This window comes from Balearica regulorum, chromosome 16 (assembly GCF_011004875.1).
Source record: "Balearica regulorum gibbericeps isolate bBalReg1 chromosome 16, bBalReg1.pri, whole genome shotgun sequence".
Taxonomy (NCBI): domain Eukaryota; kingdom Metazoa; phylum Chordata; class Aves; order Gruiformes; family Gruidae; genus Balearica; species Balearica regulorum.
This window is the reverse complement of record NC_046199.1, coordinates 16,244,586-16,388,201: the sequence shown is the minus strand read 5'-3', so window position 1 is coordinate 16,388,201 and position 143,616 is coordinate 16,244,586. Positions and strand designations below refer to the sequence as shown.

The 143,616-nt window shown below is 48.0% G+C and overlaps 1 protein-coding gene and 1 long non-coding RNA gene across 11 annotated transcripts; one reads left to right on the top strand and one right to left on the bottom strand.

Moving 5' to 3' along the window:
- Positions 1-36,575: 36,575 nt before the first annotated feature.
- NFATC2 (nuclear factor of activated T cells 2) lies at positions 36,576-135,791 on the bottom strand. 8 transcript variants are annotated; one of them, XM_075769098.1, is made up of 11 exons: positions 127,217-127,664; positions 118,026-119,052; positions 116,549-116,717; positions 100,130-100,332; positions 97,796-97,968; positions 86,792-86,932; positions 73,153-73,208; positions 72,102-72,228; positions 69,841-70,536; positions 46,752-46,839; positions 36,576-42,393 (listed from the first exon to the last, which is right to left on the bottom strand). In XM_075769098.1, the coding sequence occupies exons 1-10, from the start codon at positions 127,371-127,373 to the stop codon at positions 46,796-46,798; spliced, it is 2,793 nt and encodes a 930-aa protein (XP_075625213.1). In that variant the 5' UTR covers positions 127,374-127,664; the 3' UTR covers positions 36,576-42,393; positions 46,752-46,795. The 8 variants fall into 8 exon arrangements, with proteins under 8 accessions (XP_075625213.1, XP_075625214.1, XP_075625215.1 ...); XM_075769099.1 differs by lacking the exons at positions 46,752-46,839; positions 127,217-127,664 and adding an exon at positions 135,393-135,791; XM_075769100.1 differs by lacking the exons at positions 46,752-46,839; positions 127,217-127,664 and adding an exon at positions 135,393-135,791 and having other exon boundaries at positions 118,026-119,049.
- On the top strand, positions 127,157-136,516 carry LOC142604190 (uncharacterized). 3 transcript variants are annotated; one of them, XR_012838071.1, is made up of 3 exons: positions 127,157-127,232; positions 128,902-129,034; positions 136,330-136,516. It is a non-coding gene; the product is annotated as an uncharacterized LOC142604190 (long non-coding RNA). The 3 variants fall into 3 exon arrangements; XR_012838070.1 differs by lacking the exon at positions 127,157-127,232 and adding an exon at positions 128,016-128,321; XR_012838069.1 differs by lacking the exon at positions 127,157-127,232 and adding an exon at positions 128,016-128,460.
- The last annotated feature ends 7,100 nt before the right edge of the window (positions 136,517-143,616 follow it).

Below are 143,616 nucleotides of genomic sequence, written 5' to 3'. Positions count from 1 at the left end.
CCTTCTGCAGGCTGTGCGAGCGCCACGTACAAAATGCTGGCAGCGAGGTAGGAGGAGGAACAGGATAAAAACTGCTTTTCCTTACACTGTTGTACCCTGCGATGCATTGCTGCCTGGTCATGTGCTGAAGGGTCCTGTGCAGCCCCCGGGCAGTGCCGTAGCGTGTAACAGCGTCCCGTAATTAAGCTCATGACAAAGCTTGACTAGTGGAAATGTTGGGCAACGCTAATGAGGAATTCTCATTCGACTTCCTAAGTCTTGTTTGCATCAGAGCAGCCTGAAAGGAGGCCGGTGCCTTCACACGCCGGTGTGCCTCACATGGCTGAAGCAAGGAGAATTAGTGCCGTGTCTAAACCGCAATTTTCACCGTCTAAATCTTTTTTTATTCCTGCTGCATAGTTTTAGCAAGAAAAGCGAGTGAAAAATTGCTGTCATAAAAGACTCATCTGCTTTCCATTACACTGACATTTAAGGATTGCACACATTAAAATGCTCCTTTGCGCTACAGAGAGCAACAGAAAAAACAGGAGGTTGAAATTTATAACAAATGGGAGATTTTGTAATTCGGCCGCCCTGGGGTGGGCGTGGAACCAGGACTGGGGAACGCTGATGACCTGCCTGCACCCATCCCTCCCTACAGCTGCAGGGCAGGGAATTAAATGGCCAGCGCATAGGAAAATAGTTTCTCAAAACACTCTTTACCCTCTGTCTCCTTCAGATAAAAAAAAAAAAGGTATCAATATTTTCAGCCCAAGGGCTGTGTGTCGTACTCCCTGCAGGCACAGCCCTACCGTCAGTGATTCCGCATGCTCTGGTTTATCCGTGGCTTTCGCTCCGTACTGGAATGCAATTGTTCAGAAGCTTTTTCTTTGAATTAGGAAAGCAAATTCCTCCTTTCCCTCTGGGCAGCTTCCAGCCGCTGATATCTTTTGGTTTCTCACAAGTTGAGGAGCAGCATTTTTTGTGAGTGAGATTTCTAAAAATACTGGTTGTTTTGTAAGCGAGCGGCAGACGAACAGCTCCGGCAGAGCTGCGGGGAGTCGGGTCCAGGAGCGTGAGTGCGGAGCGAAACACGGTTTTACAAACCTGCAGGTGACCCCACGAAACCACAAGGAAGGCCTGGAAACCTTGGGTTTATAACAACATCTCCTTCCTCTCTTGGCATTTGAACCGCATAGTACGAGTCTGGGCCCGAGGGTTTTCATTGCAATTCTGAGTGATTTTCCTTTGGATGTCTTTCTCAAAGTTTCGGATAATCATAGAACATCTTTTTTAAAGTTTATTATGGTCGAAACACGGAGTGTAAAGGCACCAACACTGGGCTTCTGCCTCTCACTCTCCAGCTACCATCTCTGTACCAAACTCGGGCAGTTGACAAGCCCAGACCAGTGGTTCCCACCTCGGGGACGTCCTGCTCAGCCTGTTTCCCGTGACCCAGGCTGTGTTTGCTCCGCAGCGCTCCTGCCCGCCGTGAGCCCGGGCTGGGGCCCTGCCTGGCGTGGGGGAATGCCTGCTCTCCTGCTAGTGGTTCACTTGTCCATCCAAAGGGAGTAAAACCCCAGCTTTGTTAGTAAACTACACGTTTTATCTTAAAAGGGAAACTAAAAAAAGACACTAACAGGTTTTAGAGGATTCAGCTTGCACTGTTTTTTTCTAGAAATCTTTAGCATCCATCTAGCTTTGTATCAAATCCTGATCTTTGGTGGCTGGCAGTGACCCAGGCTCAGGTTGCAAAAAGGATTTGTTTATCGCTTTGTAGCAAAGAACAAAATAACTAAACCCCCACATCTGAAAGAAAATATTTCAGCTTCTCACAGAAATAGACCTGTGTGGCTCTGAGCTCCAGCTCCCATCTGCTTTGCAGAGTTGAACATCCCTGCGCACGCTAAGGCACACTGCAGTAAAGAAATGAATGGTCTCGGGCTCTCTGGAGTCAGCCGCTCAGTGACCCACACAGTTCCGCACCTAAAGGCTGGGGGGAGCTGAGCCACCGTCCAAGTAACTTCAGGTAAGGTACAACATAACGTAGAAGTTGGGCAAAGTTCCGCACGGCGGTATCAAATATCGAATCCCAGCCTCCGTTTCTGGGGTGAACTTTTGCATCTGCAAATGATGATGCTCCCATTTATCACCCCGTATAAATGACAGGTTCAAAGACATAGCGCAGAATTTATGGCTCTGAAAGCCTTAACAGTGGGTAGCGGGAGGAAGCGGAGGAGGGCAAAGGAAGATGCTCACAGGGAATAGAAGTGAAGGGAATGAACACTTTCACTGAACCACAAATCGTTGGCCCTTTATGTCCTGCTGATGCATTAACGATCAATACCAGCTTCCTCGTTACAGCGTGCATGGCTCTGTGCTGCTGCCGCTTGCTTTGCTGGCCCTGTTTTCTGAGGCTGCACGACAGGAGCTCCTGACAAGGACGCGGGGAACCAGAGTCAGAATTGGCCGCAGGATGCACTACGGCAAGAGTGAAGAGGGCGAGCGGCAAGCTATAACTTGTTCCTTGTAAAACCCCCTCCAACAAACAGTCCTGTTTCATCAAAGCATTTTTCGTACGCCTCTCGTTGCACACACAGGTAGGTGTGCTGGCGTCAGTGGATCCCTGTGCTTAATACTTTAAGCACTTGCCTAACTTGGATGTAGCTGGGCACAATGAGACAAGTAGTGAAAATATCTTTGGAGCATCTTTACTGTCATTAATCTTTATAAATAACATAGACCTCATACTTAGGCAGATAAATGGAGAAAATCAGACAGGAAAAAAGCACTTTAAGCATGCTACCAAAAAAAAAATTATTGTTTTTCTAGTTTGGGATGAGTCCAGGGAAATCTTGGTATGTAGGTTAGTGTTTAAACTGCACAGGAGATCAAGGGTCCTAATTCTAAGTTTGGGAGTAATATCAATGAATTAATGCAGTGCAAGGCTGATGTGGGATGAGAGGTGTAGATTGAAGTTATTTTGTGCTTGAAAAGGTATTCAGTGAAGGAAGCGCTACTTCAACCGTTTGACAGAGGCTGTGCTAGCAGGTTTTTGCAAGTTTAATGAGTCTCTCCAACGAGAATGTTCTCAAAAACATTTTTTCTGAACCCTGACTTTGCCTCTCTAGAAGACTTTCCCTCTGGGGACTGACAGAGGGAAACTGAGGCGCCGTCCTGGCATTCGGTAATGAAAGCCACGGCACTTTTGTGAGTGGGGTCATTTCCATTTCCCCTGTTTTACAGGTTGCATTTGTTGCCCAGAGTTGCCCGGAACATCAGTTTTTGAGCTCTGAATGGGTTTGCGTCCCAAAAAAGCAGGATGTTTTGGAAATTGTTTCTTTTCCTTAGATTATTCTCTCTTTCCCCACCAGCAGTGCTTGCTGCATCGTTGCAGTGGATCTTGCTTGTTCTAAAGGAGTGAGTTATAGAGGCAGGACAGACTCTCTGCTGGCCTTTTTGCTATAACAGGTTCATCTCGTATCCCTGTCATCACAGGGCTCAGTATTGGCAATCTAATGTAGCCTGTACATAAACCTCAAATATATATGGAAATTACATAACTCCTAAACCACACGGACATCAGCTTTCAGGGTTTCGGACACAGGATGGCTTTCAATAAATAACCTCCATGTTCTCCACAGAAAGGTGTTTTTAGTATTTTATTTACCTTTTTATCCACACCATCAAGGTTAAAAAATAATTTTTACAGGAAAACAGTCCTATGTGAAAGGTTTGAGAGTTTCACAGTAAGTAATAGCGTGCATGTTGCTAATGCTATTTAAATACTAATTGCTGAGATTTATTGCAGAACTGTAAATCTTTATTGCAGAACTGCCAAATTTGTCCTGTCTCATACCATGCAAGTCTCATTAAATCTGTGATCAGAATCTGACCCAATAAAAAGACTTTTGTTCAGTGATCCTAACCACAGCTTTTAGGATGATTAACTTGGCTCAGCATTCTGATTTGATCTTAAACAGGAACCATATTCCTTCCAAAAGGATTTATTGCATCCATTGGAATCAGTAATGCTGTTAAAAGAACAGCGGGAAAGAAAACTGAAATACAATATGAGGTAAATAAATGAAAAAAGATAATAAATTTTAGAGAGAGAAAAAAAGAAGAGGCAAAATTGACAGCCGAAATATTCGCTAAGGACTCGTTTCTGGTGCAGAGATGGACCCTGTAAGTGTTTACTCAAAGCAGCCGGAATTCTCCTGCAAGACACAGATCACAGCCAGGGCCGAGAGGAGGCAGCGAGGGGAAGGAAATCTCCCGACAGCGTCTGAAAGCCTGGCAGTGCGCTGGATGCTCACGGTCTCGCTGCTTAAAACATTTATAAAATGTGATGCCGACGCTCTGAGAACAGAGGCAGCCAGCCACGTCCTCGTTTGGATCCTGTCTCGCCAGCAGAAGAGGGCACAGTCCCTGGTGCTCATCACCGCCTCTCGACGCCAGTCCTGTCCCCATCGCTCCCCCGAGGGACACGCTCCCGGCGCCCATCGGCGTGCGCCCGATGTGCGGGTCCGGGCTCGCCTGCGTGGTCCCACCGGAAGGACACAGCCCGGACCTCCTTGCTTCAGCTGGGACCAGCAAGAGGGGAAAGAGGAAAAGGGAGGGAGAGGAGGACAAACGTGCCCGGGAGACGGCGAGAGGCAGCTCAGGTGTGTCCGTACGGAGGTTGGAGGTATAAGCTAAACAGGAGGACACGCGTGTGGTAATGCCGGTCTGGGGCTTTGCCTTCAGCTCTGCTGCTGACAGCTAGGCGGGCAAGTTATTTCACCCAGCACTGAAAGTTTCCTACTCCTTGAAAATGTTAGTAATAATCCTGACTAGTGCGTGGAGTTGTTTAAACTGTGGATGAAAAGCCTCGTATGCGAGCAGTGAGATGGCGTTATTTTTGATTATTATTAATTACATGCCAGAGCGATCACTTGCCACCGGTTATTGCTAACAGCCACCTGGACCCGAAGTCCTTTTCCGTCCGAAAAGGATGCTCTGCAGGTCCCACTGCGCTGAAGCAAACCTTGGCGACTTGCTGCATGCTCTGGCCAAACTCCAGCTCGTAGGTGAGAGGCACCAAACAGGATAAAACCTCCAAGATTTGGTTCGGTAATAAAGTTTTGCGATTCCCTAGCCCCACGCACACGAAGGCTGCGCAGTGCTGGAGCGTTTGGGTTTGAAAATCCTCTGGGTTCCACTGAACCCTCTTGATCTCCTGAGCGTGTAGTGCTGAGCACGCCGGAGGGGCAGGGACCCGCGAGCGGACCGGGTGCGGAGCCCGGCTGGCGACAACGTGGCCTCCGCGTGAGGAGAAGAGCGAGGTGTAACGTCTCAGAGTACTTAACGCCAATTAACTGAGTAGCTTGGGGTAAAATCCTAGCGAACACGACGACTGCCAGCTGTCTTCTGTTTGGAATGCAAACAGTCTTGGGGGTCTTTGGGGGTAGTTTTGGGGATGGCTAAGGACCGGCCCCTGTGCTCAGCACCACGTGCTCTGGATCGTGCGCGGGGAGGCTGCCACCCTAGAAGTGATGGCGGATCTGCAGGCGCCGGATTCCCACCTTGCGGGGACGGGTGCCTGCGCGCGGGTACGTAACTCAAGGGAGCTCAAAGGGCCTTTGCTGGTGTTCGGAAGAAAGCACTCGCAACAGGAGAACTAGCTGGACTTCATGCCTGGCTATGCCACGGACCTCTCTCATTTGACTCTAGATGGGAATATTGCAATTTCAGGGTATAAAGTGTTAAATTAAAGCTGCAAAGATCATCATTCTGATCTCTGTTTTCTTTCTTTTTTTTTTTTTTTTTTTTAAACTCCTGAGGTTGTGACTCTGCAACATTGTCATCCAGCTCGGCTGTTTTGCGGTTCAGAATGCCCCGGCACGTACATTTGTACCGACTCGTGCGTATGATTAGTTAAAAACTGTTGCTCGTTTCGGTGCACAATTAGAGATTGACTGTGCAATTACTTACACCAAAGCATTGATATGATAGGTCTACATTCTCTCTTTATAGGTAAATATCACATCTCCTGTTAACTTCAAGAGCACGGCTTGTGAGGCTCTGGATGAGATCCGCAGCATAGAATTAGTGTACGGTAAGCAAAGGATCGTCTTTACAGTGTTAATATCACCTGAGTAGGTAACTGGTCAAATTCAGGTGTTTCTGACGGTTTTTTCAGTTTCTGACAGTTTTTTCAATCACCTATTTTGTTTCCCTACTCTGTTGTTCTCCTACCAGATTGCACCAGGTTGTTGTATGGAAACTACATCTTTGCTGCTGGCAGTGCCCTGTACTGCTGCCGTGCGTGATGTACGGGGGGGCGCGGGCAGCGTGCTGCGCACCCCTCCGCTGCGCGTGCTGAGCTACCACAGAGCACCTCCCTCCGTCGCAGCCGTGCTTGCCCTCCTGCCCGCTCCTGAAAAGGCAGCATGACAAGGCAGCCGCTCATTTCTGTGGACGCTGGTTTTCCACTCGGAGCGCTCCAGACGGCAGGCTGCCAGCGCAGCGCCGCGGGTGACAAAGGCGATGGTCGGGGATTTCTCATGCAGCGTCCGAGGGGCACGCGGGGCCGGGAGGGCAGGTCAGGACGCGGGTGGACGCAGAGCCCTTGGCGGGACAGTCCCCGCTCCCCTCCGCCGGGGCTCCCGCAGACCGGCACCACCCGGGCAATGCCCACCTGCCGGGGGCTCAAATCCTCCGGACGTCTGCAGCTCGCTCTGAGGCTCGTATTATTTTTTTTCATGAGGACCGAATTAATTCAGAAATATAAAAAGAATGGAAACGGGTACGAATGTGCCAATTTATGCATTTAGTACTCCCCCCAGCATTTTTGGTTTTCTTCTTTCCCCCCCTCCCTCGAGCAACTCACGGTTGTAATGTTTCATTAATAGTTCAAATGCGTGGTGAATTCTTCCAGTAGCATGACCTCACAAATTCTAATTTGGTTCTGCCTAGGCACGGCTGGTTTTTAAGTGCAGTATATGGGTTTATCCTTATTTGACCACCCATCTCACAATTTTTGACCTCTGAAGGTTGAGATTTTGATATTAAGTATGATTACAAACCCATGTTCTTATGAGGTTTCGAAAGCCCCAAAATATTTGCTGCCCTGAAGTCCATTCCATCGAGATCTACAGCCTCCTAACAGCCCATGACAAAAGGCATGCTTCCAGATGGTAATTAGAGGCACAATTTTATTTTATGAGCCAATGAATTGCAATGTCTGTGCTTACACCGAGCCCTGAGTGACGGAGCAGCGAGGGTGGGCGATCGCCTCTGATGAACCCCGGCCGGGCGGCGAGGCAGCTCCGGAGGCAGTTTCCAGCCCGTTCGGATTCCCCGGGATTTCGCTTTGGGGTCTGTTATTCCCAGGCAGAAGCAAAGCATTCCGCTGGCTGCACACCGGTCTGGGCTGCTTCGTGGTTTTATGTTCCCAGATCAAACACTGACCGCGTACGGATATTATTTAAACAGTTTTTAAGCAGAAAAAGAGATCTGCTGGGTTTTTTCTTTGTTTTCCCTAATCTGCCTCGCAAATGAGAAATTCTGGAGATCACAGTCCTTTTTGAAGATCAGCTCACTTCTGACATCTAAGAATGTTGCTCGGCCAGTTCTTTCAGAACTGATTCTTTCATAAAACTTTATTTCTAGAATCTTTTTTTCACCTTGAATCCTGGTAAGATGTTTTAGGCAGCTGCATTTTAATCTTTAGCATTAATTAATTTGGTAAAGTATAAAGCAGCAGAAGCATGGATGACAATACTAATGAAAGTAATAAAAACAGATTAATGACTGAATCCAAAGAAACAGAACCCCGGCCTCCCTGCAGACACGGATATTAATGAGATTTCCTTTGTGCTCTCTGAGGGTGGGCACCTTCTCCCACCCCACCAATCTCTGCACGTACCAAAGACTTTGTTTACTTTGTGCCTGGTTCCAGTTAGAGCTGCAGGCAGCAACTGGTAAATACAGTGAAATATTGTTACGAACAGGATTTTCTGACCTGACTGTAAATGTGACAAACCACTAATCTTGCTGAGGTTTTTGTTTTGTTTTGCTTTTTCTTGAGGCAGCTTTTGGGTCCATCTGCAGACTGAAGCCCCGAGCTTGCTTTGCCTGGGCAGGAGGGACAGGCAGTTTGCCAGCGTCTGTCCAGCTTATGGAGGGAATTTAAATATATGGAAATGCACAAAGGGAAGGCGGCGAATTGGGGAGATTCTGCCACACCAGCTGCTGGCCTGTTTGCCTGCTCAAATAAATAGGGCCAACAAGTGTCTTGAGGGCAAATTGAACAGAACCTCACGTTAGCAGCGCACGTAAACAGCTCTGGGTGTTCGGCACTCTGGTTTTTCCTCCTGTCTCATAGTTTGTGCTGAGTGCACCCTTCCCTCCCCTGATTTCCAAACAGTCTCCTACAGTGATGGTGGGGCATAGCATCGCTACGTTGGTCTGCCCGGAGCCTTCGGCCGGGGAAAGAGGGTGATGATGGACTGAAAATTAAACCCCCACTGTACCGTCCATTTCTGTGTCATGTCTGCGTCCTGCTTAGGGAAGCAGAGAAGGGTGATTTGCAGATTCCTTCTGTTAATGACTTGTGATCCTGCAGCAAACTCAATTTGTATCCGGAATGAAACCTTACAATGTTAGTGGCAGTATTAATATCGGTGTAATTAATAATACTATTTATATCATCAAAAGACAGTCGCTAATTATGCAGAAGGATTGATATCTAACAGCAGATTAACCTCCTCTCACTAGGCAACGGCTTGAACTTGTTTTCACCCAAGTAACTCATTAAGGGAGATGCTCAGCAGCTTTGCCATGGCTGGGGGAGCTGCTGCCGCCGGAGAGCAGCTGAAACCTGGGCATCGTCCATGCGCCGCATCGCGAGGGGGCAAAGTCTCTGGGCCGAGGTTTCTGTAATTGAAGTTAAATAAGGTTACACTTCTAAATAAAGCTCTCCCACGCCTCTGAAAGGGGACCTGGTTCTCAAAAGTAAATTGGTGTGCGACCAGCGCATTTGTATTCCAAACCGTTCTGTTTGAGTTTGTCAGGAGCTGGATCGCTCCTCAGTTCTCTCAGAGGTAAGGTCAGAGGAAATAGTGGGTACCGTGGTAAATTAAAAAAATGCCATTTATAAAACTAGGAACAGAGAGGTTTGGTCCTTCCCAGCAAATATATTTCTCTTGGTGGGGTGGACTTTGCATGGTGAAAAGTGTGTGATTGATTTTTTAATTTCATTACTACTTTATGATACTTGTTTAAAGAAGCCTCAAACATTTTAACTTGTTAAATTCCTTCTCTTTGTGGTTTCTTTTTTTTATATCAGGTCCTTTCTACCTAGATGACTGGAGAACTGGTAGGATGATGAAGCAAGAAATACTGTGCAAATAAAGGCTGATCTATGGTGAGGATGAGAACTTTTTTTGAACTATTTGAAGCTCTTTGGTTTTTCTTAGCGCTACTTTAACTCAGACTTCTGAGAAACTCTGAGGCATAAAGATGTCTTTGTTAAAATTCATTACTTTTCCCCCTTTATTTAAAGAAGGAGAAATAAGAGTCTGAATCAGAGACTGCTGATGAGTTATATGGTAAGGTCAGAATTGATAGCAGCTGTAAAGAAGAACAAAACCGCTTTAAAACCTCATCCCTTTCTGGTGATAAATAAAGAACATGAGCTCAATTAGTTTTCTCTTCTATGGACCGGTTTCAAGTGAAGGTTTTTTGTTATATGCAGTTTCTTCTCTGAAAACAAAGTACACAATAAAAAGTAGTCCGTCCTTTGGGTAAGCTTCAGTCCATGAGTTCTGACAACCCAGCAATCAAGGCTTGTGTCTGCATCCACGGGCTTTCGGTTTATACGGCGCGAAGGGTTGCACACGTGCAGTTCACAGCCAGAACCACGTCCCGCACTGTTTGCTGTATAAAAATGATGTTGCGGTGAGGAGGCAATGGGGTTCCCAATGAGACGTTGGAAAGCCATCAAAACGCTGCCGTTGGCTTTTGCTAGGAGCTGGCTTTCTAAAGACTGCCTAAACTACTTCAGATAATTTTTGCTCCTGAAATTTCAGTCAGCGAAAACTAGAGGTCTCGGATATTTCAGCAGCCGTGCCTTACCTTGGTCGTTCTAGCAACCAACAGTGTATATTAAAAGGCAACGGGCTTTGGGTTAGATAGTTGTGATGGAGGCAGTGTCACCTGAAACCTGTCCCAGCACGATACAGACTGTTGTGGAGATGTCTATTAGTGCTAGAGCAGCACTCGGTGCTCTACAGGCAAAAACCTCGTACAAAGGCAGAGTGACGGATGAAAATGCCATTGTATCCCTTCTGGTACTACATGTTCTCTGAATTTTTTTTTTACTGAGCTTATCAAATGTTATGGTAACATAACTGCTCTCTGACTCCGCAGCGTTGGGAGGGAGGGGGGAAGTGGGAGGAGAGGGAAAAGCTGTCCTTAAAATCAAGAGTTGGAATTGTAAGTAAAGGGATATAATATCCGGATACTCACACTGGAGCTCTTGAGCAGCCAGCAGATAATCCCATTATGGGGGCACAGCTGGAGTGAGAACGCGACAGGCCAAATTCAGCCCCAACACAACCAGAGGCAGCAAATTTGTGCCTGAAGCCCGGAGCATCCCTAGACCTTTCGAGAGGAGCACAGTCCCTCGCGCTGCCACGTTAACCTCTGCAAGGCTCCATGGACGGCGGATGGATGGGCGCACCAACAGCGGCAGGCAGGTTGTCCCACCCTTGACCCAACTCTTGGGGACTGTGCAGAGCTCCAAGTGCTTCCCCAGGACCTGCCAGCCCCTTCTGCTGCCTCTGCCTCGCAGGAGCCTGCTCGAGTGGGCTTGATTTGATTTGATTTGATTTGAGGGGTTCAGTTTTCAAGGAAAATAGACTGCTCTTTGGTAGCTGGAAAGAAGCGTGTTTGCAGGGTGACTGGTACCCAGCGCAGCATCAGAGTCTTGCTGCTCTTCATCCTAAGGGACTGAGCTTGGGCTTGTTCTGAGATACAGGCATGATTTTGGGAATATGAATGTCAAGCTGGGCCGCCTTCTGTTCAGAAAACAAAGACATATCTATTTATTGAATTAGAAAAACATTCAGTCTATTTATTGAATTAGAAAAACAATAAAGCTGACACTTTCCTTCCTTCTATGATGTTTAATGGTTTATACTAACACCTTGGAGCACCTTTCATCTCCCATCTCCAGCCTTAGTTTCACATTCTCCCAGGCAGCCGGTAGTCACCATTAAATCCTCCTTCTCCTCCCTCCGGATGCGGGTATTGGCCCTGAGCTGGGCAGGCGCACACGGACAGCCGGCGCTGACTGCTGGGTGAAGGTAGGCAGGAGTTACCTGAGCCTTCATCCAACAAGCGGATGTTTTGTAAAAAAAGGTGAGTTTACAGATGATAGCAGAGTGACACTCGTGTTCTGGGTTCCCAGCCTTGCCAGACTCCCTCTGACCCGAACCACGCACTTTGGGTTTGAGCCTGCGCTGGTTTTAGCTGGACACCAGTCTTCCTTTGCCACCCACCTTCTCCCCAAAGGGCCACCCAGCACCTTCACAGGGTCCAGGACGGGCACAGAACCGGCCGCCTAACGCCACAGCAAAGGCCACAGTGCCTGCAGCGATGCTCGGAGCCCCTCCGCCGCGGCGGCCGGTCGAGGGCTGGTCCAACTCTCTGCGGCCAACGGCAAGATTCAGGTGACCCTGGTACAGATCCCGCCCCGACTCATTAACACCTGAGGAGACAAACACCTGCTCGTTCCTGTAGGTAAGTGCAAGTCTCACCAAATAATTAACCTGTCCACGTAAAAGGAGAGCGCGCACAGTAAAGTGCCGGGGTTTAATAGCAGGCATGACATTTGAGCTACAATTAATGAGCTCCCAGTCTACAGCAAGCCTGTCCTTTGCCACTGATGATTTGATTTCAAATTATTTGGCATTTCAGCAGAAGCCCATGGATTCCCCCAGTGGCCACAATGCACTGAACAGCGTGGGTTTTCCACGCGCTTGCACACGAGGGAGGAAAAGCACTGCAGACTTCTATATAAATTATTTTTTCATGTAAAAGCCCTGGAACAATGAGTCTGCAACATGCATATATAACTAATTAGTGCGGTTACAAGTTGGCTGGTTTCTTTTTAACTGTATGTATGTATTTATTGGCCTTGAAAATGACTCCAAACTTTCCTGCTAAACCAACGGAGCTGACTTTCCCTCTTGCAAGGGTTTCCATGGGGCCGGGTCCATTAACCTTTCCCGAGCTACAGAAGGCAAAGGCTCCCCTCTGGTGGCTGCGGCGGAAAATGACATTTTCTGCACTCTACCCCGCTCGCTTAGTTGTGGAGAACCGTAAATGAGCCCTAAAAATCCCATCGCCCTCCCCTCGCTGCGCCCGGGCAGGCCGGGGTGCTGCAGCTGGGCTGGGCTGCTGCGGGGCCGAGGGGAACGGTTCGGGGAACTCCGTCATTTAGGGCACAATTAAAAGTCACCATCTCTCTCAACATGTAGAAATAGTAAAGAAAAGCTGGTTTGCATTCGCACTTTTAAAATACTTTCTTTTAGTAACTGCTGATTTTTATCTGTTGGATTAATTTTGCCTGTTGTGCCTCTCTCGGGGAGAGGACTTCTTGTAGAGAATTGGTTCAGCCGGGCTGTAGCTCAGGAGGCATTCGTTCAGAGTGTCAGCTTTTCTAGTCTCGTTACGTTAGAAATGGTGACAAGCATACATTATGTACGGGATGGCTGATTTTATTTCCAGTTTCTGTGAAACTGCTTTTGAATAAACCCCTGAAATTTAATTTAAACATCAAAAAAGCAGCAGCTTAAAATTATCAGTTAAAAGCTGTCTTTAAATATTTGAGACGCATCAGAGAGAAAAGCAGTAGGTTTACCCAGGCATTGGGTTTGTCAGTGAAAACGAATGCATTTATGAACTGAAGCACTTGTTTCTTGTCACCGTGTCGGCCACAGTTCGGGGGGTGACGGGGCTCGGGCTCTCGCACCGCCTGTGTGCGTACAAACTGGAAGGAGGAAACAAACTTTCTTGCTTTTTTCCCAATGCTGAATGACTTACTCCTTGAACACAGATATTCGGCAACTCGAATACACTGAATTTTCTTTTCTACAGAAGAAACAGTTACTACTCATTTGAGTGAGCTCATTTACTCATTTAACTGTCCAGCTTCTGGGAGAGTAACTTCCTTCAGGCCACTTGCTTGACTTTCTTTGCAACATCAGCAGCAAAGATGTACTGTTTGAAACGTATATAAATAATATATAGAAAATTTAAAATAGCTGATCTTAAATGACTTATCAATATAAGTTGTTATTAGTTCAGATTTACTTTTTAAATTTGTTTATTTTTAAAAGAAATACACATGTTAAATAATCTGCTTTTTTTCTTAAATCTGTATTTTATCTGTTGTAGATACTCTTAAATTCCAGGAAATAATTTGATCCTGGGATTTGAACTGGATCTACAAGACAACAGTGAAAGTTTTGGATTCAAGGCTATGATCTTGGACAACTCTCAAAAGGAAATCTAGAAAAATGTAGCTCAGGAAAAAGGCAGCCTGAAATAAGAACTGTTGTTAATACAAGTATAATAGAACAGATTTAGATTTCTGTTTTAACCCTCGTACTATTTTTATACTATAAAGAAATTAAAATGGGAAGTCTTTTATGTAATGACAATCCAAATATAAACAATTCCTTTCTGATGTCTAAAGTAGATTTTTCTATTGAGGAAGACCTATGATTTTCACATTTGCAGCATTATTATTATTATTATCATCATCATCATCATCATCATTATTATCTGGCCCAATACTTTGGCACATATAGTAGAATGGTTCACTTTTAATTACTGGTCCGTGGCACTGAACCCTGCCATGTTCCCTGTGTTGAGTAGATTTCTTCAAAAAGACCTGAAAATGGGATGAAACGGAATTGACCTACGAGATAGGGCAAGAAGAGAAGTCACGGCGCTTGTGTGAGTGTCGGTTCTGACATCAGAGGACACCACGGCTGGCTCTGGTTTGTGTCCTGTCGTTGTTTGCTGCCATGGTGCCATGACATCATCTGGACTTGCACGGTGTCTCTCTGGAGCTGAGGCACCTCCCAGGGCAGGGCTGAGCGTTCCTCTTCATTTACAGACCAGAAATCATCCGCAGCTGGAAATACCCCCACATTTATCCGGTGCGATTAGTGCATTATGCATGTCCTTAGCTGCACCGAGGGCTTCTCAGGAGCTGCAGCTATGACCGCGGTGTAACCAGCTATTTATTCTTCCCTCTGATAAACAAAGGTATTCCAGAGAAGGCAATTCCAGCCTGCCGCCTGCGGGCTCTCAGCCTGATCTGCACAAACACTCCTCGAGGAGTGAAGGACGCTTTTGAGGACTCCCCGTGCGGTTTGCAGCTCACCACAGAGCATGGAGAAGTTCCCGCGTTAATCCCCTGCCATCCAGATAAGGAGCTTTTCAGATCCTCTGCAGATTTATTTATTTTTTTTTCAGAAGCAACTTGTAGAGTTCTCTAATCACCCCTGAAAATAGGAAACAGCAGCCGTTGGTGATGTGAGAGGTTAAAACGAGGGCCGTGCTCTTGCCTCGCTCTGTGCAGGGAAGAGTGACAGACAGACCACCCTTGCAGAGCAGGTCCCTTCCCACCCATTCCCGCAGCTCAGCATCCGCTTCAAACGCTTTTCTCTGGTACAAGCTGGTGTATTTAAACCTTCCAGCTTGGAAGTTTGGCCTATACCATTTCCACAAGTTAGTCAATTCTGAAGAAACTTCCAGACAATTAATATGCCGGGATGTGGGAGGCGACGGCTGCGGCAGGCGATGGCAGCTGCACGACAACCTTTATCCCTTCATCCCGCTCCGTCGTGCCCTGCCTTCGTGTTGCTCCTCGCTCTGGCCGGCGGTGCTGCTCCCAGGACACGTCGGCCTCGGCGTGAGCCGCGCGTGCCAAAACCGGTGTTTTTGCGGCGGTTGCGTGGACAGGCAGCGAGGTCCATGGGACGTCAGCGAGGCTGCTGCCTGGCACGCAGGGAGGCCCGAGGGCGGCACGCTTTGTGGGGTTCAGCTGTGCATTTGCCTCCTAATGCTTTACAAAGAGTAAAAACTCTCCGTGCTTGCTGTCTCGTTATTGTGTGTGAGATAACTAGGGCTCCTCCGGGTGAAGTGGGCTTCAGAAATGTACGCTGCTTTCCTGCTCTACATTTAAGCAATGATAATTTATGAATCTAATTAGCCTCTGGTTTGCAAGAATGATGAATATTCACATTCTAAATAGCTGAGAAATATAGAAAATGTATGACAGCTTTATTTGTTCCAGCTCTGAGGACTATGGGTGAACACTTTGCTGAATGTGCTGAGCCTCCTCAGCATCGTTCCAGTGCAGAACTAGGCAAGAAGGGTGCTGAGCCCGAGGCAGGGCTGCCCTGCCAGGCAGACCTGTGTGCAGCACCCTGCACGTGCACTCGGCGTGCCTGCTCCGAAACCAGCAGCGACAAAACCGCAGCTCTCTGCAAACAACCTCTTTCATTGCCATACTAATATCCAAGCCATTTTCTAGTACATGTATTTTTAGGAACTGGATTTCTTAAAAGTGAAGTTAAGGATAATGTTTTCCTAATAACCTCCCCCTATTTCTTATCTTACTGGTAACTTTGGAATTTGTGTATTTGAGCTGGAAGGATTTGATAACTCCTTTTGCATTTCACCTTTAGTTTTATACCTTTTGCTCTGGACTCCTCTGCAATAACGAAAGCAGATGATCAGCAGCCTTGCTTCCCTGAATAAGGTGTTTAATTTACAAATTCTAAGCTGCCTACAGAGCTTCATATTGAATGGATGTCATTTATCTTCTTCTATCTCCTTCTAATTACTTTCTACATTTCACTTTGCTAGCACAAGGGCACAGTGTTCAATTTCCTTGTTGCAGCGATCTTTACATAAGACCAAAACATAATTTTACCATCTAAATGACCAGTCAGGGCTGAATTAATACCATCAGCTGAAGAGCCCATCATATGAGAATTTAATTTGAAATGCATGTTTGTGCAGGGGGGTTTTGGTGGGGTTTTTGGATATGCTTTTTATTTTTATATCCATATAAGTATCAGGCTCAAGAAACTGAGACACAGAGACACAAAAATCTTCTCTTTTTTATATGTTGGTATTGAGTTTGGGGCAGAGCTCACGCTGAATTACCAAGTGGTGTGTCTGTGGTCAGCCAGGACAGAAGAGTCTCTGTGTCCTGCTGCAGGTTCCCTTGGGCTGGATTCGCTTCCCAGTAGTTACTGAGGTACCTGCAAAAGGAAACCCAACATTTCTGCCTTGCAGCTCATCGGCTGGGCAGTACAGAGTCAGCACCCTGGCAACGCTGAGCTTACTCTTTATGAATGGAAATTAGGTCAGACAACCTAGGATTCAGCATTTATCAATTTCAAATACCTTGGACTAAAAGATTGACAGTCATGGAACCTACCTATCTGCAACCTCAAAAGAGAAAAAAACAATTTCCTTTTACCCTGTTGCTTTCTATGTTTATCATACATAGGGCTGAGGTTCTGGACAAATTTAAGAAAATTTCATATTTTACTGGCTTTGTCCATCGTAGGAACCTCTTTCCCTCACGACAGCAATTTCCTGACAGCACGGCCGCTTGGCTTCGGCGCTCTGGGAGAGGTGCAGCAGCGTTCCCAGCAGAAACTGCCTCTCAGTGACACAACCGGTGGCAAGCCCTTTGCATGACAAGGCGTGGGTTATAGGGTCTCCACGTGGAGCAGGACGCCTCCTCCAAAAGGGCTGAGCAATCTCTGAAAAACGTGTTATGTTGGACAAGTCGTGCTGACACGGAGTCCCGAGCTCACCAGGCTGCTCGACACCGGCTGGTTGGTGCCTGTGAAGGGACAGGCTCTGGTCTGATGAATTTTTCACCGGAGAGGATCAGACAGACAAGATGGGGGCGGGAGAAAGGGTCGTTACGCTGTTCCGTGGACTGGGGAGTGGAAGACGGTTACTCATTGGGGGCACACAGTAGATGCGGGGGTGCCAGATGCTGTAGATGCCAGAGATGGGATTTAAACCCGGATGTCTGGAGTGCCAGCCCAGCGCACTAAATTCGTGGTTATCCATCCTCTCAAAGATCCAAGAAGTCAGTATTGAGTCAGTATTTAGAAAATTTTGGCTGCCATGAAGTGATACTTCGGAGAACCCTACGGTTTGCTAATGTAAAAGACACTTTTACTGCCCTGTTCATCTCCTTTAGGAATGAACAAGTTTAGCCTTCTACGAGGTAAGAGAATAACAATTAGAGTGACTTTTCAGAAGTGGACGTTGCAGCACATGTCTGAAGTGACTTGCCGGTAACACCTGAGGTGTCTGTGTTAGAAGAAATAATTCCGATTTCACTCTGTACTGCAGTGATTTTCAGGTATCCTTCATTAATATTTTGTTCCTCGGTTTTCCTCTGTTCTTTGATGCACTTTTAAACTTTGCAGATCATTAAAATTGTATCTTTTTCAGATTGATAAAACTGCTTCCTTATGCCAGAATAAATGGAGCATCTCTGGTGGATAGGATTGAATTGATTTACTAGCAAATCAAACAGCAAAGGAATACAATTTAACAAAAAATGGCGGGGGGGAAACTGTAATTCTGAAGACTGCAAGTTTTGGAGCATAAATGGCAATGGAAGTTTATGGAGCCTTTTGGATAAAACCAAAGGCCAGCTCCATTAAACCAAATGGAGCATTCCTAATCTGACATGTTGACAAGGACACCCCTGCCTATTCCAAAAGGGAGTTTCAAATGCATCCAGATTTATCTTGTGTTCCCAACAGGGGCTGGGCTGGCTCCAAAGGAAGTTCTGCAGGCCAAAAAATAAACAAGATACACATGAAGCAGTTTGTGCCACCAGGAAATCTTCCAGGGAATATGTGGAGAGGAGAAGGAAAGCCAGCAGAGTCACGGCTTAAGCTGTCTTTCCTCTCTCCTCGTTATGTCCCATCTCTATTTCTTCAGAGAACGTAAATCAAAGTTTCTTCCCCACGAGACCCCTTGCCCTGACACTCACTTTCCTCATCCTTGCTTCCCCAAGAAGGGGGCTCCGTGTGCTGCTTCTCCCCGACACTCGAGTCCTCCCTGTCCTGCAGTTGCAAGGAAGCAGCTACAGAGATGCTCAGCGCTGAAGTGCTGATTCTGCATCTGCTAATGTTCAGACTCGGTTATTGACTGCTGCAAGAGCCGGCTGGAGCCGAGCAGCCATGCTTTTCCCAGGAACGCGTGTGTCTAATTTGAATTATGTAATTCTAAAACGCAAATTTGGCCTTTTCCAAGTGCTTTTACTGTGGCAGACACGTAGCCACAGTAATTGCAAATATTGGGACAAGCACCTTTTGCATTTACATTTCGTCAAACTGGGACCAACCTTTTAGTTTGCGAGGAGGCCCCGGGAGAGCTGTCCTGGTGGCACGCATTGTTCACCGCGCCATGCCTGACCAGACTCTGACGTGGGCTTTATAATTTGCTGGAGCAGAGTCACTAAATTACACGCTGCTACGAGAGGTATAACCCTACGAGACACGGAACAGCTCCTTAACGCAACAGCCTTCGAGGAGGCATGAGCTCGAACAAAGCTTCCCAGTGTTAGATACGCTATTAGAAGTCCTACCTCATGAGACTATATTATAGACTCTGTTTTCAAAGGAAATCCAAGTTTGTGCCCACACTAATAGTGTGTTCAGAACTTCCTGCCAAAGAAATAGTCTGTCTAGTTACGTATAGCCAAGCATCAGCGCACGGAAAAAGGCAGGCTGCAGAGTGTCTCCTTTACAAATGCAGCTCCAGGGGTTCAGAAGTGTGCGCGGGACACACGGAGCACGGAGACACTTGGAAGCTGTTTGGCGGTGAGGGCCGCGGTACAACACACGAGTCTCGGAGGGTCACTTTATCGCCTGAACTGGAGATTTTGCAGCAGCCTTTCTGTTCTGTTAGCTATAGTTTGGGAATCAGAAATCTGCTCCAGAGGTGCGTGTTGCCTTCCATCGAGTATTAACATTTAAATTTTGTGTGTGAATCTCTCGCCATGGAGATGACCGCAGTCCTGCTTGTCCATGAACTCCGTCATTTACTACCCCCAGTGATAACCGGATGATAATGGCCACATTGTTATGGAGCTTGATATGTGAAGGAAATATGCTAACAGAATTAAATGTGAAAAATAGATTGCCAGTGTGACTTGCAACAGTGAAAACTTATGCAAAGAGATGGCATAGTGTATTGTTACAGTAGAGAAAATTGTTGAAACACTGCAAATAAAACAGGTAAGTGACGATCAATAATTGTATGTGTGTATTCACCACAGAATCACATTGACTTTAACAGCAGTTGTATGTATGCAGCCAAGGAAGAGTTTTTATCATAGATGTATATAAATAGATTTATATCTCTCTATATATGAATAGATTGAAGTGTATGCATATACGTATAGAACTACGCAAAACCACAGCTGCTTGGTCTTGTTCTTTTGCTATCATGTTTAAAAAATCCGATAGAGATTTTATTCTGATGATATTACGGTTTATTTGCTACATGTTCCAAGTTTTCTTTTGTTTGGGGTTTTTTGAAGGCACCAGGAAGGTAACAGGTGGCTGGTTTTGGGGGTTCAAGCAGATGCAGAAATCTGAGACCAGCCAGATCAAGATTTCGGCTTGAGAAGTGCGAAGTGTAGAGCTGCGTCACTCCAGCAGTTCCAGTGCAATGGTTTTGCTCTGGTCTGTCTGTCAGATGTCTTTCGACTTGCTCTCGATCTTGGCAAGAAGCTCCCATTTGAGGCTTCGGCTCTCCTTCCAAGGACAAATATTTAGGCCAACACGGACACTTGAATCTCCCAGTCCCCTCAGGAACTGATAAAATTATGGGCAAGATCCGTTCGATGATACCGGAGAGGTTTGTTTTTAAAGGCGCTCAGGACCAGGCTGTGCCTGTGGGGCACAGGACCCGGGTGGGCGAGCTGCCTGCCGGGGGGGAACGGGGGACACCACCCCTGCCCCCGGTTACGGACTGCTGCTGGCTCTGCCCAGCGAGGCGTGAGCCTCTCCGGGGGGGACGGTGACTCAGAGGGGTGTCTGAATCATCGGGGCTTCCCCGGGGCGAGGCAGCCCGCGGGGGGACGCACGGCAAGGAGCGGCCGGCTGCACGGGCCCGGGGCAACCTCCCTCCTGAAGGACCTGACACCCGTGGAGCGGCCACGGGAGAGGAACGGGATCGAGGGGGCACCAGGCATTTGTAACAGTCGTCCCTGCAGCTTTTGCTGCGTGTATTTGCTTTCAGGGTCTGTTTTCAGTTCGCTGGGGCTACAAACAGCGGCAGCTTCCCTGCAAAGTCTGCAATAATGTGAAAACAGAAATAAGCGGTGAGAGGCTGTTGCAAACTATGCTGGCCTCCTGGCATTTTCGGCTGTTTTCCACCCACCCTTGAAAATCATCTCTGGCCCAAAATGGAACTGTGAGCTGTACCACATGCTCTAAATGAAGTGCTAATTAAATACTTCTACTTAATGTAGACAACATTTCTTTGAAAAGACTGTAATGTGTTGCAGATGTCATGAATTCCCTCAGAGAGTGACGGAGGGAGCAACGTACACATCGCATCCCTTCTAGGAGCTAGGGACGCGCCCCGGGTGGTTACGACTGATAAGGCCGAATGCTGAAACAGCGCTCGTCTGGTCCAAATTCCCACACACGTTCTCTCGCAGTGACCTTGCTATCAGGAATACGGCAGATGCTTCCCTTTGGATGCACACTTTGGCACGTGGGAGATAAATGGTGGAGCCGTAGAGCTTGATAGATATTTGGAGTCTAAAAGAAAACAGGTAAGAACTGGCAGACGCTGCAGAAAAGGACCTAAATCTCTCTGGGTGGAGGTCCAGCCGTGCTAGAGGAGCTGGCAAGTGGTTTCTGGCTCCGGCTGTCCCAGTGCAGGACAGAGCTGCCCAGCGGAGGAACTGAAAGGCCTCAGGTTTAGCCCGCATGCTACCGTCCTTTCTGGCAACAGGAGAAAGGCCGAAGATCCAGCTCCAGAGTAGCTGGAAGGCTCTGCTAAAGGTATTGCCATGGAAATCACGGTCGATCTTTGGGTTTCGGGGTCAGCAGCCATCAGGCTCAGGAGAACCAGATCACCCAGCTTTTGGGATACGCTTCTGCTGTTAATGGACGACATGCCCAAGCCCGTTTCCCACTCCAGACTCGCCCATGGGCAGCTTGCTTTCCTGCAAGCTCTGGCACAGGCTCAAGTCCCGCTCTCGCTCTGTCTGGGGGGAAGAGTTTGAGCAAAGGGGGTGTCTTTGTACCGACCCAGGCTCGTCGGTGCAGCCTGGGCGGATTAGGCGACAGCAGGGCTGTGCATGCAGGGGTTCAGTTTTCCAGCACGAATCCCGAACTTGGAGTGACACACTTTGTGTGGATACCAGACCCAAATTACACCAGGCCAACAGCTAGCCCGACGGACAGAACCCCGCATGTGACGGAGCTTGTCCCCATGTGCCTGCGCTCACCGGACAGCCGGGCTCTGGGATCAAGTCCTCTTGCATCACCTTTTGAGGGAGGGAGATTCTTCTCACCGTCCGCAGGACTAGACATGCAGACTGTCCTTTCTACGGCAGTTTGAAGCCCCGGGTGTCCGAGGGGCTAACAGTGAGACACCGGCACTCTGCCTGGGTCCGAGCCCCCGGCGCACAGCGGGGCAAGAAAGGAGCATTGGGATCATTTCAGCTGCAACGGTTTGAATAACCCCCACAAACAAAGGGAATAGGACGGAAAGAACGGCCTGGGAAATCCAGGATTCACGCAGCAATGGGTACTTACAGGGCTGGGAAAGATCTCTGCCACTCCAGTGTCAGGCTGGGGGAAAGAGCCTGGTTGGGCAGAGATTCCCATTGGGAGAGGAAGGGGCGCGAGCCAGGACTCCTGGCTTTCATTAGTTTGTGCTAACGAGTCTTGTTGGTGGCTTGCCTACCGACACACCAGTTTGCTCTTCAAAATGGATGGTCCTATCCTGTCTTGTTGAGATCAAATAACTAAGGGGTGTTAGTGCAGGTGAAATAATATTTACGTACGACTCCCAGGCCCGCAGATGGACGTGGCAATAGTGCCTGTGTTTTGGGGTGTCAGTGATGATGCATTAAATCTTACAATAACACTGGATATGTATAAATTTGTAACTGCAAACTGGAGAAGGAGCTTAGCACTGAAGAGTTAACAGGTGGTGGGGGGGGAAAGTTCTTTCTCATTTCATTCTGACACGTTTTGCTTTGAACCGCAGCCAGCGGGAACCACCTCTGCCCTGATCCAGCAGCACCTCCTCACCGCGCTCACGGAGCTTTTCTCCCCGGGACCGTGTCCTGCAGGTCTCCCCAGCAGAAACAACCTGGGTATTCATAGATGCCTGACTGCAAACTGAACTCCCTCTCTTTTTCTTTTGAAGATTGCAGGCTTGCAAAGATCTGAGGCTGTTTTAGCAACTGCTCTCTGCAGCAGGATCGTGCTTATGGTGCAATGTCAAACCAGTTATTTTTATTAGAAGAGTGAAGCCAGCCTGTTTCCTTGCTGGTGGCAGGACCAACGTGGACCATGCTGTACTGCGTTTCTGCCTGCAGTGCCCGACGCCGGCCGGCAGAACCGAGTCTGGTGACCCCGGCAGCACTGCTCCCATCGCCCGCTGCACGCGGTCCCTGGCCTGCCCCCGCCTCGGCAGCTCTTCCACACTGGACAGTGACATCTCAGCTCTCTCCATGTCCACCTTCACCTCCTCATTCCCAGGGACCGTGTGGGGAAAGGCCCGTCCTTGTGCCACTGACAGCAGCCAGCAGAAGGTGGGGACACCCTGGCACCCTGATGCTGGGACAAACCAACGTCTGGCAACCCACGCACGTGGGGCACGGGGAGCAAATTGCTCCTTCACAGGAGACCGGGGGATCTGGACAGTTTCCAAACAAATGACTTGCAAAGTGCCTGGTGGCTCTAAGCGAAGAATGAAGGGTGCAGCCACCGTAATCGGTGAATCGTAAATTCATTTATTATTCACCTCTTGTAGGTGGGAAGGACGTTTCAAGGTGGGATTCAAGTGCACAGAGGGGTCAGAGTCGTGTCGGTAGCTGCCGTAGGAAGCTGGGGCTCCTGCGGTTGTACGGTGTGAAGGTACTCCAGAGACACCAGAGTCAAAAGCAGAGAAAATCTTCATTTTCAGAGTGACACAGCAATTAATTAGCACTGTCTTTGTTCTTCTTTTGCTGGGGCTGACAACAGTGATGGCTGAACAATATGGAGATAGCTGCAAAGAATTCCTTTATAATAAGCAATACGCAGCATCCCATTGTGTAAAGAGTATGAAAGCTGCTCCTGTAAAAATTCATAGAGTATTTCTACATTTCTTTCAAGATAGCTCTGCAATGTTGTGAGTGCTTTTAGGGTTGGATGCTCTCTTGGGAGAAAAAGGAGGTAGGAGTCCAAGATGATAAAGAAACAAGAAAAAGGGGGGGAAGAGAACGTGGATGGCTGGGTGGAGAGTTTTCCTTAATAGAGTGTTACACAGTGAGGATGTGAATTCAGTTGCCTGTTGCTATTTATTGCAACCACATAAAATTCAAAGTACTTTGGTATTTAAATAGTTACAGACTCAGAGATGAGTCATGAAGCAGAGCTGATATTTTATCCGTGGCCATGTTCGTGAATGGTTTTCTAATGCAAGGATCTTATTTCTACTCTGTCTACTTTAATGTTATTTCTGTTCTCAGATTATTTTGTTGTACATAAACGGGACAAAAAGAAGAAAACTAATGCTTCTGGAGCTATCTATCATTACGGACTTCATTATTTTCTTTTAAAATCCACATTGCTATGCAGTATTGTAGAGATACTCCAAGTTCTCACTCTCCAGAGAGAATTAATTGAGAAAGATACCTCCTGGCTCCACTTCTGTAGGAAACTTTGAGGGGAATTTTTGCTGCTGTTGGTGAGCAGGTCTCCAAGTCAAGTCTCGTTTTGCGCATCTTTTTGCCAACAGACAATGTGTTATTTGTGCAATAGCCACTGCAAGCATCCTGCACAAGGGAGCGAGTGTTTGGGTGTGCAGGGGAGTGTATCCAGTGGCATGAACTTAAAAAAAAAAAAAAAAAAAGAATCCTGCAAAGTTCAGTTCTGCATGTGGAAATGGATATGATTTTCAATTTTTCAAGTTTAATTCTCTTAATATTTCTGAGTATGGCAGGCTAGAATAGGCTGAAATTGGTACAATAGATAGGATCATTCACATGAAATGTATTTTGATACAAAACGTTCCCTCTTGCCCTGAAGACAACCAGCTACTCAAGCAGCCCCTCCAGCCCTAAAATAACTTGTAATGGTGCAGTGGCAGTTTTCTCTTCCCCGAAAGAAGGGTGAAGTTCGAGAGCAGACAGGTCCTTGTCCCAGGGACGGCGCTGCGGGCGTTAGCCCGGGCCCCCAGGCAGAGCCTGTGTGGGAAGGGCATGGTGAGGACTGGTGATGCTGGGGAGGGAACTGACTCATCACATCATCAATTCTGCTCCTCTGCCAGGACAGCACAAAACAGCTTTTGTCATCACACTCACTCTTTCTTCTCCATTTCTGTTTTACAGGATTTAAAACCGTTCAGTGTTCTGGTCTGCCCCTGTTGCTGTTCTCGGGCTGGCGGTTTCAGGCTGGGGAGATGGAGCCTCCGTCCGCCCTGCGCGGGAGGACTCTTCCCATCCAGTCGCAGGGACAAGATGGGGATGAGTTTCTTGGCGGATGCCTTCGCTCCTAGCACTGAGTTGCACACGTACCCCTTAGCTGTAAGAAAACTAAGTTTTCCCATCCGAGTCCTTTTTTCTTGCCTTAATCCCTCCTTTCCTTTTGTTGCGGAGAGCACTGTTTATCTTCACGGGGACAGCAGGAACACTCTGGCCACATAATTGCCACGAAGGCGACGGCGTGGTCCAGCCGGTACCAGTTTGCACCGATACTTTCCTGGAACATGCCAATGACAAGCGGCTGCTGCGAGAGCTGCAATTGCTGCTTTTTTCTGTTCACATCTGCATTTGATTTTCAATCAAGAGTCGGTTGGTGGAAAGCCAACTAATCTACAGTGCTTAGGGGTTTTTTGTTTGTTTTTAAAGGGCTGCTCTGAGCCAAGTTTAGTACCACAGAACTAGTTTTTAATAGAATTTTTTTCCCCTGAATTATAAGTACTTTTGGATACAGACTATTTCAGATGGATCTTATGGGAAAACTATTACTCACCATTATTTCTTTACGCTAGTAGCTTGCGTACGACTGTTCTGCAGGGCCGAGACCCGTCTGCGCCAGGTGCACCGCAGCGCACACCAAAATGGCAAATGGCGTGCCCGTGGCGTGAGGGGTGCCGCAGGGAGATGGGCCCTCCGGCTCCGTGCTCTGGGGAACTGGAAATGCTTGAGCCTGTGACAGCTAGGGGAGGAATTTCCACAGGTTTTGCGTGAAATGCCTGGTATTTTGTTTGGGCTGGAGTCGCGTCTCCATCCGTTTGGTGCTGTTGTGGCAGGTGAAGAATTGGTTTTGTACTGAAGATAATTCACCGAAAGTCACTGTTTAATCAGAAACTTCACAGGAACAGAAAAAGGATCCACCTGTGACTCAGGCATCCTAAGCTTTGGGTACCAAAAAGAGGAAAAGGTCTTGGATCACAGAGTTTTCCCTTTTTACTGACAGTTTTTCTGTGAACTACAGTAACAGAAAGCAGTGACCTGCGACTAGCAGAGGCTACTGAAGGACTTCTAATATTGCTTGCTGTCTTTGATTTGTCCAGGGCTCTACCTGACACATAACATGCTTTTAACAGGTTTTTTTAAGCTGAGCATACGGTTACTGTTGCGAGGTGCTGAGGAATAACCCTGTGAAACCCCCGTTCCCTCTTAACACGGGCAACGGGTGGGGGACGCTGGCTGGACGAGGGAGGGAGCCAGTTCATCATACCCACACAGAAAAGCCCGAAAAGGTAAAAGCAACGAATATAACACCGCAGTAGTGCTGCGAACCATTACCACTCCCCTCTCGGTGCTTTGTGTCTGTATTTTGATGTGTGCTAGTGCAAAATCAGTGTGAAAATCTAGCTCGGTCAGCCTGTTTGTGTATCATCACACCCTCTGCGGCACACCAGCACGGCACTGACCGCCTAAGGCCCTTCGCGGGGGCCCAGCAACGCCATTGTGAGACCTGTGAGCCTGGAGGGCAGGATGGTGCCAGGCACGAGGCGGTGCTGGGGAGCTGGGGTGCTCCCCGGGGCGCAGCGGAGGGGTGCCAGCTCAGCCCACCCGCTGTGCCCCCACGCCGCTGCCTGGGGTTCACTGACCCCGTCGTGGGCCGGGTCCCTGTACCGGCGCCTGTTCCGCAGGATGAATCCCACCTTGCAGCCCATAGAAGTTACGCTCCTTTTTGGGGGGATCGTTTCATGCACCTTCTCTACAGCTTGTGACTTTTTTTCGACTGAAGGTTCAGGCTTTCGTGGTGAAAACCCAGGAGTCCCACCCCTGCTCCACCTTCCTCCGCGAGCAGGCGCGATGTGTGTGTTGCGATGGCTGCACCTTGTTAGGGGACCGGTGTCAGGAGCTGAAAACACTAAATGCCTGCGTGGTTGCAGGGCGCAATACGACCTTCGGCAGTCCATGCTTTCTTCTGCTCTAAGGCAAAAGCTTGAAAGGTCCCTTAACGATGGGCAGCCAAGAGCTGAAATCTATCATTCTTCTCTGGTTTTCTGCCTGCTAGCAAAGCTATTAGCTGCAGTCTCTGTACGGAAAACCTGCTAATTTCTCACCTACCTTCAATTGTCTGGCTCAGTCCCAGTGGGTGCATGTTCAAAAATATGTCATGGTTGGAGGCTGACTACGCGGCGGCGGCGTTTTCGTTAGCCAGGCAGCTGATGAGAGCGGGCAGCCCTGTTTGCACGGGGCATTAGCCCTGCGGGCAGTGCTGGCGGGAGCGGTGGCTGCGCGTGCCGGGGCTCACGCCTTGCACGGTCACAGGCTCCTCTTGGCCTCACGTGGAAAGTGGAACACACAGAATTTTAAATCACTCCCTGTCTCAGTGTTTTGGGGGCATTTTTAGGGAGCTGGGGTAGCTTGCTGTGCCTTCTGCGGCGTACGGGGTGCCATCCGTTGCTGCCTTCCCTGTGGTGCCTGCAGACCTTACTGACTCTCCGTGCGGTTTGTGCTTATGTCCAGGATATTTACCTGCACACCTGACCTAGCACCAATGTAGGAGCAGCAATTTTAGGTTTTTAATTGAAATTTCTTTCCTTCCTCCATGCTTGGCCTTCAGAATTTTATTTTCTTTTTGAATGAAGGAAAAGCATTGAACTTCTGTTTACCTCATTTTTTTTGAACAGAGCCCTGTGTGTTAACCCTCCTCTGCACAATGAAACTCTGTACAGTGAAAATTGGCTAAAAGTGGGTCCTTACTCAGGATCATTCATCACCATGGCATGGCCTCGTGCGCACATGGCAGATTTACATCAGTGAAACTGAGGAAGAAAAACAAAAGGCCCATGATCTGAAGGAAGGGCTGGCGTTATTTATGGAGCGCCGGTAACGTGCTGAGGACTAGAGGAATATCTAATCAGCCTTGCTCTGCAAGGGTGCTGGTGGCAGGGTGGCAGGCCACCGAATGCCGAGCGAGGAGGACGACGTGTTCGGCAACTTGGGGCTCCTGCGAGGCGCAGTGCGGCGTGTGTTCTGCACACCAGACTCTCCCCTCCAGAAGACGGGGCATGTGTGTGGGAAGTAAGTCTAATGGTGAGTACAAAGAGTAAAATTAGTTAAAGGAACAGAGTTCTTGTTGCCCTCGCTTATGTGAAGCCTCAGGACCTTCACCAGGCCAGGAAGCCACAGCGATAGCTTCACGTCCCACTTTTTGCTCGTTTTGTCCAAGCAAAATAAACGCCAACAAATATCAGAGGGGATGCAGGGCCGAACAGAGGACGTGCTTCTTGGAGTCAGCAACTCGTCCTCCTTGAGGGGCTCCAACGTATACCTTCCCTGCTGTATTTCAGTGAGGGACCGGCAGCAGCCCTGAAGCCGTTGCCCAGGAGCCCAAACCCACAAGTCAGGCTCCGGCCGACTCTGCCAAGAGCGTCCTTAGGATGCTGCCGGGCCGGGCGCAGGGTGCGCAGTGGCGGCTGGCACCGCTGCGCCTTCACGAGTTCTCAGCTCCTTCTTAGCAATGGCAATACTTGCTCAACAGCCCGGGGCCGGGCCGTGGGGAAGCCTTCTCCCACTCCCTGCGTCCTGGTGGTTTTTGCTAGAGGAGAAACTGCATCTCTTGGCACTGGTCGAGATGAGAGTTGTTCTGGTTTCCGAGGCGTTGCTTTTCGGTGAGCGTCTCCAGCTGCTGCTCTCCCCTCGCTCAGGGCACTGACTCATGCTTTTTGCCATCACAGTAAGTCTGTTTTCATAAACAAAATTAAGTGCACTCTGTTTATTCATTAGGGAGATTTGAAGTCTCTCAGCAACCAAGAAATATGCTTCGTGGGATGAACTCTCTCTCCTTCTTCCCCCCTTTTCTCTTTTAACAGCTAAGGGAAAGAGAAGCTTTGGGAAAACGCTGGCCCGATGCTATCAGCATGGTATGATACGATTCTGTGCCTGCCCATGTGCCACACCAGGACCGAGGTATTGACTGTTGAGCTGGGGCTTCCAGCTGCCATCTGGGATTTTGGATGTACTGGCGATGCTGATGTTTCTTCATCAAGGACTGGGCTAATGCCCACAATATAATTTGAGAGAAAAGAAAAATCTTCAAATGGTCAAGCCTGAAATAAAATTAAATCAGATGGAAACTGTATGAGCGAGGTCGTGGCAACAGGATGGATAAAACCCTGGGACTGAAGCAACCCCTGCGTTCTCACTGAGAGCAAGTGTAACGGCAAGTCGCGACTGAGAGATGGCATTGAGCACGTAGAGTCAGACTCCAATTAAACCAATAAAAAAGCCCCTGTAATTCAAACGAGTTTTAACTTAAGCATCCAGACCACCTTGGTCAGCTGCAGTACTGCAGAGGGAGAAGTCCAAAATGCCAAGTTATGGAGCATTATTAAGACAGATAAATTCTAATGGAGCTACAGAAAATGGACTGGATCAGAATCAGCAAGTCTGTGTAAGTCTTGCTCATATCAGCTCACCAAAATAAATTCGATCCCTAATGTATGTTGCCTATTACCGTATGTTTTCCAGCGTGATGGGGTACCCGCTGCCCCTTTCTGAAATTTGGTTTATGTTATGGAACCCAAATCAGAGACTTGCAAAGCATCTCCCATACTGAGTGCATGCTTCTATTCAGGTAGCTTTAATCCTGCAGAAGAGAATTGAGAAGAAAGAAGTAATCCCCAAACCCATGGGGAGCAGCGAGGGAAGCAATTCCACCGGGCAGGTATAACGTCAATATACACGGAGTGTAATCCCAGCCTCTAAAATAGTGACATCTGGGTTTGCACATAGATTAATAAACCCATGTTATTACAGGGTGGAAAATATATACCTTGAATTTCTACTCATAACAACTACCCAGTGACTTCTTTATTAGTATGCAAATTTTGTACCCATAGTAGAGGAAATAAATGTGGAATTTGCTGCCTTTGCAGCAAATGTAGATGGTTTTTTGGCCATTCTTGAAATCCCACTTGCTACCACATACCATAAATGAAGTGAATACCTTTCACTTGTGCTTTGGAGGGGTCCATAAATCAGAAACAAAGGACAGCAGAATAACAGGGTGGTGTTTCTCCTTCTAGAGCACCAGGTACCCCGTGCCAACAGCAACAATGTCAACATGAACTGCGGTTTCCGTGCCAGACGATTCTATGGCTCCTAGCCTTCCAGCGCGCAGAGCCAGCCCTCGCTGCCAGCACCCAGGCTTCCTCAGGGCTCGTTCCTCACCACGATGCTCGCAGCCACCTCAAACTTCATGGATTTGGGGGAGCGGGAGCATGGATATCTGTCTGGGCTCAGGCTTCTGACAACTGGATTCTGACCCCAGTTACCGTCGCAGCTGCTGGGGCTGGGACTTTGGGTGAGTCCCTTCCCCGTGCCTCAGTTTCACCATCTGTACAAACAAGGTTATCATATTTCCTTCAGAAACTGGTGCTGCATGTGTGAAAAAACACTGGATAAACCCAAGGAATTTTGTAATTTAAAAATGTTTAAAAGTGTGGAATGTTACGATTTCTGTGTGATTGACAGCAGACGCAGGGGGGCTTCTGGCTTAGGTCCCCACGTGCCAAACTGGACGCGCTGCTACGTGTGGGAGTTTATTGGCTAGAAAAGCACCGTGTCTCCAAAAGCGTAACCAGAGGGACTGTCCTGCTAAGTAGTCACAAGCGTGTGACTGTGCACGATTCTTCAAAGGCCAGATCCTAACCTGCAGCCCTTCTCTCACCGGTGTCTACAAATCCCGCTCCAGTGCTCTTCTATTTCTGTTGCTCTTGGATTCTTTCCCCGCTGGAAAATGCTCTGTGTAAAGCGATGGCTGGGCTGAACGGGCAAGTCTAATCCTCAGCTCCGGCCAGGTCAGCCTCTGACTCTGGTTGCTTGTAAAACGCCGACAGACGAGTGTCCTGCGGCAGGGAATTGTCCTCTTCATCGCCTTCGGGCGGTTCTGCTCCTCAGCCCCGTCCTCCTCCTGGGAGACGGAGGCAGCGAGTGGCCATGGGGTGCCTTGGAGTGTCAGGCTCTAAAGAGGTACCTTCAAGCACATCTCTATGTGGCACATATTTGAACCAAGATTTGCCACCCAGGTTCAGAGGAGGGAGAAGCCTTGTGGTTATTTCTGTTGCTGCTTTTTTTTTTCTACTGAGTCATGATGTCTATCAGGCATCCTTGCTCAAAAAAAACACCTCCAAAACAACCAGCCCCAAACACCCTTTTCCTTAGATTTTCTTTTCATCCAGCAAATCCCTCTTGTTTCCTTAAGTTCTCCTGATGGAGATCTCACTATGGGTAAGAAAAATAAAACAGCTGAGCCTTCATCATTAGTCTTACTTCCGAGGGCTTCAGGGTGGCCAGAAAGATCTGAGTTTGTCTGATATAATTTTAGGGACGTGGATTAGTCCTGGACTGTAACCAACACAAAACGGATCTTGTTTAGATGCAGCTCCTTAGTTATAAAAAAATACCTGTTTAGCTTAACCTGTTTCTAAAGAATGGAAGGATAATTAAAGCAATGGTTAATTGTTGCTGAACCCACTCCCTGTTGTGCGAACCAGACAATCAATTCACGCAGGGTGCACGGGCTCTGTCCTCGCTCTGCTCTCCGGACCACCCCGGTCCCCAGCCCTCGCTCGGTGAAACGGGGCGAGAGGCTCTTGGAGACTAAACCGGGAGCGTGCAGCGTCGGGGAACGAAGAGACAGGCCGGGAAGTCGCGTAGCCATCGCAGCAGCCGTGCGAACGCCGGTTTAATACAGGTTAATAGAAAAGGCATCACCTGTGGTCATCACCCACTGCCCGGCGCAGCAAACGCGGTGGCAGAGACCAGCCCAGCACGACTCCGCGCTGTCTTACGAGGGAACGAAGCAGCACGAGGTGAGCCAAGCTGCGGGGAAGACTGGGGCAAGAAGGTTTCCCGGACAAACAGTTTTCACAGTCGTGAAACACTTTCCCACTCTCGGCATCGTGTTGCCAGACCGGGGAGAGATGGCTGGGGAGCCCCGAGGGGAGGGCGGGGGTGTCTGCCCCAAATCGCCCCGTGCTCGGCAAAGCGCGTGCGTGTGCCCGGCTGCTGGGGGGGCAACCGCTTCGCCCGGCAGCGCTTCCCGCTGCCCTTTGCTGCCAGACCGGGGGCACGGGGGGAGGCAGCGAACCCCTCTGCCAGCAAACACAGCCCGGGCACAGGCCAACGGCGCAACGTGCAAGGATGTGGCGTGCGAGGGTGTGACGTGTGGGGGTGTGATGTGCGGGGGGTGTGACGTGGGGGGTGTGATGTGTGGGGGTGTGACGTGGGGGTGTGACGTGCGGGGGTGCAGCACGAGAAGGTCACTGGGTCTGCTGCCGGCAGGGCCGCTGTCTCCCTCCCTGGCTGCGGACTCCCCCCGGGAGGTGTTCTCCATGGCCAGAACATTTCGTGCTCCCTCGGGTGCTGCCCCCCCGACGCGGGGGTCTCTGCAGGGTGGGCACCCCGCGGAGCAGGGGATGCAGGATGGGTGCGGCAGCGGCGAGCGCACCTCCCCTGCAGATGGCAGTGATATTCTGTCTGCAGCAAACCCTTCGCTGTATTTCCCCAGAGTTTTTTTTCTTGCTAAGGGAAAAAAAACCCACAACCCTCCGTGCAGCCTCAAGAGCAAATTCACACCCGCTCTGCTTTGGCCCCAGCCTGCAGCCTGGAGGGAGCAGTGCCGTTGTGAGGCAAAATATTACATAGCCCATGCCCATATAAAAGCCTAGAAAACGTAAGCTAGGTGGGCATGGTTCAATTACATTTATTCCTTCTATTTATTTCTTGTTATATGGCCTTTTTAAAGGTAAATGAAGCCAATACAGTTTCTTGCAAGAGCCCTGCGTACATAACCAGCACGAATCCTGATTTATTGACCTGTTTGAGCTTAGAAGTGGGAAAAAGAAAAAGCGTAAGGAAAGAAAGGCAGTCCTGCACTAATGGTACGCTGAGCTCGTCACTGGAGACTTCAACTCAAAAGCCAAAGGTCTCGCCCCACCTTTTCCTTTAGTGACGCCTGACATGAAAAAGCTTAGAAATTAAACATCTGTTGGGCTTCGATTTCAGTGGCTTGCTCGCGCTGATAGAATCAGGCCCCTGAAAAGGCTTCCACGATACTACTCATCTTTCAGTAAGGGTGTGTAAAAGGTCCATGAAAAATTTACTCAGGCCAACTTAAACCTCCAGGACGCTTTGTCGCACAAGGGTCCAGCCTGACCAAGCAGTTGATATATTAAGAGTGTCCACAGGGAGCAGGTCACAGCTGAGACCTTACTATCGCGCTAAGGAAAAATAACCTGCCAGTCTGTGAAGCGTCACTTTGACAGACTCATAACCAGTGGCACAGAAAATACATAAATTCATCACTGGCACGTTCACGTTCTCTTACCTGCACGGTGCGGAGACGGTCCGGCCAAGCTGTCGCACTTTGCTGCTGTTGGGGTCCCCGTACGACACCCGAGCAGAGCGCTGTGCTGCTGGCTCCGGGTGTTGCAGGTGCCTGTGCTGGGAAGCCACTTCATAAATAAGCCCGGAAAGTTTGGGGAATGAACAGTAACGCTCCACGGCGCACACGGTAAGTAAAGGAGGCCCCATTTCCCAGGGGTGTTTTTCTTACGCTGGAAACCCTTTAATTTTAATTTGGGATGGGGAAAGTGTGCTGGTAGTTGCAGTGAGGCTGCAACGTGTGTTCTCCTTCCTGCACACGCTTCCCCGGGAGCACGTGGAAACTGAGTCCAGCTCCATCCCTTGCCGTGAGCACGTGTGCGGGCGCCGCCGCTGACTCACCTTCCCAGCCGGCTTCTCATTGCTCCTTCAGCGAGAGGCAGATTTTGGTACATAAAGGGCAGTGTTACAGCAAGTGGCTTCGGATGCTGTAGTAGTAGTTGATAAACCACTAGTACTAATTGATTAGCACTGATTACAATTAATAAAAATTAATTAGTACTGATTAGGGCAAACTTTGCAAGGAATCAGATGTGAGGAGGTCTGTTGTCATAAGTTTGGGTAGGACACACACATACTTCTGAATTTTTGATGGCTTTTGATGCCTCACATTCACCTGGTGTGAAATGTTAAGGCACGCGGGTTTGCGACAATTTCTGACATTGCAAAAAAATGTAAATTAAAGGCGGGGAGCACATAGCTGGCAAAAAAGTCATTGATAATTATCTGTCAAAACTAATACGACTCAAACTGGACTACTCCTTTGATTACCCCTAGGCTATCATTAAAGGCCTGCCACAAAATCACAGCATCCATCGCTGTTCTGCTCTGCAGGCACAGAGGCTGTAATATTTTCCCCCCGGGCACGCCGATGCTGCTACGCCGATGGCTCCCACCGAGGGCGGGAGGGCAGGTCGGCGCAGGCAGCCGCTGCGGCTTCGCTGAGGGACGTGTCCAAGAGCAGACGTCCCAACCCGCTCCAAACCTTCAGCAGTATTTCGGAATAGGCATTCCCGGTTGCTGCTCCCGGCTCAAGGTGGTGGAGGGACGGGGCTGCTCCCCGGGACCTTTGAGTCACTTTTCCTCTGCTTTTTCCTCGCAGCACTGCTGGAGGAGTGGGCTCGGGGCAGCGGTGGGCTCCCCACACCGGGCCAGCACCGGCCCGGCTGTCCCTCGCCCCCGCCGGAGGCAGAGCCAGGATACGTGCCAGTGCTGAGCCCAGAGGTCCGGGGAGCGAAGCCGCAGTTTCTTACTGCTGGTTCTGCTCTGCCTGGAGCCCAAGGCACAGCCAGAGGTGGAGCCCAGCCAAAACCAGCACAGCCTTAGAGCAGTGAGTGTCACCTAGAAATAGCTTCTTCAGCTCCGCACGCTCCCGTAGCTGTGTGTAAATGCTGCAGCTGGCCAAAGGTCTGTAACGCTTTTCGCGTGGTTCCTGACGAAAACAGGGCTGGCTGCCCCCCCATCCCCGGCCTGAGGGTCCCTCTCAGCCAACAGCGCCAGGCAGAGCTGGGCTCTCACAGACAGCTAATAGACTGCAATGCACAAATAGTCTTTTACTACTTGTATCATATCCGTGCGGTGGATAGAGATCGTTTTTATTTTATGCGCCTGCCTGCCTTTGCTCTGCTCTGCCTCCCTGCTCTCCCCCTTGATTTCAGCTGCAATGTCGGTCCTGCCGGCCACGGAGCGAAGAGATGCCTCTGTGCCGCAGCCACCTCCGAGCCTGGATGCAGCGGGTCCCTGTGCAGCGCAGCTCCCGCCAGCCTCTCCCTTCCCCGCGGCTTTTAGCTTAAGTGGTTCCTCCCAACCTCAGCGATTCTGCTGGGCCAGCAGTCTCGCCCTTCAGTTTAGCAGGAGCTCCAATCCTGTGCTGTGGCCTTCCCTTCCCCTTCCCTTCCCAAATAAAATAATCCAAGCCGCTCTGCAACGGGAGTCCACGGAGATGCATGCTGCCCGCAGGAGCAAGGTCCAGCCAGGCGCAGGCGGCGCGCGGGGCTCGGGCAGACGAGGACAGCGCTGGCTGGGAGCGCATCTGCCCTGCGAAGCTCCCGTAGCAGCAGCCCGGTTGAGCGTGGCCACCTGAGCAAGCCAGTGATGATGTGTTTAGAAAAGAATCTGATATGAAGCTGAAATGCAGCTTCTTAAATTGAGTAAATCACATTAAAAAAAAAAAAAGAAAACTTGTAAATCGCATATTTACACAATGGAGCACGCGAGCAAGCGAGTTCTCGTACGAAACCCAGATGTTCATTAGAAACATGAATTTTCGTTCCTTGCTGCTACCATGAAAAGTAAAACTGGGGGAAAAAAGTCAGCTGTGTCGAAGGGGTATAAAGGAGTGAGTTAAGTCTACAAAATCCAGGAAATTTCCCGTTAAGACTAAAAATCTGGGGTACTGTTGTAGCCTTTTAATTGGGACCCAAGATATAAATTAAAGCCAGAGTATCAGGTCAGGTGCTCAAGTCCTCAGCCCTCAGCTGTGGAATTTCCAGGTTAAGTTACTTAAATTTTCCTGTTGCTGAATAAAGCTAAAATCCTGTGTGCCATATATTTGCTCATCATAAAATGTTCTCTCCTCGCCAGTAACAGCTTCTTTGTTGGCGAAGCCTGTCTGGTTTATGAGCTTCCCAGCCTTTGTACAGCGTACTGGGAGTTAAGAACTTCCACATGGCGCTTGCTCTGAGGCTTTTGTGAATAAGCAAAGCAAAGCGCTTGCTCCATGTCCAACAAATGCATCAAATATGGTTTGAATTCTCTGTTTTTAAATGCAAAGGATAATATTGATTTTGTTAAGGTAAATGTCTTTAATTGTACGCTATATAAACTCAACTCTTACTGAGACATAATGGGCTCTGGGCTTTCCTCCAGCACAGCAGTACGAACATGTATCTTTTAGTGTCTCCAGTAGGGAAATGCAGAATTAAGATTTAGATGAACAAAAATGAAACGGAGTATGTCCCCAGCCTCTAAAAAGCATGTGCTGATGCAGACGGACATTTACACAGATGGCAACGAATGCCGCGTAAAGGCGAACACTCTGTGGCGTACCTGTCGATGTGTTCGGTGTTTTTATTGGGATGGTGCTGGTGGGAACAGAAAATTAAATGGGGGGAAACAGACACTAAAAGCAAGTGAAGAAGTTAATAAAATTGTCACTGTAGGAATGAATCTGCCATCTCATCTACAGAAACGGAACGGGATCTCGGTGCAAGGGGTACTGGGCACCTCCCTAACAAAGTACTCCCTCCTCTGAAATCCGTGGGCACGTCCCGCGGGTGAGGGTTTAGGGGGTGGTGAGGACAAGACAACCACTGAGCGGGTGACTCACCCGCTTGATGTTACTTTATCAGAGGTGACAAAGGAATTTAAGGATAAACCGAACACCATGCAGCAGGTAATATCCTTTCATTTATTGCTAAACTACCATAGTACAGGCAATATATAAAAATATTTTACAGGTAGCAAAAAATCATTACATTGGAGGTTAACAATGTTGTTGTAGGAATGTGAATGATATAAACCCCTTTCAATCCTTAAGGTTAGGCTTTTGAACAGTTTGATTAAAAAGACATCTGTTAGGATGGTTTGAGTGACAATTGCTCACTCGTGTATCTATTAACAAATGGTTTTACGTGAACATCCAGGGTAGGGCTTCAGCAAGGAGGCTTGGGCTTCGGGGCAGGAGGAGCGGGGTGTGTGTCACTTTGTAATTACACACTCACACATGCACACAAATCTCTAAGTCCCAATTAGGCGACCATTATTAAGCCCGAGCGGTACCTTGATTCTCCATTCCCAGGTCTCAGCACACTACGTGTGCATCCCTGACATGATGGCAGTTTAATTCTGGAATAACTGGTGATTCCAACCACACATCTGGGGATTTCTGGGCTATTGCAAACACATACATCTTCATTCATTTTTGTGACTCAGTCATTCTAAAACTTTCTACCCAATTTTGCCCTTTTATGAATTACTGAAAAGAAACCCAAAATACTAACTTTTCCCCAGATAAGCGCTCGTTTGCAGCCTACATGATCTTTTTTCAGTACCAGCACCTTCACTTGAAATTTATTGCAATGTGGGTCAGGTACCAATTTCTTAATTTTTTTGTACCCCAGGAACAATGAAAATGGCTAAACAAATCTTAAACAGACCACAGTAGATGAGATACTGACTGGTAGTTAAACAAATCGCTGGTAGGTAAACACAGTTATGAAGTAGCAGACGTTAAAAAAGACAGATGTCAATCTTATGTCAAACATTCAAAAAGGTGGATTATTCATTCTGAACTGAGATGAATAAAGAATTACAACTTTCCATGTGTGATGGCAGACAGACGCCTTACATTTACAGGTAAGAAATCACTGCAATGTAAACGATGAGGAAAACAGTTCATTTCTGGAGAATCTGCACTTTACTCAGTCTAAACCCAACATTGGCGTCTCTTCCCGTTGCACAGGAACACGTACTATAAATAACAAACATTCAGAATTGCAGATAAACTGGAACATCGGATGATTTTTAAGTGGTGCAAAATTTATGAAGATCTGAATCAATTTAAGATTTGAAATTAAGAGAGTCATTTCCTTGAATCCCATCTGGCAGATAACCATTCCCTATTAAGTAGCAATTTGGAAAGAAATGCAGGGGAAAAAGTCAGATTGAAATATTTAGCATATTTCTGAAGTGTTTAAAGCTGTCTTTGAAGTCTTTGGAAAATTTATCAAATACATCTTTTTTAGGACAGTAACAATTCAACAACAATTGCATAGAAAACTAATACACTCAGGAAATGAAAATTGATCCTTTATAAATACTATCCTTAATCCAAAAGGTGTTGCATATTTGGTCAGACAAAAAGCACAGACGCTTTTTTGTAAAGATATGGATTACAAAATATACTTTAAAAACATGCTAGCTATTTTGAGAACTGGTTTAGATATGTTATTAAGCAGCAGCATTTTATACAATAGAGAATAACATAGTGCTGGTTTTGGAAATATTCTACATTCAGAAGAGGCTGTATCCCTACAAGAAGAATGGAAGTGATACATATTTACATGGATACAAATAAAGCAAGTGCAAAACCCATGGCTCTTCTACATTCTTTCTACCAGTCAGAACACATACATTAGACACTTTCGTTCCATCGCTGCTGTTCAGGTCTTACATTTTGCTCATTCTCATGGAGAAAAACAAAAACGGGACTTCATATTTCATTGCAAGTATCTTCACGAGCAATTACTTTCCTGGCAAACTGTACTTCCAACACTCACAACTGACAAAAAAATTCTTCCTGATTATCTGTCCACTCCCATTCCACTCTCAGACTGTTTACATATCATGAAAGATGATTTTATTCTACATATTCATATATTTGATGCAGAAGTTTATCAAAGCTCATCCTGTATTTGCAGCCAAAGCTTGGATGGAAAAATGGAAGTTAAAAAAAAAAAAAGCGCGCACACACACAAATGAAAGAGATGAACTCTGAGTTCCAACGAGCCCCGTGTACTTCGAATGGTGTAACTTTGATGGAAAATGCATTAGAGTTGTTCACCCTGTAGACGATATATTTGGAGGCCTTTGGTACAATGGCAGGAAGGCACTGCGGTGAAACATTCAGATAACTGAGGAAAGACAGAATTTCCTCATGTGCAAATATGGCTATTTTCCAGATAAAGTGAGAACAAATTACTCACAAAATGGTATTAACTCTTCCAAGGTTCAGCTAACGCTTCTACAGAAAGAGAGCGAGTTGTATTAAGTAATGAAATACTGGAAAAACACTGCTCAGCAAGAACAGCAAATAATTTAGTACTGTATATTTTGAAGTTCTTCAGCCTAGCTATATAATTTTAATATATCAGTTTTCTTTATAAAAAGAGACATCAATGCGTAACGCTACGTCTGAGGATGCTCCTTTTCTCTGGAAATAAATATAAAGTTGGCTAAAGCTGTAGTATTTAACTAACAGTTGCGTGTAAAAGCGGATAGAGTAGCACAGCCTGACCTCACGTAGCTGTAAATAAACCCACTAAAATGTAGTCTATATTACATGTGCCTCATGAACCCTGGATCCAGTAGCTGGCTTCCCGTGCCGGTGGAGGTCTGGCTGCCGGGAGCCAACTACAGGATCGTGACCCAAGTTTGTAATGGAGGAGTGTGTGTGTGCGCATTCATGTATCATCATATGTATATAATATAGCCACATATATATGTATATATGGTTATATTATATAAATAGACATGTATATGGACCTACGCAAACACACGTACAGGTTAATATCTATGCATTAAAAATGAGGAAGAAATACAGCTAATGCAAGCACGAGTAAAGCACTTGTAGCACATTAAAGAAAAAATCCTCTCCCCCTCTCAAGTGCCCGAAGGAACACGTAAGAGCTGCGGAAATCTTAACCTTCAGCTAAAGAGCGTGTTTCCTGGGTGCATCCTGCAAAGTAGCTCCGATGGAGCATCGCAGCGGCTCAGGGGTTTGCCTGCACAGGCCCCTCTGAGCGCTGAAAAGCCTTTGCTACAAGTCCACGTTCTTCTGGTCTGCTATACACATTTATTCCTTATAGTAAAAAGGGGAGAAAGATGCTTAAACGCATGGGGAACAGTGGCCAAAAATAAAACAAATAAAAATCCAAATCCGTCCGCACCATGAAGATGCACACTGCGATGGCTCGTGGCAGTCGCTAGTGGGTTTGGTGTGCGGTTACCTGACTTCGAGATCTGACTTCATGTCCGTGCGGGGCACTGCTGAGAAGCACTTGCTGTGACAGTCACCAAATAGGAGCAATGCTTTTAGACTACATCAGTGCGCCTACAGATTTGAAAAGAAGTTCATGTTCTTCAATATTCTATTTAAAATCCAGCAAGAGAAAAGTTTCTGTCAGTTATTTGAGGATTTCTGGGGTTTTGTGTAGGGGGTTTTGGTTTGGTTTTTAAATTTCTCCTATGCTTTACAGGTTGGATAAGGGAAAATAGATGGTCAGTTTTGGTACTTCCAAGCGTGAATTCTGCGAAACCAGGAGACACGTTTGGTCTGTTCTTTCACTCGGCTGCAGCAAACACCTTCCGACAGGCAACTTTTGGCCTGAGGAATTTTTCAAAATTGTCCAAAACATTGGATGGCATTAAAAATCCACAATATATGTCAGATCCTGGCAAACCAGCAGTTTTAAAACAATCCAGAATAGCTTATTTGAGGCACGTGAGCCAGTCAAAGTACTGTGCAAGTGCTGTTTCATGATCAGTAATTCCCTGCACAGAGGTCATCGCAGCTAGTCCAAGCCTCAGTTTTGTTTCTGTACAAGTCAGTAATAAAAAGGCCATTTTTCCCCTCTGCAGGCACAGGCTGAGGCTTGGCTCTCGCGACATTCGTACTGATGCAACGCGTGGAGCTCACAATCTGAGCACCAGCGTGAGCCATCCTCAGCCAGCGACTGTGTGGTGCTGCTGCAGTGGGACACGGGACTCCTTTGGGGACAAAAGCTCTGAGTCTCACCAGGAGACTGACGCCTGCTGCCACTCGCCGTCGTACGCGAGTGCTGCCGGTGCGCGCTGGCAGGACTTCCAGGGGAAAAAGAAGCAAACTCCCCAGGCTGTGTTATTAATGCCAGTTTGGGATCTTTCTTGCAATATTGGGGAACTGATTATGCAGCTGCTCTGCTGGCCTGCTGTATCCACATGACCTAATTCCTGCTGTGAGCGTGTGGACACGTTGGTATTCAGCAAGGTTTGCTGTGAAACAGCTGAGAAAAGGATAGATTTGCTGTTTTCTAGAATAGAGCTCAGGCTCTGCACTCTCAAAAATATTCCTCCTTTACAAACCCAGAAGAGATTACTACGTATTTCCTACAATATTATGGCTATCTTTACTGTACATCGATTATCCGCTCATGATGCCTTTTTACCACACTGGGTAGCAATGACACACGAAAACATTATAAACTTGCTAGCTGTACAACTGCAGATGCAGCGGTTATCTCTTGTCATGATAAGCCTGTGTCAGTACAGTATATTCTAACACATGAAGCAAAACATAACAAACATTCTAACTGAGGTGGAAATTTAACCTTTCCAGAAATTGCTGGTAGCTTTGCAAAGCTAAAGAGACAAGGTGAGTATAAGTAAGTGTATATTTTTTCTGGAACGTACGGTTTCTGTAAGATGCAATTATTTTCCTCTGCAGCTTGTGTGGTTAAATGTTACAGCTGCTAAATGAGATAAGTTACGAGCCAATGGCAGGTTCTATATGAAAAAAAACAGCAACAATTTATTAGAGAGAAAATACCTAAGATGTGTTCATACACTGACTAAATATTAATAAGGATGAATCATAAAATCTTTGGATTTGCTGTGACTCCTATATATTAATCTCTGTTTTATCTGGGTTTATTTTACCTTGGGACAGGTGTAATGACTGCTGAATTGCTCTTTTCACTGGTTCTCTGTGAGCATCCTTCTCCTTCAAATTCCTATCCAGTCTGACAACAAAAATGAAGAAAACTCCTGGATTCAGCTGACATCAACTGTCTGAAATACTGATCACAGTGCTCAGAGTCAGAAAAAATGGCTTTTGATCCCAGGTCGGATAAAGGCCGAGCAAGCTTGGGTTGCCTCAGTTTCCCACAACAATACAATTTCTCAAAAGGGCTTTGAGACCTGGAGGGCAAGTCACTGTTAGTGAACTGCAAAATGTCGTCATTCTTTTATGGAATATATTACTCTTTCTTCCCCGGTTCCCACCCCACCCAAATAAGCGCTAATATATAACCTCCCTTGCTTTGTGCGGTGTCCAGGAGTGACATCTCACTTCTCCCTTATTACTAAGATAGATCGATACGTGGATAGATACTCTGCAGCAGGCTTGAAGAGTTTCCTCAGACAGATGCTGTGTTAGATGAGAACAATACGATCTTTGGACGAAAGGAAGGGTGTCCTTCTCGGTGTTTACAGAGAGAGGTGGCGAGTTGCTTAGTCAAGGCTGTCAGCTTGATGCCAATACATTGTTCCTTGCATTGAATTGGTGCCTTGAGATGAACAGTTAAGGAAGCAGGAGGTTGCAGGGGCATTGGAAGGATCTAAGAGGTCAGTTATGGAAGGATTTAGTAAAAGTTGTCTCACAAATCTCTTCTTCTATGTCTGATTTCTGGCAGGGAGTCCAGAAAATTCCTTCCTGATAATTTCGTTAACTGTGAAATAAAAGAGGAAGATGTGTCAGAGCACTTTCAAAATTACGAGAAGTAAAAGCAATCCTTGTGCAGTTTGCTGTTAGCCGAAAACGTCCCCTGTGTATTCATAACATAATTTTATTAAAACTTACAACTTTTAGCTTAATTACCCAGACTGCCTATTTTTGAAAGGCAAGGGGGAAGGAGCAGAGAGAGGGGCGTTACACTGCACTCAGCATGCTTCGAGTACCATAGAAACACAACTGACAAGCTGAACCATGTGTCCAGTACGTGCTACATCCCTTATGTACACACCACTTCCCTCTTTCAGAGACATTTCCTTCACCCGGGTTAAAAAAAAATAAATCTGTAAGTATCTGAGTATTTTAACATTTTCACTAGGCTGAAATAAGTATATTTTGAAAAGAGAAAGGCCAGATTTGGAGGAAGTATACTGGACAGTGCTGAAAACACAGCAATTGCAATTCAGGTGAAAAAGTGTTGGCTTTTTTGTGTTTTATTGTGGTGGGGTTTTTTTAATCTCACCGTAGACTCAACTTGCTCTACCATTTTTGTTTCAGTTCGTTTGTAGATTGTAGCATAAGCAAACTTCCATGCACCACTATGAGAGTCTAGGAGGATGGGACAGGCGTGTTAATAAAGCTCAAGAGAAGACACTGAAGAACTTTGGTCTCTGTTTAAAAACTCAGAACAGTATTACAAGTTTTATACAACAGCCATTCTCTCCTGTCTACCTTTCACACTTATTTGCCTAAAGCACCCTTTGGTACCTCCTGGAACAACAATTCTGTCTCTGGGCTGCACTTTTGTTAGGAGAGACCTAAACCATGAGCATTTTGGTGCAAAACTCCTGAACTGCCTGTTCTGGGGCTCCAGTTCACATGCATTCACCGGGGGGGTGCACGCTTCGCAAACTGCTTCTCTACTTTGACAAATTTGCTTAAAACAAAAAGACCAATTTTTCTAAGGTTTCAGACTCCAGATCTAAATGATTTCTCCCTGTTGACATTTAAGGGCTAAGACAAAGAGTAATTCAAACCAGAGAAGACCCTCGCCCAAGACTGATTAATCCTCAGGTATGCAGCTGCAAGGCTCCCCCCTATTTAAGACCCTTTATAACAAATATTTATGAAAAAATTTAATTAACATAGTATTTCACCACTTCCAACAATTTTAAAAAAATGGTGCCCTATCTCTTACTGTCTCTGGGAAGGGGAACACATGTATTAATTTTTAGTAGTTATGACTAGTAGTGTGAAAGCTCCCTCCGCTCTACATGCAATGGAATTTATTTCTGAGAAAGTAAACTCTATGTTTTACCAAAGCTCCACTTTCTACTGCACAGCAGTGCTGGGCTGTACCCCCAAGGACTACGCATGTGTTCACACGGAGCACAGCACAGGTGTGCGAGGGGAGGAGACGGCAGCCAGCCCTCTGCACATCCAGGCACAGTAAGTTCTCCTGAAGGGACCCGGAGCCTGTGCCACACCAGGCCGTTTCCATCCCTCCGTGCTCAAAAATCCCACCCTGAACAGCCCAGAGTTTAGCTCTTTCTAATTCCAGCCAGGAAATGCCTGGTTTCGACCAGACTGGTGCCTCTTGGAGACAACATGGCTGACAGCAGAACTGTCCTCTCCTCCTGCCCAACTTTCTACCCGCCACCATGACCTGCTGGCTTCTACCAGCCTTTTGGGTGAATTCTTGCAAATACAGCACATACGTGGGGTGTTCGGTGTGTTGCTGCTCTGCAGTGCAAGCAAGCAACCAGTGGGAGGTGAGGTTGGTCCACTTTCAGGCAAAAAGCCGCCTCCAGCTCGGCTAGAAGAGCTTCCTGTTTGCTCTACCCAGGAAATGAGAGGAGCAGGTCTTCAATGGAAATTTTTCACAGCCTCAGCTAAAAATAGCAGTGAGGTAAAAGAAGTGGGCACCCACTCTTACAGGGTCATTTCCTTTCTAAAAACAAGCGGGCTGAGACTGCAGGCCGATTTATTTATCGACACGTTTGTTTGAGCAGCCAGCGTACCAAAAATACCGTGTGCGAGTTTCGTTTCATTTAATACAGCCACCACTTGTGGAAATGTCGGAGCCAACAGCCATCTTCGTCTAGGAAGGGTTAAATACCAGGTGAAAAATGAGCAGATAATTAAACGGAGTTTACTAAGCCTACAGTCTTTTGAGGGGCCTGGGTTTGGTTCTGTTTCCCAGCCAGAGCTTTAGGTAAAGTGAAACGTGTTGTGCAGCACCAGCAGACCAGGAGCCCGGAGCCTGGCCAGTGCAGGGACCTCTGCTCGCCGGCTCCGGGCAGGTTGGATGGTGCGGTGAAGGGCTTACTCAGCTGCAAACTTCACTTTCCCTCCTGCGTGCTGCATGGGAGGTCAGCAGTGGGTTTTGTGGGCTGAGGTTATAGGGGGACTACAATCTGCAAAGAGCTAAAAAGTTGCAGGGGAACAGTAAGAAACATTAACCCCACAGACGGGCTGCGGGACCGCACTCGGCTGCAGCTGGGCTCTCACCGTGCGAGCTCCTACAGGTGGCAAATTGCATTTTTGTTGTAAGCATCTGAATGACAAGGGAGCTTCTTGCATAGGTGGCCCGAATGTCCTGTCATCACCCCGAATTTCACCTAAATCCACGTGGTGAGGGCAGTGAGGTGCAGTTTAGGCTGGGCAACACTAGTCTGGGTGCTTTATGGGAAGGACGTGCAAGTCAATGATTGTCCCAGCACAAAAAGTACTAATCTGCAACCAAAGCCTCTAAATCTAACGAATATATATGGATCCCAAGGTAAGTATCTGTCTCCCAGCTTGGAGTCACTTCCAGACCGAGTCTAGTGAAATCACACATCTTTGGTGATCTGCTCCAGCTCCGGGAGCACAGGGATCCAGACCCAGGTGTAATCTCAGTGACTTGGGTTTCAATAGTAGGTTGAACAAAACCAGCAAACTGAGACATATCTAAACTTCAGAGGAAGCTGAGATCATGAGCTGAACTTGCTATTCTGAATTCACATCTGTCTTTTTCTGGTAGCATGGTTAAAATGTATCTCAAGTATCGGTTCTCATTATTTGCTCATTTCTAGCCGAGAGGAAATGAAGATAATGTGATTAATAAATAAAATATTGTTATTTAAGGTGTCTGGCATATGGCAACTCTGGAGCACCCTGCTATTGATCCATTTAATGAGAAAGAACTGATTAAATGGGGCCATGAGGACATATGCAAAGATAATGAAAGATTAAATCATAAAAAAAAGATATTGAAATTACAGCCGACGTCAGCCATCCAGACCAAGGAAATGCCCAGTTAGGCCTGAATCCCTTCAGCATACACTATCAGATACTGCTGTTGTACAAGTATTGCGACAGCCCCGCTGCTTGGAGATCCCCAAGTCGGCTGGATGCGAGGGGCTGGCTGAAATCATGGGAGAACGTCCGTGTTCTTCTGATCACCCAGCTTTGACGGGTTAGAGTCAGTCTCTCAGGCTCCAGTCTTCAAAGACACTTAAGACTCTAATTCACATCCTCTCAGATAGAAATCTGGAGTGTATTCACTTGCGGGATGATAGTGGGTTGTATTAAATACCGAGCTTCAACTAGTAGTCCAGAGACAGAAAACAGTCTCCGATTTCAGCTGGCAATGAGTCAGGCTCCTTGTAATTGATTATCTACACGCACACACGCTCATATGCATGCGTGCGCACACACTCACACACGCATTGGAATAACCACTTTACTAGCGTTATTCCCTGTGCATGCCTGGAGTCACGCCGACGAAGGCGATGCTGTCCCCACGCCGTGCCCGTGGCTGGGCTCTTGTGCCCGGGGGGGTCCTGGAGGAGCGAGGGGCTCACCAGAGGAGGCGAAGCCCAGCTCCAGCGCGCTCCTCCCTGCACCGGGCAGGCATCCTGCACATTCCACGTTTGCTCCGCTGCCGCGGCCAAGAGGCGTTTTTACATGCAAAGCAAACAGAAGGCACGCAGGGAGGAACTAATGGCTTAACAGGGGCTGGGGAGGAAAGCTGAATCCTGAATTTTTAGTGTGCCCTCAAATCGTGACCAGGCAAACCACGGTCCTAACGCGGTTCTCACTGCTGCCCGGGAAGGACAGGATGCTTTAGCCCAGCATGCACAACCCCATCTCTCCTTCCCTGCCCACCAGGCCCCAGCTACTTCAGGACAGCTTTGTGGTACACAAGTGGGGAAGAAAAAGGATGAAAAAAAAAAAATGAAATTAAATTAAATAAGCTTTTAAACCCTCTAAGCCAAATAAAAAGGGGCATGACTTTTTAATTGAAAAAAAAAAAAAATAAAGGTTAAGAGAAACACACAGCTGGAGAAAAGGCAGAAAAATACCAATTACCTTTCTTTTTGATTGCTTGGATCAAAGATCACAGTCATTCTTTTTCATATAATGTTTTGTATCCAGCTAAGGTGTGTATCTATCAGCTCTGAAAAAGATTTGCAAAACCATTTTTGAGAAAAAAAGGTAACCTTTGACCTCTGTTGCAAGGCCAAATGTTGCAGTTTTCAGCTACTCTTTCATTTTGTGATTTAATTTATTAAAAGGACATTTCAGCATATACAATACATAAGGCAGAACTTAACCACTGACCTTTCTGTTTGCTCAGATCCAGCACTAGATTTTACTTTTTTCCCCTCTTTTCTCAACTGATATTATCTAAAAATAAGTATGCAAAAAATTTACACTCCTAAACTGATGACAAAACATGCGAAATGCTGATCATTTGATCTGAGACTTCAGAGGCACAGGAGGTCCATGCGTCTTGTAAGCCAGGTCAAAGACTAGTCACTGCCTTTTGCAAAGTGCAGTTATATTATCATCTTACTGGCCCACGCAAAACATGACACATTTATGCCAGATCACAAGTCAGTCCCTTTTAAATAAGAGATCTAACCACAGTGGCCGTGCAAATTAGACTTTGCTTTAATTGTAAAGAACAGGAAAGATATGCGCAAAGAAATTATGAAAGTTACAGTCTTTGCTTCAAACACAAATAAGGTGAAATTTTTTTCTCATAAAATGGCAATAGTTAAAATTCTGTTTCATATTTTTTCCTGCCTGATCTTTTGTAGATTTCTTTTGAATTCATCATGAAAACATTTGGCACTTCTGCAAAACCATGTGGAAATTTTAAAAAAAAAATTGCAATATTAAGGAGGAAAAAGTGCTTCTTAAAAACTAAGTTAGTTCTGAGTGCAAGATTCAGAAGTGTCTTTGCTGCTGGATTTCAGGTGACTATATATAGAAAAGAAATATTTTACTTGGCTCCCTAAGATCCTGCAGCCACGTATCGTACACTGGAACCTACCACTCAGTACACAGCCTATTTTATATTCTGCATCCTGGAAAATCAGCTTTTGCACATGCAAGCAGAGCAACTAATTGACTGGTAAATACAAACTTCCGTGTATCGGGCACAAGGAGCCCAAACCCAACAAACCGTGTTGGGGGAAAATACTGTGTGTGTGGGGGGGGAGTTGTTTTATAAATCAACAGCCATGACAGGCTTTTTTCTGGAAAATGGGGATATTTAACTACTGAGAGGTTCTTAGCTGTAAAGCTTTACTTTAATTACACATCAGAAAAAGGTTTTACCCCTTATTGAAATAATGCCAATAGATGCACCCTGCAACTTTTCTTCCTTGTCCTGCTTGTAATCCATGTAGTCTGTGTAAACCAGAAACCTCTTCAACATCACCCAGCCCAACAGCAATCAGGTCATCTCCATTAATTAAGCAAACTCTTGGAAGAAGTCACTGATCTCAAACTAAGTGGCAATTCAAGTCCCGTGATGCATTTTTGCTATAATAGTTTCAATAGACTCAAAACCCATCGGCATCTTTCCATGAATTTAACAACATAATATAGATATCTGATGGAAAACAGAATCTAAATAAAATGCATATTTTTGGCTAAAGCCTGTCCCAACTGAAATCAATAGCTAAACTCGTGATTCACAGGATCTGGATTTCACTCACGACATTTAAATATCCTTCCCTTGTATTTCAATATAGTTCCAGAGTGAGGTGCAAAACTAAAACGATTGGTATCTATGGCACTATCCTACCCAAAATCTTTAACAGGAAGCTTGGTGTGCCTGTAAGAAAAGAGCAGAAAATGAAGACAGCATTTCTGCCAAAAACAAATTTGGTGTCCTAAACGCACTATCCATCAAAACTATCAAGAAGGAAGTACTCAAAACACAAATCTGTCTGTGACACTACCCCAGAAATTGTAAGGACTTTCATTACTGTCAGTGGGCTTCCAGAAAAGATCAACAGCCTACTGCTACAAAACAACTGTGCTAAAGCTGTCGGGAGAAAGCGTAACCTCGTGGTTAAAGCAGAAGCTGGACAGTGGGACTCCAGAGCTCGGACCTCTGCTATAGCATCATCTTGCCATATGGCCCTGGCCAAGTCCAAAGTATCCCTGAAGGACCAGATTTATTACAGGTTTGCTTTGCTCTGACAAATGCAGAAAGACTGTGAAGGTCATGCTCAGGGAACTTAAATAATACATGTCTAGCTAACAGAAAAAAAGCCAGAAATTATGATGACAGCCTGCATAGAATAAGCCTATACTAAGTGTGTGGATGTAGTAGACAGCAATCATTTTCAAAAGTCCCTATGGGGATGTTTTAAAGTCCTTAGGTAGTTAAGATCCCCAACTACCAAAGGCATGAGGTGCTGACCTCACTTAGGCACTCTAAAAATTCCAATAGGCAACAATTTAAGTTACCAACCTAAAACCTTTAAACCCATAAATGTCAATGTTGGAGTGCTCAATACTTCTAAAAATTGGGTCCTAAGTATTCCAATTAGGAAATCAAGCCAACATAGGCAGCAGAGAGCACTTTGAAGAGAGTGACCTGTTCTGACTCCATGGTATGGCGTTCTCCAGGAGAATAAGGAGCATCCCTTGGCCCTGAGGATGCCTTGCCCTGGGAGGCACTGGGGTACCACTCGTGAGGAGCTCTGCTCTGACTGCGGGAAGGCTGGGACCGGTATCCGAGACAGTTGGTAGACAAGCAACCCTTTGTTTCTGTTTGTTCAGGCGTACTCCTCAGACAGAAGTTGTCACTCTGCAAACCGTTCCCCCTAGCCGAGGTCTCCCTGCTGATACGAAGCCAAGCGAGCAGTTACACGGGAAGGAAACCAGAGCAGCTTGCAGCAGTGGAGATAATCTGAAACCTGTGCCGCTCTCCCTGTGCTGCCTGCACTGCAGGGAGCTGTTGGGTGCTGTCCCATGTCGCCATGCTTCACTTCAGCTCGTTACACAAATGGTTACAATCTTGTAAATCAGTAATAAGTTGCACCTGAAGCTGAAAGTGATTAGTAAAAAATTATTATGCTTCCATGGCCAGAGGACTTTCACAGTTAATCAGTTAAGAGAAGAACTGGCTGTTAACTGGTTGTTTAATTCCCTGGAAGACCAGTTTATTAAGAGAGGGCTGAAATCTGAAGTGCAAACAATGTATGGGAGAATTATATTGCTTACAAATGACATACTGTCCTGGAGAAACAGGGGCCTAAAGTGAGCTGAATGGAGGAATCCTAAGGTGCCGTTTGTGGTGCTTTCAGTTATTTAATCCTTTTGATCCCTGTTTGAATCTACTGGAAATCAATGAGCTGAGTTTTCTAGGCTCTTTCTCCATGAACCAGGAAACTGTGGTTCTGCGATAGTTGCAGGACACGCGTGCAGACACGCACGAGCTTTCCAATCCCGGGCTGTTGACTGGAACAGCAAGAGAAGGAGCAATTTTTGCTCCAGAGTGTGATTTCCTGTTTGCTTGATAGATTTCAGTATTTAGTCATCTATTTTTTATCAGAAGAGTCTAAGATAGGCGCAAACCCTGCCTACGCATCAACCGGAGGAACAGTCCGCATCAGCTGGCAATCCGGCCAGCGCTCCTTCAGGCACCATGCCACGTCCTTCCCGGCTGCCCCGCCGGGCTCCAGCGTGTCCCGGCGGGAGGCCCTCGGAGATCATCTGCAGGCTCAGTCCCCCGGTGTGAAACACCCCAAATTTAGAGGAGTTGCATCCTAGTCACTGCAGGAGTATGACGGGAAGAGGCATCCTATCAAACTGGGGTGTTTCTTTAAGTCTCATTCTCAGCACCCGTTTTCTGCCCTGCCAACCTCGTTCACGGGTTACCTGGCAAAGGACTGGCTCTGGATATCAATGCTGACACTGTCGGGAACTCTATGAATGTGAAGGAAAACCTCTTGTATTATTAAAATTGCTAAGCCTATGATAAATATCCTGTTTATTTATTAGATAAACCCTTCAAGTCTGTTTCGTCACTACACGTAAGGCATAGAGGGACTGCAATGATAGCTTTGTGCAGTTCTTCTACGAGTGTCAGCAGCCACTCTGGGAAGCGTACCTTGAAAGTGGAAAACTAGATCAGCCTGGGTGTGATGAGGAACTCCAGGCCACCGTGGATTTGGTTTGTAGTAGCTTTCCATAACAAAGCCTTTTTTTGACTGACTTTCTTTCTGCTCACATATATTTAGATATGACTTTCATTCTGCAGTACTCTGGTGCCAGAGAGTTTTGGCTGAAATTGCAAGGGAAGGGACACGTGTTTGAGTCATGCAGTTGGCTCTCTCAAGTTGATAGTTAGCAAGTTACTGAGAAAAGATGAAGTTCATATTTAGTTTTAGTTAACATGCAATGAGACCAAGTAAAATACGCACACAATAAATACATATACAAAAACTTATACTAGAAGGGGATGGAGTTCATTTTCTTAAACCACATTAGTTGGCTAAACCAATACAGAAATATTAGGCTGATGGACTGAAGCTTAAGAAATCCAAGACAAGAGTCTTCATTTTGTCACTCCTAACTCTTGCTCTAACTCTGCGGCAGCTGCCGCTGCTGCGAAGCACCCGGGTGAACCGTGCTCGCATCTATTTTTGTGTGCGTGGTTTGGACCTCATGAATTTGCTACATAACTGCTGAGATAAGCAGTGTCATTTGGTATGAAGATGTATTTCTTTTAGATTAAAACCAGCAAAACCAAGGGAGGTTGGTGATGATTTTTTCCTACAGTAGCTCGCACCTCATGGTTTAAAAGCTAATGAAATTGGTAATAGATAACACAATGCCTCTAAAATAGTAACTGCTGGCAGGAAAAGCACACAAGCGATAGCACTATTTATTCACATGTCACTTTGCAGTTTCATCATTCTCCTAGACTTAACCTATTTACTAAGAGGCGATATGACTCATTCAGCAAAGTGTTTCAAAAACAGAGAAAAAAGAGAATGGATGGGAGAAAGCGATTTTCTACAGGAAATAATTGGGGGGTAGGAACCAAAGAACAGTTACGGCATGTTCAGGATTAGCTGAAAGTAACAAGAATAGGCAAAGCTGCTGCTTTTTTTACTTCTGTCACAAAGGAACTACCAGAACAAATATTTAATTGAGGGGAAACAAACCATTTAACAAATATTTAATTAAGGGGAAACAAACCATTATTACCCTTCCCTTTAGGCAGTTTTGCATGGGATGAACAGTCAATAATGTAATCTATTTTTTTCCCTTGAGCACTAGCGCTTATGTCTATTAATCCACAAAACTATTTACTGGCTCTAATTCTCTGGCATCTTATCTTCTGCTGTGTCTTAACTTTGCAAGCGTCCTCGCTGAAGGGCTTGTGGATTCTTGCAGAACTTGGGCCTCTCCAGCAAACCGGGTTTCCCTCTGAACATGTCTGAACCGAATTTTGAGCCTGGTTCTCTGGAGAAAACAGCCAGCAGAAAATCACTGTCCCAAGGTAACAGGGAAGAGGCACAAGTGGCCTACAACAATTTTGCCAGACAAGCCAAGCTCTCCTCTGGAACAGGCAGGCAAGTAACCTTCTGCTTGCAATTACTCTGCTTTCACAAACAACTTTGGAACAGCGAGCGCGAAGGCGGCATATGTTTCCTATGTGCCTCATTTTAAAGAGGATTATGGGCAGTAGGCACACGGTTTGTAGTGAAAAACACTGAGCATGGGAACACATGAAATCACTTTTGTGCACAGATTGTTTTTCTACCATGACTCTGCATCCTTCAGCAAATGAATGTCTGGGGCCAGATCCTTCCCTCTGCTCAGGCACTAATGGTGAGCGCTGGTTTAGGAGCCCTGCGATCAGGAATCGCCTCTGCAGGCGACGGGAAGCCACGGGCACCCCGGAGAGGTCTGCGGCTCTTGGCAAGGGGACTCAGGACAGCGCCTAACTTTGGGGCTGCAGTTGGGAGTCCCAAGTTAGCTGGAAAGAATCCAGACCATTAAATATTTAAGTGGCTATTGACAGAGTGTTACAATTCACGTGTAACGATGTCAAGGAGGTGCCACAAACAAGGTACTGCGTGTCTGCCCACATCCATCTGTTTGCTTTTATTTTGCACTTTGACTGTAAGTCCTCTGAGGCAGGAACTGGATTTTTTCCCTTTGGAGTTGACACAGTGTCTGCCACAATGGAGTTCTCATCCGTGCGGGGGTTTCTAACGTAAAATAACATAATAATAAAGATACTAAATGATACTATGGAGTATATGTATCAGAGACCATTATGAACTGAGAGGGAGAGCTAATTAGGTGAGACACCTCTAACTACAAAAAGGACTGTGGGGAGCAGATACTGTAAGTGACTTTGCATCTCACCTCAAGAAAGCCAGGAACCTCTGACAATAAACAGCTTGAGAGCATAAGAAAAATGTATATGCATCATCCAAAGACTTAAAACTTTCAATTTGACTCAATGGCACAAACGATAAAGCTTTTTTTCTCAGTATGAAAACAAAAGAGGGGGCTTTAAATTACCAGAAATAGAACTGAGCTCCTCGATGTCCAATAGCTGCCGAGGTGACTGTCTTTAGCTGAAGTGCAGCCAGCGCTATTGAGGTTGGGCAATTCCCAACCTCACCACAATAGCAATAACCTACATTTGTTCAGAAATCAGCCCTCAATTATTTGCAGACCTCCCATCCCAGTTCCAGATCAAGATGTAGGAACAACCACCCAAAGAGACTGCCCCAGAGAATCATTCCCAGGAACTCACCATGAGCCATCCCAAATTTTCCAACTGTGAGGTCTGAGAGCTGTGTGTATCCCCACGCAACCCAGGAACCCAGGCAGGAGGAGAAACACTGTGCTCATTGCAGCATCTCAGGGGATGCTGCAAGACGCTGCGAGTACCTAGCAAGACCATCCTAATCTCTCTCATCATGACATGCATGACAACATTCTCCTTTATACACGAGTTCGCACAGCCAGCTCACGAGCTCTGCATTTGTAGCTCATATTGAACCTATTAGTTTGTGTTTAACCATCCAGTGCTACACTTCCTGGGTGAATTCCAACCAAACAACGAAGGCTTTGGAACCACATCATGATAAAACACCCTCTTGCCTAAAATAAAGATAGAACTTGCTTACGTGTGATATGATCTCATCTGACTACAGAACACATTCAGAAGCAATTGGCAGGCCGTCCCCTCGGCTAGGAACGCGGATTGAATAGGAATACTGTTTGTCCCGCAGTTGGGGAACTAGCCACAGACAGCTGGAAGACACAGGAGCAGCAAAGTCGAAGGCCAAGATCACCATAGCTCTTTCTGAGAGGTCTTGGAAGGAAAGCGACTGCCAACATGAATGAAATGCCCCAGCTAGCATACACAGCATAATGAAACCGTACAAAGCCACCAGATATCTTCTGCAAGACCAGATTGTTAAAGATATTTTGGTAGCTAACTCCCAACTAAATCACTGTGGATTAGACATCCAACCACTGCAAAAAAATCCAACACACAAAGAGACAAGCACGCATCGCCCTTCAGAATCTGGCCCAGACTGTACCCAACGCTTTCCCTGACAGACGAGACAGAACAAGAGGTGGGGAACACCAGTGGAGGATGGCCCACGACAGGAACTGGGGCTTGTCCTTTGGGCTGCGGGGTGGAGATGGGAAGGTTTTTGCACTAGTAACAGCTGACTCGTCAGTGGGGAGGTAGTGCTGACTCCTGGCACGCTCCTTGCAGCATCATCATGAGGAAGGCTCACAGCAAAGATAAACTATCCAAGAGGCTGGGTCTTCCCCATTTTCAGCCAAGAAGTTAAAACGCGCTCAAGTTTAAGTGGGTGGTTAAGCCATGGTGACTTCAGAGCAGGCTCAGGCTACAGTGGGTGCTGGGGGAGGGCGGAAGGAGCATCACAGAACTGAGAACTCCCCCATTTTCTGCTGACAACAACCAGGGACCTTGGGAGAGCCTCGTCAACCAGAGATCGGGTACGTCTCAGGGCCAAGCCAGCAGCCAGTATCCCTGCTGAGATCTGAAGGATGATGTGGATAGAGAGGGCTGCAGCCTTTTGTCTACAAAGACAGAGGTGATTTTTATGGTTCAAGAGGGTGACCATCTCCAGCGTGCACTCATCCCTTCTCATCACCTGCGCTAGGTGCCCCAGAAACCCGCCCCCCGGCTGCAATTCTGCAAGGCACTCAGCCTTGCCCTGCTGCTGCCTGGGGGGAGCATTGGAAGGGGGCCAGAGAGCAACACGAGAGCAGCTGGTTTGGTTTGGGCTTTTTTTTTTTCTCCCTTGATTAAGAAATGTCATCTGCATCCAGCTGTTAGTATTTTGGAAATCTGCTGGGTTTTGTTTTCCTCGTGTGGTTCAGTGCAGCTGATGCTCCAGCTGCAAACCCCTCAGCAGCCAGTGAGCCTGCTTAAAGCAACTATACATGAAAGCCTGCATCCTGGTCAGCATCTCCTCTCCTGGAAGTCCCAGGGACAGCTTCCTCATCGCTCTAATGGGAACGGTGCTTGACTCCATCACAACCACACCAGATGAGAGTGAGGTGATCAGGAACTGCACAAATAGGTATCTACATCAGATGACGTGGCAGAGAAAATATTTTAGTTGCAGCCAACAGCATCCTGACCCCAACTTCTGCTGCTTCTGAAAGCATGGCAATGCTTACACTGTAAACTGTAGCATAATAAATACACTGTAGATTTATAAACTTTCAAAACACTATGGCACTGATATCCACTTGCAGGTTTCTGCGTTTTTGTAGTTTGTTTTTTAAAATCCCATATTGTCATAAGTATAATCTATGCTATCTGTAAAAAGACCATGATTCAGCAACAGAGCAGGTTATGCGTGAACGTGGGTAATGCATTTACCACAGCACCCTTTCCATGCCCGTTTCAGCTGCCTGCACTGAATAATGCCAGGATAATTCCCCCATCTTCCCCCCATCCCAGAGCAGACACCCCTGCAAGAGCCGGAGAACGGCCGGATCCAGAGCGCCTGGAAAGGGCAGGAGAGACTGCAGCGTGTTATGAGCAGGTGGGGGCTTGCTGAGACTTACTTCCAAGGAACAAACTTTTAATGGGGTGTGGGTTACACATGTGGAAACATGGTGATTAAGTGAAGGGACAGGGCTTTATTACTTAAAGAATTCTTTCATTTGACAGCTGAATCCCAAGTCCCCCATTTTCATCCACACAACTCTATTTGCATGCTCAGTTAGTCAGTGGCACAGACAGAATCATCCATTACTGACCAGTCAGGTAAATACAAACCACCACTAAATGCAGTCTGATCATGTAATTGGCCTTTACGTGTTGGGAAACAATGTTGGGTGATTAATAACCCCTGATGATTATATTTATCAAGCTATAGAAGAAAGTGTCAGGGCTATAGAAGTGTATTTGCCGCAGTGGCAAATACAGTGCCGTGTTCAGTGCCGTGCTGGGGGTGCCTCCCTGGCAGGGCTAGGACGGTCCCCGGAGGCAGCGATGCTGTGCGGGGCCGTGCTCCTGCGACCCAAAGCCCCGGGGGGAAAGGGGCAGACAAAACCCTCTGCAGAGAATCCTTAACTCCTGCAGATGATAAGCACGTTGTAGCTGAAGTTAAACAAAGAAGAAAAGAAAATATATAGTGTGGGCTGCTTGTAAGGTCACTAAGCCACTGGAGAAGGGATTACTTTCATTTCCCTTTTACCTGGAAAGAAAAATAAACTGAAAAAAACAAAATAACCCCACCACCTCTTTGAAGGGCTGGAAAAAACCTGTCTGAGAAGGGAGAGAGTTGAAAACGCCTCGTTGAACGCGTGCTGTTTTCCATCCCCCATAAGCAGGCCTTAGTGTGTCTTTTACCACGGCTGGCCTGGACGCAGCGTTTCACAGCGCGGGAGAGGCGGGCCGAGGAGCAAGAGGACGTGAAGTTTGCTGTGCTGTCCAGAAGATGAAAACACTAGTGCTGTTTATAGAGGGAAACCCAATTCGTCAGCCCAAATGAATTCCTGTGCTAATCCATGCAGGCTTCATGTTTTCCACCAGCCCCAGCCACTGTAAAGGCTATCTTTAGGAGGCCCAGTGTGTTTGGAAAGGAGCAGCTGGAAAGAGGGGACGTTTATGCCAGCTTGGAAGGCTTTCTGGTATGGAAAAAGAGGAATGCTCTCTTGGGTCTCCCCACAAAATTAAAGCATCTTCATCCAGAGCAAAACGATGCCAAGCACAACAAACAAAAGCGGCTTTCCCCAACTCTCCTGGGCAGCCTCACTCCAGGGTTCACAATGGTTTCCATAGAACTTGTTTTGCTATCATAACAAAATCGATCTATCCAGGCACGGTGGTGCGCGCTGTTTTCTAAAGACAAGAAAATTAATTTCCTTACTTATTTGTCTGCCAAAGCACTTTTGTCTAGGTGCCACAGACAGGGACTCCCCAGATAACTAGTGCATCTGCCTGTTGGCTGAACGCAGCGTACGTCTTGAAAAGAAAAATCCTCGAGAGGTTTTGGTCTGTGTACATGGCATGATGCGAGTTACCTTTGCTGCAGAGGCTGGGGGAGAGGCTGCCCTTGGCTAATCACTCTCGTTCCTCAGCCTCTGATCCTCGCGGGCTGAGCTAGCCTCAGCACTGCGTGCCTGCGTGCGGCAGCGTGAGCTTCCTGTCATAAACCAGCCATCAACTGTGTGCATCTCTTGTTGCATACAAGGGAGGAAATGAATGTCTTGTTAGATTGACCACAATCTGTTGAAATGCTAGTAAATATTACAGTCTAACTGTGATTAAGGGTTAGATTATTTGCATGGTCGAGGTATGCTCCCCGAGAGCCCGAGCTGCACTGGAATGTCACACACGGGAGAGATTTCTTCCAGGCTTTCTGCAGAGACACTCATGCTCAGCAGTGGTTTTTGAAAAGCAGAGTTGTTTTTCTGCATGACAGAAAAAATTGGAGGAGCATTTAACGCTACATCTAAAGCCTGAAAGGAAAGTCTTAATCTTGATCTAAAACTTGCACTAGTTGTGAAGATGGGAAGAGCTATGAAATGTGATCAAGTAAAAAGAAAAGCTCCACAGATATTAATTTCTAAAACAGACATAATAATAGTTTTGTGTGCTTCTTATTTTAATAATAGCCTATAAAATTTATACTGAAGTAAAATTTGTATTAAAATCAATGGCATTTTTTTAAAAAGGAAACAGGAAACATGGTAGAAGTTATTTGAAGACAGGGAGCTGCAGGATGACCTCAAGAGAAGAGCTCTCGTGTAACCCAGCCTACCTAGCTGAAAATCTACCTGAGGGTTTACCTGCTGGAAATCGGTATCTTGGGATGCTTTCCAAGGAAGAAGACAGCACCTCAACTCAAAGCAAATGCATATGCATGAAGAAGACACCAGACAAGAAAAAATTAAATGTAATTTTAAGTTAAAAAAAGACCCACAAACCACAATGTAATTAAAAAGTACAGCCCCTAAAAGTCCTCCTCCGACTTGCCACAGTTCTGGTTCAAACCAAGGCAGTTTGCTCACCAGACCTGCCCAACGCCTAGAGCGGCCGGTGTTGGCAGACTATTTCCATCAAGTTGTACAAAGTTAGAATTACTTCATATCCAGTGACTGGAACTGGGGGACTTCCCCAAGTCCTAAGGACAGCTTCCTAGGTTGGTGATCATTTACTGAGAGAAATGCTGGGCCTTGGTTTTCAGTGGCTTTGGCAGAGGGGTGACACGGAGCGAAGGCCAGGCAGGGCAGTGCCCCGTGCGCCCCACCAGAGCCCCTCTCCCCCGGGAAGCGGCAGCCCAAGGCAGCGCCTGTGGGCAAGCTGGACGCACCGCAACGCACTGAGCATCTGAGGGCAGGGGCCTTTCCAAGTCGGGACCTCCGCGGACACTTTCGGAGAATAGCCCTGCTGCCTCCTGCTGAGAAGAGGAAACCCAGCCGCGGCTGATGAAGACCCAGCACGAGCACCGGGAGGTATTTGACCATAGAGGGAGTGCAACGTCTGGTGCATCATCCAGCTTCCTCCGGCCTTGTGGCTACGGAGTCTCCTGGAACTGAGCTCTTACAAAATAACCGACGCTGTGTTGCTCATAATCACAGATATTTAACCCAGGGGGGTTTAACCGTCACAATACTTTCACCACTGACTCCCATACTTCTGAAGTGGCTCCCCCTTCATTTAGTCATTCTCACTCTTTCCAAAGAAACTTAGAAACCACCTAAATAAACCAGCACCGATTGAGACATTGCAAATGTCATAAGAGTCATTCATGTGTCTCACTATTTGTCCTACATTTGACTCGATTCATTCATGGATGATGAAGTCATGCATCATTAAGAAACCAAACCAAACCACACCACAATTTGGGAATCTTTGACTAGACTCCCCTGGCAGAGATGATCAGAGGGAATGATTGCAAACTCACACTCCTCTAATTTACTGGCCCAAATTATTCTTTGCACATTAAAGCGAAGGTCCAGAGTCCTTGCACAAAGGCAGAGGAAGTCAACACATAAGCATTGAAAACCGACTAAACTACGCTGTCACTTTGCTGTGATATCATCCCGCTATTTCTGCAGGGCCTCAAGGCTTTCTGGTCATGCAGTGCACGCTGTTTGGTGCACAAACAGGTCTGACACACGACCGCCACGCCACCAGTACCCTCCCACCACCCACGCATCAAAGCGTTCCCCAAACGCACACAGCTAGGTGGAAGAAAGGGACAGTCTGCTTTGGCCTTTACTTCCACACCTGACAATTATCCACGGGGAAAGATTCTCCCTTGGATACAATCCTATCACTCACTTCAGCACCCATGGGCAGAACTCAGTAATACTTTTCTCACTAAACCTAGTTCAACTACGATTTCACTCTAAAGAAATCGTGTTTGTTCAGCTGAGGGCAGAGTTCAGCCTGTGTTTTGGAGTGCAAAGTTTCCAAATTAAAAACCCACAAAAGGAGATGGCTTAAATAAAACAGGAACCATGTGGATGAGGAGAACCTGCAGGAAGATGGAGAGTATTAGACCAGTTTCTCACCGAGGGAATTAGTGTTGCCCTGAGTCCCGTGGGCATCACTGTTGAAGCCCTTTGATCCTCAGAGGTTTTACTCTAGTTAGCAGTAGCTGAAGCTTGAACTCTTTTATACCTAACACTGGTTAAATCCAACTCAAGACCAAGTCTTCAAAGTCATTGTTAATAGGCCATTAGTCATGCGAATACGGAGAGATCAGAACTTTAATTGCCAGACAGACTGCAGTGACATGCACCTAAACTGGAGAATATGAATGTTTGCAAAGTTGGGAGTACTTGGATTTAGGGGTTTTGTGCAGACCCCTTTTAGAGAGAGGATCCATCTGTAAAATTCACAGCTGGATGTACGCCCAGGTTTCTGTGCTTGCAAAATCGAAGCATGGGGACTTGGAGTCATGATTCAGACACAAATGCATTGTTTTTAAGTCTTAGGTTGGCTTTTACCTTCCTCTGGTTTCTTCCTGGTAAACATAGAAAAAGTTCTATTACAAAATGAGAAAGAGTGCGAAAGCCAACAGCTTGTTGAAAATTCAAATTAGGAGCTAATATGCTGGGAAGGCATTTTAATGGTCTTCAAGTATTTGCTCTTCTTCTCCTATCTCTGATTCTCCTGCTGGCACGACTACAGATGTGCTGCTTGTTTTTCAAATCACAGAAGTTGGAATGACCTATTAGGTCATCTGCTACCTCTCGTAGCCAATACAGGATTGTCTTCTTGTACGTTTGTCCAGTCTGCTTTTACAATTCCTCTAAAAACATACTGCATCCAAATTAGAGCACAGAAGTCTCTTGGAACTGGTGAGTAAGCAGCACTATAAAATGACCAGGAAATATAAGGCCATACCAGCTTCTGCTGGGCAGAAAAGTGGCTCGCACTATTTAGAGTTCTTGCAAGAAAACTAACTTTGATGGGAAATTCAGATGATTCGTCCTCAATCTTTTATTTTAAAATGTCCAATGATTTTTTAATAATAATAATAATAATAATAATAACAACAATAACAGTATTTTCATAAGAAGCAAAGTATGAAAAGCAGGTGGAAGAAAAAAATTAGTTTCAAATTAATCACCTATAGGTCTTCATTCTTGAAATGAAAAGATCTATACAGACAAAAAGTCCTCCATCAACTCTCCATGCTGCCTTAACTGGAAAAGTTCTGCTTGTGTGAATAATGCTGAGAATCCAGCCGGTTTTCTATAGTAGAAGACTTTATAACTGGCTTTCAGTTTGCACCATAAACAGACTGTATATCTTTAAGATGGTTATTCTTGCCAGGCATTTTATTTCACAATAGTTAAAGAAATGCGCAGATGTTGTCCAAACTTTTCAAAGCAGCAGGGCTCTTTGCAGCTGCTTGCAAGATTTCAGAAGTGCTGTTCGAAAATGGCTCAAGCTGCCTTTTTGCGAGCCTTTGCAGCAGGAGCTGAATCCTCCCATGTATTATATTGTGCTTTAAAGGGTGACAAGACCCCTACCCTTTCCCACTTTTGCACATTAACAGAATTTGTAACAAATGAAACTGTGAAGAGCAGGAATGCCAAACCCAGGCGTTCAGGGTTCATGAGTCAGGCCTCTAATAATCATGCGATTGGTTTTAAAATCATGCAATCAACCCCCCGCCCTCAAAGTTGCATCATTTTTGTCTGCCTGGGTTTTGAAAGACTGAAACACCGAGGTTCATAGTTTTAATGTTTTGGTTTTTCTTGGACTGGACTTGAAAAGATCACTAAGAAAAAAACAACTCTCGTATTTTCTGCAGTCACCTGCACAGGGACTTTTAAATTGCTATAAATATTCCAAGACTCACAATGAAATTGCAAAGAATTAGCAAAAGCTTTGAGCTGCCATGTGGATGTAAGCCAGTTCACTGGTTATACTTAATTACATCATGCTAATTTTAAAGGGGAGAAAACAGGACAAACTGTGAGGATAAATACATACCTAGCTGCAGGTTCCTTATATAGCTGTCAGGGGGGGTATGACTCCCTCCAGCAAAGCGTCTTTCTAATAAATGAATCCAGCACATTGCATCATCTTTGCTGGAAGTTACGAACTCTAGGATTCATTTTGAGGTGGTCAACACACAAAGCCAGCAAGCTGAGCTCGTGCAGTTATTGCGCACATGAAATCCCTTACACCGCGTACGCTGCGGCTGCCCCGGCGAGCTCAGCCAGCTCCGTGGCACTGGCGTTGCTGGTGAAACCCTTCAGCGCCAACAGTCATCCACCCCTTCAGCGCAACAGCTGCTGGTGGTTCCCTGACCTGGCGTAAGCCGTGCTGAGTCCAGCGTTTCTACACCAACAGAGCTGTGTCTACAAGGGCTTTTACCATAATAGCTGTGTTAGCAAAATAATAAAAACATCAACCACCTTAACCAGCATAGTTATGCGGTAAGCTGCCTCAGTGTAAAACAAGCCTTGTTAAAGGTTTCCAGGGAGTGCTGCTCTCGTTCAATGCAAAATGGTGACTTGAGCTCTAGAAGGAGTTAACCCCCTTTCCTGCTTCGCAGTTCTGTTATAAGCCATTTCCTATCCGCGCAGTTCTTGCTTCTCATCTCCAAAGCCCCCATTTTTAAAAAATGGTGTCAAAACAGTTATGATTTTGACTGAACTGAAAGAATTTCTGTGTAAAACACCCAGTGTCACCCCGAGCTGGCAGGAAGACCACTGATTCATTTTCCTCACATCCTGTCCTTGCTCACACGACAGCTTCGTTCTGTCTCCAGACTTTGCCCTGAGAAATGAGGGTGTTCCTAATAGACATGCCTGTTCTCGGTGGTAAGTAGCATACTACTTGCCAGCAATCAATCGTTCCCTTCTGGAAAGCAGGTAGTATTCTTTGATACGCATAGTATGAAAGGAGTGAGTCCGGTGGAAAGACAGAAAAAGGAGAGAGCGGTTAGTGCAACACGTGTTTTAACAGCCTGCGGCGTGGCCAGCGCTGCCCTAGCTCCTGCACACCCGCTGACAGCTTCACGTGCCTTTGGTACCCCCACGTCTGTGCGAGGGATGCAGCTGGGGGACCGGGCAGCCCCAAGGCAAGGTACGGTTCTACCAGGGACTTCTTGCACCAGCTGGGGCACATCACTTCAAAGCTCTGCACCCCACTGCACCCATCTGTAAAAGCTGGGGAAAAGCTTGTCTGCTTCCCTCTGCAGTGGAATTATTTTAATTCATTACCGTTTCTCTGCACTGGATGAATAGTGTCCCTGGGCTGAAAAATGTTATTGTTGTTATCCCTTTAAATTGAAAGTGGATTGAAGGAACAAAAGTAAATGTATGGTCTGTTTTGGCAGATGTCTTCCAACAGATGTGTGCCTATGGTCTTCTTTATAAGAGCTGTCTGCTGTCTGTGATTCAGACTGTCTAAGGAATGCCATGAGCGTGGAGTAAATGGACAGCAAGTCTGGGAAAGGACTTTATTGTGGTTTAGAAGCTTTCAATTCCCAACTGCAAGAACAAGTTCTTTTTTTCAAGCAACTCTTTGCCAGTATTTCAAAACTATCATTGAAAATTGCTTGATGCCTTCTGAAAACTGAGCGCTTTCTGCTGATAACAGCCCACTGGTTTAGCCTTCAAACAGTGGCATGCCTTCCACCAGCAAATCGTAGAATTGGGGTTTACTGTCTTGGTGCATCAGTTGGTGGCGGGACCCTGCCCATCGAGGCACCAAGAGAGCACTCACGTACCCGTCCCCAGTGTCAGTTCTTGGCGGCGGTGCCCGTGGTCTCCTAATGGAGTCTGCATGTTCTTTTGAACAGGAAACGCTTTGTAACACAACTTGCCTGTGGGCACTTACTGCACCAATTAAAGATTCCTGAGCTGGAGAACAAAGAGGTGCCAGTGGAACTATGGTTTTAATCACTTGATTCATTTTCTTCCTTCCTCCACTGCTGATTTTGGATGTATGGGTTTTTCTTTTTCTTGCTTTGTTTTGTTTTGCCTGTTTTTCGGCAGCAGGACAGCCGCTCAGAAAGACTGCTGGGGAAAGAGTGGGCTTGAAAAGGGGCTGGATTTGTCTGAATTCTCATATAGCGTATTGTTTCTAGAGGTGAAGAAGACATCGGATGCCAGCCTGCCATAACAATACAACTACTTTTTTCTTATTCAGGTATGCAGCTTTTTTTACTGAGAATCCATGTTTTAGTAACATGGATGAATTAAATGCTTAACTGTACTAGAAGGAAGGATAGCAAGATACTGTTTAATAATGGTAAACTGAGGTACAGGAAAGTTAAATACTTTGCTGAAAGGCCAAGCTCAGACACAACCTAGGAGACCTTCCTCCTGATACACTGATCTTTCTACTCCCTGCCAACAGACTACAGGTTTTTGGGAACAGAATCACCTTTCTGTTCTCTTTTCATGTTGTGTCCAGAAAAGCAAGACTCTGTCATATGACTGGGGCACTTAGATCCTAACGCGACACAAACCCACAATAGCAGTGATCCAAAAATAAAGCGTGTAGCGTACCCAAGGAGTGCTGTAAGATCCCAACAGAGAACAGAAAATCTGGAAATAAAGTGAGTCAGAGCTTCAAGAATGAGTCTGATGACTACGTAGATTTGCTAGAGTGTTTGAGCAAAATGTTTTGGAGAACATACATGCTTCACTCTTAGTCAAACTCTGCCTGAGCGGCAGTGACCACACCTTCTATGAAAAGTAGTTCTAATTAAAAACAGAGCATGGCTTTTTTTGATGCACATTGTTGCTCTAACTGAACCACAGCTCACTTGCAGCATTCAAATTCACTCCTGTCTAAAATGTCCAGCAACAGGAACCTTTCCCCCTCTGCCCTGTATTGCTATTTTACTCTCTGCATGGACACATGATGAAAACAACTACAAACCCAGCTAAAACATGCCCCTAAAGCCACCGTCTTCTGTGCTTTCTGAGAGTGAAATCAATACAGTGGTAAGAGAGAAAAGCGGCTTTACAGCCAGGCAGGCGGTCAGACCCCTGGCCCCTGCTAGCATGGCTCCACTGCTCTAACGCATGGAGGGCTTAAACCTGCGCTGACCGCACGGCCGAGGTTCCCGCACAGGGAAATCCCCGGCTGGCAGCAAGCTTCGTGCCACCCCCTGCTCCATCCGCCGTGCAGGGGCTGGGGAGCACGAGCAGGATGCTCACAACGTGCCGGCACCCCAGCCGAGCCCGTAGGACCCCATCGACTGCGGGGAGCCCTGTGTCTCGCCTTCCCTCCTGGCTGCAATGACCCCTCCTCTCCTCCGCACACGCATGCCTGTCTCCCCGAGGAGCCGTGGGACCAGCACGGAGTGGGCTGCGTGAGACCAAAGCCGCAGGAAAGAGCTCAGTCCCGGACTGAGCTTGCTCAGGGCTAACACAGTAGTTTTGCGTCTCGGGTCCCCAGGAGACCCGGGGTTTCCTGGAGGTACACCCTGCTCAGGCTTGTGCGTAACAGCTACCCGCCTAAGGAGAAAAAACGCTGGTCAGAAAAGAAAGATTCTTCCTGAACATGGAGGAAAGAAGGGATTTGAATTTCATTTCATGCCACTGTGGGGACAGACTGTAGATTTTCTTGTTGTTGAATGAAAGAACACAAAAAGAAATGCAGGGACCTAACAGGCTCTGAATGGTCTTGGATGAGACCCATGGAGAGGGCAATGGTTACTGCGGTGGGGAGCAAAACTGCACAAATTAACACATTGCTCGTAGCAAAGGTGATCGAAAGTGCTGGGTGATTTACCAGCACCACACTGCACACCCTGCAGATCCATTTTCTAAAGAAATACCTGCTGTGCCTGAAATTTTCTGTGAAATACGTGAATTCACTATAAAACATCTCTGCTGATCGGCAGTCTGATAAACCACTGCACAAGCATCTGCCTTGCTTTTCTCCTCCCCATTAAAGATTACTGGTGCACCAAAAATAATTTAGAGCTGCTGTGTCAAGCAGACAGTTCCGAGTGTCAGATGTGGTTAGATAGTTACTATTTGAATAATGACAGGGATTTTTCTTTATAAAGTAAAAAGCACACAACATGACAGCTGAGTCGAAAAGAAGAACTAAATCTAAGGCAGGCAAGTTGATAACATTCAAGACAAGAGCTACACGTCCATTATTTGTATATGGAAAGAGCCTAACACCATACTTGACACTCAATCTCTACAAGGCACTTCTAGATCGTGTCGCATCCAAGTGCTTTAGGGTCTGTGAAGCATTTATCCTCCTATTGCTCTTGTCACACGATCCTCCTCTCTCTGTGTCGCAGATGGGGAACTGCGGCTCACGGCAGCTGAGCGGCTTCCCCAGGGCGACGCAGCAACCTCTGGCTCTGCAGCACGGGCATGGGCAGTGCAGGGCACGGCCAGTGCCCCAAGCCCTGGGTCCCCTCTCTTTTCATCCTGCCCCACCAAGGGATTTTGGATGGTGCTGCAAATAACTAAGTTTTTTAACTGAGCTTGTGCTTTAAATAGCTCATCTGATTGCTCTGAAGGTCCTGGAAGAAATAAGTTCTATTTGACAACATATTTCTGTGGTGGTTTGGGTAACTTTTACCAGTGTTGGTGGTTTGGTTACGAACAATATTAAGAGGCAGCCTTGGCTGAAACATGCTGAGCACTCTCTCATCCTATGGCTTTCACTTGCATTTGAAAAGAATCGCTGCTTGCCAGCTTTAGCCTGGGCACCTGATGGGTCCTGAAGGATCTCCTGACCATGGCTTATCTTCACACCCAAAGAACCTCCAAGAGCGATGAATCTCTGAGGCAGAGGTGGGGAACAGAGGTTTCTCTGCCAATTTTTCATGAATAGTCCCTTCCTCTGGGGATTCACCTTTACACTATTTGATATCAAAAAGTTATGGATTTTTTTTGACAGAGAAATATGGAGGTATATGGAAGAATATATATATGAAGGTATACATATGTGTGACAATATCTGACCTGCAGCAGTCTCCCTTATGGCTGCATTTCCAAATCCAACCTCCATAGCTAGAGCCTTCCTTCCAGTAACCACACATTTCGTAATTCTGCCTGGGAGGGGAAAGCTGAGAAGTTGCTGGAGGGGGCTGCATAGGCTGGGCACCTCCTGCTCTGAGGTAGCACCAGGAAGAGGAGAACAGGGGCAAACATCTCCTTCCAAGAAAGCACATGGGAGGTCTCCACATCTGCAGTATGGTCAGAAATGAGCTAGAGACTTGCTAAAGCAACCGTTAGGGTAGCCAGTACGGATGGTACCAGTTGTGCAGCTACTGCACAAAGAGTTCCTCGCACATGGCAAAACCCACCCAGAAGATAAGTAAAAACTTGCCATCACCTGCCTTAAGGTCCACGCTCTTTTGGCTACACTGCTGGTGCTATTCAACCTCGAGAGCGTACAGTTTTGTGAGCTGTGGTCACACATTTGACTATAATCCCCCTGTGGAGGTGGAACCAGCTCTTATCTTTACAATGCAGGAGGTAAAGACAGGTCAAGTGCATTAGGTCCCCGGCATTATGTGCCCTGTGGAGCAGTGAAGGCTCTGAGCAAAGAACAAACCATGGTCTCAGGAAGAAGGACAAATACTTTTTTCTTACAGCAGGGAAGATAAGAAAATAATGAAGGGTCCTGCCAGCAGAGGCAGCAGGAAGCTGGAAGAGGTAAAAAGAAACAGCAATTGTGTTAGCTATGAGATGCTCTCTCGTCACTTCCAAGAGATCTGAAAGACTGGGACAGAGTACCCACTCTGAGAGGCAACAGCTTCAGGAATGAGGAACCGACAGAGCAGGGCTTGTCCCAGGTCACTCAAGAAGTTCGTGGCAAAGCTCAGAATAGAAGCAAAGTCCAGAACACCAGGGCTGCCCATTAACCACGAAGGCAGAGGACAAGAGTTGACGAGAGAAGGTCACAACCATAGAAAGGGACAGAAGCTGGACTGTCAGCAGAAATATGGAGAAAGAAGAACAAAGAAGAGGGAGGAGGAAGATGGGGAAAGGGAAGAAGAGTGAAGGGAAGTGAGAGACACTGAAACAGTGATTGCCTAAGAGTCTGTGCATCAGCGGCAGTGCAGCGCACTCATGCCAAGCCTGGCTGGGGAGCCATCATCTCAGTACTATCCCTGAAAAATCACAGCAAGACCTAACAACTCACTTTATCTCGGAAGAGCTTTCTGGATAAAAGGGATTTGAGGGTAAAGCCTCCATAATCCTTTGGGTTTGCTTTCTTTTAATACTATAAAGTACAAAAATAAACTTTCTAGTTAGGAAAAATATGGCTTTTGTTACGTTCTGAGTCACTTTTCCCCAGCAGCAAACAAAGTGGCTTTTCAATTCAAGTCCTGAACATTTCAGAATGAAATGTTTTGCAAAGTGCTAAAGTAAATCACAATTCTCCGAGACACACTTCTAACTAATGTAAACTCACTAAGGTCAGTAAAGAGACTACATGTGACCGATCTCGCTTGGCCTGACTTGGGTGGCATAACTGATAAATTAATCTCTAGTTGAAATCAATTCAGGATGATCCAGTCAGCCAAGCAGAAGCCTGGAATTTCATTATTAACTTGCTGCTATTCTGCCTAATGGCTCCTCTTAGCACAGAGGTCAAGCACATCCCTTGTGACCTATGCTATAGTTAGATGTTACTGGCCTGATTCAAAATTAATTTTGCAGTCCATTTTGGGAGTTCATTTAAGTGGACTTTGGCTCGACTCTGAAGTTTGCTAGCTTTAACTTCAAGATTTGTTCTTTGTTACTTCTTTTACAAAGTTTGTACCAAGTATTTTTAGAAACATGGAAGAATCTCTCAGCCTCTCATACTAAAAGTATGTTAAAGCACAGTGTTCAATTTTACTATTACAAAAATTATCTTTCTTTGTTATCACGCCCTATTCCCTGAATGGGAAGTGGGTTTTACATAGCTATTTTCTTGCAGATCCAGCAAATCTCCTAAATCAAATTCACCGTTAAAACTCAATTCAACACTTCTCTTCAGACAAGGAGACCACAAAAAACTCTCCAAGTTTCACTGTGATGGCACCAAAGCTGTATCAACCACATTTCAAACACAGACCAACGGAGAAAACCATCCAAACTCTACTCTGCCCACAAAAGCAGCAATGAAAACTGTATGTGATAGAGCCACAGAGCACTCAGTACCTAAGTCTAAGCAAATAAAACTTCCACGGGCACAATTTCACAACTCCAGGTGAGTAACTGCAGGAAGAATCCCAAACTCCTGGGTGCCGGCACAGCACATTCACCAGATCAAACCAGGCATGCAATTGCCTAGACTGAGAGGACAGCAGCAATGAATGTATGTGAAAATCAGGTCTGTACTTCACGCATAAGAACACCCTATATTTGCAGCAATATATCCAGCAGCCTCACTCTGCTCCCACTAAAATCAATGTCAGTTTTGCTACTGGCCTTTATGATTGCAGCGTCCAGCTGCACTATTAACTTTGCATTAATTTCCTCTTGCAAGGAACATACTTTAATAAAAGAACCAATCAACCAGATTGCCAATAGCTGCCTACCTAAGAATAAGCAGGATATGTTCAAAGAAAGCTTTACTCTAACTTACATTCATTCCTAAAGGCTAAATCTGCTGTGCTCACAACAAAGAAACAGCATTGTTTTACTTATCAATGTCCTACTGTTCATCTAGAACATCTGCAATAGTTTTTGCCTGCAGCACTACCCCATTCATTACAGGCCTTGATAGACTGTTCAATGGGCTTTTTTTTTTGGTACAAAATGTACAAAAGCATTTTACGAAGTGGACTTTGCCCTGATATGAATAATAAAAAAATAATTTAAAAAGTGCATTTTGTTTCAGATTCTCCATTTTCCAAACTAACCTTTGGCAAATGGAAACAAAATGGCAAGAGCTTGAAACCTGACAGCTCACTCCAAGGCACGAAGCAAGACAGAGTTTCTCCAGAACACTCTGGTTTTTGCTCGGTTGCCAAAGTGCATTGCCATCTACCAAAAATGCAGTTGATGAAAGACCAAAATGCAGCATGAGCAAACAGCAAATATCCACACCCATCACAAAGAGGCCTCGTTGGTTTTGTGCAGAGGAACAGGTGGGATTCAAAAGTCCCAAACTTCCTCCCTCCCTCCAACAAACCAACCCATACAAGAGAAGAGCGGTGCTTACCGTCATCCAGATATGCTTGGTCCAGGTTCTGTTCCTGTTTAATAGTGACTCCAGCTGGTAACACTTCTTTCTGGTCGCTAACCGGTGGTCCATTTTTTGCTGCTCGCTGGCCCGAGGCTGTCTGCTGCTGAATCACGGTAGGGTATGAACTCGGACTTAACCTTTGTGCTTGACTGACCTGGGGCTGGCTGGATCTTGCAACATTGGACGTAAAATTTTCACAGCACATGATGTGCTGAAATTCTTGGTGACTTCCACACCTCAGCTGCTGGTTGGTTGGAGAATAGTGAATCACTGGAGAAGACTGCTGGTTGCCTGGGGAGTGGTGGAGCACCGCTGAAGTTTGGCCTGGAGAACCAGCGTGCACCAGCACTGACCTATGGGCATCTGAAATAGTGATCGGTGTAGCCATCAAATTGGATTGCTGGTAGCCCAGCTGGCTCGGGCTAAGGCTCTTGCTTCTTTGGTATATTACAGCTGCCGGATTCTGCTGATGGTATCGAGAATCAGGAGAAGAAAGGCCTGAGCGCAACTGCTGGCAAGGAGCCATAGTGGCCACAAGACAGGAAGGGGATTCGGTGACCATTGTATGCTGTGAATAGTAAGGCTGTGTTACTGTTCCCAGACCACTGTGTACTGTATTGCAGATTAAGGCTGGATCATAGTCATCAATGGGCTCTGTTTTGATTGATGGTACTAGAATAAAGCATGCAAAGGACGTTATTCGTAACAAGATGATGAGAAACAGGTTTTCCTTGAAGTAATAAGAGATTTAAGCCGTTTACAAGATTTGCATGTGCAAGCTTGTATCTCGCAGACATTGAGTTTAATAAATCACGTATATGCAATCATGGCAGAGTCTCTCTTGAAAGCACTCTAAGATGTTCTTGAAAATCTTTAATGATCTATTTAACCACAAATCTCTAAAACTTGAAAATTTCAATACTTTAGCTCATATTTTCATTAATTTAAGGGCCATTCTGGAACATAAGCAAAATATGCAGCAATAGATAGGTGTTCCGTGTAGTACTTCCATATCAAAGGAAGACAGAATAAACATGTGACATACAGAACTCCTCATTTTCTGTCAAACATTTAGCTAGTGACCAAAGGCGGAGCTAAACTATTCTAGAGCTTGCTTTTTAGTTCCTTTGCTGCATGTAACTTCCTCAGGACTGACAGCTGAAGACCTTTCTGACACCATCATTTAAAAGACCATGATTTAGTAAAAGTTGTGTGAACCTTGGTGTGTATAAACGATGGTCCTCTACAGCCAAATTCTCACATTTCTAATGCTTTTTTTGTCAGATCTTCCCCAAAACTCAGTACAGAAATACCACACAATGGAAACCATTGAAAGGTCAAGCAACAGGGTTATTTTTTGGAAGTGTAAGGATTCCTTCTCTGAAGTGTTCTGTTGTAGGGATCATGTTGAGATAGTATTGTTCTTCTCGATACTATTCCACAGCAGAACAATTTAACAACTATACAACCCCTTCACATTGGTGATACCCTATATGGTTCATACATTCAGGGAAATGACCGGAGGTTTTCAGGCTGGAGGAGACCAAACTAAGAATCAGAGTGAATGTTTACCCGTCCTTAGAAACCAGTCAAATTAAGACATCATTTTGAAGCTTGCATAAAATCTGGTAGTTATTTTATGCTTTCTGGTTTCCACAAACAGAATACTCTGATTTTCTCACAATATTTTTCTCCCAGCCAAAGCTGAGAAATTCTGGGAATCTCATTAGTAATCCTACTGCATTTATTGTGACATGGCTCATCAATTCCCAAGAGGAAGAACATCAGAAAAGCATTCATACTTTCCTTAACCAGCTTCATTCTGAAGAACATATATTGCTTGTCTTCCTCCATACCAAGCCCCTGTTACTTTCCCAGATCCGATGTTATCTTACTGTCATACACGTCAGCTGGGGAAGGCAATGCTCATGGTTTTCACAGGGTCACATCATGTCACAGACTGAGTCTGCTCCCACTAAGGCTGCTGGCAAACTTCCATCAAGTGAATGGGGCAGCATCAGCCCATTGCCAAGATAACTGTCCCCTTAAATTTATGGGAAATTCCTCATCATAAATCACATGCATCCTTTAAACCAAACAGCTGTTAAGTGCTTAGCTGCCCTCAGCTGAATTAGTAGATCTTAGATCCTCAAATAATGGCAAGAAAACCGCACAGCAGAAAAGAAAATCTTGCTCATGAGAACTAGGCAACAACTTGCTCTGTCCTTGAGAATTACCTGGGTGATAGGTGAAATGCTGGGGCTGGCTTCTTTTTCTTTTCCCATTGATGACGTAGAAATTCACCTTCACAGCTGTGCGAATGTGCTTGTTACGGTACTCTGGTATTTCTACAAAAAGCATGCTCTGAAACAACAAAAGGTGACAGAATAGAATTAGTGACTGAGGCTGACTGCAGATCCCTGCAGTGGATCTCCCCTGTTACGCGTCCAGACATAAAGGAAGAGAAATCTTCCTATTCGTCCCTATAAAGATGGGCATGAGAAGAAGAAAGGAAAAAAAGAGCAGATGGTGAAAGACTAGAAGATTTTTGGTACTAGGAAGCCGGTTTCTAGGTACTGTATCCTCTCTTGTACCTGATGCTGTCCTGAACTTGGAGAGAGAAGTCTCAGCTACAAATAAAACACGCGGAATGGTGATCAATGCAGTAGTATTGTTAATGACACTGTGCTTGATAAACAAGTATGTATTGCAGTATTCTCTTTGTTAGAATAAACTTGATTATTCTATAGGCTTTTACTTATACACAGCCAGATCCTGCTTCCATGGAAATTCATAGCAAGCGTCCCGTTCTCTTCCGCAAGGGCAGGCATGGCCCATGGCAATGTAAGTGCTAGCTCCTAAATGCAATGAACTACAGTAAGGTCCCATTAAGCAAAGTGAACAAAGAGGCTTATTCCCTTGAAAGATCAATGTTCATTTTAGATACTACAGCACAGATCCTGTCCTGCAAAGCACAGAGCACCCAGGACTTCCATGCAGGCGAAAGGAAGTCAGGACAGCCAGCATCCTGCAGAGGACGGGCTGGTACAATAGAGTCTTCTGCAAGAACACAAAATCTAGCAGTTATTCAATTTGCTGTGGGTTACTGCTAAATGAATAGTTTCTTTTTGCAACACATTTACTGCTGAAGCATTTGACATTTGTTCATCACAGCAGCAAGATAGCTGCTCTTTCTGCTTTTGAGACGCTCTTTGAAAACTACCCCTTGAATACAACTTGCTGTCTGAGGAGCTCAAGGAGAGGACATCCAATGTTTTGCATACTTACAGGCTGGCTCTTATCTTTGTCCACTGTTGCCTCCATTTCCCAGATCTGCTGCCCATCTAGAAGAATATCACAATATCAACCTCACTGTATTTTTTTTAAATCGTAAAAAAAGGAGACAAATTAAGGACATCACGTTAGCAAAGCTCTCAAAATGGACTTAAAATTGCAAGCACCTTCCCAGTCCTAACCAAAAGCAACAGCATTCAATTTAAACACATCATTGAACACGTCTCTCGCCAGGAAAAAGCTTACATACATCTTAAAATGAAATGTTTGTGTACAAATTAGCCAAACTGAGGAATGAAACATTTAGCACAGGTGCAACATCTGCTTTTTACCAGACTTGATTTCAGCCAGCTTGACTGATGGAGGGCACCAGAAGGTCAGAGAACTTGGCAGTGGTCACACTCGGTCAGCAGCTCAGCAAACTTTCCACTGTTTTAAGCTAAGACCGCCCAGCTCCCCACCAGCGTGGTACGCGGCAGAGCAGACCAGGAGGTGGAGGAAGGACTAGCAAAACTCCAGATCTGGTATAGGGTGCCCATAGATGGAAGCAAGCAAACCGAGCTACTTCAGGGCTCGTTTTTAGAGGTGCTGCACAGTGAAACTGGCAGGTGCTCTGAATTCTCACGGGAGCCGTAGGTTTTTCTAGAAGTAGTTCAATGCGGACAGCTTCTTACCATAATTGGGAAACCAGCTATATAGGGTGCCCGATTGTTGTTGTGCATGCCCTCTTACTATTTATACTCGTTTCTTATATGTGCAGTATGAAACCTCAGCACATGGTATCTAGCAGTACATCTCCTCTGATCGAGGAACAAGCCCAGTGGATCCGCACCTCTGCACTGCCTCCCCGGCGGGCTGCAACAGAGTGCCCCGGCAGTCCTGGAGTCACTATAAACCACCAGATATTCACCGTACTCAGGGTAAAAGCACCTCACTGCGTGTGCAACAGCCTCTGAACCACTGGAGGTCTTTCTGCTCTTAATTACATCCACGCAGCTCTTCTCCATTCTGACTTACACAAAATCGTATTTATAGAGGAAAATAAAATTTGATCCCCTTGCATGGAATACCATCAAAGTAACCCCCGTGCTACTAGAGTACATCCATAGTGACAGGGCATTTGTACACAGACTGGCTGCTTCATCTGGCTACAAATATTTCTTAAATCTACTGTCACCCACACTTCCCAGACACATCTTTTAGCAATGCCTTATTACTTTTTTTTTTTTTTTTTTTAGATTTTAATCTCTACCCCTTTGATTTTTATATTCTGTTGAGCCTTTTAGCCAAGCAATTTGCAGAAGAAAAATACTGAAGGGGGCGAAAAATTTGCCTGATACCTTTCTGAAAGCTTGATTTTAGAATGAATAGGGGACACGTATGCAAAGGAACTGGTGTGGCTGGGAACAGTGCAGCCGCACGGCTGGCGTTTGCTTTGGGGACGGGGAGGCAGCTCCCAGTGCACCCAGGTCTGGCAGGGCAGGGGTGGAAGTCTCCTACCAACAGTCCTTCTCACAGGACTTTTTATTTTTCCCAATTCTTGGAAATTCTGCAAGAACTGCTTTTGTCCTCTGTTATTTAAGTACTTCTGCTTCTGGCGAAAAGGGAAATGAAAGAGTATTTTTAAATGCATTTTGCATTTTTTCTGTTGTTTTCCTCTTTGTTCTCCAGACAATGAGCTGACAGATGTGCTGGGCTCTCCGGGCAGCCTCTCCCTGAGAGGGACTGGAGTGGCGGCCGCAGCCCCAGAGCACCCTGCCTGCCCCGCTCAATGGCTGCAGCCCCAGAACATCCTGCCCCGCTCAATGGCCGCAGCCCCAGAGCACCCTGCCTGCCCCGCTCCCCACCTGCGGCCCGGCGTGCCCCCAGCCTGCCCGGGCCTCCCCTCCCCGGCACCCAGCCCCGCGATGCCTCTTCTGCGCTTTGGCCCCCACACTGGGTTTCCCCCGGTCCGTCGCCCCTTCCTCCCTCGGGATGGGCAGACTCCCCGGGGCGTTTCGGCCCGGTGCCTGGCTCGTGGTGGGGCAGGCGTGGGCACACGGCAATGGCTGGTTCTCCTCACCATGACTGTTCCTGCTGGGGCAGCGGCAGCCCCGAGGAAAAGCTGGACAATGGGCCCGTCCATCAGCTGCTGGTGAGGAAGAGCCTCAGAGGGGAAGGAGAGCCCGGGCCTCCAACACCTCACACCACTACTGCCTCGGCATTCCAGTGCAAGGAGGGAACGCTACGTAATTCTGACTTTTTTCTTTTTTTTTTTTTTCAAGTGTTCCAAGTTCTCCCAGAGCGAGTCAGTTGTATTTTCTATGCTGACACATGGATTACTGATGGCCAGCCAGAACAGAGATGGCCTAACCAAGCTGCTAACTACAATTTGCTGCTTAGCCCTCACATCAAAGGACCGCTGTGCAAAGGAATGGAAAATACGCCATTATTTAACAATAAACATGTGCTTTGGCCACTGATCTGGACTGTTGCAGGTTAAATCTATATGCCTATTAATGCAGCTGATGCTCGCCATGGTTGCAATGGTAAATCGGGAACGGGGGACCCAACAAATACCAGGGGTTTAATCCAGCAAGTACTAAATGCGCTGTCTGATGACAAGGCAGTAAATAATTCCTCTTGTAGATGATCTTGGTGAAAAGAAACTATCATAGTATGCGTTAAGGGACCTCCCCACACATCCCCCTGGAAAAAACAAAAGAGAAATTTCTGTAGTTCTTTGAGCAAAAAAAGGAGGGAAAAGGAAACAACGAAACATGTCACAAAAGACGAGCTCTGACAGAGACGCATGCTGGGACTGCCTAAGCAATGCAGTATGGAGATGTCCTGACAACAAGGACAGCCAAGCCGGAATATTTGACACTGGTTTTCCTCCAGGCAGGATGTTTTCATCTTTGTTTTTGCACTGCTAAATTCGAACAGTCTGTGCAGATACAACAGCACTAACTTCACAAAGAAGGTAGAAATCAAAAGGATTTGTTGGTCCAAAATGCACAAAAATAAAGCAGAAACGGGCCTCCGAGTCATCTGTCCCATTCAAGAGGCCTGTGAAGCACATGCAACCACAATCACAGTGGATTTGATTTAGCAACCGAGCCACTGAAATTGCACTAAAAGCTAATGAAGCCAACCATAAAAATCAAATGACATTTAGGCTGAGTCCAAAGTCTGTAGGGATTAAGAGTAAGAATGAGAATAAGCCTAACCAAATGACAAATAAATGTATTTGGGGTTATCATTCTCATGATGATAGATGCTTCTTTTTGGATATATTCATGCTTGTGGCAGCTAAACAGGTTTCTAACAGGTCTGTCAGCAGCAGCAATCCCTGTTCTTTACGCACCGAAGCCCTGTTGAATATAACTGCCCTGCAGCTCACTCCCTGACCTTTATGCTGAAATATCATGATGTGGCTCCATCTGTCTCTCTGCTTCACTTTTATAGTTGCGAATGTACAAACTTTAGCGCGAGACAATCAATATTTGCTTTTCCTTTAACCCCTCTGGATACGCACATTACGCTGAGCTTTTGGCAGAAGGATGAGGGAGGCTGTGAATAAAATGAAAAGTACAACTGCATTCAGAAATCTCTCTCTACTTGAGCCTATCCGTTTTGCTGGTAATGAAAAGAAATCTTTGGATCGTGCATACTCAGAGAGTTAATGGAGAGCAAGAGGAATAAACTGAGAAGACTAAGGCCCATCTGTAGGACAATTTGAGGAAATTTGGACAGAGAAAACTTGCACGGAGCTGTCAACACATTCATCGTCTTTAAAATGTGCATAAATGAGAATTTTTAGGGGAGGAAAGTCATCAGCAAAAATGGGATTTTTATTGCAAGGATGTGCTAAAAATCATAATGCTGGTATGACGGTAGAGCACAGCCTGCAACACAGAGCAGGCGTCATGACCTGGGCACGCCGAAGCAGGCCCCTTTCTCCTGGGGCTGCAACCCAGGAGGTACCTAAACACTGCGGATGCGTTTTGCTTTGAGCAGGAGGTTGGGCTCAACGACCTCCCGAGGTCACGTGTGGCCTTTATTACCCGGTAATTCTGTCTTGCCACAAACGGGGCAAATGACTGGTCCCCTCCCTGCTTGCAAACCGAGACAATTAAGCCCCAGTTTGATTAATAACTTAATTTAAAGTCCACAAGCACAGATAGCTACTTATTGCATATAGTGAAACCTGCTTCGACAGCGGAGAGGTAAGAAAACTGCAGAAAAGCAACAGCATCGTTTTTGCTGAAGTCACCTAAGAGTGTGAGCGCACAGACACAGAGAACGTTTGCTCTGCAAGTCGCATCCAGCGCTGGGCTGTCCGACAGCCAGAGCGCTGCGGGGATGTGCCGGTACGTGCACGGATCACACGGGAACTTGGTGCCAGGTCCATGGGTGTGGTGTGTCTCAGAATCTACCTCCACGAGGGGGAATTCAATCCGCACCTCTGAAAAAAGCAGTAGTTCCGCTAAAGATGATAAAATACTTTTGGATTTAGATCCTGAGGTCTTAACAGGCATGGCTGCCTCATGCAGTATTTTTACTGTTGTGGTTCCCTGCTCATTTAATGGTTTGTCTTAGTTGGCAAGTCTTTAACACCACAGGTCAGTGAAATGTTCAGGAAATAGAGATTTTTGTGCTGCTTCAGGGCTATGAGACTTAGCATTAAACCCTGATGAGAGATCTGATTGTGTCAGCACTCTTTGGAGGAATGAATGAGTTGTTGGAAGAAAGTAATTCTACCCTCTCTAACTCAAACAGTGATCATACCAAAAGTCTTGCTTCAAACTTTGGGGAAAATCAAAACGTCAGTCTGCATTAGGAACATTTTGGGTGATTCTCTGCAGCCCCTTATAGGGCTTTTCTTAATTAGCCAATTAAAGGTTTTCTGAACCAGTTACAGCCTTTACACATTATTCGCGATCCCTTACTCATGACTTTGGGGTCAGTAACTAGCAGAGAAACAAACTTACTGCTTTATTTGAACAAGCATGACTGATGGACTGAGAGGTGCAGGAAATTTTCTTTGCAGTTCTCTCCAGTTGAAGACTAAGTATACTATTGTGCCGATTCTGTGTCTGCATGCGATTTGATGCTGGAAAATGTACATTGCTTTTCAGTCAAGCATTACACAAATTACTTAATGAACAACCTGTTACCTTTTCCCAGGCAGCAAACCACGCTAGTTCCCCAAAGAAGCTGAGCCTGGTAGCCAGTGGGACGGCTGCCCCAACTACACGTTTCTGCAGAGTTCCCTTCAGGCTTGCAATGAATTGTCCCTATTCACTGTGTTTCTTGGAAGGTCTTCCAAAAAAGCACAATTATTATCTCTGCCAGCATTTATCAGATGACAGGCATCTCTGGAAAACAGTCGAGGTTTTTTAGAGCCACCCGAAGAACAAAGTACCCAACAACGAGTGCTTTCCACCAGAACAGACACCGCTTTGGGGATGCAGAAGCCTCGTGGGCAGGGGAACGCTCACACAAAGTCTCTGCTGCTCTTTTTGGGGACAAATTCTGATTTCAGCTTGGAAGTTATTCTGCTTCATGTCAGTGCAAGGTTGCTCAGTATCTGGTCCTAAGCAGTTGTCTCCTTCTAAGCTTTTACTTCAGATGAGTTTTCAAATTTTAGAGCAAACACAGCATGAACGAATTTAAAACTCACAAAACTAGAGCTACTGAATTTTTCACTGAGCTTGATTTCCATGGATTTCTTTTTCTTTCTGAAGGAGGACTGCCCACTGCAGTTGATGAAGCTCTGTTTATGATGAGCTGAGGCCAGTGCCTTTATTTCACTGAGGACATGAGTTTGAGTCACCAAGGCCAAAGATACAAGTCAAGGTCTGGGAGGTAAAAGGCCAATGGATTAGTCATCCGCCATCCAGCCCAGCCCCAAATCTGACATTTTGCACAGTGAGAACCAGTCTAGAGGAGATTTCTCCCCATCTATTGTTGAGGAATTCAATTCACACTAAAATAAAACATAAATACAGTAGTTGAGTAGTGAAGCAGCAGGGGCAGTCTGTCATTCCAGACCTCTTCCAAATGGTTCCTTATGCCAATTCATCAAAATAGATTTGGGGGGGGGGTTAAGATTATACGTGTGTTTGTGTGTGTGTGTGTGTGTATAAATTATTAAACAAAAGCTCCTCTCAAAATAAAACCACTGGGAACCTCCATGTAATAAAATGAGTCACACCAGGATGCGATGACTAAGTGGGAGAATAGGGAATTCCACTCCCCATGCCAGCTTTTTACACGATCAATTTTCTGTCAACAGGTGATGGGAGCTTGTCTCTCTGCCTTTTGTTTATTCCAAAAATTATTATTATTTTTTAATATTCTCTTTAAACAATAAAGATTCAAAGCTGAGTAATCAGGACCAGGCATACTTCCACTCGGCGCCCCCATAGTAAGCAGGGAGCCAGGGAACCCAAGCCAGCAGTGGCTGCCTGTGCTAATAAGGATTTACCAGCTGTAAAATTCCAAAATCTTGTGTCATACGGGGAAACCTTCCAAAACACTGGATTCCACCCTGTCTCGCTGAGTCTCTCACAGCTATGGCAACTCCGTTTCTGCAGCCACACTCTTTTGCATTTTTGTGTGTGTGATCCTTAGATTTTTTCCTGTTTTGCAGTGTTTTTCTGGGATTCCCAGTTTAATGTCTGACAGTTGCCCCGCGGGATTACAAGAACACCTGGGGCAGGCGGCACATTTCAGCCAGGGTAAACCTGCAGGCAGGAAGGTTTGCTGGGTTCTCAGCAGCTGTAATAGCAAGGGAAAGCAGAAGGTGTCCCATTTACCCTGAAACTTTCTCATCTGCACAGCAAAAAAGGGCAAACTCTAATCCTCCTGATTAATACTTGTCACTCCTCAGTGTTCACAAATGGTGGGATTTGCCGAGACACCTTCCTCCTTTGCTTAGAACAAAGAAAACAAGCTCAAAGAGAACAAAACCTCCCTGATCCTCCCCAGTTCTGACACCTCTTTGCAGCGAGAACTGCCAAGCAGGCTCTGTGCTCTGCTTTGCAGCCACCTTGCTTCGGCGCAGTGCAGGCCACGAGCAGGGGAGAGCAGCCGGGAAGGTGATAACCTTCAGCTAATGCCAGAATCAGATGGGCCTCCCGACAGAGACACCTGTAATTTATTCCCCTGGTTCATCCCACCGCTCCACAGATTTAAGAGTGGTGAAGATGTGCATCCAGCTTTAAATGCTGGACTGCAGCCACAGACTGTGCGGAGCAGAGAAGTGCTAGTGCTTCAGTGCTCCTTCTAAACTATCAAGAAAACAGCAAGATAGCAGATTCATTTCATATACTCTCTGTTGAACCTCACATGTCACAAACAAATTGAATCATTTAAGATTACAGTACCACTCTCCATTTTGCTAAGTCTGTAACCATTCTCAGATATTTGTCCTTTTTCACTTAACCTTGCCCATTAAAACCCCCAAACAATAGTTTGGGTTTTTTTCCCCAGATGCTGGGCTTTTGTCTCAGGTTAACATACCTTACAAACCTGCACTGTAATCATGTTCAGCAGTGGATTGTGTCTGTGACTGAGTTATGATCCTAGTTCTAAGATATATCCCATTCCTCTCAATTCTCCGTAACTTAAACCCTCTATTTCAGTTCATTAATTTAGAAATTCAGTGAAAGAACTGGAGCTTGGAGCTTGCATTAAATAACTAAAGTTGTTTTCTGGGGTCAGATAGCAAATGTCTCTTTTGGATGGATCTGGGGGAAAAAATTAAAGTTTTTTAAAAAATCTTTGGTGCCTTTTTTATCTTTGACTGAGAAAATTGCATCATTAATTTTGCATCATTAAGTTCAAAGAGATAATTGTTGAAAATAGTTTGCTATTTTTGGCATTCCCTGGGATTTTTTTGATCATTCATGAAACTGTCAGACTACTAACAGGCATTTGATTTCCTGTTCGGGATACGGTGGGAAATTTCAGACTTGGCAGAGCAGAAAAGGGGAGCATTGCTGCAGACCATCTTATAACTAACGAACTAACTTACACTTCTCCCCCAAAGGACCACGATCCTCAGCCGGGGTGCCTCGCTATCACCAGAACCGATGCACGAGCCACCTTCCACTCACATTATACATGCCAGAATGCCATCCCATCACAGCTTTCTGTAGTGGATTGTCCTGGCCAGAAGACTGTTCCGTGTTTCACGTCATTTGACTGATTTTGAGCAGGAATGTATCAACTTACACAATTTCACTGGGTCCAACTTACTGTGCTTTATAAACAAGACTTTTTCTAGAAAGTGGGAATTCCAAAACCCAAAAGCACTGCTGGGCTTATCTGCCAGCTTGTGATGCAGCAGGAATAGTGAAAAGTGCAAGTTTGAGAGCAAAATCACTCTAGAGCCTGCTTGTTTGCTTCTAAAAGTGAAAGCAGCACGTTTTGGAGAAATGAAATGACTTGCCCAGAGCTAAAATAAAGCATGTCTGCGATGACTGATGTACAGGAGTGCTGGAAATCAGAGAGACACTGTGAAGCAGTACAAATATCATTGGAACAGTTATTATCGTTACTGTTACTCCAGTGATAGCAAGCCATTGCAGGGGCTCTGCATCAGTGTACGGGGATAAAAGAGGCACATGTGGCCACGGGCGCTTCTGAGCACACAAGCCACTGCAGTCAGCGTAGCTGGATGCACAGCGAGCCATCTCCCACAGCGATCCCCGGCGGAGAGCAACACATAACATATACCCAGGAAGCAGTATGTTACGTAGATACCCTCCTAGGAAACCACTGTCACGAAAATATCACTGAGGTGACAGACATGCAGGAACTTCAGGGAAAAAGAAACTAGAGCTTCCACTGCTTGAATCTAGAGCTGGAAAGATTTATTCTTGTCCAATGGACTTTGACCGTCCACGCTTCAGAGGCCTTGACAGCTGCATCAGTTCAAAGGGCACAGAGAGCACCACCTCCTCTCCTTACACTGCATGGCCGAAGTGAAAGATTTATGGTGGATCTCGTCCAAAGATGTACGCTTTCTGTTTGGGTTGTTCCTCCACCACCCACATTGTCCTAGCGATGATTCATGATGTCCGTGTGGCCACCTAAGAGTTTGGCAGGGGAAAGCACAGCCCATTTGCACTTTTCTCCCAGGGAAACACGAAACTCCTCTATCACTCGCAGCAGAGCAGCAGTAACCAGTACACAAATGGGAGTAAACACAATGCAACCAACAACATCTGACTTGCAAATTATTGCATGACAATTTAAACAAATAAAAGGGGGAATTCCAAACCTTTTCTTTTTTTAACTGCATTGTAAGATCTGGGTCCCAACCAAACACTTACACCCTTGACCTTTAGCATATTCCAAATCCTTGATAGCCATACTTCTCAAGCTCTCTCTTCCAGATAAAAATTAAACGAATACATGTACTTAAAAAATTTCTATCTATCTGTACAATCCAATCTAGTTGCTTCTCCTGACCTCTTTTTATTTAGCTGGGCTCAGTTATGCGTCTCTGAGCTCAGATCTTAAAACTCCTTCAGCCAAACTCTGCTTTTGTGTGCTGGACTGACTCTGCCGAATTCATGAGTTCCCCTGGCTTACAGCAGCTACAGATTACCATCTTTCATCAGGAAGAGATAACCTTAAAAAGAACTCAAAACTACAATGCTTGCATGTTGATAAACCTTATCATTAAGAAAATGAATGCTATTTATGCATCAGCATTTCAAACGCAGTACTTTATCCCCTCGCTCGCACACAGCGCACTGAGCTCCAGCCCTTCAGTTCGCTTCCTGCTGCCATTTCCTGTCGCAAGCCTGAAATGAGACTTTGACAGACCTCTCCTTGGCGAGCTCTTTGCAATAGCTTGTGTTCGCCTAACACAACATGGCAGCTATTTTCATAATGACATCCCAGCATAATTTAGGGAATGTTCCTTATTTTCCAGGTATTTCCAGGGAAAAACACACATATCTGTAGCGCTGTGTAACAGAGATGTAAAAACTGTTCATTATTGTTCTTAGAAGCATGTTGTATTTTGGTCACAAATATGAACAGTTCTACGTTCCTCTGCATTGCCAGGAGTGAGTGAGGAATTGCCTACATGATCCAGAGGAAACTGAGACAGGTTTTGCGTGCCCACCCAAGGGATAAAGTCTAATTTACAACCGAGAGCCCCAGCAGCAGTCCCCTCGGTTTTGCAAGGCACACCACCACCTGCTGCCTTCTCAGCACCCGCCTCATTGCACACGCTGATCCAGACCCCACATTCAAGGTGCAACCAGATTTTGCGGTCTATGACACAATTAACAGGAGAATGTCTGACTGCATGAAGATACCTGCACAGAGATTTTTGGGGAGCAAAGAGTGTTGCTATTCTTATCTTAAACACTGGACAAACAAGCCAAGTCAAGGAGCTCTACAGAGTACGGGATGCCGCAGGCGTAGATGGGCGTCTACGCTGCTGCTCTCACCCTCGGCGTTACTAGTAGAGCTAGTGGCAAAAGTGGGAAATCGAATACTACTTGGTAGCACAGACAAGGTTTGTGAGCTGTTAAAATGAAACTCAAAGCAAACCATGTTTCCCCTGCGAGCTGGTGCATCTTCCTGCCTTCGCAGAGGTGCGAGATTCTCTCGCGGGCTCCCCGGGGCAGCATCGCGCTCTGGAAGAGGGTGCAATGGCGTCAGGGTCGCGCCAGCGATGCACCACCCACCCACCGGGATGTTTATTGTGGCTTACTTTGCTTCTGAGTGGCTTATCAGCGCTTTTTGCAAGGTGCTGTACAGATCGGATCTGCAGCGAGCGAGCTCCCCGAGGCAAGCACGGGATCCACCTCCTCCTTCCACCCAGTGACATTTCTAATTGATAAATCGGGCTGCGGAACTGGGCCTTTTTGTTCTGTGTTCAGGCAGCCTAATGCAACGGCAACTAAGCATGGACTTGGTAATGATAATTAAAATTGTCTGCAGTTTATAAAGAGGGGAGCTGAAAATCACAGGTACATAAGATCTTAATTTTCAGGCAGGCTGGGACACTCATTAACCTCTGACAACCCAAGCACAAAGGCTTAATTCTCAATCTACTGCAGTCAGCCAGAGTCAGATCAGCCCCTGCATGATTTGCATATCCTGCTCAGCTTCTTAACCTTCCTCACCTTAAGAGATACCCATTAACGAAAGCAATCCTCACCTTAAAAGCACTTCAGGCATAACTGTAAGAGGTATCGCTGCATTAGAAAACAGTGCATGGCTACACAGAACAAGCTCGCCTCCAGCACAGAGCACAGCCCCCCAGATAACCCACTCAAACTACAGACTTCTGATTCAGACCAAAGATTTGACTCTGGGCCTCCCATCCTCTAAATCCCCGCTCTGCAATCATTTATTCAAAGTCCAGCAGACTCAGACTGCCTGCAGAGGCTGAGGGGTGGCGGGGGAGGCAGGATATGGAACACCAGCACGCAAATCCCTGCTCCAGACTGGGCACTGCTGCTGGGATAAGTCATGCCTCTCCGCTACCAGGAGGTAAAAAAAGAATAAAAATTAAAAAAAGTAGTTTCCCCAGCAGTGAAGAAAAGCTTTAGATTTAGTGTGGAAAATGTTGTTGTTCTTTTTACTTTCTAACATCTATTCCAGCCAGAGCCTTCTCTGCTCTTAGATGGAAATAGGGGCAGGGCGGTTTGGATGTTTCCTCGAAATGGCATGAAGAGCTACCTCCTTTTAGTGTATCATCTCCTCTAGTTACTGCAAAACATTCTTGGGACAGGTACCGTCGCGGGCTGCCAAGCATGTTCCCATGCACCTTCACGATTCGCTGACATCGACGGAACAGTGGCAGCACAGTGGGAAGGAATTAATAGGAGGGCTTAAAAGGAAATACAGGGTGCCAAGAAAATTGCTCTGACTGCACAGGCTCATCTGAACCTTCACAGTTCCGAGGCCCGGAGCCTTCATCCTTGCTGTAAAGTAGCAGGGCTTGCTGCTGGGGGGAAGAAACTGGGACCCACTGCATGCTTTTTTTTCCCCCACGTCACCAGCTGATGCCCACATACATTATTTTTTGGCTAGATTCATAGTTTTTGCCAAAGGCATTACCCCATAAATCATGCACAGGCTGTTCACTTGGGCGATGCAATTTCTTAAGTAAGTCCCTTGCAAGTCACTGGATATATCGCTTATGGAGCAACGTGTTTCCTTAACAGCACAAAGGGAACAGAAAGTTTACATAAAACAGGCTGCTGCTTTTTCATACTGCAGAGTCCTGTGTGTCACTGAAATCAAGAGGAATAAAGGATGGCAGAGTCCAGCCCTTCATATTTGCAAAATGCTTTTTTGATCCCTGGACATCGTTATTATCCTTGCAGAGCACATTATTTAGAATATAAAAATCAAGCCTAATGAAGGGTAAATTAAACAAGTCCAGACCATTTACAAAGAAACAAATGTCCATTTGCAAAAGCCTTAGAAAATCCAATAAAATACACATACTGCTTGGTGAGGTGAGATTAAATACCTGCATGCGTATGATATTAGGACAGAAACAATTCAGCTCTGAAAAAACAGGTAACTAACTACAGCAGAATGCATTTGTTTGCATTTCCTCCTGTAAACAAGAAAAGCTGGATTTCTGCTGCCCACCTTAACCATTAGATCATGCTAAGCATGTTTTCTGGGGTCAGGTATTCTTTGAGTTAGAAATCAAGTGATGTTTATTATAGCATCCCATTATGAAAACACGATAAAGAGAGCTCAGCAAAGGCAGTAAAAGTGATGCTAGGCAACTAAATAACTCCCAGTAAACATTCTTTACTCCTATTATTTATATTCATCCAACACCAGTCAGGGTTTGGGACCATCTTGCACTGGCTCTATGCAAGTCGAGCAAATAAGCAGACAAGATGAAAAAAGAAAAGAGAGAATCTACAATCTGCCACTCATTCCCCCTTCACGGTTGCTCAAGAGCTAGCAAGATTATCTGAAAACTTGGGCACAATATGTTTCAAAAGAAGCAGCTCTACAGAAAAAGTAGCTGTTACAGGGCTTTTCTCTTTGAGATGAATTCAGTTTGTTTTGCTACAGACTGAGCCTATATTAAAGTATCTGAAAAAATATGGCAGTGATGTAGTCTTGTATCTTAGTATGTGTAAAAAAATAATTTACTTTGATATAAAAATACACATTATGCACGTTTTTCCCTCACAGACTTCTAAAGGGAAGAAAACATAACCTTTGCCTGTAGTTCACATCAATAAAAAATGTTCAGTTATGATTTCTACAGTAGCATTCCCTAAACATGAGATGAAAAGAGCATAGAGGAACATATAACAGTCATCCCATTTCTTTGCTAACGTATCCTGTTCCTGCTGATTCCCACCGTCGGTATTCTTGTGAGCCTCCCCCATGACACGGCTTTGATTTGCTCTTCAACAGTGCCTGAAAGGCCAATAATGCAAATATGTGCTCCCGAGTCTAATTTTACTCACGTGGTTAAGTCAAGTGATTTGGTTCTACTTACACGAACTTGAACGAGATTACTCTCTTGAGCAGAGTTCCTCATAAGCACAAGTCTTAGGATGAGCCAGGAGACACAACAGCACTACAGATTTGCCTTACACCATTAGGGACAGTTAGAAAAAAGTTGCCTTACCTGACGTTTTCTCTATGAACACCACCTTGGACTCTGCTGTGAAATTTTGTCCAGTGAGGATCATCTGTTGTCCTCCGTAAACAAGGCAGCTATCAATATCTTGTCTTTCAACCATTGGAAGTTCATGAGCAGACCTTTGGGCTGTGGACAAATTGCAGACATGAATGAAACCAACTCTGTTTTACCAGGACTTTCCAAATCTTCCCAGAACTATCCACAGATCGATCTTGTCATTGTTACCATCTGTTGACTGCCAAAGCAGCTTCTCCAGGGTGCTAAATTTAGGTTTGAGAGGGAAAAATAAACTTACTCAAGGCATTTTATTTGGAAACACTCAGGAGCTGGCTGCAGTGTTTCAGCTGTGCTGGCCTTACTCCTTGTCCTTGAGAAAGGACAGCTTGGATGAATGAGCTGGAACTTGCCCATGTCCGTTTCCAAATAAACGTCCAAATTTTCAAGTGCAGGCACACTACAGCCCTGGAACCCAAAAATTCCACCTGCAGAGAGGATTCCACTGAATAACACTGAATTCTTTCAGAAAAAAAAAAAAAAATAAAACCCTTCTACAAAAGCCCACTGCCTCCTGCAGAACAGGCACTCCACCGGGCCTGGAGCAGCCCCTTTGCCAACAGAAGCAGCATCTCATGTGCAGGCAGCGAGCCTTGTGCACACAACAAGAGGGGCAATCACGGAGCCGCACTCGCATCGGTGAAGAGGAGGGGTCACACCAGGACTCGGCTGCAGCCTGGGCTTTCTGCAAGCATGTTTTGCAAGAGGCCTGAATGTCTGAGGAGCCGGACCATGTCTTGCAGACTGATTATAGAAGGCAAGGAAAGCAAAGGTAGGGTGGAATCCAGATGGGCATGTACATGATCAAAGATTTCTAAGTCTTTACTGTTCTTGGCCACAAACTTGGAGCGTGACTTTGGCAAGTTATTGTCTCTTGCCCCAGCCAGAAAACCAGGATCACACCATCTCTCCACCTACTTTCCTCTCATCCCATTAAAAAAGCCATTTGCACAGTCAGAAAAGCTTCAGAGACTCCTGGTCACCATCCCTGCAAGGCCATTCCAACTGTTTGCTAAGAAGCGGCAGGAGCCGAAGAAAGTGAAGATGGGAGAATCGTTCCCTGCAGCGCAGACAGCTGGAAGATATCACGAGCTTCCCCGCGAGCAGACCAGGTGGGCAGCAGTTCGGGTCTGGTGAGCTGCGAGTTCATGACCTGCACTCAAACTCCTCCGGATTCATCCACCCCAACTGGAAAGGCCTCTAGAGGATGCTGCTCATCTCTTTAACAGCTGCCTTGGCTGGATTTTAACTCTCTCTGACAAAGAGCCTGCTCCCAAGAGACCCCGAGCACTTGTGTCTTCACTGAGCACCGCTGGCTGCTGAGCCAAGAATAAGGAAATGTTATTCTATACGTTCAGCGCTGGCGCTCTGCTCGCACACAGGCGAGCCTGTGCTTTCTGTGACCTGCTCCCGGCACCCTTTGCTGCTCTGCGACCTCCAGAAAGCCGACAACCCAACAGCTCTTGGCCGTGGGGAGAGCTGAACAAATTCTCTCACCACATGAAGAAAATGCTAGAATATTTGGTGGGAAAACACAAGCGTTAAACCTCTCAGACAGGTGTCTGTAGAAGTGTCCAGCAAGGACAAGCTCAGCCGAACCCTTTCTGCCAGTCATGACAGAGTTTTTGCTCTTGTTAAAAATATAGATAATTCAATACTTATAACTTTCTTGTGCTGTTTGAGAGGCATTTTTAAAAATCTATTTAAAACAACCTTATGACTCATTGTTCCCTTCAAATATACAACAACAGCTGGGCTAGAGATACTGCCAATTAAGAATATATATTCAGATTATTTTCACAGAAGCTGCTAATTTCTTTCACATGGCTGTATGATTAATTCCCTTCCCTAAATACTCAAATTTTTGATGAGTTCATAATTGGATTTATCACAAAGACAGATTTGTAACCTCAAAGGCTTACGAGTAAATAGCAATCATGAAAACCATGTCTACAATAGTCAAGAGAACATGTATTTCAGCTTTGCCCTGGACACCATTTATTCCTATTCAGTCCCCAAATTTCACTTCCAAAGCATCCCAAATCATCAAAATTCCACATTAACCTACGTCTCCTTCAGACTTCAGTGTGTTAATAGAGAGCTTTATACCTGACATCCCACACATTGGTGGTTCTCAAAGCTTTTTCAGGACGAGGAAGGACAAATTTTAGCCTGGAAATAACCGTCTGACTCATCTTAATTACATTTGGATCTCGGCAAGTTGGAAATCACCGCTGAAGACCAAGCCTGTGTCCAGCTTCCATAGAGTGCAGTGTTTGTGTATGCTGCGACCTACCAGGGAGCTGGGGAGGACAGCTGGTTCACCGGGAACGCGCATCCCGGCTCTGAGGAAATGCCAAAACCCTTCTGCCATCCTCAGCCGGGCTGGGCGGCCTCGGCAGCGCTGCCAGGAAGCCCGTGATGGGCAGAGGTGTGCTGCGGGTACCTCGGTGCTGCTCCGTGCTGCCACGGCCAGCCGCAGCCAGGCTGACACAGAGCTATGTTCTGGCACAGCGACAGCAGGAGCAGGCTACAGGCATCTCCAAAACTGATCTTCTACAGAATCTCAGAATCGTTTGGGTTGGCAGGGACCTCCCAACCCACCCAGTGCCACCCCTGCCATGGGCAGGGACACCCTCCACTAGCCCAGGGACACCCTCCACTAGCCCAGGTTGCCCAAAGCCCCATCCAGCCTGGCCTTGAACACTGCCAGGGAGCCAGGGGCAGCCACAGCTTCTCTGGGCACCCTGTGCCAGGGCCTCAGCACCCTCACAGGGAAGGATTTCTGCCTCACATCCCATCTCCATCTCCCCTCCTGCAGCTTCAGGCCATTCCCCTTGGCCTGTCACTCCCTGCCCTTGTCACCAGTCCCTCTCCCACTAGCTTTCAGTAGTCCCTCTCCAGCTTTTTTGTGTTCCCCAACCCAAATTTGGTCACGCCTGTAGGTGTACAAAACCCATGTGTGCTTTATATGTATGCAGAATAATAGCATTTGGAAGTGTTTCAGTTGAGCTTCTCAGTGCAGATACTGTGCTAAAGGGAAAGGTGGAGGAATGCAGGAACCTCCTGAGTGCCAGGTTTCCTCTGCCCTGTTCTGCCTGCACTCTTCTCCTCCCACTAGGTGGTTAGCAAACCCTTTTCTAAAACAAATCACAATTCATTTTCCAAGATCTTTTTTTTTTTTTTTTTTTAACCCAGGTCTATAAGAAGTTTCACCCCATTCCCCATTTTCACCAGTAAGGAGGCTCAAGGTTCAGTATGGAGCTGCCTCAATAGGATTACTTTTTTTTCCTCTGCAAGAAATATTAATTGCCAATAAATCCCCTTCCTCTAAGGCTCATGATGGGTGGACTGCATGCAATAATTTCACACTATTCCTTCTCTTCCCCCAGGGGTTGGCACTTCATAAAGTGACCTACAGCTACTGGAGTTTATGAGCTTTGAATAAACAAAACGCTGTTGATTTAACCAGTTGGGGTGTTTACTTTCAATAGCAACAGTTACTGACATAAGGCAGCAAAGCAAATGCTATAGAAATACTCACACTTGGCCTGAAGCAGTGTGTCAACCTATTAACAGGGGACATTATTTTTCTATTTTATTTGACTGTCTAAAAATCAAGATGTCATGGATACATGGTGCCAAGAAATACAATGCACGCAGCGACACAAGAGAGAAAGGGAGCTGCTGTCTCGGAGCGCGGCACCACCTCCAGCGAGCCTCGGCCAGGGAGGAAGGCGGACCCCGAAGCAGCCCCCCCGCTGCCGCCCCTGCCCGCGCTGCTGCCCACAGCCCACCCGGGCTCACGTGCACCCGCTGCAGGGGCACCGGGTGATTCGGGGGGACCCTCTGTCCCCTTCCCCATGCCAGCAGGTGCAGGAAAGGTTCCCACCACCTGAGCCTCCGGGCCGGCAGGCTGCATGCCTCACCGGGGACGCACGAGCCTGGAGGCTGACCGCGAGGAAGCGTGCCAAGGCAGGGCGAAGGTGTTTCTTGCTTCCCCACCTGCCCACCGCATCTACAATCATTCCTTTTCTGGCAGGGAGGCTATCGGGTTTCTAAGAAGAAAAAGGGATATTTTGAGACAACTGACTGCCTGGATAAGTCTGTTGTGGCTCCAAATCTCCCCCAGGAGAGCGCTGCCCATTGCCGCTAGCAGGTTGCAAGTGACAACCGCAGTTGTATTCCTTCCCGTGCTCCTCAGGTGATCCCAGCTCCACCTGAGAGCCCCTTTTCCCCCTGTGCCGCCAGCCCTCCCCGTCAGCGCTCCTCCTGCACGCATCTCCTGGGACCAGCAGTTCTAGCCCTGCCTGAGCATCGTGTTTCCTTCCACTGGCTTGGAGGGCTTCCAAGCGCTGCCTTGTCTTGCCCAAAAGCTGACTCGTTTTATGAGGAGTCTTAACTGAAGCTAAATGTCTCTTAACAGCCTCCGGAGAGGAACCGTCTCGGCAATCTCTCTCCCTGCATGTGCAATAGGAACGAGAGCTGGATCGGGTAAAGTAGGCAGAGCAAAAGCACTAATGTGCTCTGCCTCTCGGGAGGAACAGGCTTGTGAACGCCGCACAGGGCACTGCGGGTCTGACCGACACTTCCAGAGCAGAGATGCTCCACAGCCTCTGTGTATCAGCACGCTATCTCAGTGCCTTCTTCTGCAGAGTGGCTGAGGGCCTCCACGCAAACCTCTGTGTAAAAAGAAGCCAAAGAATAGCTGCTAGAGCGAAATCTGCTCCCTGCCATCCTTCTGCCACCTGCAAGCTGGATGCAGAGCTTAGGCTTGCCTGCTGTCCCCATAGCTGACCACGGTTCAGGAGGGATCTTATCCTGGGCGATCACAAGCAGGCCTGAGGCTCACCTGCAGCTCAGTGAGGACAAAGCTAGCATCACCTCTAATTACCTCTAACTGCCATCACAAGCCAAACAAACCAAAGAGTGCGGCTACTTAAAAGAGGCGCAGTCACGACCAGCAGTCTCCCCAGGCCAAATGTCCGGGTTCCTCTTTGGACCCCCCCAGTCCTTACCCTGCCCAGGGCAGCCCCAGGTCCCCCAGCCTGCTGGAAGCCTTCGAGCCATGACTCACTGCTCCTGACAAGGCTTTCCAAACCCCCAAAGGCTCTTGGCTCCAGCCACTGATTTCTGCTGGATTTGAGAAGAGCAGATAGATCTGGGTGTCTGGTGCTAAAAAAAAATCCCGAACCCTAGAAGCAATAGCCGAGGCATAATTTGTTGTGGGATTAATTCTTCCACCTCAGTGCAGACCTTAATGAGCCAAAGCAAACATTTCCTTCCCCTGTCACACTGTGTGCATTTACCGCGAGCTGCCTGCCTATGGATTGATAGGAGCAGAGCTCCTGCGCCCAGTGCTTGTCCAACGCGTTAATGTCCCGAGAGACTTTGATCCCGTCCATCACACGCTGGAGCACCCTGAGCTCCGGTGGAGGAGAGGCAAAGGCTGGGGAGCTGCAGAGCGGGAGCCAGGGGAGGACCAAGGGCAGGAGACGTCTCTGGCGGGTGGGCAGGCAGCGGGAAGGCACCCCAGAGAGCAGCCATCACCTCGTCGAGCGACGGCACGATTTACCTCCTGGTAGGAGAATGGGGCAGTGGAAGGTTTAAGTGATAATCAAGTAAATAAAGCAAATTTCCAGCCCTTGTGATTAGACGGGAAGCCTTGGAAATGTGATCTAAACGCTATGAACAGAAGAACCCGGTATGAATGACAAGGGTTTCCAATTTGTTGCCAGCAAGACTTAATCAGCAGTTTGTGCGGAGCCATCCAAGAAAAAAGCACCAAAACCAGAGGGCTTTTCTCCACCTCCTTCTCTGCACATAATTTATTTCATGATGTCCTTGTGAAGGAGGAGTGACAAGCACTGATGGCAGCGGTGTCAGATAAGTATGATACTTTCTATGAACTGCAGCCAGCTCACCAAACCAGCATGTGATTAATGACAGGAAAACCATGGCCTCGGTTCACTTCTCTGTCGATCATCTCTGCGGGTATGCACAGCATTTCCCTTTAATCCCTGGTGGAGGAGATGTGCCGAGCTTAAACTGTGCTCAGAAATCCTTGCTCTGCGTAATACGCTGGGGCGCTTGCTCTTACCAACAGCGGTATTGCAAAGACAAAAAGTAAACAGGAGCTCATCCTCGCAGCGAGGCTTGCAGCCTGCAGAAAGGGCGGGCGTTTTCCTGCTGTCTGACTCAGACTTTCCAGACTGAAATCTTTTGGTTGCACATTAAAAGTAGCAACTGTTGCCAGAATTAGCTTCTAAATTCTGTGCTTCAGGAGAGAGCAAAATTTTACTTTAGAAAAAGCACCAGTTTGTGTGTCAACTGCCTGACTGTCCTGAAGCTGAAATGAGAGGAAAAAAATCCTTTAATTCTACTGGAAACCATGCTACGCTCCTAATAGTCATGGTGAAGGTTAAACTGGCAAATGGGTATCTCCCCAATGCAAAGCGACCAGTAGTTTCTGCTTTTTTATCTCAATAAACTAGGGCTCCTTCTTGCCTGCCATTGTATTCCAACCAGCACAGCTCCCGGCCGAGGAAAAGCACTCGCTGCTTTGCCAAGACAACATTCTTTTACATGACTAGCTCTTTCCCCTGCAGTTATTAATGTGTCACATATCATAGGCTCAGATTGTCTAATATTATGGGAAAATCTACTAGAAGGAGAGAAAAATAAAGGAAACTTCCAGGGAAATTGATTAAAGGGAAATAAGATATTTAACCCAATTTAGTGGAACAAAATACGGTCTATAATAGAAACTATTTGAATTCCTCAGATGGACACACAGTTCTTCAGTAATAAGTTTTGTTTGTTTTGCTTTTTACCACCTCGGAATATCTATTATAAGAACACGATTTTAGACTCCTTCTCTCACGCCAAGTGCAATCGCTTGCATTTTAAGGGATTCATGAGCACAGCTTGGTATCGGCAAACGTGGATTATACGAAACAAGAACTGTCAGACGCTTTGGGATGGTTTAACCTGGATCCGTTAGAATAAAAACTGTGACACAGCGTGAGTGGTACTCCGCACAGTTACACTCACATCTTGCAGACACTTGCATAAAGCAGTTTTAGGTTGCCAACAGCACGGAGTAAAGCAAGCTGCCTCGCAGGTGCTACTCTGAACTTCAATGCTGCTCCTTCCCTGCTCCATGGATGCTTCAGCCAAGGAGTAGAAACACGACTCCAGAGATCGATCACTCATCAAGAAATGAGTTTCAGCTCATAGTGAAAAGTAAGTCAATGCAAATGAATAGAACTAATGCTACAGAAATTGCCTGGAAGGTTTGACAATAACGATCAGGTCCGCGAACACCAAAGCCCTCGAGTGGCTTGTTGTTGTTATGGCCGTGTTTGACGGGATGAGTTAACTCAGTAACCCTTCACGCCTGCGATTTCACACCTTCTGTGCTGGCAGCTCTGTGCTAGCAGCTCTGCGATAGCCCTGCCTGGCCCCGCAAGAGCTGATCTGCATGAGCTGGCTTATGCCTCTGCCTGAAACACGGACCTGCACGAGCAGGGATGGACGTCTGGGCACAAACAACTGCAACAACGCACAGCGTCGTGCACGACGACGAACGGCTCCGAGGCGTGCAGAGGTGCGCAGGCAGGGAGCCGGGCCAAGCAGCACGCTGCTGCGTGCGCCCGTCGGCTGCGGATCCCAGGGGCATCTCACGTGGCGCCGGCGGGGCTTGCTGCCATTTCACGGACCTGGCGTGGAGCAACACCCAGGAGAAGGGATTTTTCTCACCTCTGCAGCACCACATCTACAAGACTGGGCTTTTTATCCCTAAGTAAGTGATGGCCTGTTGCTGCAATTATCAGAGGGCTTTCCAATGCCTTTGCCTACTCAGTGGCTTCAGAACGCATCAACAGGCAACAGGCAAAAAGCTGCAAGCTGCTGAATGTGCATGCTTGTCTGAAAATGAGGTCCATTTTGAGGCATAACTGATCATTTAACAACATATCACCTCCTTGGTCCTCCCACACAGCTGCCTGGGGAGGAACTTGCTCCGGATGATGCTTTGAACCTGTGAAATCCCCTCCTAAAACCTGTCAAGTGCTGAATGTGACACAGATGAGGTGGAATCAAATTGCCGCATGAAAAGCAGATACTTCACAGTTCTTGCTTCATTGCAGCTAATGATCTGCTGACACCGGTGGGAGTTTTTAACCAGGATCAGCTTCTGCTGAGGAGAGCACTCAGATATTCTGTTGGTAGCAACAGTGCTCTTGGGGGAACCCCACTGGTAGGGAAATGGCCAGTTATCTCAAGGCTGCTACTTACTAAGGCTTTCCCGGCGGGATAGCGCCAACAGCTACCAGACAGATCTGATGGCAGAATCCCTGAGGATAAGGGTTCCCAGGTGGCCATGTCAAAAAAAAATGAAAAACAAAGGGAAAAAAGCGAATCCCAGCAGCACCCGAAGGTGGAGGTGGGACACAAGGAGAAGATGTCACGGAGCCCCAGCGTGCCCCTTCTCGGCAGGGCACCTGAGCTTACCTGAGACACGTGCAGATTGTCTGGCAGAAACTGAGATTATCGTCGCAGTGTGATTTAGCCTGCGTTACTAATGCTGCTGAACCAATTAATGTTTTTAACCATCTTCCCAGAACTGGGCTGAGATCAGGAAGTGCTACTGAAATGCAAAAATATTGCTAAACATGCAACATATGTCCTGAATGGCAGAGGCTTATTACTCCAGATCACTTCATGCTCTGCTTCCCATGAGTTCGAAAAGCACAGTCCTGACAGATCTCTCCAAATTGCCAATGTATCCAGTATTCCAAAAATAAAACTTACTTTTTTTTTTCTTGGGGAGCAAATACATTTTTTTCTTGTAGGAGCTTTGCTCTCTGCTATGCAGCCAACATTTTCATATTTTAATTACAAAAACCAGAAAGCTAAACCACACATATTGGTATCTCCACTCTTGGCTCTTTTATGCCCCTAAGACTCATCAAAGCAAACGCATCTCAGAGCAAATGCCTAGACATCTTCAACAAGCCTTGCAAACAGCAGTCACTGCACAGGCAAATTAGGTGTGCGCATACAATGCAGAAAGAGCTGATCTTGTTCTGCAAACCGTGACCGGATTTCTGCCTGAAAGCTCTTTGGTGATGGGCACAAATACAACGTTCAATTGTGGCAGGATCTTAGAAATGCCTGGCTAACGCATATTTGCTTCTCCTTTTCTTTGCATAAGGGGGTGTGATCTGATCTGCGGGGCTCCCTGCGGGGCCCCGGGACCATCCACCCTCTGCTCCGGGCTCCAGTGGATGTAGGAGTTACACCTGGGGTTTCCCCACCCGAGTAGCTCCCCATTGCCGGCAGGAATGGGCTGTTCCCACTCGGAAAAGGAGGCGAAGGAGAAGCCAGCTGATCCTTTGCCGCAGTTCCCTTCCTACCCACAGAAGCTGCAGTTTGCTGAACGTTTCCTTTAGCAAAGGGGCCGTTGTTTCAGCAGGGACACGTTTGGGGTGGAGGCCACTATTCTTTCAGCCATCTGGTCCCATAAAGGATCATAACCTTTTCTACGGAGAAGGGTGGTGGCTGCCCCCACTACTCTCCCGTCCCCACCACTATGCCCAGAGACTTCACCCAGCTGCTACAATGCTCTGATAGATGGTATCTTCTCATCAGCACTGCCAAGAGATCTCACCTATCTGTCATCCTCTCCTTAGCCTCGCCTTGTTTATTCATCTCTACTACTTTTTTAAAAGCTGCCGTCAATAATTCACTAACCACAATTTCTCTTGATTTCCCATACAAAATTGGCTCCTCTCTTCTTCTATGCAGTTGTTATTTCAGTAAAGCTTGCATCTCGGTAAATAAAACTCACACATAAGAAACTCTTCAATGACTTTCTTCACATGATTTATGGCAAGACAGGTTCTGCTAAAGGGGTGAGTCATTCAGCAAAGGGAGAGGAAAACTGTTCATTATATATTTGTGAAATCCCCAAACCGCTGAAAAGGCACCATTTACCAACAAAAAGCATTGCAGGATGCACATGAACCAGCAAAGTAGGCAGAGCCCTTCCAGAAATGACTGTGACACGGGGCACCTTGGCGGCAGCCTCTCTTTCTCAGGATCCAGTATGTGACATTGAGTGGGAGGTGTGGGTTTCTCAGCTTCCATGCTGGCAGGATTTGCCCCAGAAATCAAAACTGCAAGATTTGTTCTGTCCCTCAGGGGAATACCAGAACAACCCGGGCTTTCCCTGCTTCAGCTGCAGCCTCCTCAGCTGCACACCCCTTAGCATCGACATCTAGAAAAAACAATGACCAGGATGCGCCTCAGCCTCAGAATCAAACCTGCTTCTCCACTTCAGCTGTGCTCCTCGCAGCTCAGATCAGAGGACGGCGGTCACTCCTTGAGCAGGCAGGACTGGCCACAGTGCTAGGATCTGGCCCAGGTTTGAATTCAAAACCTCCCGCCACCTGCCAGCTTATGGAAAACAAGTTCTGGTTCTGCCTCTACTCAAAATAAAACCACTCCCAGGAAGGCAGGCAGCTTGCACGCTCGTGCACAAACAGGGAGGATGTATATATGCCCCTATACACACACCCACACTGGCTCCTCGCTACCAGAAAAGACCTAGCCAGAAAGATCCAGCAGCAACAACACTAACAAATAAAATTTGCACAAGCCCCAAGTCCCTTGCTGTCCTCACAAGCTCTAAGCGCCGTGAAGAGCCACCGGCTGCCAAAGCCTGTTTCAGGAAAGGGAGTGCACGCACGCAGGAGCCACAGGTCGCTCAGGCAGTGGCACGGACCCAGCCAGCGCAAGAAGAGCAGAGCACCTTGCGTTTGCCTATCTGAGCACGTCGGGTCTGTCCCCTCAGTGCCAGCCTGGAGCAGAGGGACAAGACAATCGTTGTTGCAAGAGACGGAGAAGGAGCAAATCTCAGGGGATACTTACAGCATTCGATGGGGTTCGATGCTGCTTGCAGAGAAATGATCCTGCCGTTGGACTCGGGGATGTGCACGCGGAAGACGAGCCGGACGCGGGTGTTCTTCCTGCCGATGTCTGTCTCTCCCTTGCGCAGCTCGATGTCTGCATTCCTCAGCTTCAAAATCCCCGCACAGTCAATGCTGCCAAACACATATGCCATTTAGCTTAACATTTCTGCTCTCAAGCAGCTTGGAAATAGGTGACACTCAAGAGGATTAAGCTGTTTTGCTTTGATCTCCGGGTTAAGAGCAGATACGTGTTCTGCTTCGGATGTAGATACTGCCATGTCAGCAGTTACAGGGGAAGAAATCCCAGGCACGCGGCGAGCGAGGGATGCTGCTGGACCCCCCTGCCCCTGAAGAGCCTGGGCCCGGTGGCTCAGCGCGTCCCAGGCACGTGCCAGCCGAGGGACAGGGGTGGCCTTTACGCTGGGAACAGCCGAAGCCGCTCTCCAGACACCAGAACCCCGAGTCTCACCTCCCGTGGGTCTGAGCGCAAGAGTGCGCGTGGCATCGCCCACCCCGGCCCCCGGGCCGGCGGAGTGAACCAGAACAAGAAGTGCCCTGGGACCGGCAAGAAGCTGAGCCCGTGCCGGAGCCCTCCGCGAGACAGAGAGCATTAAAGCCTCCCCTGCCAGCCCCGCCGCCAGCCCCGTGCCCGCACGCTGCACAGCAGCTATTGCTGCACGCGGGCGAATGAGTTCAGCTCCGCGGGGAATCCCAGCAGTCGAACCAGCTAATTGCGCGCACCATCCCGGCACGTCTTCCCCACAGTCTGTACGGGCGAGGGTTGGATTCAACTCCAAAGCAGGAACCAAACTGCTCTCCCCTCCTCTGGACAAGGTAGGCGCTTCTGCTAGAACTGGGCTCTCCAGCCCTGGCCTGGGTCACCGTGTCACCGTGTCATCCTCAGAGCCCTGGGACGCTGTTCCCAGCCAAGGCAATCGCCTGGCAGTGCAGAAAAGGGTTCTCTGCTCCCGTTCACCATGTTCCCGCACAAAGGGAGGATGTAGGGAACAGGAGGGGGCTGAGCGGCAACGAAAGGATCAGGATTGCTTAAACCAGCATTGCAACTTACTATTGGTGTAAGTGCAGGTTAACGTCTGTGTTAGTCCGGTGTAACCTAGCAAACATGCCTCTCTGCATTAAGAGAATGTGCCAATTAATATTTACAGAGTCTGAGATCTTCAGCTCAGCAATAGTCCTCGGAGGGTGCACTGTTATTAGACAGGCACTGCCAACCCATTTTCATACCAGTTTTAGAGACATACCATTTTTCTTCTTTTGATATGAATTAAAATCACGTTTTGGGAGGCATAAACCCCAAGCTGTTTCCTACACCCACACTGTTCCTTGCCATTGCATGTGTGCAGGGGTTTATTACTCCAGGGTTTCTCGTTAGGAACACAGTCATGTTCCATTCAGCACTTGGCTGCTTAAGTTTGAGATGTGGACTTTTATTTATCTCTTTGGGTGCAGAGGGAAGGAGAGGCTTGAAGGAAAGGGAGGAATGAGGTATATTTTCTGAAAAAAAAAAAAATCTATAAAGAAAGAATGTGGATTTTGCGATGAAGTAGGGGGGGCTTAAAAACATAGCTGCTCTGCCAATTTTGTCAGTATCCTCTGAAGGATGGAGATACAGCTCTTCCCTCTGCAGAGCAATCACTCTCATGCTGCCTGGCACACGTTCAAGCCTGAAGTTTCAGACTGGTGCCCACTTCATCCCTCTGCCTCCATAAAACTGGAAGGGGTAATACAGAAAAGATGTGTCTGTACTTGCTTTTCTGTTAATCTATTACAACAAGAGAGTGCAACTTCATGGCCAGAGCACTTGGCTGAGTTCAGGAGAGATGTTTTCTATTCCATTAAATGTTGTAAAATGAACCGTACACCTTTCCTCCGCTGTCTACTGCTCCTTGCTCCTCACTGCATCACTGCACCAAAAGGACTTGAGACTCAAGTCTCGTTTTCCTTAGTGCCCTGCAAAACCACTTGGACTTTGAAGATGCCAGATGATTACAGTATAGTCACCGTGGCTATTGGGGTAAAGAGCAAAAATGCCTGCACGGTCAGCTGGTGAACGGTAACTCTTTCAGCAGCTTTAACCCAGGTGCTTGTAACTGCTGCTCATGCTTTTGTAAAAAGGGTCTCACACTCATATATCACCCCGAAGCTCTGGAAACAGGACTCCCTCCAGAGCAGACATCATTATTCATTCAACTGACTCCTTTCCACAGCAGAAAGAACTTCACATACCAATTTAATCCTCCTCAACTTTGCTAATAAAAAAAAATATGCTTACGTTGCTTTCATGTTGTTTTTGGGTTCCAGTGGGATCTCTAAAACTTTGGTGTTGCCAATGATTTTTTCATAGCTGGTGGTGGTGACAGTTTTTCCCGTAATGCGATGGACTTGATAGAAAGCGTGAGGTTTAAGTATCCGTTCGTCTGCTGTCCCAATGAAGATCTGAAGACCCAAGGGTTTGTTCTCCATGTAACCGTGAAGCTGACAAGACATTAAAAATCTATTATCACAACAGGGCTTGCGATGCCTTCATGTCAGGAAACCAAATACATCTACAGATATGGAGATAGAGACATAAAGATATGTGTAGTACAGACTCTTTCCTACTCTCAGAGAGAGACATCCTCTTTAGAGTATTTGCTGGAGTCCACGATACATAGGGAAGGGAGCTAATGGAATAGCTATAATATATAGCTAGAGTTATAACACTAAATGTATCTAGAAGAAAAAAAGAATATAACAAGAAGAAAAAATGCCAGACAAGCTCTCCATTACCAGAAATTTGTTAGTTGTCTCCAAAACAGATTGATAAACCCCCTCAAAAGGTACATTTTTGAGTACACTTGTTTAATTTGCAGTTGCTGATTCCTAAAAGAGGTTCAAAAGATTTTTCTCTGTGGGGTGGATAAAGCTGCAAAGAGGAGCTGACTCCCCGCACCTGCAGCCTTGGGCAGCGCTTCCTGCTTCCCGTCCGCAGGAAACACAGTAAGGACAGAAGAAAGTCTCTCGCTTGCATTTATATACGTGGCATATATGTGGCACTCCCATATGCACCTTCTCCAGACCTTATCAAAGCTAACAGAAGATGCCCATCGACGCAGGGGACTTTAAATCAGTCCCTGTGTGACGTCCAACTTGCAAAGCCAAGTTTCTGTCCAGCCTAACAGTCAGTAAAATGACTTTGCCTCAGCTCAGCTTGTGATTCCTACTTCGAGTGCAGGTAAAAAATAAGGGGTTTTCCCCCCTAAACAGGAAGTATCTAGTGAACGTGTTTGCGATTTTGAGAACTGAAATGTTAAACGATGTATAAACATTTCAGAAATTAATGATCCCTGCCACATCCCTCTCTCTGGCCTCGGCAGTCCTGCCCCAGCTCCCACCCATTTCAAACCCCGCGGGAAGGACTGTCCTTCCAGCTCTCGCTTTGTCCGAGCCACCCTGAGCTTCACACCTCTCCTGCTTCGCCCGACTCCCTCATACCAGACGTAAGCTGCCTGCCTTCGTCTTCAGAGCTCTGCTCTTCTCTTTGCCCTCTCACCTCTCATTTTCTACCCAGTTATCAACACCTATTCCCAAACTTCCCAAATCCAGCCCCAAACACCAGCGTCAACGTCTTAAACACTCAAGCGTTGCATTTTCTGCCCATCCGCCTCTTCCCCCAGGGAGGATGTTCCCTTTTGATATCTACATCTCCAGCCTACAAATCTCCTTATCTGCAGAATTCTTAGTCTTAAGAGGAAATATGTTCTTCTCCTGAAATCACGTATGTGGAGCGGTGCTGGTTCACTGATTCACTGCTCTTTGAAACTCATCCTTCCCCAGGTGGTGGTTCACCTTCAGCCGTTCCTTTGCTTTCCATCACAATACTACCTGCGCGGGTAGAGATGGCATTTTTGTCCTGTGACCGTACAGTACCTGGCACAAGGGCGTCTCAGCAGACCTCAGAGACGGGCGCCTCGAGGGTTAAGGACATAAACGGGCTCGTCTGTACTAAATAACATTTTTATAAACAGCATTTGCTGCAAGAGAAGCAAGAAAGCCAGAATGCCTCCATAGGCCAGGAGACGAGGAAATTTCTCCTTCTTTATTAACATTCAAAATTACAAATCAAACCATTCTAAATTTCTCACATAACCAAAAATGAAAACCAGACATTTATCTACTGCATAGCCAGTGATCTAGCTGAAAGGGAACTTTATGGTCTGAGACATGCTAAATTTGTTTTCAATTACTCCGTCCACATACAAAACCTTGATGAAGCCATACAAAGCAAATAGTACTGGAAGATCAGAGAAAGGGAAGATTAAGCTAATGGTATTCATGGCCAAACCGGTTTGTTTTTTTCCTTTTTTCTTTTCACCAGTCAGCGGGAGGTATCTTTGCATAGAAGGATTAATTCCCCCCTGGAAGGAGACCACATGCAGCATCAATGCAGTCCTGGCAACTTTCCTTCAGTATGGCAAATGTAAAGCGACACTCACTCTTCTGAGCTATCATTACTCATCTAGCACGTATTTGCAAGGCGTACAAAGACAGGGTCTATGCCCCAGAGACCTTACAACCCAAGGGCCCGAATGTGCAGCCTCCACTTACATGAATAGCTCCATTGAACTCAGCAGGCCTTAAGTAGGGCTTGTGCAAGAAAGAATTACTGAACCCAGCCCAGCCACGGCTCAGACACCTACGATAGCTCACTCGCACAAGCGCTTCGGGAGAGTGCGAGGAAGGGACACGGGGCACGAGGCTTTGTGCACACTTGCCAGTTGGCTCTGGGAGCGGGGTGGAGGGGGAGCGGAGCGGGACTCCACGCACGAGGGCTGGCACTGGGGAAGCAGCCTTGCCAAGAACGTGATAAATGCCAAGGCAGACATGGGGAGACGTGGAAATGTATGGAGTGTATAGAAGATTAAAGGCGACAGAGGTCAAAATGATAGATCTACCGGGAACAGGCCTGAATGCAGGAATCAGCCTCCGTTTACCCGCGGAGGCCCGTTAAGCCCAGGTCCTCTGGGAGCCAGACTGGAACACATCCTAAGCGTGGTGCTTTCAAAATCCAAGATTTCCTGGCCTTCAGTGAAAAGCCATTGTGTGACCAAAAGCCATCTTGTCTTCACGAGACGAGAGGGAGAAGAGAAGAGTAGTTTTTAAGTACTGAGCATGTTTATTGTCAAGCCTGACAGAGTAATGCTTTGTGGATCCAGCTAAGACGACACGAGCATCCTCTGGACCGATCGGCTATTACAGCGCGAGCAAAGCAGCTTTCGCTTCGCCCTCTGCCCAGGCAGAACAAAATCCCAGAGTTACAGGTGGGAGACTGGAACAGAGGAAAACAGATAATAAATTCCAAAAGATAATTTGCCCCCAGTGAGCACACTCAGTAGCAGCTGTACCAGAACTGGTTACGTACAGTTTGTAATACTGGCCACCTTGAAAAGTCATTTTAAGTGGGGTTTTTCTGCATGTATAGAATGAGCTCCCAAGGTAAAAGTACTCATGGTCTTCTAACAATATGTACGTCTGTGGGGGTGTGCCTGCATAAATGTATAGACACTTAAAGAAGAGGGGAATCGGCTGCCTGTTCGTATGGCAATGTTTGTATCATCGGCTGGGGAGGGGTATAAAACACACAGCAAAGGGCCGCCTGCTCCTGCCCAGGACCAGATTTCAAATCAACTGTTCGATCAGTGGAAGAAAGTAACATAATTATTTGGTAATTCATGACATTATGGCGATGCTTTGGGATGACATCACTGTAAAATCAAAATAGCATTATAAAATGCAAATACAAAGAGAAAAATATATGTAAGTATCCCCATTTAAAAGTCAAGTATCCCTGTCCTTATCTTGAGTTAATTGATTACGTTTTAAAGGATAATATAGGTGATCGTTCACCATAAGCATTTCCATCTACCTTTCACTTGCTAAGAACACATCAGGATGACTGAGGAACAAAAAATGAAGATGGACAGCCCACAGAAATGCTCCAGGAACTTTCAAATTGGAGTTTTACACCCCACTCTGCCACCGACTATACTGCACGGCTTTGGTCACGCCATACAACGGCTCTGTTTGCCCGTCCCAGGGGAACAGGGATGCTAACCCGACTTTGCAGGGACAGAAAAGAGTTAATACTGTGTGCTGCATTTTTATACAGAAAAATTCATTGTAAGCTAGAATGAAAGAACACATTAAAGCTCTGTTTCAGATATATATCTCTCCTCAAAATCGAACTATGAGAGACTGTTCCTCTCAATAACCACTCACCTCCACTATGCTAGGCAGCTGCTTTAGTATTTAACCACAACGCTGATCTTTTCTTTGGCGGAGCGAGGAAGGAGCAAAAGTGACCCTTAAAGAACCCTACAGAGAAGTGATGACTTAAAACGTCTTTTTAAATAATAACTTTGAAATTCATTTTTTTTCCTCCCTTAGCAACAACTAAGCCACTCGGAAGGCTCAGGGGAGGGCAGCTGGCCCTGCGGCACAATGCCCGGCAAGGGGGACCCCGCGGGGGGACACCCGGGACCAGCCCCGCGCCAAGGTGCTCCTTTACCCTTTTTCACTCTTCTTTCCGCGAAGAAAACGAAATCATCTAGGTTGCGGTTTCAAGAGAGTGAGAATCGAGAAAGATTTATGAATACAGAACTCTGGGAGGAAATATTTTTGTGTATTATAAGGTGACCTATTCACAATAAAACTCCCCCAAACTGTATACAGATCGAGCTGGAAAAGACCCAACTCCTTTGAGTCACATTTGCCACAAGGGGAAAGAGAAGCCAGACATGATGTGTACCTTTCCATACTCTATTTTGGGATTTTAAGATCCTATTTCTTTCAGTTGAAAGATTTTTCTTAAACTTTGCTTTTGCATAACTCTTACAATATTAACATAGCCAGACGTGGGCTGGTCTGTGACCTGAGGAAATGCAAAGCACTTTGGCAGATAAACAAATAACATCATTCAGAAAACAAGAAGACTTTTCTTGTTTGGTTTGCTGCTATGATTTGGTTTCTAAACAAAATGGAAATTTGTGGCACGATTAAAATCATCGGCTCCCTCTGCATAAATAAAATCCATTCATTCTGCACTCCTCCTGTGGATCAATACCAGTCAAATGTGAGGGGGGGTGGGTATTTAAGTGCCATGTTCAGGAAGGCACGTGTGTGATTCCGCATGCAAAGCCGAGCAGATGTGCCCGCAGTGCTGCGTATGGGCAGCCCCGCCACCCGCCCGAACACAATTCCTGTGACGGTACCGGCAACCGCAGCCATCGAGACCACACGGTTGGCATATGCAACAACGCTTTTTTTTTTCCTGCATTGTTTCAAAACTCAGGTCTTCTTACACACTGAGTCCCCAGCTCCAAATATACAAGCAGATAAAGCGGGAGTTTGAAATTCAAATCTAAATCAGTCGCCACCCCCGTGTTCAGACAAACCAAACCCTGGATCCGCAGAGTTCACATCGCCTCTGGCTGCGGGGGTCACAAACACAGGTTCACCTTTGCTGTGCTGCACAAATGGCAAATCTCTTTGCACAAGTGAAGCCTGCAACGCCGCTTAGTTATGCTGTCTGGTAATGGAGTGATAAAGTGACAGCAGAGTCAGAAAGAAAGGCCAATTCCTTAAAGATTCTCTAGATGGTCACCTACAGATACGGCATATGCGTATACAGAGGGAATTTAGTGAAATCTTTGGAATTTAGATCTCTGAATCTCGGACACATTTACTTGAGTTTAAATATTATTATATTTTATATAGAATCACAATATTAGCAAGAAGAAGGAGGATTCACAGGAGATAAGTAAGACAACTTTTTGATTCCTAAACGGGGAAGCCAGGGCAGAGAGGTGCAGTGATTTGCCGGGTCCCTCAGGGAATGAGCAGCCAAAGCACCGTGAGAAACCCCACGGCAGGCCCGTCGCTCTGCGTCTGCCTTGCTGCAGGGGTGGCCAGCCCTGCTCTGCAAATGGCACAAATGTGCAGGAACACCGCTCACCAGCCGCAGCACCTCCGTTTCCACTAGTATTGCAAGCTTCTGCCTTTGCCTTCTTAACTGATGGGTTTCAGAGCCAAATTTTCTTGGAGATTTCTAGTTTGGGTATTGCACGTCTGAAAGTCTGAATGCAAACAGTGATGAGCTTTGCGAGACAAAAGCAGGAGCATCCGCAAGTCTCACGGGCACCTTTGAAGAGCCCCAGTGAGAACGTTGCCCTGTGCGACACAGATGCTGATTGCCTTGGAGAGTAGAAGGGAATAATTTGTTTCCCATTCATCCCGACAGAGCTTTGCTTGTCGGGAATTTAGGTCTTTCTCCCCTGGGAGGTATAAAGCTGCATCTTTAAAGCTGATTGCTGTCTAGACAACGCAAGCTACTGCCAGAAGGAAAGTATAAAATCGGGGAATGAATTCACTAGTCTTGGTGATTTTATTTGCTTGAAAGTAATCAGCTCTCTTGCTTGTTTCAGCTCACTGTAACATGCAGCTTAGTCCATTAACTGCTGCATATTACTTGCTATCTCCCGGTGGAAGTCACTCCAGCTTCCCCCCGACCGGGGTGTGCATGTGTGTGGTCAGCTCTGAGAACAGCGCCGGGGTGATTCAGATGGACCGTCCCCGGCCGGTAGCGAAAAGTGGGAAAACAGAGCTCGACTGGCAGTGTTTAATTAGAAGCAAATACAAAGCCGCGTGAGAAATCGCTTCCTCTTACTGCTTCCCTTTTCCTGCTGTACACAAGAAGATAAGAAAGCACTGAAGGGCTCGCCAGCAGCGGTTGTGGCACCGGCTGCCCCGGGCTGCAGCCCAGCTCGCCCAACGCCCACCTTCCTCGAGAAACAGCGAGAGGCTGCACAGTCGAACCCGCGCACGTCTCAAAGCTTTCGACACCGCCAGCTATCGCCCTGCTCAGACTCCTCACCAGCCCCGAGGCTGTTTTCCGTGCCGGCAGGCGTTTTCGGACACCGCACAGCAGACAAGAAGAAGGTGTGCTTGTCCGAATGGCCCCTGCTTGGCACAGCCCGCTGTCCTGCCTCCCGTCTGGGGGGGGGCAACTTTGCGTCTTGGATCTGATCATTAATTCTCATCATTAATACCCTTTGACTGCACCAATTTCAAGGATGTTTTGGGGAGTCTTTACTCAAAAATACTCCTACCAAGATAGAAAATCTCTCTGTATTGTCTCGGGGAGAGTGGCATATCAATAGCTGTCAGTAATTAAGACAAAGACCTCATCCAGACACCGTATCATGTAGCGGCTTGCCTGCCTGCTTCACTTAGAGCTGACATTGAGCAATAAAGTTGAATCTTGTCACATGTTTTTGTTCAATTTAATGTACTTGGGACACAGCAAAAGAACGCAAACCAGAAAGAAATCTCTGCCTTGGTTCTTTTTGCTCCTTACCGGAGCAGTCTAAAAAGGCCTCCAAAGATAATCCTTCAAACATCTGATTCTGCTAAATGATGAGTTTTTATTATACTCAATTTTAAGTGTTTCTTATTTTGGTGACAATTTTGTCAAAATTCCAAGGACTGAATCTCATTTGCTCTGCTGCTCCTTACAGTAAATGACAACCAGACTACCAGTGTCTAACTGGGATTTCTGCTTCCACGTGGGGTTAAAATACAGGTCTGGGACAGAGCTGGCAGTTCTTGGGAGAGAGCAGCTGGGGGTTTGTTCCTGACCGTCCTGACACTGGCCTTATATTGCAATGGAAGCAAGCCGTTTCCTTTCTGTGCCTCAGTTTCCCTAGCCCTGTGAAGAGCTGATCCTGTTTTCAAGATGCTTTGACTCTCTTGGCTGAAAGTTTAAGAGAAGAGGCACTACGCATCTGACTACTGCACGTGCCCAGATAGGGGGATTTGGGGATCAGATTTTCATAGCTGGGTGAAAAATAAATTTTTTCCTACTAAGAAAACCAGCTGTGTAATTAAAGAGCTTCCATTCATATTCATGACAAAAGATTTAAACTTCCCCCAGCACGACAAAGCTCTCTCTGCCACAGGTAAATCAGAGGGCGCAAATCTGCTGATGTTGACAGAATCGCACTGGGGGAGCTCCTCGGCACGGGCTCTGCCATCGGTTAGCGAAGTCGCTGCCTTGCCGGCTGGGGGGGCTCTGCGGGGACCGGCCTCGGCACAGCGGGAGCAGAAGGCCGGGTGGAAGCAGAGCTGCTGGCTTGTCACCCAGCCCTGCAGGTTCCTCTGCCACGGCCAGGTCATCCTCCCGGCATGCAGGCGAGGCAGCGATGCTTCAGGTGCAGCCCCGGGAGCATCTCGCTGTGCCACCGCGATGTGGCACAAAGCTTGAGAGCAACCGTGCCGAGGAGGGGGAAGGTGGGACAGCGGTAGCAGCAAGAGCGTCTTCGAGTTACTCGGTTCAGCCCGAGATGATTGATCCTGCTGCACTGACCCGCGTCCCAGCACCGAGCCCCCTGCCAGGGCTGCGCCTCCTGCGAGAGGGTTTGGGGTCCAGGAACCACGCCACGTCTCTGCTCAGGCACTGGCTAGCTGACTGAATGGCAGCCAGGTTTTGGAAAGGATCTTGGCCAAAAAACATTTTTGGGAAAAAGAAGAAAAGAAAAGGGAAAAAAAAATAGAAGAGATAAAAGTAAGCCCTTAGGAGCCTCTCTCCTCCCCAGCTTCTTTCTCATGCTGAAACCCACAACACGAGGCATGCTCCGAGAGAATAACTCAGGTCTGCTGGAAGCATCAGGGTTTCAACAGTTGTTTCAGAATGAAATAGAGACCCTAGAAAATTTTCACCGAGCAGCAGCAGGCAGGAGTCCAGTCCCTTTCCCCCCAAACAGCCATTAGCCCGGCGAGCACGACGCTCCCCCGGACACGGGAGACCCAGGTGTGAGTCCTCGCTTGGCGCGAGGCTCCTCCAATTCAATAGACGTTGGTCTTGAGAGAGAGGAGGAACTGGAGGCTTAGCTGGATGGTGAAGCCCATGAGCAGAGAGCTCAGATGCGAGTTTACAGGACGCTATCCACCCTGCACGAACTTCTCCTGCGGACACTCGAGCGCACCCTGAACGGGATGAGGTCTGTAGGCGTTACTGCTGCGCTGGAAGTGTCCGCATTCATGGCAAACAGCCATAAATTTGAACTCTGGTTTACTGCGCACTGACTCCCCCACGTACAGTCCTGCAGGGAGATCACACATGAAAGAATAGCCTAAATCTTGCATCTGCCTAACCCAGGCATATTCCTAAGCCAAGGAATAACCCAGGCTGCCTGCATCTCACAGGCATCACACTCAAACCGCTTGGCAAACTCTCCTTCCCCTCACCTCTGCCAAAATTACTTTCCATCAAAATCAATGTATTTTGAATCGGGCTCAAAAGTTTCAATGAGAGCTTTTGATTCATCTCTAACTCAAAGCGGGTTGGCCCATGGGAAAAGCCCCCAGCTCCCTCGGCGTATGTGATTCACTGAGCATCTGCCCTGCGCCCCAACTGCGCCCCAACTGCACCCCAACTGCGCCTCAGAGCCATCCTGCCCGTCCTTCTCTTAGGGGCGAGCTGCACTCGCTCAGCCGTAACGCCTGGGTGACAACGTCCCCTTCACACAGGGGGATGCAGACCCAGCACAGGATGCAACTTATCTCTGGTTACATTCTCCCAGTAGCTAATTATCCTGACCGTTATCCAGCAGTTCGCTTATGTTAGTTACAGAAAGCATACAGGTCAGTTCTTCTTGGTTTATTAGGTATACCTTATTTGATAGTCCCGGTTTTTCAGTCCAGTCTCTCATCTAAACAAAAGCAAATTTCAGGCGCACCCATATTTTCCTACCCTACTTTTGATTTATCTAGCAATTCCATTTCTTTCAGAGAGATAGATCTCAAGGGATGGCCACGCTACCAGTACGCTGGCAGCGCAGCATGAGGGGTACTGACTGACCTACCCTTGCATTTCATCGGATATTAGTTTTGAAGAGAATTGCCCAGATGTACCCAAAATCTGCATTTTCAGAGTTGCACACCTATCCCTGCAATTGCACATGTAACCTCAGTAAATATATCCGCAACCCAACGGCCCAAAGCTCCAGAGGCACCTACAATCATCACGGTTGTGCAAACACGCCCAGTAGTCCTTTCGGTAGGTAAATCCCGCGGGAAACGTGCCGTCAGTCTGCCAGACGCTGTCCTCGAGGCGGGGGCAGGAATCCCCGCAAGGGCCAAAAGCCGCCGAGAGCCTGCGCGAGGCTCCCGCTCGCGGGAAGAGGGAAGCGAAGGCCACGAGAACGGTGCAGAGCTGCTGCACAGCACGAGTCCTGCACCGCCTGCCATGGAAGCGCAAACACGCAGGGCTTCGCCCCGGACCTCGGACTTCCCCTTCGCTGAACAGGAGCGGTTGGGAAAATGGGCAGAAAAGGACAAACGACTCCTCCGACGCGCCCTCGTCAGCGAGCCTTCCTGGGCAGGCTGCTTTGGGTTTCGGCAGGGGCGCATCTCCAGCCCAGACCTGCTCGTGAGAGTGCGAACCAAGCGGCGATTCGGTTTGAGTTGCCATCAGAGGTTCTGGTTTCACTCACGCACAAAGGAATTAGTCGAATGTTGGAAGTTACACACAGTTAAAAGTCAGGGCCCCACGGGAAGCCTCGGCTAGAAAACAATGTCTCCTTTGACTTGGAAACCACAAGGAAACACATACGGCAAAATTCGACCGTAAAAGGGAAGTGGAACATACGTTTGTTATTGTAAAGCAGCTCCTGTGTGCTCCATGAACAACTCTACCATTCCAGCTTCTTTTTAATTAAAAAAATAAAAAAAAAGGCAGTGAAAGTCACCCCAATTTTAGAAGCTAGAAGCCAGGGGAAGGCTGGGTCGGCTGTGCCGAACAGGAGCGCTCTCCGTACAGCCGTCCGGCCTTAAAGAGGGGGAGCGGGGAGGAGAGCAGCACACGCAGGGGTGCGGTGTGAGCTGTGCTGGGGGGGGTACCCTGTGGACCCCCCTGGTGATTTTAGGATAGCGGCCGCAGGCAGGGACTGAAGGCTCACTTGAGATACATCCCCCTCCGGCTGCGGGAGCAGATGGGGAAGGAGGGGTCCCTGACGCTCTGACTTGAGGGAAATATTCCCTCCTCTCTCCCCGCCCCGTTACTCAGTTCATCCCACCGCGGCCCCCCCAGCCACCGAGGTGGCTCTCTGCAGAGGTCCGGAGCAATGCTCCCCCCGACACGGTGCCCGAAACCTCCGGCTGAGCGGCGAGTTTCTCCCCAGCCCGGGTGAGGGACCACCAATGCAGGATGCGCTCGGGGCAAGGTGCTGCCCCGGCAAACCGGGGCCCGAGTGGCCAACGTCCTCAGCCGCCTTCCAGCACTGCGGCCCCGGGCTGTGCTGAACGGATTCGATTATCCGACACAAGCGGTGGAAAAAAGCAGGTTTGCTGATGAAGAACTGAGTTAATAAAGCGGTGGAAGTGAGAGAAACAAAGTGAGACATGCGAATGAGTTACTGATTGCTCACGGGCTGGCTTCCATTCAGAAGTAGTTGAGCCTTTTGTACAGATAAGTTAGAGCAGCGATGCATCGGGGGAAGGATCTGCTAAGATGGCCATAAACCCCCCCAAACACCAGCGTCAGGCACACTCCTTTGAGAACGCGGCTGCAAGTTACTGTGCCGAAGAGCCCTGTAAAACACCAGCTTCCTCAAGGGCTCTTTACAGCGAGGTAAGTCCAAAGCACACAGGTGCTTGGGGAAAAAATAGAAGTAATAAGAAAAACAAAAAGAAGTAAAAAAGCATATATTTACTCTTCGACCCCAAGACTTAGCTGAGTTCTCATAAACAGATTTTTAAGAAAATAGCATAAAAATAGCATAGCCTCTCCACAGTCCGTGGCAGATGCACATCTGAAATGGCTGCCCTGTCTCACCGCTCTCCGTCAGTCACCCATTTCTCTCAGCCACCATCTCCAAGGACCCCAGGGGACTTCAGAACATGGGGAGATTATGATGTGAAATGGGTTTGTCTCATTCATACCCAAGGGCTGCAACGTGTGTAAAGGCAGCCACTTCTAATGAAAGGAGTACACATCAGCTATCCAGAGTACAGTTGGACAATCATTTACATAAATCAACTGCTCATCTTCCCTAAAAGCTTTTCCTTTCATCTCCCTTCCGGTTCCCTTGAGGGAAGGACAAGAATTCTGCTTAGAACTCCCTGAAATATCACAGAGTCATGTGAAATATCATTTCTATCTTGAAAAAAAAATCAATAGGCAAAACCAGAACCACTAAGTTTAATCAACATCTTGAAAATAATATTTTTATGGCTTTTAAGGGACCAAGGGTCTGCTTGACCATGGGGTGAAGCTCATTCAGACCCAACCTTTGCAACGGAAAAAGCCCCTCCTTCTCATCACTGCCTTAAACAGTTCAAAGACAGGAGAACCTGTGCCAAAACCTGACCATCTGTCTCTCCCTGCAGCAGAGAGGTTCTTATCACCACATCGTCCTGCGGGCAGCAGGCGAAAGAGCCCTGTGTCAGCACCCAGTGGTAGGCAAGTGCTGCCACATGCCCTGCTTCCCCTGGACAACAGGATAGCGAGCAATGCCAACAACCCAGAAATGTTACTTTCCTTTAAGAGGTGGGAGCTCCTAGGAGGATTCTTGAAAATAATGCTGGGAGACATCTCAAGGAATCATCTAGTTCATCTCTCCTGTCCCAAGCAGAATTCAAATAAATCCATGTCCTTCCTAGCGGATGTTTGCCTAAAAGCATGCAAAGATGGAGATTTTTACGCCTCTGGGCAGGGCATGCTGCTGTGCGGTGAACTTGGACTGAGCTAGGTTTGTGTCCGGATTGCCACCTCTGTCCCCATCACATCCGTCAGCTCTTTACACAGGAGCAGTCACTGCCTTTCCTAACGGACCGTCTCTTCGGAGCCTCGACTGGAGCAGTTGGGTACAAATAAGCAGCTGTCCCTCAACTTTGGTGAAAAAGAGCTGGAAACCAATCACGCCCACCCCTCCTCTGCGGGCTCAGTGACAGGTGGACCTGCAAGATGGTAGGTGCACGCAAACTTCAGCTTTGTCCTCACTACACAGGACTTCCTTGCTGTTCTCAGCGACTGAACACCACGGGGATACTCATGCTGGCATTCAACTTACATCCCTAAAATCGAAGGCTGAGTTTCTCGATAGTTAACAGCAAGCTGTAGTTTCCTCCTGAGTGACTCAGAACAGCTAAACTGGGAGCCTGGGCTTCTCCATGTGACCCTAGATGGTCTCTGAAGTTAGATGGTGTGAACATTACTGGCATGCATGGCTTCTCTCTTCCTCCCCCGGCAAACAAAGGAAATGCCCTCTTCTGCGTGGCCCATCTAGCCAGAGGTTTTGATTAACCAGACTCTTCTGCCATACTAGGAGCGCGCAACTGGTGCACAGTCTTGTGCACAAACTCTCGGGGCTAGACACGTGAAGAAGAGGAAGCAACATCAGAAAGATAAACCACAAGATAAGGCCTGGAGGATATGAGATCTGCTGGTCTGTAGCTTCAGAGCACCCAAAAGAAGAAAGTTGCATGCAAAACGCATTTTTCAAAAAGTAAATATTGCAGGCCAACACCATGCTGCAAAGACTAGCCAACATCTCTTCCTCCAGAAGGTTCAGCTGGATAATTAGTCACACGGAGGGTTAATTTAATGGGAATTTAAAAAAAAAAAATCAGATTTATTTAAAGAGAGACTGTATTTTAGAAAAGGTAATCAAAATAGTGGAAAAGCAGTATATTCAAAGGGGTTGTGAAATGTATGGGACATGGATGGGAGATTCAACCTTCATACAAATCCCACCGCCTTGGTGGGCCTCCCCCACGCAGGGCAAGCTCCCCTTCTCAATGCTTAAGTCCAGATGTCTCAGAGGCAGCACTGGATTGCAGAAGGTTGCTACGGGGGTCCCAGTGGTCCAGACAAACCCCACGGGCAGCACGCTCCCGCCCGGCATTTGAGAAGTGCTGCGGGTGCCCAGCGCCAGGTCTGCAGCCCGCAGGAGACCCCAGCCCTGTCACCCCGGGCCAACACTGCCGTTCCTGCTCTGGGGCCGAGCACGGGCACAGCCTGCTGAAAACAATTTAATTTCCTTGCAACCGCTTGCCTTTAACTCACACAAACTTTCCTCAACACGGTGCCTACCTTTAAAAAATCTCTCCGGTTTCATTTTCTCTGTTTCTGTACTGTTTGCATCTGACAAGAACACAAAAGTTAAAACTCACTGAGGGGAAAGAAGAAGAAGAAGAAAAAAAAGAAACCTTGAAGCCAAATAACTTACGACATGAAAGCTTTGGATTTTACTGGCCTTCCCAAGTTTCAGATGTCGTAAACCATACAGGTGCAACTATCTCAGTGCTCAGCACCCATATGAACCTTGTTATGTTAAAGTGAACACAAATCCAACGAATACTTCCAGGTTTCTAATAAACCTTCATAAAGAAACTGTCCATATTTTCCCTGTGTGCAGGCACAGCTGTGCAGAGGCACATCTGCTCGGGAAACGAACGTGGATCTTTGAATTTATAGTTTAAGATCCTTAAGCTTGATGGCAAATTATGGTAGAACTAGGAATATCAGTTCCTGTCTCCAACAGAAAATATAAATCCCTCTTTGATTGATACTGATTACAGGAAGGAAACAAAGCACTTGTATTTCCCCATGTCACGAGAAACTCCCTCACTGCAATAAACATCCAGTTGATAGGAATATCTTGGGAAGGTAAATGATACTATATTTGTAGGCAAACTGAGACAAGAGCAAGTGCTGATTGGCCATGTAGTTCATACACCCACGTAGCTTCAAACACGCCACCGTGGGATAGGAGCTTGTCAGATTCATAAACTAAAAAAGATTGCATATATATTAAGGTATGTCAAATGTGATTGCTATTTATTATTATCCTGCACCCTTTACTCAAATATCCAGTCCGTACATGTAAGTCCAGCTCAACCAAAGTAAACAAATTCATTGATTTAACAATTTATGGCTTGATTTTAAAAGGGGCTGAGCCTGCAGGGGAATATCTAACATGTGTTTGAAGTTAAGCACAAGCCAACCCAGTGACATTAGTGGTATTGATGACACGCTTAAAACTAAGCACAAACTTCAACTTTTCCCTGGTCCAGGCTTGCCAAGCACGCCCCGAGTGCGACAGGACCACGCGCGGGGTGCAGCCCAGCTTTGCCTGGGGAAAGCTGCAGCTGTGGCTGCTGCGTGCAGCGGATGCACCTCATCGCCGGCAGTATCGCCCTGACACCTCGCAGCCCGACCAAAAGCCTGGCTTTCCTTCCCGAATGGCACTGGCTGAAACTGGGACAAAACGAGTGAGAAGTCTGACGTGGCCCCAAACGGCCCCAGCGCACTACTCAGCCATTATTTTACGTTACCCTTTGAAAAGCGAAGGAAAAGTCCTTCGCCCTGCGCAAGAGAATAAGGGTTCAGCTCATCCACCTCCCAGGTCAGCAAAGGGCCAAATTTTGTTACCCCCATCACCCTCGGCTTGGATTTGGCTCACTGATTTCAGCAGGGTGACTTCCCATCTCACCGGCATAGCTGGGGCCAGAACTGCACTCTTGAGAGCAACAGAAATGATACCTCAAAATATAACATTTTGTTTCTGTAGTGACATCAGCCCAAATCACAAGGGAGCTCCTGCCTAAACTCATTCACCCTCTCCCTATGAAATGGCAAAGCCGATAAACGTGTCCTATCTATATCTACACCTTTACAGAGGCCAAACTTTTTTCTTGAAATCCCCCCCACTGCTATGTAATTATCGTGCCCTGCTGTCTCCTTATCACACGGCTGCTACAGCTCGCACAGGTTTCCCCGTGGCGGTGCACATCCAGGACCCAGAGGAGGCGGCGGTACCACGGGTGACAAGCAGAGCTGCACACGAGGTGGGACACGGCGTCAGCAGGTTACATATAAACCAGGCACTGGACTGAGATGGATGTACTGAGAGCTTGAATTACACACGGGTGAAATTCTCTGACCTAAATTTAAAGGGGCTAAAAATTAGAAGTTTTACCATGTAACCAGAGGTCAGAAAAAAAGAGTAAAATTGCTAAGGAAAAAGCAAATCCATGAAAGACATTTCCAGCAAAAGGAGCTGCTAACTCTGGGGAAACTCCAGCTGAACATCCATACCCTAATCCAAGTCCCATCGCGGCCAATGAAGGTTGCTTTGCCTTTCCTTAAACCTCGGGTGAAGGTGCAGAGGTCGAGTGCCGTTTGGCCGTACGGACCAGAGAGGAGCCCGGCTGGGTACGGCCAGGAGCACAGGCACCAGCTCTGCCGCGCGGACCTGGGGGAGCACGGCTCCCAGACCCCCGCTCAGCGCGGGCAGGAGGACGTGGTACCGCAGATCTAATGCGATCTGCTCGTCTGATAGAAGGGGCTCAGCTGGAATTCAGGACAGCTGGACATCTTATGGCAGCGGTGGGTCACAGGAGGTTTAACATATAGCCCAGAAAAGGTGGCAAATATTCTGCCCAAGCTTCTGAGCTTTCACAAACTAATCCAAACCAACGTTACAACCACCTAGGACTTCACCACAGCTCAGCGTCAGACACTTCATGCACCTCTACAAGCACACCCAGGTTCACAAGGTCCTCCTCTTCCAGGGTCTGCCCCCAGCAAGACTTTCAAAAAACGGACTCGCCCCCCACTTTTCCTCCGCGGAGCTGTTCTGCAGTCCCTTACCTGGACGACGGGGTGGCCTCCGGTCGGCGCCTTGACGGCCCCTCGGCTTCCCTCCGTCTCGTAGTGTGCCCGGTGGTGGGGCTTCGGCTGAACCTCAATCCGCAGCTCATAGGAGCCAGACTGGCTGGAGAGCGGCCACTCGAGGGGCGGCAGCGACTGGACGGGCAAACTGGGCAGAGAGAGACCAGACCGGCTGAAGCTCTGCAGACTCCGTTTACTCCCCGAAGCCCTGACCCCCTCCTCCTCCGAGTGCCCCACCGGGGCTGCTCTCGCCAAAACGTTTAGGAATCTGCTATTAATTTCAGTGATGATATGCTGCCCTGCTCACGTTGAATACAAACTCTGCTGAACTTCAGGACAAACACAGTGATTTCTGTGGGCCCATCTCCTTGCAGAAGAGAACAGAATACTTCTATTTCTTAAATAGAAATATCTGTAGCAGTTACATTTTTGCAAAGATCCCCCTCTTTTATCTAGCTGTTGCTCTGCGTCTTAAACGGTGATCACAGAACATACCTTGCGAAATATTAACTCCGTTTACCATTACTTACCAGTTGCATAAATTAATATTTGATTGCCATAAATATTAAAATGCACATGAATAAAATGCTAAATATTCTTACCTGATACTAGTTTTCCTGTTATCAAAATACACAAGGGTTTATAACATGAAATTAATACATTGAAATGTACAACTAGAGCTTGCGCTGGATTTTAAATAACTCTTATTTTGGGAGTACAAACTGCTGCCGGGACCAATCTAACAAGCAAGCCAAGGAGCGGCACAGCCCGCGTTCTTGCCCTCGCGGTTTGTGGGGAGCAGCACGGGATGCCGCCAGCGTGGGGACAGGCGCCACTGGTGCCTGCGAGCGGAGCCCCGACACGCACCACTGGGGTCCGGACCTGCGTGCCGCCAGTGCCGGCGAGGGAGGGAGCTGATGAGCGTAGTGCCAACGGCTGAGACTTGCGTTAAACAACAATTAACAAATTGACGACCAGCAATAAGGCGCTCGGGGTTGACCAAAAGCTCGGTCTGACTTGGAGCAGCGTGCTCTGTTTTGAATCAGGAAATATTTAAGGTATTTTCATCCTTGATGGAAATTTGTAAGCGAGACGTTCCCTGAATTTAGAAAAGCAATCAAACCATTTTCCTGAGAAGCTGCAGGATGGAATGAGAGTGTTTAGCCTTTGTCAAGGGCTCTCTGCAATCTGCTTTTTAGACAAATAATTTGGAAAATGGAATTTGTCATATGCTGTGCTACCAATGAACCACTTCGATGACGTTTCTTCCAAACACAGAGTTTTTCACCTCTCGGAATCACAAAGGATCGGGCTCCCATTGACCACTGCTGTCCCTGAGCACTTAGCCTTGGTCTGCAGCAGGCTCTGCCCAAGGAAACACTCCCTAGGGATCACCATGCATGACAGAGCACATCACGCCATGAGAAAACCCAGAACGACAAGAAGCAGTACATACCTGCAGATAGGTATTGCAGGCACCAGCTGCTTTGTCCAGGATGGAGGTACCAACAAGATTGATTCTGGGGCTGAGTTTCTCCTGTCCTCCTGCTCGCAAGGCCCGTGGAAGTCAACAGTCTGAAAGACGTGACACGGAATGCTGTTTTTGTGGGAAGGCATTGATGAAGGATCAGGGCTGGTTTTCCAAATTTTCGTGGGAACACCACAGGAAGGATCCGTAGGAAGGCTGTTCATAGCATCCATGGAAAGAGAAGCGCTGGGCAACTGCGTGTAAGTAACTGAAGAGTTGTCTTCTCTCAAGGGGATGCGAGGAGAGGATTGTGGAGAGGGGGTCCTTGACTGTCGTGGAGAAGTGGAAGGCAGCTGAGTACTGTAGAGCTCAGTGCAAGAGTACCTCCGTTTTGCACCTGGTGATGAAGACCTTGAGTTGGGACAGGGTGATGGTGAATGTCGTCCCAAGCAGGTTTCCTCCGTGATGCTTGTTCGTGGTGACATTATTGGAGAGGTTCTAGGAGAATAATGAGTATGGATGTTTTGAAACTGTGGACAAAGGTCATCACTAGGACCATTATTTGGTGAAACACATGGTGATGTGCAAGGAGATACATTTGTCTCTGAAATGAAACTTGCAGAGGAGCCGCTACTAGCTGGGCTCAGACACAGTGGTTCTCTGTAGCCCTCAAAGCCAGGGACAGGCAGGGTAACCCTTGGGCTAGTGGTAGCTGAGTTTGACTGATGTTCTACCAAAAGAACATCTGTGTCTCTGCTGCGGAAGGGACCCCCTGAATGAATCAGTTCATTATATGGAGTAATTTCAATCCTAGGGCTCGGAGCAGAGGCCCCTGCAGCGTTGGCAGGGTGCGTAGGTGTTGTCCCTATGCTATCTGGCTGTCCATATCTGCCCATGGGATCTGCAGAAAGGCTAGAAAAAGGCAGGGGGCATGGCTTGAGGCCACAGTCCAAGACATCATGAGCGTATGTAACTCCAGAGGGTGGGCTGTTGGTTTTATGTGGAGTCGGTTCTTCTGGAAAAAGAAGGGTCTCTTTAAGACTATAATATTATTACAGAAGCTGAGCAATCATGGATTAAAAAAAATGCATATTTATAAACTGCTTGTGATCTGATATTAGGTAAATATTTGGTTAATTCTTTTTAACTGCAAGTAATGCTTGTGAGAAGTACTGGATTAACAGCCAGGGAAGCTCAAGCGCTCCGAGCAGAGGACAGCAGCACTGCAGACCCCTCCGGCCCCGAGCTGGAGGGATCTCCTGGCAGGGCCGGCGCCACGGCAGCTCTGCCCGTGTCACTGCCGGCCGCCTACGCTTTCTGCCAGACACCCCCCTTAGCGCCAATCGGGACGTCGTGACCGTGGTCGGCTTTGGTCAGCTAGGAGCTGGACTGAGACCATCACGTCACAAAACCGCTCTCAAACAGGTCTCGAAAAACCAAAAGGTTGAGGAACAGCTTTTGGTGAAGGGAGAAAAACCTTCCTTACAGAGCAAAGTCCGGCCAGAAAAGGCTTCATCAAACCAAAGCTGAGCTCAAGCTCTTAAATTAAAAAGTCAGTTCTGTGTGATGATTTGTTTGGCTCCGTATCAACAGGTCTGGCTCACTCAACAAGTTTTGGTGACAGGTTTCACAGGAGAAAGCACCAGAGGATCAGAAAACACATTCACAAATATTTGACAGAAAAGAGAGAGAGAGAGAGAAAGGGTCCAGCCCCACGCTTACAGGCAATCACTTTCCAATTTCAGCTCAAGGGACGTTTTGGCCAGAAAGGGATTATAAAATATACATTAACAGCTAAGTGTTCAGTGCACCTCTCTCCTGGTGCAAAAAATCCTCAATTTTCAGAAATTCTCAGTCTCGCAAACTATCCCCAGGTTGCAGAGTACAGGGATGCTTCCAGGCAACACAGAATTCCCACCAGCATCACTACGCCCAGCTCTGACCTCGTCCCGGCACCCCACCGGCGGCATCCGCGAGAGCAGAGTCATGCCGGGTATCCCCGGGACAGACCCCTCGACGTACGTCAGCTCTGGGGGATTCCCCAGCCCGGGAGCAACTGAGGACTATTGGTCATTACACAAAAGCATGAGAAATACTCTCGGGATTTGTATATGTTTTTATAGATTTGGATGTATCCAGCAGGAAATACCTGAAACAGCTCCACTGTCTGAGGCTCATCCACACTACCTGCTCAGCCCCGGGCACGGATCACTATTCACAGGCGAAGCGGGTTTCATTCAAATTTTTAAATAACTGTTCCAGCATTTTCTCTTAACTCCTACTCTACATGAGGCAGCAAATCTTATCGTACATAAAGCCAGGCAGGACCTGACTGCGCTTTCTGGCAAAAGATCAATGTGAAACTTCTGCACCCAGAGAGACTGTGATTTAATTTCAGGGGGGTTCTGTTCATTTTCAGTTTTAAATGCTTCTTTTTTGTGAAAGCAAAATCCTCCACTGATTTTTGACACTTTTTGCGCTCAATGCTTTGCACAACCCGGAGAAAACTCCACAGAAAGAAAAAATGTAGCAGGAACTGCTGAGCCTTCGTGTTTAGCGGGAAACGCCGACAGCCGACCAAACAAACCAACACACAGAATGTCTATGTGACGGGATGGGAGAGGCCAGCTTGCAGATTCCTTAAGGTTCCCTCTGGCTTTTAATCCCAGCACACAGCTGTTTCGGGGATGTCGAAAACAGCCACGAGTAACCGAATTTTCAGCCGAACATATCTTTAGCATCGTCAATCTCGATATCAGAGCTTTGGCATTCACAGGATTAGTGTGTCATCACTCCAACTCTGACGCATCAAACCTAGATATTGATGCTACGATTCACTCTGTCGCCACTCCTTCGGACTCAGCAGCACCCCCCGCCACAGTCCCCCCAAGCATCGCTCCCACCGCTTTCGGGAGCATCGCTCCCATTTACATTGATGCAAGGAGCAAAATCCGCACCGACAGAGCGAGGCTTGACGCCAGCACTCGGGGCAGGATCCGTCCAGTGACCAGCGACCGCAGAAAAGCTCTCCGGGCTGAACATCAAGGAACAGGCGACCTTTTCGGTTCCCCCCTACAGGGAGAGCTGCCCCCCACCGCACCCGTTAAACCACGCTGTGCAGATCCACAGACAACAGGTAAAGAATTACACCTCCTCACAACACACGTGGAGCAGCAAAGCTAGCGTCCGTAGATTTGTGCGGAGGGGTATGGGAAAAGCAAACATATTTGCACGTGCACGTGTAATTTTTAAAGTCTCCTGAATAACAAACACACACCACCACCCACGCTTTCCGCCCATGGAAAACTGGGCTTTAGATAACCTGAATTTTCTTTGCTTTTCCCTGAAATACTGTGTTTAGATGAGCATTTTCATCCTTGGCATTCACCCCCGAGAGGATCCACGTTCCAGATATTAATAACAATGTTTACGCACAACAACAAGCCGCAGCAAGCCCTTGCCTTCTCCCAGCACGCTCGCCAAGCACTCCTCCGCAGCGCTTCACGGGCCGCGCAGAGCGGGATTGCTCACCCAGCGCTCGCCGGCAGCGAGCAGGCAGGCGCCCTTTGCCAAGCCGACAACACCCACAGCCTTCCGTAGAGCAAAAATATTTAGTTTCCCCCCACATGGCAAATTATCAATAAAGCAGGCAGCAGCACAGGAATGCGGGCAAGACTGCAGACAAGAAAAGCTCGGCTCGTTTGAAGAGCGCCGGGGGAAGCGCGCCGGGCAGGGATGCCCAGGGGCTGAGGCTGCGTCTGGGGCAGGGAGAGGCTGTCGGCCCTGACGCATCGGCACGGCTTCGTCAGGGCCCGGGGGGTTTGGGGAGATCTCCTGACCCAGCCCCGGCCCTGCATAACTTCAGAGGTACAATGAAATCACTGTCCCGGGTGCCATTGCCCACGCCTGTGACGTCACGGTCTGTTGCCATGGAAATGCCGGTGATGCTACAACGCAAGGGTCTGACCTCACCGGGGGAGGGAAAAGGGACGGTTGGGTGAAGCAGCAAGTGCTGCTCTCCGGAAGTAAACGGCTCTTCCACCGAAATCAGGAGAAATTCTGCTTTTTGCTTCCGTAGGAGGGGACTGGCTCAGGCAGGCGGGGGTTTGGGGCAGACCCGAGCCAACATCCCAGCCTCCCCAGGCGAGCACCACGGGAGCGTTTGCTCTTAGAAACAACATCAAGCTCCTGCCTTTGCGCGGGGCCGGGGGGACAGCGAGAGGCTGCTCCCCCAGCCCGACTGCTTGCTCTCTGCGTTTGCAGAACGTGGAGCAGCCCAGGGCGTGGGAACGGCTCCAGGCAGACGGCCCCAGCAACACCCATGCTTCTCCCTGAGCTGCCAAGGTGAGCTCGGTGGGGCGGCAGGAGCTGAGGACAGCAAACCCCACGCTGCTGGCTGGGCGCTCCGGGGGTGGCAGCGGGCAGCCCGGCCCCCCACCAGCCGGGTTCCCCACGGGGGTGAGAGGGCACCGCACCCCTCACAAGAGAGTAATGATGTGCCGGACCAGCCCAGCAAAGGTGTTCCTCAAGAACTGAAGCAGCTTTGAAACCTTTGTGCAGATGCCCAGAGGTACAGCTTCGCACCTGAAGCTGTGCCACCTTCAAGGGTTCGTCTGTCCCTGCGTGCTGCATCCCAGAACGCAGGCTGCAACGCTCCTGCAAAGGCCTGTCCTCTCCACGGCTTTTCTGATGGACATCTCAGCAAACTTCAGCTCAGCAGCTTCGGCTCAGCAGCTTCGGCTCAGCTCCTCTGCCACGCGCTGCAGGGGCAGGTACAGCGCTCCCCACCTCCCTTCACTCGGGCATTTCCCAGCCTGAGGTTTCACTGCTGAATCATGCTCTGATTCAGTACCTAAAGTTCCTTCTTGTTTGAAAGGCGGTTAAAAGAAAGCGAATTTCACACCCAGACAACGCTGGCACCTCCTGATGTTCTCAGCTTTACTGTCAGCGAGCAGCCCACTGTCACCAGAGGCCGTGACATGGAAGTCCTACCTCCGAGCATCCCACGCGAGCTGCCAGCTCTCCTTCCCTCCTTTTTTCCATAGGCTTTACCCAGCTCCTAGTTCACAAGACCATCTCTCCTCTCCCCACAAGAGGGGAGGGCAGCAGGGCGCTGCGTCCCACCCTGCAGTGGGCAAACAGCCGAGCAGCCCCTGCGGACTCGGGCAGCCCCGGCGGGACCGGCCCTAGTACGGACTAGCCAGGGGAGTTAAAGCACAGGTGGAAAAGAACAAGGGATTTAAGTCTGAAAGGACTTAACCCTCGATTCAAAACACTCCTTTCCACACACCTCTGCAAGGCAGAAAGGAGAACCCACAGCGGGTCCTGCTGGGCTCCGAGATTTCCCAAGCCGGATGGACACAGCAGTGCGTGCGTGCACGCGTGGCTTTGCAAGCGCCCACCCTCCGCCGGTTTTTAAACAAGGCAGCAACTTCAAAGCCATTCAGTCAGCCAAACGTGACCTTGGTAATTAGCATGAAATCAGGGAATAACAGATCACGCCGGCAGCTGCATTCCGCAATGGGTTAATACAAATCATCTAGGAAAAGCTAAAGACAGCCACGTGCGGGACAAGGGAGGGCAGGGGGAGAAGTTGGGGTTTGACCTCACGTCCGTCTGCTGCAGCGCAGCTCCTGGGATTTAAATGGAGTTTCTTATTTGCATAAGAGTCCAACTTCTTTTAATTAATTTGCCTATTGTAATTTGAAGGGTCCAGCCCAGAGCTTTTTTGCATTTTTCAAAAGCCAAGTCGTCTGTTATTTACAGGAGCTGCTTGGAAGCTCAAAGTGAAAGTTGATTTCCTGAGTGAAATCTGGTATTCTCTGGTACATGTGCAAATTTGTTGCTTCACTGCGGGGCTGCCGCTGAACACTGCCTCCTGTGTTACTGAGCCAGGCACCAGGACCGAGCTGCAAGCTTTTTTTTTTTTTTTTTTTTCCTTTTAATAGCTTTGTATTGGGGAGAAAAAGAAGGAACAAGGCAAATTAAAAAGGGCTTGACACCTACAGGAGGTGGCAACGTCCCTGGGAGCCTGTCTACATACAAGCAAGCATTTAGAAGAATATTAATATTTATAGATGCTCCCTGCTTCCCCTTTCTATGTTATACATCCAGAGACCTTGCAGATTCGTATCACCAGATGCAATGCAAGAGCCTGCTGAGCTACAGCAATGGCTTGAGCCTACCAGAAACTCCTTCCAGTATCCATTCTCGCCTGTTGTCTTTGGGCAGGATTTTGTCTGGAAACTTACTTAAAGATGGACTTTGGATTTTAAGTTTCGAAACACCCCTCAGAGGATCAGTCCTCAGAAGGGTTAACCTCAAAAATTAAAAATGAAGCGGCAGCTTTACCCATCAGATCATCACACAGCGAACACAGAACAAAAATACCTGAAGCGAGGTGCTGCAGCAGAGCAGTTGTCTGGCGTTTCAGTATTTTGTCGCTCACCGTGGCCAACGACAGGTATTGTGGAATAACACACAAAGCAGTTATCAGAACTTACTTATCTGGGAGCCCTGTTTGCGGGAGCTAGCTAGATGCTCATTGACTTTCTGTTGATCTGCTCTGCACAGAAACAAGGGTATTCAGCACCTTTCAGGTTTGAAATAAGCTAAAACTTGGGACGCCACTGGCGATACCTCCACATGCATCTCTCAACGGAAGGCATCCAACACTTTTTTTTTAAAAGGATTTAAAAGAAATCATCCTCAATGCCCAAGCAAAATCACAGTTTCAACCTAACAGCGCCGGATACCCGCGTTGCCCAAACGTCCCGAAGCCTGTTCTCCTGCGCGCACCCCTGAGTTCAGCCGTCTGAAGGCAGATGTTCTGGTGTGCCGATGCTGAGGAGAAGATAGCTAATTACAGTCTCGCAAGTAAGGGTAAAAGTAAAGGGCACATGGAAAATGGCACTTTGTACAGCACTCCTGCTTTTGGAAATGGCTGGCTTAGAGAGGAATATCTAATATTAATAATATTGACCGTAGGATTTTTATTTACCCTTTTTTCCCCCGATGCTTTTATAGCAGTCCATGTTCCTGTTGTCTCAGGCACACACAAGCACTACTGAATGCCAGCCGCTTTCAGTAAGGATATTTCTGGCATTTCCATGGCAACAAGTTGTGATATAGATCCTACTTTTAAAACACAAGCTTAGGTGGATACCGTCAAATCCCAAGCCTTTAAAAAACTGTTTATCAGAAATAAACTTTCACCCCAATCCATTCCTAGAGCCCCAAATGTACATTTTTCCCTAAAAAATAATAATAAAAAAAAGATCACTTTTAGCATGTTTACAGAGATTTGTTATTACAGGACTTGTCGTGAGCGGCGGGTGGAGCAGGCCAGGCTCTGAAGAAACCAGAGCCTCTTTCAAACAGGCTCTGAATGCAGGAACCAGACTGAAGTGCTGGGATCCACAGACACTCCTATGGTTTTGGTTCCATTTTGAATCCTCCACTGAAAAGGACTTGTTTTCCCAACTGCAGTTCAGACGAGGCCAGAATCGCACATGAACAACGAGCATCATTTACCACCGGCATGTGGATAAAGCCCTTTCTCAAAATTTGAACATTTTCTGTTCTCGTGTAAACATGCTTTAATCTTTTGTACATTAAAGGTCACGGATGTATACTGGATTGCTTACAGACTCTAGCCAGTGCCTTTCAAAACCAGGGAGAATATTCTCCAGATTACAATGCTAGTATATATAGTTGTGATCTTTTTTTTTTTTTTTATGCTAATGATTTCCATCTTTGGAACAAACAAAATTACTACTAATTATGGTTTCCACTCATTCAAATGTGGAGAAAGCAGGCTCAAGAAGGAAGTTACTTCTACTACAAGCATACACTGCTCTGCATTTATGTGGTTTGAAGATTAAACTTTCTACCCCCCACCTACATACTATTATATTCTGTGGAACTTCCCACTTAAGGCTTCACAGCAGTACTCTGTGTGAAAAAAGCAGCAGCTGAAGCCTTCACTGAGATTTAATGTATTTTCATTAAAATCACTGACCTCTCCCCATCGTGGATTTATTTTAGCATGGTTTGATCTACATTAAACCTTGAAAGAAAATTCAGCTTTGTACATTTGATGACATTAACCATCCTCACTTGGCTTTGATGCTGGTGCACATCTGTATATTTAAACAAGTAAACAAAGAATAAAACTTAGTAACAGCTCCCTGTTCCGCTAATAATACCACGATTCAGGCCCAATAGGTCTCCTTCTCCTGCACTGTCCCCTAGGAACGCAACATCTCTTTCTTCAAATGCCCTACAGCAATGCCACCTCTCAGCTGTGCAGCATCAAAACACGTGTCTCTTAGAAACAATATCCCAGCAATTCCTTCCTCTGGGTCCTGTCTCTTTTGGCTTTGTCTGGTTTACACAAATCTGTATTCTATGGGATAGGAAGTATCGATTTTTAGTATCATCAACTGATTGAATTGTCGCTTCGAGTCAGGGAACACTTGTCACAGTGCTTTTAGTATCACAGACTTGCGTAAACTCAGAAAAGTAGAAGAGACTGTTGTCACTTTTTTCTTTTTTTTTTTTTTAATGCAACTTAAGCTTGCGGTGTTTGGACCCAAACTGGAAACGGGTCTCCCCAGCTCCTTGCCATCCCAGCAGGACGGTCAGAGTCCTCTCAGGTACCTAACTCCCAGTCAGGCTGCCTTTCTGTCTTTCCAGAACACCCTCTACCATCACGACGACGACGGTCCCAAGGAGACCAACCGAGCTGAGCTCTTCTTCGCCCTTCACAGCTGCGCTCTGATACCCACGTACACGGCGGTGTAAATAATGGGAAGGTCCCACGGCCGCTCTCAGACGCTCCATCACCAGATGGGGACCAAGCCACTTGCCGCCAGTGACAGCGGCCGTTCGCAAGCGCCTGCAGGCCGAAGCAGCACCGCACCCCCCAGCAGCCCAGCCCCAGCACGGCCCGCCGAGCAGACACCGCTCGGCATCCATCGCCACGCCGGTCCCGGGCACATGCCCGGCGGCAGACCCCGCGAGGGCCCCGGCAGCACCCCGGGTCTCTGCCGCCCTGCGAGGGGCTGCCCGGAGGGCCGCAGGCAGCGCCCGGCCCGGCCCCCGCAGCCGCTGGGTCCGGCCCGGGCGGCCCCGTCGGGGCTCGGCACCGGCTGCTCCTGCGGCGGCTCCTCACCAACCTTCAATCGGCTTCAGGTAGTCGTAGTCGAAGAGGATGGAGAAGTCAAACTCCTCCTGCGGGCTGCCCTCCCGGGCCGGGCCGGGGCCGGGGCCGGGGCCATGCCCGGGGCCCCCCTCCTGCGGGTCGGGCTCCGGGGCCGGGGCGGCGGCGCTCATCGCGGCCAGAGCCCGCCCGGCAGCGGCGGGGCGGGAGGGCAGGGGAGGGGAGGCTCGCCCGGGGCTGGCCGGCTGCCGAAAGGAGCCCGAAGCGCGAAACCCGTAGGTATCCTTCCAAGCGCAAGTGGAGAGGAGTTGTAGGGGGGGAGAAAAAAAAAAAAAAGAGGGAGAAAGAAGCAAAAAGATCTCCGAGGGGCGCTGGGGCGGGCGCGGCTGCCCCCGACGGCGGGGTGCGGGCGGGGAGCCCCGGCGCGGCACACGAGGGAGCGGCGCGACCGGCGCTGGCGGCTTCCTGCTCCGAGCAGCCACCTGCCGCCGGGGCCGCCCCCGGGAGGAGGAGCCCGGCCCGGGCCGCACCGCACCGGCCCCGGCCCCGGCCCCGGCCCCGCGGGAGATGGGGGTCCCGGGGGGGGGGGGGTGCCTGCAGGGGTCGTGGTGGGAGAGCGGGGGAGAGGGGCCTGGGGAGGAGGGGAAGTGGGGAAGGACAGGGCTGAGAGGGAAGCGGCGGCCTTGCGGGGGCATGGAGCCTGCGGAACCCCCATTCAGCCCGTTCGGTGAGCCGTCTCTGCGCTGTTACCCGAGGCTGAGCATGACTTACTGTCTTGCATGCAGCCTCCTCCTCCTCCTCCCAGCAGTCGGGCCCCCCTCTGATGAGGTTTCCAGATCTCCAGCAGCTCCAGGCAGCCCAGGTGCTGCCCTTGCCTTCTCCAGGCTTCATGCGTCCCCCGCCACGTGCTCCTGCCCAGGCAGCAGCAGGCAGGTTTCTGGGAGCGTCTCCTAGTGCAATCGCAGGCCAACCTGTCCTAACTGGAGCACCTTTAGTAACGTCAAGTCCATCGCACACAAGGCCTCTCTTCTCCTCCTGCCTTGCTCACAAACAGTGTTTCACAGAATGGCTCTCGCCGCGTTCCCTGCTGACCACACTGCCGGTGCTGCCAGCTTCCCCAGGTACCCTCGGCCACCTTCGCCACATTGACTCTATTCATCAACATCTTGCCCAGGCCCTTCGCAGGGTGCTGGTCGCTGCCTCCCAACAGCCTTCTACCCCTCCGATGGCTGCTACAACCAGCAATGACTTCACTCGTGGGTAACTGGAGATCCTAAATTTGTGTGTTTAGAGCATCTGTGGTCAGAAGACTCTGTTCCCTCGCTTACCTGTTTGTATGGTCCCCTTTATTACAGTACGGATGGCTGTCACCGGGTCTGTGAGTTTGAAAAATGCTCTTAGTCTGTAGACAGGGAAGGGAGGCAAAGGCAGAGGGACGGAGATTGTTAAAAAAGTATTTTGGTGTTTACTTCAACTTGTTTTTATTTGCTAAGCCTGTTAGCACGACAGCATTAACTACATTACAAACCTGACCCTAAGTTACTTGTCTAAGGTCACAGAAGGTCTGTTTTATGGCACACATGAACCAGAATCTCTATGTTTAGGCTTATACTCTGTCACTTTTATCGTTAATGTGGCCAGCCAAGTAATGACAAATCACTTTCTCATCACACCCTTTTGCTCCATCCTTTGCCGGTCCAGAGTGCAAGCTCTCAGACTTTTCCTGGGCTTTGAAATCAGTGTCTACACGGAGGTTCTGAGGAACCCCAGCAGAAGCCTCGCACCGGCCAGTCACCCCGCAGCAGCTACTGGGAGGCGTTAGAGGCACCTAATGGTGAGCAGAAACACTGCACAGCGATTTCGGGCATGAACGGGGAGTAAGGGGAACGGCAAGAATTGCTGTTGGGGCTGCAGGAAGGCAGGTGGGGACCGATCAGACTGGAATTAGGCCTTTATGGCATTAACTTGTTACTGGAAAGTGCCAAGGGATGCGGAAACCAGACTTTCAGAAAGGGCAGGTGATCCCGCAGGCGGGATGCACCAGGGTTTTTACTGAGGTATTTACAGGAGGAGGTGGTGAGCTGGAAATACGAGAACCCTACCGGTATATTCTCTCTATACGTTTCCCGCTGGAGTGCAATTTAAACAGAGAGGGAAAAGCCATTATTCCGTATTCACAGCCACTAGATTAATGAGTGATTTCACTGCAATCAATGCCATACTAGAACTCAGCAGAGACGTAAAGGACAATATTTTTTTCTCGTTAACGCATAATATACATAGTAACACGATAGCTTCCTTGGACCAAACCATCTGAACTTTCTCCCGCACACGCTGCCAAAACAACCAGGAATGGCGCTTTGCTGGGCTTCCGCACGGTCAGCACACAGCCCTCTGCGGATGTGCACACGCGCGTGTAAACGGCCTGAGAAGGTCGTAGGCTGTGTCTGCCTCCTCCTGTGCAACACGAGGCTGCTGCCTGACCCGAGGTGGCTCCTTGCTCGGTGCAGGGGCCGCTGAAGCCTGTTTTGAAAAGGATCCAGCGCTCGCTCTGTGGTTGAGCTGGAGACCACAGCTAAAGTCTACCTCATCTGCTGCAGCGATTCGTAAAACTACACGAGGCGCTCGCTCTCTGTAGTTTCATAGTGTCTGGTTCGGCCAGAGACAGGGCTCCGCTGCCGCCGGGCACCGACGGGGAAGCCAGCGCAGCCGGTGATTAGCGGTCTTGGCTACCGGCACTCAGAAATGAGGCCACCCCCGAAAGCTGCAGATGGGGTTGAGCTCTTACCCTCAGGAACGTGCGTGGGGAACGGAGGCTGCCGGCCCTTGGGGAGCACATGCTGCTCTGAGGGCTTGATTCATTCTGAATTGTTTAGTGTAAAGAAAACATACATTAAATTGGCCAATTTATATATATATCTGTTCTAAAATGATGCTTACCGTTTGCTGGAGTGCTAGCCTTTTATCGTTGGCCCTTCTAGTTAAAATTCATTAGAAAAACCAAATATACTCGCTGATCTTGGCTTAGCACTAAAGAGAGCTGTCATCCTTGCAGCTAACAACACATGGAGCACAATTGGATAGCATCATTTGTATTAGCCACAAAAGGAAAAGACACGAACAATAACATCGGCCTTTTTAAGTAAGATGTGGGTGACTGGCAGGAGAGCCTGGGGAAACGACCCCAACTTCTGCTAAATCTTTACCCAATCCTTTATCCTCTATTTCCTAGCTCGCCTGCAATCCATTAAGCATGTGAAGTTTCAAACTTATCCTCAGCTACTCCTAGACTTAGTAATACTCCACAAATGGAAAATGTACCTTTCGCTTTCCAAGATGACCATGTCATCCGAAATAGTTTCACCGCTAATACATGCAATCGTAAATTCTGACACTGGCGAGGACTTAGGGTGACAAGACAGCAATGAGAAAAGTGTTAGAGAAACGTAGGAATTAGCTCAGCTTATAGGATTCGTCTCTTTTGCCCGGCGGACAACTTGGCAGATGCCAAGGAGCAATAGGCACCAGGGATACGATCCACTGGGTTCCCCTTCTGCGGCTCGCAGGGCACATAAGGACACTGGTCCCATATGACCGCTGCAGCATAACGTATAGGAGTAACAGTTTCCACAGGCTTTGAGTGCACTGAGGTGTGAGTTATACTGTGGGCTGTGCTGGAACCTACAAGCGTGTTATTTTGAGCAGAAATGGTGCAAATCCACAAACTATAGATCTGGCCTAAACATGAGAGGCACATGAAACCATTACTAGGTGCAAGCAGCTGCAGAATTCAGCTCAGGCGACAGCTGTAGCTTTTGGAGCCCTCCAAGGGCTGAGCGGAGTTTAGTTTAGACCCAAAGCATGCTCTTGAGACAACAATGAGAATAAAACATTATGAATTGTTTAAGTTTTAGCTGTTATAGCTACATAACTGACAAATACTGCCCACAGTCTGTCATGAATAATTAGCAATGAAGAAAAAGCAGGGAGACTACTGGACTTAAATAGACTGTGGACTCTTCAGCTCAATACATACCCTCAGAAGAAAAATCCAGCCACTCCAAATCAAAGGAAAAACCCAAACAACGTGACAAACACTTCCTAACGCTTGTTTTCCATTAGGGCTGGAGTGAAAGGCTGGAATACAGTGTCCAAAGACCGGAAATACTAGTTGGTTTCCCTAAATCTCAATCTTTTTCGTATCAGAAACACTTCCTTTCTACAAGGATCCTCCATTTACTTCTCCTGTTACCACCATCCACAGGCCGACATGGCCCCTGGTCACAGCTCCGCTTGGGCTCGCAGCACCCACGTTAGAGATCTGGGAGTCAGCATTAACTCCTTTTTTTTTTTTTTTTTAAAGCTGTTTTCATGAGCCAAAAAGGTGTTTCAAGAACTTAAGCAAAGTCTGTCCCTGGCAGCATTAACAAAAACTGCAGCCACGTATACTTGCAGCAGCCTCTACACAGAGCAGAACTGGAAATACATTGTGCTGCCATTTCAGGGAACTGGAGAATGGACGGAGTCCTTTTCCACATAGTTGGATCAGCGCTTGCCTTTGGCAGGGATTTGCTTTAATAAACTTTAAAAGTATGTGAATACTGGACTACCTAGGTACTAGGGGACAAGGAATGCAAAAAAGAAAGCTAAGAAAGAGTAGTTTCTAGTGTAATATAAACTGATTTAAAATCTACTTAATGTATTTTTCAGCGTTTAAATTTACTGCAGAACTAATTTATCATTCACTGTTTTCAGCTTCTGCTTATACTGTCCCATTGTATTCCCTGTACCAGTAACTTCACTACTGCAAGCGACCAGATGATGCTCCGAGCTGAAGAAAGTTTTAAACGATCTTTTCAGAAATACGGTGACTGTGGTAATTATGATGTGGTCCACATTACATAATTTACACTGGGTCTGTAATACTGTAATACCCTCATATTAAACTTTTTAAAAGAAAAAGCAGTAGAGAAAAGCGGATTAAAAATGCTGCATGTCTATTTAGCAGCTAAATCCCAAAGAAAATACGAGTCAATGCTGTCTTAAAAATCTAAGTGTTCTAATGGTGTATGTGGCAGGCATTAGAAATTTAACAGGCAACTAAAACTTGCACATGGACTTAATCCAAGCTCTTTAAAATGAGCTCAGACTGTGAGTGACTAGTTGCTTGGTCTGGAGTGTGGGGAGTGCTATTAGAGAAAAAAAAAAGGAAAGAGAGAGAGAGGGGAGAAACGTTCTGGTGCTTCCTTTGAGAGGCACACACGCTACTATTCAATTTTGGGGTCAGGTTGAGTCAGAGATATTACCCCCCAATTTCAGGCTTAAAGTGGTTTGGCAGGAAAGGACAATGGAAAAATTGCTCATATCTCTGTGTTCCCGTTAAGTTCTGAAGTCTGCTGTGCAAACCAAAGGAATGCACATATCATAGTTTAAAAAAATAGATTAAGCCAGTAGTGGAAAAGAAGTTCTAGGATATTATTATCCTTGGCTATTTTCAAAAAATGAATGATGAAACATTTCGGTTAGAATATCTATTGGACTGTTATAAAAGAGTGCTCCAATTATGTCAGTGTCCCATCTGCGAATGTGATTCCTGCCCTGTACGAAAGACTCTGAAATCATCTGCTGACGGCTAGCTGGTGTAACTGTGTCCCGCGGGGCAGGCTTACGGATAGAGAGGGGCTACCTCGAGTGACGGAGCGTTAACAGATGTGGGACAGGATGGCACAGGGTCTCGTGCTCACCTGATGAAAGTCTCTGCCGTGGGTAGTGTCTTGCTGACACTTGCAGAAGCGCAGCTCAGGGAGCAAAGCTCCCGAAGCATCTTTTTGCTAGCAGTGTGTCAGGCTGTGCAAAGTCTTCATTCCCCATTCTGAGCCTGCTCTAATCATAAAAGGGGGCTAGGTCCTAAAATTATTAACACATCATCACTTACACACCCTACGTTAATGAGACTCTTGCGCTTTGTTGTGGGTGCAGAAATCCTCCCGAAGCCAGAGACGGATCCCGAAAGTGCCATGTGCTATTAACCTCTAGCAGTTTCATGCGGCTCTTTCTTTGTGGAAGCATTGGGAGCAGACTTGTGACGTGAAGGCGAGTCGGTGCCAGGGTCTGCTCCCATCGCCCCTACGCCACCGGCAGGAGCAAGCATTTTGCAAAAGGGAAAAATACATGCTGGGGCCCAGGAGCATGTGCTTTGCAGAGCATCTCTGGGCTCTGCCGTGGAAATGACTGCGCTGCTCATCTGGCTACTGTGCTCTCAAATATTTGATCTGGGGGGAAAAAAAAAAAAATCAGTGCCTTTCATTTTGGTCTGCGACTGCAGGGCTCTGGGGAAAGCAGAGCTGCATAGCAATGGGAGTCGTGGGAGCTGCCACTGGAGTGCTGTGTTGTGCTTTGATCCACTGCTATCCTATAGCAGGTGAGAGCGGGACCTTGCCAGCACTGAGGAGAGCAAGAAGTCTCCTGTCTTTCCCTTCCGTGCTCTCGCTGCAGCAAAATAACCTCTCCGGGGTGTTGTGAGAGTGACTAAGAGCCGCCGAAGCGCTCAGGAGAGAGGGAGTTTTGTCTGGAGCAAGCCGAGGATACACGAGGCAGGGCAATGGCCTGATCCTCAGGCGGTATAAAGCCACTCAGAGCCTTTCCATTGGCTTGTCCGAGAATCGGAGCTCTCGGATGATCCCCTTTGGGTGTACGTGTTAACGAGTGTGTTTTGGCAGGTGCCCGGGGAGCTTGCTGCGGCAGGAGAAAACAAATAGCCGCTGCCCAGGGCCCTTCGAGCGAAGCCCTGCGATCCCGCCTCAGCCGCGTCCCCCCTCCGCCGGCCCCGGGAGCGCCCGGGGCGGCTCTGAGTCAGCGGCCGAGCGGCGGTGCCAGCGCCGGCGGCGGGGCGGGGAGCGCGGCGGGCAGGCTCGGCGCTGGCCGGCCGGAGGGCGGGGGAATCCAAACTGGAGCGAGTCGATGGAAAAGCGCTTCCCTCCTCCGCCTCCTGCCCCCTCTCCGCGCAGCTCCCGGACCGGCAGCCCCGTCAAAATTGCAACTCACCTGCGCTCCCCGCCCGGCCTTCGGGGTGCAGCGCCGAGCACCCCGGGGCAGCGGGCAGCCCGCCTGGGCAGGGGGCTGCAGGGCCCGGGGGGAGCAGCCGGGCTCGCTGGTCCACGGGTGCTTTACAGCAGCCGAGCTACGGGCGGCGAGGCGTTTCCTAGCGCGGAGCATCCTCCGCCTGGATCCGCCGCCGGTGGCCACGCCGACCCCGAGAGCCCCGCGCACGGCTGTGCCCGGAGCCCCCCCCCACTCCCTGCCGGAGAGACGTCCCCCGCCCCGGCTCCGTGCCAGCATCGCCCAGCCGCTGCCGCGCCTGCAGCCCCTCCGCGTCCCCACGCAGGGCCGCTCCCGGCGCCTCGCCCTCCCCCGGGGCCCGCAGCCCCGCTCGCCACCGCGGGGGAGGACGGAGGGTGCCGCGGCCCCTCCTGGACGGCTGCCCCCCGCCGCGATGGGCCCGGGGCGGCCGCGGGGGGGCTGTGTCGGTCGGGGTCGGAGCGGACCCTCGGGCGGCGCGGAGCCGAGCGGCCGCGCAGGGGGCGCGCACTGAGCGCTGACAACGGGGCAGACTCCTCCTCTCGCCGCGCTTAACTCTTCCCGGCACCGGGAAGGACACCGCGGCGGAGGGGAGCGCGGCGGCCGCCCACATCCCCCCCCCGGTCCCCCGGCCCCGGCTCGCTCCCTCCCCCGCACGGACCGCGGGGGGCGCCGACCCCGACGGGAGCCGCGGGCATCCCCGAGGGCTGCGCGGCCGCGGAGCCGCCGGCCCCGTCCCAGCGCCGCCGCAGGCTCCGCCGGGCCCGGGTGAAGCCGCCTGCGACGCCCCGAGCCCCCGAGCCGGGCAGGCGGCGGAAGGGTTAAAGCGGCCGGAGGTTAGTCAGCGAGACTCCCGGGGTGATGGCTTGGAAGAGGAGAGTCCTCTGGCTGAAGTTTAAAGGAGGTTTCTCCAGACAGATTTGTATCGCCTTCGCGGAGCGCTTCGAACCAAACCTAAAGCCAGTCCCGTCCCTTCCCCGAGGGACCTTCTCGCCATGTCCCCCTGCCCAGCCGAGCTGCCCGCCGGGCCAGGAGCGACCTGCAGAGAGCCCGGGGGGGGGGGGGGGGGCGCAGAGGGGCACACACAGACACACAGCGCAGGAGTAAGACCCTACCTTGATCCATAGACCTCATGATGTGGTGGTAATGTACCAGCCTGCAGGCAGTTTCTCTCTGCATCAGGAATTTAAAAAAAAAAAAAAAAAAAAAGCAGAAAAAAAAGGAAAAATAAAAAAAAAAAAAAAAGAAGAAGAAAAAAAAAATCTTCTTTAAACCATGTTCAACCAGTGCCGGACAGAGGGAACCCCTCTTGCTCGCCTCCTCCTAAGTGTTTGGAGGTGCAAAGAGGGATCCGAACTGGGCTGAGCTTGTTCCTGAAGTGAAGTCAGTTCTCTGCTCTGAGATGAGGGTTACTAGAGAGGGAAAGGCCACTTCCTTCCCTGCTCCGAGTGTTTATAGTCTTTGAATGCTGTAAAATAACGGGATTCCCTCACTGTTTCCTCCTGTTTATCCCAGTGCCATGGAAACCCCTGGATCGCCTCCATCTCCCAAACTGAGGGCTTTCCTGCAAACTTCACACTCAGGAATCCATGACGTCTCCCAGCTCCGGGCCAAGGCAGCTCTGCGGCTTTCTCAGTCTGCAGCACAAGCACTTAATTGTTGAGCCGAAAGTTAGAGAGCGAGAAAGAAAGAAATATGGATGATGTTAAAAATCCCAGTGTGTGCTTTTTAAACAAAACTTGCAGGCACTGCAAAGCCTTTCAAAGCAACGGGGCTTCCGTGCAGAAGTTTTCCTTCTTCCCAGCAGAGACAGGCTCGGACTGCTGCTGCTTTTACCTTTGAATAAATCATTCAGAAAACCGAAGTCCCCAGCTTATATTTATGTCTTTTAAATTCGCCAGCACCCTATTAATACCCATCTTGTTACTGGCACAGGATTTGGCTTCTAATTACCACTGGCTCAATTCTTCATACAGAAGACGAAAAGAAAAAAAAAAATCGGTTAATTTGTTTAGTGGTATTTCACAGACCTCTCTCTGTTTCTATTTTTAGATCCATTTAGAAGGGAGAGGAGCAACCCCACGGATTTCCATTGATACACGTGGAGCTTAGCAAGAATGAAATAGCCAAGGAAGCCTCCGAAACCAAGACAACCCGTGTGTGTTTACACATGCTATGTATAAACAGGAAAATAAAGCAAAAGAAAACAGGAAAATAAAGTCAAAGATGTCACGACCTGTGTGCCGTCTCACAACGTATAGTTTTCACTGGTGTGTTAACGAGCATCTGCCTCTTGACACCGCGCTGGGCTCGGTGCCTCCACGCAACCGGACTTACATTTGTTCTTTCCAGAAGAGATCCAGGGTGCGCACACATAAAGCGCTTCTCCGGGGATCCCGCAGCCCGGCAGTCCCTCGGTGCGGGTGCACAGCCCCACCGCACGCCGCAGCGCACCCTCGGAGCCGGGGTCAGCTGGAGCCCCGGGCAGCGGCGGGGAGTGACTCACTGCGGAGGGACTTGGCCCGGAGCTGCACGGAGGGCTGGCTGGCACCCGCACGACGTTTCCATTTTTCACTCTCTGAGTCCCAAAATCGACTCGAAGGAGGTATCACAATCAAACTTTCTGCTTCTCGAGTTTGTTGTCCCGCAGGCTAGCAACTGCAGGCAGGCCAGGGAAACTCAGCGCACCTCACTTTCCTAGCCTTTGTCATTTTTGGACGTGCCGAGGCGGAAATACCTTCCGCAGCTCCGCGGGCCCGTTATGCAACCGGCTTCCACCGACCCCCGACGTGCGGGGGAGCCCCGTCCCGGGCACCCCGTGCCCCCCCCCCGCGGCACCCCCGCTCCCCGCCGGCCCCGAGGGAAGCCCTTCCCTGCTGGCCCCGCAGCGGCCATGCCGTTCGGGAGCTCCGCTCGCCGGCCGCTCTCCCGCCGGGGGTTTCCCGCCCGAGCCCCGGGCCCGCACGGCAGCGGGCTGGCGGAGAAGCACCGAAAAGCCGCGCCTGACCCTTAGGCTCGACCCGGGCGCTCTGCCCTGCAGCAGCCCTCTCAACCGGCCGCTCTAAGCCACGATGTTTATGAGCGAGGTCGCGCAAGGACCCCGGCCCCGCTCCGACCCCGGCCCCACGCGGGACCCAGCAGCTCCCGGCTCCTTTGCAGAGGTGTCACGCCTGAGCTCAGCGGCGTGCGTGATGGGAGCCACCCTTCGCATCAGGTGAAGTCGAGTCGGAACCACCTGATTTCTATTTCGAAACATTAAAGGGAAACCGAGCTTGCTTGCTTTGCTCTCCGATCGCAGCGATTGCTGGTTCATAGCGGGGAGGAATTACTGATTTCGCCCGGCTTCACCCCTGCCACGCACACTCCTCGCCGCGGCATCCCCGCTAGACTCGTCCCGGGAGGTGCAGAGGAGAGCGACTGGGGAAGGGGCTTTAGGCGGGGGGAGCCCTCCGGCAGAGCCGGGAAGGGGCGAGCTGGGGGGGGCCGAGGGCGAGCGGAGGGAGCAGCCGGGTGCAGGGACACGCACACCCCCCCCACACCCCCACCCTGGGGGGGCCGAGGGCACCGGGCCCTGCCAAGGGTATCCCAGAGCAAGCGGAGAATGGGCCACCCCGACGGAAAGCTTCGCCTCCTCCCACGCCGAGCTATAATCGGGGGAGCAGTCACAGCTCGGCGGTTATGGCACACAGGTTGGCTTCCCTAGTCTGGACCGTTTAAAAATACAATGTCTTTCTTTTAATAGCTCAGTTTGATCGGCTCCCGCTAGTTCACATGACAGGGTTTTCCTAAAATATCTTCTTCCACTAAGTTTTTTCCAACTTAAAAATGCTGAATCCTGCTACCCAAATTAAACTCAGTGCAAAGCGAAAAAAAAAAAAAAAAAAAATAAAGAAGCGAAAGAGGGCTGGCGGCTGCCTCCGGACTGCTAGCATTCCCCAAACCAGCATATGACACAACTGTAAGATTTCCAAGGCTTTTGGAGAGTTCAGCGAGAGAATCGTGTCCTCCGCTGGCTGCAGCCTCCCCGCTGAGTTAAACTTTCCTGACGGAACCTTTCTCCATCTGGCTCCGGCTCCCAGCGCGCTGTGAGCGGCCGCGGAGAGCGGGGGGATGTAGTTCAAGTCTTATATAACTGTGCAGGCTGGATGCGGGGGCAGAGACTTTCCCTAGAAACGAGAGATTTTTATATATATATAGTTATTTTTAGCTTCCTTTTTCAAAGGAAGGCCAAATACCTCCGACTTTCCTTTGCTTTCTTATTTTGGTATCACTAAGGGATTTTATTTTTGGAGGTAAGGAGCTATTAATAGCTAATATTTTTAGCTATTTATTCCCTCTTTAGGAGAATACTTCCTCTTCCTTTCAGGGGCACATTCTGGCCCGCATCCCTAACCCCCATCGGCAGACCCACCATGCCCACGGCACCCTCCGGGGTTTGCCCGGCTTTTGGGGGCGGGTCCCCCGGCCCCGGCCCCCTCCCCGGCCCCGGCGGCAGGTTCGGAAACCGGCCGTTCTCCCCGTGAGCTGCCCGGGCCGTCCTCAGCGCCGGGCTCCCAGCCGAGCAGGCCGAGCAAGGAGCTCCCTGCCCGGGAGAGGATTGCTGCGGGCGGCTGGGGAGAGCCGGCAGCCGGCCCGGGAGGCTCCGGGGAGCCGGGGCCGGGGGGGCCCCGGGCTTCCCCCGGCAGCTGCCCGCAGCATCGCCCCGCCACCGGGCAGGACCGCGGCACCTCCCGCTGCAGAACGAGCGCTCCGGCCGGCTCCGCGCTGTTAATTGGCGATGAAACCGAAATAGTTTGTTGGGTTTTGGTTGGGTTTGTTTTGGTTTGTTTTTCAAATTTCTCATCCTCTTCAGGAGATAAGCCATCAAGGTTTCCTGAGGATGTGCTCTCAGGCCATTGGGGCAGCTGCCCGGGGTTCATCACCACAGACTTCACGGAGACATCTCTGTTTTCCACTTGCGAAAGGTATTTCAGGCTCACAGCAACAATAAGTGGGTTTGACAAAAGCTTCTCCCCTTCCAAAGTAAATACCGTTCTCCCGAACCTGCCGTCACGTACAAGGCAGCAATCGCATCGCTCCCCGGGGTCAAGGCGGGAGGCAGAGCCGCGCCTGAACGGCAGAGCCGTCCCGGGGGTCCCGGGGGTCCCACCGCACCGCACCGCACCGCACCGCGGGCCCGAGCAGCGAGGAGACCCCGCACCTCCCTCCCTGTCCCGCCAGCATCGCCACCGCGTTCCCAGCTCCGGCTCCTTTCTGACAACGCACTTGTCTAAATAACATATTCTCTCACTTAATTAAGTTACAAACGGAGTGTCTGATCTTGTAATGAGCTCCACGTGGCCCGGGGAATCCACCCACATACAGCTCTCCGAGATTGGAACTAGAACTGCTCGAATTTTTCCCATCAAAACATTTTTTCCAAATGAGAAATAGCTTTTCAACTAAAATGAAAATTGGTTGAAATTTTCTGTTTTTTCAACAAAACTCGATAAACTGAAAGGCTATTTTTTGAGTTGAAGTAGGGGGGGGGTTGTTTGGGGGGTGTGAACGGGGGGGTCTGGTTTTTTGGGGTTTTTTGGTTGGTTGTTTTTTTTTCTCTCTAAGAACTGGCTTTTAGTAAACAGATTCTGTTTGTGAACATTAAAAATAATTTTTATAAGTGAAGAGTGATTTTTTAGATTTTATTTTCCCTCAACAAAGACAACCTCAGAAAACAAAACCACAAATAAAAATGATAGTGAAGAAAGTGTAGAGAATGTTCTTTCTCTTCCCCCTCCCCTTGAAAATTTCCTGTAAGGGAAAAAATAAATGGCTTTGAACTCTCTCGCAGAACAATAGGCCCCACTCCCGCTGTCTTTAGTCGGGCAGCTCTTGAATTAGTGTCCTCTTATGGGACAGGGAGGATGTAATTAATTCAGCTGGCCTGATGCGATACCATCCCAGGCTGCGATTTCCCGTTTTACCTATTGCTGTGTCTGTCTCCCAGAAGGCTGCAGGATTGCGGACAGACAGCGAAGCGCATTTGCAAACAGTCGCATGAGTTCATAACCACTTGTATAGGGGAGTGTCTGGCACCTTCACAGCAGGTTACACGTGGAAGAATCTCCAGGTCTGCACCTGCAGCTGCAGGAAAACCTATTCTGAGCCTCAGCCTCCTGAAAAAACAGACCTCAGGGGTTTTTTTTCCAGGGAAAAGCCAAACAGCTCAGCCTGCAGTGCAGCTGGGGGTGGCTGCCCAGGACCTGCCTGGCCCCACTGCAGCCCAAACCAACATCCCTGCGGTATCCCGAAACATCCCTGCAGTATCCCAAAACAACATCCCTGCGGCACCTTGAAACATCCCTGCAGTATCCCAAACCAACATCCCTGTGGCATCCCGAAGCATCCCTGCAGTATCCCAAACCAACATCCCTGCGGCATCCCGAAGCATCCCTGCGGCCACCAGTGGCCCAGCGCGACTCCCACTCGCCTCCAGGCTGGCAACCAGCGCCCAGCTCTGCCCCAGCCCCTGCAGTGTGCCACCAGCCCACGCTGATCGCGACACGGCAGTTCATTCACGCGAGGGAGCGGAGGAGGCAGGGCGGCCCGTCAGGGACGGGCATCCACCTTCCCGGGAGGCTCCTTTCGCTCCCGGGCAGAAGGCAAACCCGATCCCTCCGCTGAACACCCCAGAGTTTACACGTGCCCATGTCCCTGGGGGGAAATGGAACCGCGGGGCCACCACCGCGCAGCACGGGGGGTCACAGCGGGGTGCGGGGGGCAGCTGGGAACAACGGGGTACAGGGAGGGTGCAGGTGGATCGAGAGCTTTGCAAGCAGGGTTCAGACGTGACAGCTCGGAAATCAAAGCAATACTTTGATTTACTGGATTGCAAATGGCGCTAGGTCTGCTCCAAACCTGAAATTCGCTTAGTGCACCCCGATTAAGCAAACTTGTGCAGAGCGGGGTGTTTATACGCCATGATTTGTGCTTTTACCCAAACATCAAACAATATTTTCAGGGAACACTTAAGCCCTCCAGATTGGCACTGCCTTACAAACTACTACCAATGACTAGGTTAGCAGCTCCGAGGCTTTTTGCAAAGGAGCAAGTAGGATAAAAATTGAACTATAACCTAGTTTTAAAAGCAAGACTAATTAAACAAATAAGAACTCTGGATGAGGCTGTAAAGATGTTAGTTTCTTGCCAAAGATATTTTCTCTTTCAGATTATAAAACCATAGGGTTTTGTTTTGTTTTCCAAGATTTTAAACTAAGGTTCAGAAAAAAAGGAGAGAGCCAAATAGAGCAATTACTTGCTGGAATAATTCTGAGGAACATTAGTCACACTTGGGAGTTGGAGAGGTGCTTCTCTGCGTGGGCAAGGCAAGTAAACGACATGTTACCGTTTACCTGTTTCTTGTAGAGCTCAAGCCACTGTAAGTGGCGTCGCCAGCTCACGCTCGGGAAGAGATCTCCAACAAAGGGCCGTGCCTGAGAAAAGCCCGTTCTTTAACTTCTTAACCCTGGATTTTTAGCCCCATCAAAAGTGGCTACCTGGGAAATTCCCATTATTGGTCATTCCAGGATTAGAACTGGTTTGTGAACCCTTGCACATTGCAGGAGAAAGGGAGCGGAAGAAAGGACCTGTGCTGGCCGGGAGCGGGCTTCCCTGGTGCCGGAGCTGCTGGGTGCAGAGCCCTTCCCCGGGGGGGTGAGCACTGGGGATCCCATCCCGCCCGCCCTGCTCAGCCATGCTGGATACAACGCAGATCCTGTCCCCGAAGTTACCGCGGCTACAACTGTACAAGGAAATAGCTGCTCACTTCTGCACATCGCCCCCAGCTCACAGAAGAGTTTGTGGAATGAGAACGGCATCGTTAATTCATGTTACTCCCAGCTATTTAACTCACCTTCCCTCCCCCGGGGTCACTGTGGAGAACCAAGGCAGGAATCTGAAGCGATCCTTCTGACTGCGGGTGATGATCAGCATTTTCCCCCAGCGGTTCCCTCCGGGGGGTGGGTTCAGCATCCCCCAGGGCCATGTCCACTGGCTCCGCAGTTCTCAGCGTGGACCTTCCTCCAGGTACCAGACAGCAGCAAGCGCCTCCCCAGGGGGCTGCGTGGGGGCTTGCAGAGATTTGGAAAGGGAAGGCATTCGTGGGTGAAAGCTAGTCCAGGATGGACTTAGCAAACCTAGGCCAAGACGATGACCACGAAACCCACCACGCTCCCAGCCCACCTGGACCCAAACGCCCGCACCTACCGACCCTGGCTCAGCCGGAGAATACAGCTACATGAATTTTGCACACGAGTGCAGAGTGAATTGTGGTTCAGAGTGATAATCTTGTATCTAAAGACAGACTACCACCCACTATCAGAGCACTGGCAAAAACGCGTGTGTAAATAGATAGCATTAGTCTCAGTTACAGTAGGACATAAGTTGGTTTATTAATAACAAACGCGTGAACTAATCCAGCTCGACACCTGTACATTAGGTTTGGGATGGAAACACTGATGCAGTCATTCACTATATCATATCATGGCTACACTAAATAAAAATAATAAAGAAAGGTTATGACTGTTTTGAAAAGGTGGTGTTATCCCTTTAATATCACCGCCAGGGCAAAGGAATCTGATATTATATCCTGAACACAATTTACGATTCATTACTGGGGCTCTGGCCACACCCGGCAGCTAATCTAGAATTTCACACATTTAATGAACTTCATACTTGAAATATACGGTCTGTAAAATCTGATTTACACTGTTGTTAAAATAGTTGGTGTTTGAAAGAAAATGTATTTTAAAGTATGTATTTGTGCACAAAGTTTGTTGGTTTGTTTTTTTTTTCTAAAAACCCCAAACCCGGTCATTAATTCACCCCAAAGCATATAAAACGTTCCCTACAGCGTAATTTCTAGCGCAGTATTTCTTTCAGCACCTCAGATTTACTCGCCACGTTTCTTCAGGAGCAACCGCACTCAGTTACACAAAGGAGCAGACAGCCCCCACAATGTCAGTGTAGGTACTTCAGTCGGTAAGTTAACTTGACAAGTCGGTTCATGATGGAGTCCAGGGTCTCTAATTAGTCCTTACCTGCCACCGCCATAAACCCGCTGCATTAGGTCAGTCCTGCTTGGGCCATACAAGAGGTACCTTGCAATCCCAGTTCATTCAAGCGTGTCGGCTTTTTATTGGATGTTAACACCTGATATTTCCTCCAGGCTCTGGTTTTACTGAAGGCTTTGTGGCATTATGTTCCTCGGAGCTGGAACGGCAACAGGAGCTGAAAGAAAGAGGAGTGGGAACCCGTATAAATCACCGCCCTGCACACGGTGTCCTGACGGTGAGACATCAC

Excerpts from the sequence above, each read along its gene's own strand:
- NFATC2 (XM_075769097.1), bottom strand. The coding sequence starts at position 127,373 with ATGAGCGCCGCCGCCCCGGCCCCGGAGCCCGACCCGCAGGAGGGGGGC. Across the intron at positions 97,969-100,129 it reads AAAAACAACATGAAAGCAAC|CATTGACTGTGCGGGGATTT; the intron begins GTAAGCATATTT and ends TGTGTTTGGCAG. Across the intron at positions 42,394-69,840 it reads CCAAGCATATCTGGATGACG|TTAACGAAATTATCAGGAAG; the intron begins GTAAGCACCGCT and ends TTTATTTCACAG.